Below are 142,274 nucleotides of genomic sequence, written 5' to 3'. Positions count from 1 at the left end.
CATTAAAGTGCCTCCTACTTATGGCAACCCAATTAATGAAAGGTCTTCCAAATGTCCTGTCCTCAAAAGTCCTGCTCAGCTCTGGTAAACTCCAGCCTATGACTTCCTTTATGGAAACAATCCATCTCATATCTGGTCTTCTGCTTTTCTTGCTGCCTTCAAATTTTCCTATCATTATTATTTTTTCCAGATATCTTCTTTTTGTCTTGCACCCTTGTCTGACACCTTTACCTATAGGAAAATATTCTATCTTTCCTAACAGTAGCTTCTCTTTGACAACACAAGCTATGCATCAGAACAATGAAGTGCTGAGGCACATACTTTTTTTACAGAAAAATTAATAGTTTTTTTTATAATCCACACAGTCAAAGGCTTTGCTGTAGTCTATAAAACATAGACTGATGTTCTGAAATTCTTAGATGTGCTTCAGTAGCCAGTGCCTCTTCCTTTTTGGAATCCAGCTTGAACACCAGTCATTTCTTACTCCTTAAAAGGTAAATGGCTCTCTTGCTACACCTTGAGCATCTCTTTCCTTGCATGGGAAATTAAAGCAATGGTCCTACAGTTACTGCACTCTTCGACATCTCCTCGCTTTCCTGTCTGTGGACCATTTCCCTCATATTTGTTGGCATATTCTTTTCAGAATCTTGACAGATTCAGTCTCTGTGGCTTGAAATAGTTCCCAGTCCTTTCTGAGTAGCTTTCACTTCACCTTCTAGAACCTGTCTATATGTTGGCTTGGGCATATTGTGAGAATGGCTGATGGTCAGATTCTGAAAGATCTCCTCTATGGAGAATTAATGCAAGGAAAGCGCCCCAGAGGGAGACCACAGCTGCGATACAAGGATATCTGCAAGCGTGATCTTGAGGCCTTAGGAATGGACCTCAACAGATGGGAAACCTTGACATCTGAGCATTCAGCCTGGAGGCAGGCGGTGCATCATGGCCTCTCCCAATTTGAAGAGGCACTTGTTCAGCAGGCCGAGGCAAAGAGGCAGTCCCAAAACCAGCAAAACCAGGAAGCTGGACAGGAGACAGATTGTATTTGTCTTTGGTGTGGAAGGGATTGTCACTCTCAAATTGGCCTTCTCAGCCACACTAGATGCTGTTCCAAGACCTCTATTCAGAGCACGTTACCATAGTCTTGAGACTGAAGGATATCTACCTAACCACCAACATTAAAAAGGGGACACAAGGTCCAGATGTTATCGTTCATCAATGTCTCCTCCAACATGTTACTGGAGAAAGACCACCAGCAATTGTGTGCTGCTGCCACCATGTAGCCCCCCAAGTCCTGATTGCCCATAGAACAAGGACATTTGCATATAAGCACAAATTGCAGCCAGCGTTGGGAGGAGACTGATTTGGGGACAGGTTGGCTGTCAGTGTGGGTGCAGGAGACCAGGCTGTGGGAATTTACCACAGAACAATTTGTTATAGAATGGAAGGCTACAGAAGTTGACTGCAAGTATCTGCTCATTGGAATTAGAAGCTTCTGAGAGTTTTTTTCCTGTGCTAGTTGCATTACTCCAAGCTGCTCACAGGTGAATTGTTAATCTGGTAGTTCCCAAGAGATATTGAAAAATGAATGTAGCAGAACTGATCTGAGGAACTGTATAGAAAGTAAATGTATGCAGGAATACATACAGGGACTCCACCATTACTGGCTGAGCTCATATGGCAATGTTGTTTGTTGTTCAGTCGTTTAATCATGTCCGACTGTTCGTGACCCCATGGACCAGAGTGCGCCAGGCCCTCCTGTCTTCCACTGCCTCCCGGAGTTTGATCAAATTCATGTTGGTCGCTTCCGTGACCCTGTCCAACCATCTCATATGGTAATGTAGGGACATGCAGTTCTGATCTGAGGTACTGAGAGTAGTTAGCAAGTAGTTAACATGTATATGGGAGTCTAGACAGGAAAGACAATGTGTGACTAGACCAATCAAGACTGTGCAAACTGAGCAATAATTACAAGCCTGTATTGTTGATACTTGGCAAATGTGTTTATGAAGAAGATCTTGTGAGAAGCCTTTCGTTTTCTATGTAATTGGAAATACACATGTACTGTAATGGCCACTCATGTAAAAAGTGTTTTCCCTGTTTTTGTAACTTATGTTCTGTTGAAATTGTTTTAAAACTGTTTCCTTCACACCAGTCAGGGCGCTTTTCCAGAGTACAATATTTATAGAAGGAATGTGGTTTCTGGGGATGTTTTGTGCCAACTTATCTCCTTCCCTTGCCACTTACTCTTCGACTCCTGATACTGAGCTGTTGGTGCTCATCTCACCTAAAGCCAGCAGTTTCCCTTGAGGGCGCCCAGGGTCTATCACAGCCCACCATGCAGCCCTCCTCAGAAGTGGTTTATGTCAGGATGGAGCCCAATGATGAAGAGGAGAAAGGTGGACTCACTGACCTATATCCAAAAAGCTTGTTTCCTTTTCTCTCAGTCTGTACCCATACAGTCTTTGGCCCAACACAGCAGACCTAGAGAACTGAATGTGCGTAAGTATTGTATGCCAAGTTCCTGTTGATTTAATTGGGTTTACCGTAGTTAGGGTGAACAACTAGATTTAGGGTAGTTTATTTATATACTGTACTACATTTCCTACGATTTTAGAGTGGCTCATAAAAAATATTGCAGGAGCCACAATTATAACATATTAACAAGGAAATCTTGATAACAGTTAATTTCAGAATGCTTGTGCTGTGAGAGCAGACCCCAAAGCAGTCTTCAGCTTTGGTTCCAGAAACAAACGAAATGCACACAGCAATCATGGGTGTAGGCAAAGCATCGTCTTGTGTAATGAAGCAAGATGCAACAATCATGTATCTAGTTTGTATTCTTGGGCAACTAATTTGTTTTGATCAAGTCTAGCATTCTGATTGTGCCAGTGGCCAACCAAAAGCTCTCAGTGAGCTTGAGAGTCAGGGTGGCATGAAGAGCACAACATTTCTTCTTAAACAGTCATTTTGTGAGTTGTTGTATTTCTCTTCTGGGTCATGGCGGCAGTCTTCCAAATCTTTGGATACTCAATAATCTTGTTTATTTGTGCTCATTATTATTTGATTATATTCTTCATAAGTAGCTCCAGTTGTCTGGCTTTATGAATCTATATGTCCTGTAACTGCAGTTTAGCAGATCACTTTGATTCAAGCTCTATAAGCACCACAGCAGTGCCATCAATTTCCTCCATTTAAGTCTTGGTTATTCTACCAGACAGAGGACAGGGCATTCTAGAACAGATCAGCACGTATACAAAGATTCTGCATCTTGAAAAATTATGCATTGTATATGAAAAGTGATATTTGATATCAAGTTGATTTGATAGTGAGAATTTGAGAGGGTTCCCACCTCCAAAATGTACCATTATTTATAATCATAACAAACTCTACTAGAGCCAGATATTCAGGGGTCCAGGGGATATTCAGGGGTCCAATTGGTGATATACCTCACCTTGTAGTACTGCATTATCCATGTGTTTACAAATTACTTTTAGGCACACAAATGTTACAGATCTTGTCTCATTCCCCTGCCATCTCCTTTGGTCCCCAGACTTCTTTTCAAGTTGCAAAAGAACCAGCATACAAACCCCCAAAGGGAATGGAAAATTCATATGGTTATATGCATGTTTCTGTGTCTCCTTTCCTGTTTCCTAACCGCACTCTCTCTCCTTTGTTTCTGTCTCAGATTTCCCCATGTATCACAAAAAAAGAAGTGTCCACCAGGAGGAGGAGAGAGAAGTTTGGTGGTTTTGAAAGCAGACCCAGCTCAGGGTGTGACAAGGAGCATGACATCATGGGAAAAAGGATGATGAAATGCTGGGTAGGGAAAGACAGGATTGATCCAGGGAATTGGTTTGGATGGACCTGAATGAGAAGTAGGGCTCATCTATACACCTTTTGGTGCGGGCTGGTGTTGTCTAAATAGGCTGCTTGAGGTTGGGTGGAGATGTGATATGTCATTTGGTGTGATCCTCACATCCAAATGGCATATGGATCTCAAGAAACCCTGTTTGAATGCTTCCTCTGTTCCATGGCAGAGGGGCAGAAGAAGTGAATTCCTTTCTACTCCAGACAAGCTATGTGGCTTGAATTGATGCCGTTTCAAACTGTGGTTCCATACTGTAGTCATTTTTCCTCCATTCTAATGCAGAGTGTTCTAAATCGAGTTTCCACAAACCCCTCCATTCCTCCTCCCACCCTCCCACCCCGCTCTAATAATAATAACCTTAGAACTGCAGAGCTGGAAGAGACTTTATGGATCATCAAGTCCAGCCCCTTTCAAGGTGGCACAGTGAGGAATCAAGCTCCCAACCTCTGGCTTCCCAGCCAGAGACCTAAACCACTAGGCTATCCAGCTTCTCTCTTGATAATCAGCCGGGCGATGCCTGAGCAGCTCCCCAGCTCCACTGGCTGGGCAAGCTTTTTCTTGTACTGCTTTCAGCAAGCCGAGTTTCCTCATCAGCTGTAGACCAAGACCAGGCATTGAGGAGAGCTGCCAAGATTATGGGGAAAGGAATATGAAAGGAAAGTCTTCGAAGTGCAAAACAATGCAACAAGAGAGCCATCATCACCACCCCGTGGCGAAATGGCAGAATGCATAGACTATGAAGGAAAGTGAGGGTACATAGAGGCCAGGTTTCCTTACAGTTGATGTCAGAGAATTTCCAGTTGTGCACACCCGGTAGGAACCTGGATTATTCAGAACAAAGAAATAGGCTGCAAAAAAATAACCCAGTTCACAATCGAGGGACAATAACTCTAAATAGCTCTTTAGTAGAAGGCAAGTGGGGAGAATCCATTCGAATCAATAGTAAAGCTGCCTAGATTCTAGATGCATTAACCTAATAAGAATCAATCAGCAATGGAACCACCTTTAGCAGAAGCAAACCAGACATCGGGATGAGCTCTCAGATAATAAAAGCTCCAGCAGCTGTACATGGAAGTGGGTTTGCTGGCTTACGTAAGTGTGGCTTAAGCAATACATGCAGCAGAACTGATTTCCCATTTCACTGTTTTTCTGCCCTGTACGAGTCCTAGAAGGTTATCTGAGTGGGGCTGGGGGAAGGTTTCCTCCCCACTCTTAAGTCTTTAACACTGCAGCACAAATATCCCCTTTGCTTCAAAGTGACAAATATCCCCTTTGCTTTCAGTGGAAAGCAAAGGCATCGAAGCTGTCATTAAAGTCTGTGAGTTTTGTAATGTGTACCGTAAGCAGAAGCACTCTTGAACTGTACAAAGTCTGTTGCCACGTGTAAGGAAAATGAGCACTTTTTGGGGTCTTGTTTTCACAGGCTGAATGCTGTGTTAACTGAAGGTATAGTGAGAGCTTTGTTGCCTGAAATGAGCCTCCTGTCTCCCTCAATGAAACTGGTAAGTTCAGTTGTATGTAAAAGAAACATTTTTTTGAGACAGATCAAGGTGGTACATGTGCCTTCTTAAAAAAACCAAACATCGCAATTTCTGTCTCTTGAAACTTCCAGGAGTGGAATTTCTGTTTTTTTCCTGTGATTGACAACATTATTTTGGGGAGAGTAAGGTAAAGATAAAGGTTCCCCTTGACAATTTTTGTCCATTCATGTCTGACTCTAGGGGGCGGTGCTCATCCCCGTTTCCAAGCCATAGAGCCAGCGTTTTGTCCAAAGACAATCTTACATGGTCACATGGCCAGTGCGACTTAGACACGGAACGCTGTTACCTTCCCACCGAGGTGGTCCCTATTTATCTACTTGCATTTGCATGCTTTCGAACCGCTAGGTTGGCAGGAGCTGGGACAAGCGACGGGCGCTCACTCCATCGCGTGGATGCGATCTTACGACTGCTTGGTCTTCTGACCCTGCAGCACAGGCTTCTGCGGTTTAGCCCGCAGCGCCACCATGTCCCTTTGGGGAGAGTATAGGGACACAAACACAGCAAGTGGGCTACATGGAGCTTATGGGCATCTTGTCATGGGTATCTCTGCCCCTTCAGATGTAGCTGAACTCTTCTGCCATCAGTTAAGCTGGTGGTGAGTGGTAGGAGTAATAGTTTGTCAGCATCTGAAAGGTCACATGTTTTGTAGCCTGCATGTACTAGGCATACATGGGTGATGGGCATTCAGATGATGTTGGATATGATGTGTTAACTCCTTCCTTACACTGCAATATTTAGAGAAGGAGACAACACCTCCACTTCCACTTGTGATATGACAAGGTGTGGATGGGCTTCCTGTTCATTGGCCCTCCCTGTATTCACATTTGTGGCAGGAAATGGGTGGTGCCTGCTATTCCATTTTGACCTCTGCCAAACAATTGTGCATACTGTATCCCCACAGACAAAACCCATGCCTATAACAGGATTTCATGGGCCTGCAATACCCACTCAACAACATGAAAACAAAGGCTGATAGATGGGTCACCTGAAAAAGACTGACGGATAGAGTCTATATGCCTGTCATCAGTGGGCAAAATCCTCTTCTGTAAATTAAGATACATAGGCATTAAGCTGCACAGCAATTTTTCAGAAATAAAATATTTCTGATATGCACCCCACCACCACAAAAGTCCTGATACTCCCAGGTAATCCCTTTTGTCATGTAGACCACGGATCTTTAATTTCTGACACAAGATGACTTTCCCAGCAGGGGATAGTCTTTCGAAATTAAACACTTCCTCTCCAGTCCTGCAGCTCAAAACATCTTGCCTGTGATTAAAAAGATTCCATGGGACTTTTTGGGGGGGGAGGGGATAATTTTTTTATTTCTAAAAAGTCACCATGACTATTAACGTCATAAGCCTTATGTGATGTAGCTGCACGAACAGGATTTCTGCCAGAGAATATTTTCTTGGTGTGTTTTTTCTCCTCATCCATCTCTTTGTTGTTACCAGCATACATTCTGGGCAGTCTTTGTGCCACAATTCTGGAAGGAGGCAGAACAAGTGTAAAAAGTGGTTGTAGGAAAGTACTGAACACAGTTCCTCAGTGGTGGTGGTGAGGGAGAGGTGCAGAATTCTTGACTACCGTGAATCTTGGGTTTTAGTTTTAAAATAATCCCTTTTCTTTCCAGAGGACTGTTCACTACCTATTTTGAACAGGCATGGATTAATTTATCTTTCAACATCTGAACTTCTGTATATTCTCTATCTGTAAAACCCTTGAAAGGGTCACCATAAGTCAGAATTGACTTGATGGCACATATTTATTATTAATAATACATAAATACATAATATCCAACAGCAACTGCCCATGGGACATGAAAATGGAAATCCCTGTCTTTGAGTTTGTCTGCATTATATCTACCCTGTTTCCCTGAAAATAAGACCTAACCTGAAAATAAGACCTAGTGCGATTTTTCAGGATGCTCATAATATAAGCCCTGCTCCAAAAACAAGACCCAGTGAAGTGAAACCCCGCCCTCCACCATTGTGCAGCAACCAGAAGATGACATGACTGTATAAAATAAAACATCCCCTGAAAATAAGCCCGAATGAGTTTTTTGGAGCAAGAATTAATATAAGATCCCATCTTATTTTCAGGGAAAGTTTTTCATGGTAGTTATTCATGTATTCATGTAATCACACAGCAGCTGAAATAGTCAAATGTTCATGCTGACAACAGTTCTGTTTATTTTCCTTCCTCTTCTACTTGTTTTCTTCACTGTGGAGCTATTACTCCACATCCTGTGTGCAAATCTGAACTCATGAACCGTTGCAAAGAAAGTGAATTAAAGAAAGAAGTCATTCCGATTTCACCATTCTGTGATTATTACTTGATGTACTGAAGAATGACTTATGGCTAATACAAAGCTGGAGCATTTATTCATCAAAGCCAGTAGAAATTATAATATCTTAGGCCCAGATAGAGGGAAAGGGAGTGGAAGTTTTAATTTCTTTTTCATTGGGCCCTACGGGTAAATGGCTATTCCAAGAATGAAATCACAAGAGCCATCAAACCAAGAAAACAACACCAAACTTAAGAGGAAAAACAACGACCCACAAATAAAGTATTTCTGCCATACATCAAATGGGTCACATGGGGACCACATGGGGAAACTTTTAAAAAAACACAACCTACAAACAGTATTCAGCCCCACTACAATAATACAACAAACGTTACAGTCAGCAAAGGACAAAAGGGACCACTGCAGGAGTATACCGGATACCTTGCAGTTGTGGCCAGGTATATAGTGGAACCACAAAACGCAGCATCCACACCAGAATCAAAGAACATGAGAGACACTGCAAACTGAAACAACTGGAAAAATCGGCAGTAGCTGAACATGCCCTAAAACAAGCTTGACATGAAATTCTATTTCAAAATAGTGAAATACTGGACAACACCAGCAATCATTATGTTAGACTGCACAGGGAAGCCATTGAAATCCACAAACACCAGCAGAGCTTCAACAAAAAAGAAGAAAGTCTAAAACTCAACAAAGCCAGACTTCCAGCACTGAAAAATACAGCCTGCAAAAGGTCAACAAACTCTACCCAGCCACAAGGACCAGTGATCACTGCACACAAAAGACCAGCTAACGACACCCATCAATCACAGTGACAGATAATCTCTCCCCCTTATCACAACAATACACCCACAACAGAAAAACATGCTGATTACCATAATCACCCAATCTCCAGAAAAAAACAAAAGCTGATCTCACAGGTATAAATATTCAACTATCCAACAAACTGCACCAGAGCACAGACAGAGTTCTGACTCCTGTCCTCTGAAGATACTGGCCACAGAGACTGGTGAAACATTAGGAAGAACAACCTTAAGAACATGGCCAACAGCCCGGAAAACCCACAACAACCATTCTTTTTCATTGTTGATAATGTATCAGCAGTGCTTTGAAAGGCCCTTTCAAAGCATTGCTGATGTACCGTGTAAGTTAGAAACAATTAAAAGAAAATGGAACCCTTCCTTTCCCTCCTCCTCCACAGGTGAGTGAGAGGGAAGATTTCCCTTTCTCTATATCATTAAACAACTTAAATAAGGTATGGAGGAAGAGATAGGAGGGCTTTTTGTTTGATTTTCCTTTCCCTTTGAAGGGAAAGAAGATCAGCCTAGATTGTGCTAAGCAGGTTTACTTAAAGTATGGTGTGGTTGATCTTTTCACGTGGAATTGTTGGTGGAACAGAATATGGTGTCTAAAATGTAATATATTAATTCATTGCACTTTTGTTTTGCGTTATATTACCAAATAACTTTCAACTTTTAGAAAAAGTTTGCTATATACTTTTAAGTTTAATTATTACAATGCATAATAATTGCTTATTTCCTTTTAAAACCTATTTATATGAAATAATGAGCATCAAATTTGACTGCAAGGAGAAGTACAGAGAATATATATTAAAAATAATTATAACCATGTGCAGTCAAGTCAGTTCTGACTTATGGTGACCCTTTTCAGGGTTTTCTAAGTAGAGAATACTCAGAAGTTTTCTTACCATTCCTTTCTTCTGGGGGCAGCTCTGGAACTATGCAGCCTGCCCAAGGCCACACAGGCTGGCTATTATCCATGGAGGCACAGTGGGGAATTGAACTCCCAACCTTTGGCTTCACAGTCAAATATCTAAATTACTGAGCTGTGTAGCCTGAGATAACTGGAGCTCTCACCATAGGGCCCATGTGTCTGTAAGAGAAAAATGTCATAGCTATCTTATCATTATGTGTCAAATACAAGGAAAGTGTCATGAAGTAAACATTGTTTGGCAGGAAGAAATCCTTTCTGAGGCGGATTTCACAATCTGGGGATTTCAGGTATTGCTCTGTAAGCATACCTTAGTTTTTAATAAAATAAAAGAACATAAAACTATGCCAATTCTTCTGAAAGGAGGCATTGCAAAATGAAGTATTCCATAGCTCAGTGGTTTTATCCCCCATAGCAAGGACTTTAGTTATTTCCTCATTTCCTTATTTACAGAACTATTGGGTTTCACCATCTGTGTTTACAAAAGACCCATCAGTCGTCCTTGGGAGAGACATCCTGAAGGTAGCCGAGTCCATCCTGCAAGACAACATGGTTATCAGAATTGGCTTCTGCTTGGCTCTGATATTCCTGGCCATGGAGGGAGGAAGCTTTGGAGAGGAGACTGGAGGGAGCTGCTGTGAACGTGAGTGTAAAATGGGAGTGAGAGCGATGTGTAACTGAATTTAATACAAGAAGGGACTCCTCTGCTTTTTGTGTATGAGCAAAAGGGCACCTGATACTTTTTCCAAAGCAGCTGCTACAATATCATGAAACTGTGTGCCTACCTCCTCAAAAATCAAGTGAGGGCAAAACAGGTTTTTTTAGATTGCATCTGACAGATCATGCAACACATGTATATTCAATGTGCCCCTTACGCTTGGCTATGGGATTTGTAGTTCAATAGCAGCTGGGAGATTGCATATGCCACCCCCTTGCTGCAATGCATCTGAAGGACTTACAGTTTGTCCGTGAATAAAAGGGATACAGACTGTGATATTGCCGCCTGTCCTCTACCTCCTTTCTTATAACCATGCCTAAAGAAGCAGACGTTACACCCAAATATTCTAATAAAACTGGTTTATTGTTTAACATGTCTTCAAATTTTGAGTCTTGTTTATCTTCGTCCAAATTCAACAATAAATCTTAAGTCTTAACATTATTAAAACTGGGTAACGCTCCATGATATGACAACAGGGAATAACTGGTAACATCATGGGACCACTTGGGTTTAGCACCTATCATCTCTGGCGTATCACCTGCCCACTTCAATTTTGTGGATTGAACGTTGGACCTTCTTGGTGCTCCCCCGTTGAGGTCTGAAGGGGCTGGGCCCACGAGATTTCTCCGGACTCACTATACCTCTCTGCCTTTCTCTTCCCTGTTCTTCCCTCTTTACCCACACTTTATGCTCTTTGCTTTCCCTCCTCAGTTTCCCCCCAGTAAGGTCGCTTTCTATACATCTCTTGTCTCCATTCCCTTTCAGCGTACTCACGGGGTACTTTGAATTACACCCACTCTCCTGTCCAAGGGACTTCTTGGATCAACACTACAAGCCCCTCTTTTTCCTCCTCTTTCTTTTCTCGTCCCCAACATGCTTCTTCCTCACCCCCTCCTTCTTCCATCTTTTTATCTTCCTCTTTTCCCACCTGATTAGCACCCCCTTCAATCTCTTCCTTTATTTCTAATTTCCTTAATTCCCTTTCTATAACTCCCATCTCTTGTTTGCTGTCCTTGTTTGAGAGTTGGGCAGTGCACTCTTCTGATCATGGCTGAGGTGACTCTTCACCTCACACATATGTGGGATATTTTTGAATGTAGATAGTGAAGGTGCTGGCACAGACAATTAAACTAAATTTTTTTTTTGAGAATTGGTTTAAAATCTAAAGAGAGAAATGGCTTGACAGTCCTCAGAAACAGGAGAATCTTCTTGATGGTCCAGGCTGTTCAATAGTGGATCGCCTCAATAAATGGTTGGTCCATCCTTCCCTGAAGATTTTTTGAAACAAATTGGATGGATGTCTCTTGGGGATGATTTAGCTGAGATTTTGTGCAATGGCAGGGGATCAAACTAGATGTTACCCCTTCCAGCTCTACAATTCTGTTATTCTGTAAGAAATTGTGTTCATTGAAAGGAATTACATGGTATGCAGCAGCTTTTATTATTATTGTTAATTCCTGTTATCTGGTATAGCACTATATCAGATAGCAGGAATTTTTTTAAAATGGATGGGGTGTTCACATATGCAGAATTGATGCCAATGAATCGATTCCACATCTGCCCTAAAATAAACAGACCTTTGGCAGAGGAACAGAAAAACTTGCTCCCCTGGTACAGTGCCCCATGTGTGCATGTCTTGTGTGTACATTAAAATTCAGTCTTTTTTTTAAAAAAAGGAGTATCCAATAAAACAGTGGGTTTTATTGTCAGTGAAGAAAGGTTCTGGGTACCGTATTTCAGCTTTGTGGAATGTGAGCTGCTTCAGGCTTCTTCTTCATCTGTGTGTGTTTTAAATACAGTTAGATTCATACTTGTAGTTTTAGAGAAGAGGTAGCTGTGTTAGTCTGTGCTAGCCTATCTGGGAAAAAACAAAACAGAAACAAAAAAAAACAAAGAAGAGAAAAAAACATTCTTAAAAAAGTAACTGCTGCCTTTTAATGTGAACTTTCATGGACAAGTCCATTGAATGAATTTTCATCTGCTGTCACATACATATGCTGTTTAAGGATATAGTATAGGGCTTGTTGTGGCTCCCTGTTAGAACTGGAACCAGCCATTTTCATATTGGGGCAAGCAGTGTAAAACGCACCCCCTCCCAATATATTTCACAATTTGTGATGTGAAAATAATGCAATAAGTAATTACAGCACTGAACATCTTGGCAGCATCTCCCATGCTCCACAGGAGTCAGTTAGAAAAACAAATCAAAATGCATATGCCTAGTTTAGCGAACCATTATAAGCTGATCCTCTGTATGGTCCAGCCCTCAAATGTCATTGCCAATGATGTGGTTAGACATCCAGGCTAGAGACCTGAGGTTTGAGAGGAGAGGCCTGGTCTACCCATATGATCCAAACAGTGGGCAGACCTGCCTCCACTTCCTCACTGGAGGATGGTACAGTACACCAACCACCTTTCTTCTGCTTTCCCTTGGCAGCCTTATGCACTATCCTGCCAACAATCACCGTAAGAGGCCGAGTCTCCTGCCATCTTGTCCTACGGTGGCAGACCAATCCTTCCTAGCATCTTAGGCCTAAGCCATGGCTTAGCATGGGCTCACTGACCCTTCAATAAAATTGTCTGCATTGTATGGTTTGTCATACAGTTTTTGTTTGTGCTGTTTTCTTATTTCAGAGTTGAAGGGCTTATCGCATTGTGGAGCAGATAAGGTCTTTCTCCAGGGCCAGGCAGGGATACCAGGAATGCCGGGTGTGCCAGGAACAAATGGGTTACCGGGGGCTAAGGGTGAGCCAGGCCTTCAGGGCCCCCCAGGTAAGAGAGTGTCAATCTTTCCTCTGCTGAAGACCTGGTGCCTGACAGCTCTAGAAGCTTATTTGCTTCGCTTTGTAATGATACCAGGAACCAGGACTGATACAGGATCCTTCCAGCACTGCAGTATAATTGCTTTTGAGAAGTCGCCTACAATCAGAATTGCTGTGAGGCTTCCACAGACATACACGGGGCAAGATATAACTGACCTTTTGACCCCCACTTTTTTCTCTACTACCCTTCAGAGAGGATCTGGTTTTTTATAGAAAAAGAAAAAAATAAAGTATGGTGTGATAAATCACAATTTCATTTCATTTCATTTCATTTCATTTATTTGATTTATATCCCGCCCATCTGGTATATTTATACCACTCTGAGCGGCAATAAGACAAGATGCACTAGGCCCATTGAACTGAGGGGGGGGGGGATTTAGGGAGTCACCTCTTCCAGAGGTTCCACTGATTCAAATGGGCCTACTCTAACTGTGACTTACTATGTTAAAGTAAGATTCAACTAGAGCACACCCATTGAATCAATGGGTCATACAGAGGGGTTGATGCACCAAACTGCCACTGATTCAATGGGCCTACTCTAGTGCAATTTGCTATGCTAAGCCAGTGGTTCTTAACGTGGGCGATAATGCCCCCCAGGGGGCGATTTCATTTTTCAGGGGGGCGGTAGAATGAAAAGGGGCGGCGTGGGGGTGCTAGAGCAGAAGGGGGGCGGTAGGGGGGCACTGGAGCAAGCCAAACCTGTGAAGATGGCTGCAGCCTTTTTACATGTGCATGAATATATATTTTCCTCCAATCTTAATTTAGTTTCAGAGTTTTCGTCTTGAAATTTTTAGTTCCTGCATTGCGGTTTGTTTCATGCCCTTTTTATATTTCTTTTTGCGTCTAAAAATTCACTTGCAACTAAATCATAAAATGTTACTTTTGGGGGGCATTTCATTTTCTTGCAATTGAATTTTGTTTTCAGGGGTCATTGGATTTAAGTGTCATAAATAAATAAATAAATAAATAAATAAATAAATAAATAAATAAATAAATAAATAAATAAATAAATAAATAAATAAATAAATAAGAAAGCTATCATCACTGCGGGGAGGGGGGCGATGATAACTTCCTCAATGGCTCAAGGGGGCGTTTCTTTCAAAAAGGTTAAGAACCACTGTGCTAAGCAATAGAATTTGGGCTCTTTCCTGTAAAACAGAGAACAAAGATGATATCTACTTTTTAAGGCTGCTTCTACCCTACCTTGAACTGAAATTTTCTCTCTGCTTGGGTCCAATACGAAAAGTGAGCAAGGCAGAGGGAAAAAAAATACAGTTTAAAACAGCAATTGCTTCTTGCTTTAAGGCAGGTCAGGGAGCCTTTGGGGGTGCTTCCTTGTTTCTGCTGCATTATTTTGGTTACAGAGAAACAGCAGAACAGCTCTCTGGAGCCTTGGGGTACATTAGAAAAAAAAATTATTTGACTGCTTAAAAATCTTGATTGCCAGAGCAGGAACTTTTCACCCATCCCCGAGTTTGTAAATTAGCTTATTTGATTTATGATTAGTCATTGCAGGGAGAGTACAAGCTTTGTTTGTCAGTATGACTGCTCAGACATGAACGTCTGCCCAAATCACATCTCTGGAACATCAGCACACTTAATCTTCAAATAACAGGCTATCTACAATGAATGTTTTGGCCCTTGTAAAACATGCAAGAAGGAGTATGTTGCTAGTTATGAGAAGAAGCTTGGAACTGAGTCAATTCCACTTGCCCTCCGTATCAACAATCTCTCTTATTATTTTGTTTAAATTATACATCAAGGCTAAAAGAGGGGAATTCCCCATGTTTGCCCAGAAAAACCTTCGGCCGTCACAGACCAAAGTCCTTCCACAATTTTGCTTCATCAGAATTACACTATTACCTCATAACAGCTGGATGGTGCAGGCTGCTGAGGAAGTGAAAAGCATTCTCTGCCCCCACCTCCAAATGTTTGGTAAGAGGGAATTGTTCAAAGGACACAATGTTCATTTGCCTGTGTTTCTGTTCCAGAAGATCAGAAGCTTGCTTGTTACATATTTTCTAATGAGCAACTTGTGTGTGAACAAAGTAATTAGGTGGAGCCGGCTATACCCCATTACGCTCTGGTAACATCTCCGAGAAAGGGAGAGGATATTATTCCATTACATGAGATGTTATTGCTTATGTAGGATAACCTGGGTGCCAGACAATGCTGGCAAGGGGAGGATCCATTTTATTCACTCACTTAAGTCCATGTCACATACATTGGGATATCAGGCTAATGGGCTTGAGCTGAAATGGAGTTGTGATACCAAAACTAAGCTCCCCTCCCTCAGCATTGTCTCATGCTCTGCTCTCCAGTTCTCCCTACATTTCATTAACACACTGCATGACTGCAAAAGTCTGTTTTTAGAGATGTTTTAAGTTTTCCGTGAATGATTTTTTTCTCTGTAGGTATGAAAGGTGATCCTGGGGCAGTGGGGAAGGCTGGACCCAAGGGTGATAAAGGAGACAAAGGTAATGCCATCTGTATGTCCAGTGAGGACATGGAGACATAGATGCAAGAGTGGGATCACGGGGAATCCAGGCCCTCAAAAATACCTACCTACCTACCTACCTACCTACCTACCTACCTACCTACCTACCTACCTACCTACCTACCTACCTACCTACCTACCTACCTACCTACCTACCTACCTACCTACCTACCTACCTACCGCCCCATTAGTACAACACACTATTCTGGGCAATTAACAATAAATAAAAACAAACAAACAAGCAAAGGTGAAACAGTGAAAATCACACAGATGAAATCAAATCATAAAAAAGATAAAGCCTGGATGGTGCAACATTTCATAATAAATTGGTGGGAACAGGGCAAAATTCATGTGAGGCTGTAATCGAAAGCCCGTTCAAGGAACAGCATCTTCAGCAACTTCTTAAAGGTAGGCAGGAAGGGGGCCAGGCATAGCTCAACCAGGAGTTGGTTCCAGAGAATTGGTGCTACCACCGAAAAGGCCCAACTTTAGTTGATATTTTCCTGGTCTCATTCAGCATGGTTACCTGGAGGAGCATTGCCTGGGAGGATATGGTGGTATGGGTACATGATACTGGGGAATGGCTCTCCACCAAGTAACAAGGTCCCAAACGTTGAAGAGCTTTATAGGTGAGCACCACAACCTTGAACTTGACCTGGGACCTCAAAGAATGGAGAGATGTGATAAAATTTGCTCACACCTGCCTCCATTCTGGACCTGATGTTGTGTCTGGGTCAACTTCAAGGGAAGCCCCACCTAGAGAGTATTACAATAGTCAACTCTGGAGATCACCTGCACATGGACCAGCATCCTGCGGGACCCCTGTTCTTGGTAGGGGTCCAGTTGGGCAATATTCTTCTCATGCTTTGGGCTATCTGATCTCTCTGTAAAACCAAGACCAGACGGTGAGAACCAATATCTTTTCTACCACCTTGCTATTTGCAGTGGTGGGGTGAGGGAATATACTTGTTGTTTTTTTAACTGCAATTTTGTATATGGAGCCTCTAAGACAGCTCTCATGTTTTCCATTTTGCTGGGGCACCATGTTGGTCCATCTCACCAGATGTTCATTTTTATTTCTCAACAGGAGAAGCATGTGGTGTGGAGAGTCTTGCCAGCTGTCAGACTCAAGGTATGCTTCTTCGGTTGCCTTGGTTGTTTAGTTAGGCTCACATTCCCCTGAAATCCAGTGTAAGGTAGTTGCAAATATAGATAACGGGGAAAGCCATTTACAGGGGGGAAATGACCTTCATTAAAAATGAGTATTCCGTGCTTTTGCTCCTCTTTATTTTAAATAAAAATAATTGTTCAAGGCCAGCAGCTTTTACATCTCAGCCTTTTTTTTGCCAACAAGAAATAGTAAATCGTGCTGTATATGAAAGAAACCAAAGAGTTCCTTGATGCCATTCCAGAGTCAGGCCATTCCACTGTTCAGTAATCCAGTCCACAGGTCATATATCTGTAGGCCAGTTCAGTCCAAATGCCCACACACCTTCTCTCCGGTGTACCCTTGTGCCCTCAAAGTAGGACCTGATTAACATTAATCATTATGTTTTCCCCAAAGTTAAGGGAAGGGGTCGCAGAGAAAAACATTTCGTTTCCAGAATGGAGATCGTTTTAACTAACCTATAAGTTTCTTGCTGAATATACTTTTTTTCCCCCTAGAGGCAGGAGCCAGAGACTGCAAAGAACTCCTGGAACGTGGAGAGACACTGAGCGGCTGGTACACAATCTACCCGACCACAGGCAAAACAATGGTGGTCTTCTGTGACATGGAGATCGATGGAGGGGGCTGGCTGGTGAGCCTTAGCAAAATGGTGCCAAACAGATGAAGTTTGGCAGTGCAGACAGGCCCAAAATCTGCTATAACTATGGAAGGGGAAACAAGCATATTGCTATTTCCCAAAAGTAAACTCGGTACATTGTGACTGAAATGACTCCACTGGACTGATGATTATGGGGTCTACTAGGGAGGAGATGTGCACATTTATGTTTTGCAAGCCTTTGTGTCTGAGATCATGTCCAATAAAGGAAGTCACATGTGCAGCCCCTGCAGATGATACCAGCAAGAATTTGTCTTGTTTTTCACACCTGGAGTCAATGTGACACACAGGGCAGGATTATTTCCTCCATCCTCTAATTTATCATAAAGAAGTTTGTGAGACTGGTGGATTGTCTTGGGCAGCTCATCAAATGAACTTCATGGTTCACTGGAGATCTGAACCCACATCTCTCCACAGTCTAGGCCACCACTGTTACTTTTCCTTTCTCTTTCTCTTTCTCTCATCCTTCTTCTGGTAGTGATCATGGTGCCTCTTGATATACTGTATCAAGAAACCTCTTTGGAGCCAGAGCTTGAAAAAGTTGCATTTGTAGTAGTAGTAGTAGTAGTAGTAGTAGTAGTAATAATAATAATAATAATAATAATAATAATAATAATAATAATAATAATAATAATAATAATAATAATAATAATAATAATAATAATAATAATAATAATAATAATAATAATAATAATAATAATAATAATAATATAACCATAGTACTGCAGAGCTGGAAGGGATCCTATAGATCATTGAGTCCAGACCCTGTCAACTAGGCTCAGTGTGGAACTGAACTCCCAACCTCTGGGTCTGCAGTCTGGTGTCTAAACTCTTGAGGTATCCAGCAGTTACAGCTACCAGTCCTCCGGCCAACATGGGCAAAGAAGTAGCCATTCCAAGCTTTGTTCAGAGCCCACTAAATAAGTCAGCCTGAGTGAATCTACCCAGCAATCTTCTTGATTAGGAAACTGGCTTACCTTAAACTGGCTGAAATATGGTTGATGACGCTTCTCTCTTTCTCCATCCAGGTCTTCCAGAGGCGACAAGATGGATCAGTGGATTTCTACCGTGACTGGAAGTCCTACAAAAATGGTTTTGGAAACAAGGCATCAGAATTTTGGCTGGGCAATGATAAAATCCACCTTCTCACAAACTCTGGTAATCTAGTGCTTCCTCTTCTGCCTGTTTCTGGTAGAACAGTATCATCAGGTACTGAAGAGCAAAATGGAGTTTTCTAAGCCCTCACAGAGAATGGCATGGCTTCCTGGAGTGGTTCTCAGAACCTTACCTTCACCCATAGAATTTATAGTGAAAATGACAGAATCTATGGCCAGAAACAGACATTTGAATGGCCTGCCATTGGACATGAAAGCACATGGATACTGTAGAAGAGTGACAGAGGCAGTCTTTCCTTATTTGAAAAATCACAGGCTTCAAAGAAGTCCTGTACTTAAATCCTGAAAACCAGTCACCAGATGTAAACTAATTTGCATAATTTCAGAGGTGAAATAATCCCGTGCTGTGTCACTCAGATGGCCATGTTAGTTAAGAATTTCCCTCTTCCATGTTTCTAGCTTAGCATGTACATTTTAGACCTATATTAGAAATTGGCCTATTTTAGAATAGATCAAATGTTGTTAAGATTACTGTATTGGAAAAATCAGTATTGTTTTAATATACTGTGGCAAATGAACATGTAGTCCTCCAGGTATGGTTGTCATTACTGCAACTTCCTGTGCTGACTAGAGCTGATGGGAGATGAAATCCAGCAATATCTGGAAGGCCATACATTTCCCAATCCTGTTTTAAAAGAATCCTCTTCCTCTAATATAGTCACACAATAACCTGTGAAGATAGGATTGTATTCTGCTCACAGTTGTCCATAAGACTGACCTTCTGTGAAATTAATTGTTCAGACAAGTGATTAAATTTTGAAGTGTTATTTGAGGGTCAAATTGGATATTAAATGGATTATTTACTTTCTGTAATTTTTTAATCCTCCAACAACTTAAGCAGATGTATGCTTAAGTAATAAAACATATAGATTAAGACCATGGTTACCTCCCAGTTACCAATAGCAAAATGACAAACTGTAATGCAAAGTGTAGACATGAGTGAATGCATGCACTAGGATGCACAGACATATTTCATCCCTTAAAGTGTGCCTTCTCCATACCCTTCCTCACATCTTTATGCTGAAATGGCCCATCATCCCACCACGGTCATGTAGGAGAAGAGGTTCAATCCAAGGGTTTCTCTCATCAGCAATGCCCACCCTCTGGTATCTCTCATCAGGAACACAGCAGCTGCGGATTGACGTGATGGACTTCAATGACTCAAGAACATACGCTAAATATACGAGTTTCAGAATCTCAAGCGAGAAAGAAAACTACACACTGGCAGTGGGTTCCTATGTTGATGGTGACATGGGTGAGTAAGTCAGAGAATTGCTCTTTCATTTGGGCATCTCTTTCAGGTGTCCTTTAAGAAAGCATAAAAAATCTTGCTGGATGAGATGAACTCCTGCCTAGTGCTTTTGCTGGTTTCCAAAGGCACCTGTCCTCCTGTGCCCTGAGGCAGGACAGGAAGGTCGCCGCCATTTCTTACAGTTTACTGTATCCTGAGCATTTAATTAACAGAGCTTTACAGCTTTTGACTGTGGGGAGTCCAGGCTGCATCTGAAGCATGGAAGATGTATGCAATTTTAGAGCAACTGCCTGCCATTTAACTGCCACTGAGGTATCTTCCGTACATTTGTCTAACCTTGTAGTGGGGATGGGGACTTGCTGAAGGCTGCAGGAGTCCCCAGGCTTTCCCACACCAAACTCAATTTCTAAATATATCTAAAAGTGATCTATTGTGCCATCAAAACCTTCCAGGTTTTCCAGAAATAACCTTTTCTTCCAAGCTCAGAAAGTATCTTCCAATTACTTCATAAAAGTAAGAGGAGATGCATAATCTGTCCAAGTCTGTGTGTATGTTCAGAGAGCAGCACTCAGATTCTCAACAACTGTTGAACTTAAAACAAAACCTCATGGTGTGTTACAGTTGAGAAGCTCAAGATTTTGGTCATTCACTGCCACATCAAATCTGCAGTACTGGATTTTGTAATTGTACATTGTACGCAGAAATACTTCTTCTTGGCTGCAATCCAACAGTACCTGAAAGAGCATGTGGGGTTAAAAAAAGTTTTATGAATAAATACTCCCTGTGCATAATTCTTAATGTGTTTATTTTGATAATAATTTTCTAAAGCTATATAATGCTTGTATCCCGGCCCCCAAGCTATAAAACTCCATATCTCAGCCTGGGGCGATTTATAACCTCTAAATGTTCTGGATTGCAACCTACTGCCCTAATAGACAGCATCGCTAATGCTGAGGGAGGAAGGGACTGGTAGTCCAGCAACAGCTGGAGGCCCTCTAGTTGCCAACCCCTGTTTTAGCCTGTCCATGCAGGGAAGTATGCCCAAGCTCCTGGTGATACTTCATGCTCCGTTTGAACTTTTCCCAGTCACATGATAGCTTTCTTTGAAGTGACATGACCACAACTGGTCACAGCCTTCTTTCTAAATACACTTCTACTTTAGAATTATGTACTAATAAATGGATGATGTTTCCATTATGCTACTTTAGGGGAGATTGGCTCATCTGGCTCAGTATACTCTACCCTGGGGTGGACGATACATGGTCCAAGAGCCACAAGTAGCCCCAAACAATTTCCCTACTGCTTCCCATGTGCACCTGCATCACCATAGCAACAATAAAGAAATGCCATTTACCTTCTAAGAATGTCTTCTTAACAAAGCATTCCTCTTAAAAGTAGGCAGCACTTTTTCCACAAGGAGAGGGGCTCTGGGTGGGCTTCAGGGCTGGATGTCTGGCCCCTGGATAACTTTGGAAAGGGAGACTGTGTACCACGTTAGGCCCACGCCGCCTTTCAGTGCTTCCGAAGGGTCTTTCCCAGCCCTGCCTGCGGATGCCAGAAACGGAAGCTGTTGTTTTCTGCCTGCAAAACATGCCAGATATTTAGATGCGGTCTCTTGCTTTGTACTATAGCAGTGTAATAAGGAAACCCACTGTTTCTTTGCTCTTTCTCCTTTCAGGTGATTCTTTCACAGGACACCGAGGCTTCGCATTCTCCACACGGGACAGAGACAACGATGTCTATGAACCAGGAAGTTGCTCTGTGATGTACAAGGGTGGCTGGTGGTATAGTAGCTGCCATTCTTCCAATTTGAATGGCTTGTACCTCAAAGGCGAACATACCTCATACGCTAATGGCATCAACTGGGCTGCTGGAAAAGGGCACCATTATTCGTACAAATATGCAGATATGAAAATTAGACCTCAATAAGTGAGATATCTCTCTGTTCAGACTTTTTAATAAACTTATTCCATGCATTGACTTGCAGATGAATTTCCTTCTCAGTTTAGAGCATGACACATAAAACTTTCAACATGGGCACCTGAAAATCCTAAGTCCAGGCCATTAGCAGCCCCATGAGGTGTGGATGGAGATATCTGTGTCTGTCTGAGGATGACTGCATGTATATTTCTGCTATAGCTGTAACACTATGAAATGTAGCAAATGAGAATAAGGACGTTCTATCCCTTTTAGTTAATCTCCCTCGCAAACTGATTAATTGAATTAATTGACTAATTTTAATGAATTAAAATTTGTCTGTAGCCTCAGTGGCACTTCAGATACTGTATGGCAGACCTCAGACTCCATAGGAGTCATAGGGTTCTCCCAAAGTGGGGATCTCCACAAGAAAAGGAAAGCCATATGGTATTTAGTCCAGATTGTTGCAGCTGGTTTGGATGGGGCTGTGGAGAGTTAAGGTGCAACTAAACAGTGAAGGGAATGTGAATTAACTCTCATTCTCTTGCTATGCAGTCACACGGGGGTGAGTGGGAACATTCTGTTCTCTTCACCTTAAGTGGCCACGCAGGAATAGGAGGAAGAAAGCCTTTTCATTGCAGTTGTACCCGAAGTGCCTGTAGGTGGCGCAGTTCAAAGGAAGTGCCTTAAGAGGAAACAAGTGATTGATTCCTTGCGTAAGTCTGACCAGTCTTTCCTTTCCGCATCGGTTCACATGCTTTGAGCCAAAGTGGAAGGATTTCACTTTTAAGAATTAGAAAGCTCTCTGATGGTGGTGAACTACAAACTGGGGCTGTGGGACTCTGGACCTATTTACATTTCCTACTGAATCACATGATCAACAGGAAAAAAAATGTGAATCAGACCAACCGCCCCAAACCTGCAGGATTTCCTGCATTTTTTTTTCTTTTGGGGTCAAAGTCTTAGGTGCTTAATCTTCTCTCCTAGCCTTTGTCACAGTTGAACACACACAGACACACACACAGACACACACACACATGTATGTAAAAATAAACTTAATATAGAAACGAAGAGCAACAGAGACTACAAATTGAAATTTCTGGTCCTGTGGCCTGATTTTTTTGGGGGGGGGGAGGAGAAGAAGAGGCAGAGGCTGAGTGAACAGCTGTGTGGGGTGGAAGGAATGATGAAAAAAATCAGTAATGAAGAAAAAAGTAGAGCGTGCAGATGTCATACAATGCAATTTATTTGATTTTACCTGGTGCCGTTTTATACTGTTAGCTGCCTTGGTTGGATTCCCTGGGTTTTCCCCCTTTTTAAAAAAACAGATGTATTTAAAACAGATTCTTCAAAACAGCGCATGGGAAAAAACTCAATTCATCTTAACTAGTTTTGTTTGTCACAGGAAAATCTAAAATTCAAAGTTTTAAAGCATGGGCAGGTAATCTGATTTTCAAAAGCACGGAACTCGTATCCAGGAGCAGTAGAGATACATTGACTATACATTTCCCTGACTATCAGGTGTTTGGACCACCCAGAAGACACAGATGTCATAGTTGCTGCAGTCCTGAAAACACAATATGGAATAAGGCTAGAACCTGTTGTGCTTGAAGACTGCTATTAAAAGCACTTCCAGTAACAACTCCAATAAAAGTTGTAGAAGGTCCTTGTTCAGTTTCCCAGCAAGCAACCTCAGATATAGTGGCAAAGTTACCTGCGAAGAGATTTAAAGAAAAACTACCTGCTAGTGGAGTTCAACAGATCATAAAGCATATTTCTTCGGTTTCAGCCTCCCTTTCTCAAGCCTATGGTGCTAAATTGATTGAAGGAAGTGGGTGTGCATATACATTTGATACAGACAATATTCTCAATCACATTTATAAGGAAGAGTTGTACTCAAACCTGTTTTAGCAGAAAGAGGCATTACTTAATAAGTTAGATGTATATGAATGGTAACAAATCTGAGGTAAGCAAGAAGTTCATTCGCATCAGCTGTAAGCCTCTGGAATTAACTAAGTGAGGGATGCCTGCAGGAGTCTGGTATTTGCAATCTTTGGCTGGATAACCTCAACATCTTGACAGACATTTTACTAAGCTTCAACTGAGGGGAAAGTTCCATTGGTTAGCAACAATCCATGTCCACATCACTTTGCAAGCTTTGCCATGGTGCAAGCAGAAAGTGGGTTTCCTTCATGGAGAGCACTGATTACAACATGGTGACACCTGTCTCAGCAGTTTTTCTTCAGGTAGTCAAAGGCTGTCTCAATTGCTAAATCACAACTGAATCATGGTGCTCCCTTCTAAGGTCTGAATTTCCTGAATGACACCAAATTACCATAGCCAAATAAGGGAATGCAGGAATTCAAAGGACAGACAGACAATCAAGATGGTAGGAAGAGAATCTGGACAAACCAAATAGATACAGGATAAAGAAAAACTGAAGGTAAGCTATGGGAGTAGACCTAGAGGCTGAAGATACCAGCTGATGTGTTGCTATCATGGACTGTGAAGGTCACATGCTCAAATCTTATAAGCATGGGCCTGTCAAGAAAAAAACCTTCTGCTTATGACAGATGGACGGAGGGAAAACAGTGAGTTGATAGCATACACAAGGCTGAAATGTTAGCAAAAGGCAAGTGGAGGAAGGAAGATATACTATCTTGTGACATATGCCAATGACCAGGATGCTCTTTTTAATAACTTCCTCTACCCCTTGGAAAATAGTACTTTCAAAGCTGGTAGATTTCAGGAACTTTGTACTTGCGCCCCAATTTTCTAACCGTAAGGGAAACTTTTGCAGTTTGTGTATTTGACTGCAAGAACATTTCAACAATTATGAAAATGTAATTATAACAGTGGGATAAGAATCAAAGAGTTTTCCACCTAATATGTGGTTCTTAACAGTGGCCAAACAAATGATGAGTACGACAGCAGCTCCTGCTCATGCAACCCAGAAACTGGTGCTGAGAAGAATACTGCCTCTGAGACTAAAGATCATATACAAAGCCCCAAGTCTAGTAACCGCTGGAACATTTATCCTCCATAAATTGTAAAACCATCTTGGCTGATGGTCATCACTATATCCTGGAGCAGCCACCTCAACAGTCCAACAGACATGGATTAGTGATGACACTTATTATTTAGGCTCTCCATAAAGGACTAAAGCAGTGGTTCCCAGATGTCCTGGCCAGCATAGTCTGTGGTAAAGGTTTCTGGGAGTTTGAGCCCAAGAACATCTGGGGAACCACTGGACTCAAGTAAATCCAACTTTGACAAATGCAGGGGGGAGCCAAATGCAATAGATAAACAATTCCTCACTTACATATTCTCACCAGAACTGATTTGCTTACTGTATGAGCAAACAGGATGGGACAAAACAAAATTGTACCCACAATATCACACTCCCTAATGTTTAAATGGATTTTGATTTCCTTATTCTGGGAACAAGCAGGATAGTGCAAAACAAACACATTTGTACCCACAAAGAAAAGACACACTGATATAAGAGAAACACCAACTGCAGCATTTATTTCTGTACTGTAGTATGATTTCAATCTTAAAAAGCTTAGGTTGCAGGTTTCTGAAATTATTTTTTAAAAATATCTCTATAACACCCAGTAGCTGTAGGCAATTAACAAAACCAAATTCAATTCTTTCCTCTGAAATTCAAGAGAAAAAGATGTTCAGAATACATTCAGTGAATCAATGGTTAAAGGACCTTAATAAATATATGAAGTGAAAGTGATCATTGATTAGAAATGATCAAATGTCAAAAAATAGACAAGTATTTTTGAGGTATTAATTCAGCAGTTATATTAAAACCTTGTACAAAGCGTAGATTGTTTTTACTGCACTTAGGGAACCATGATCCATAGATACACACACGTGGTGTGACTGATGGTGAGGCACACAAAAAATCCTCATTCTTGGTTTCTTTATTAGATCATACTATGATGCAATCTAAAATGACTGCAGGTAGACAATATGTGGTCAGTTTGCAGGTCAATTGAAATATCTGAATGGTCAACCCTAATGAAAATAGCTATTAACCCCAGCATTTATTGAGCAAAACAATAACTTACTGTTCATTCACAACAAAAATGCAGTTGTCTTGTGATGGCTGCCCAGTCACCGGATGTTTGCAAGTCACTTTTCGTTCATTATGACTGTAGGGAGACAAGGGGAAATACATAAGTGAAAAGTCCTTTTCTATACAAAACTGCAACATTCAGGAGGTAGGAGGCAGGCAAATTTGTCACAGTCTTAATTATCTTAATTAGCACATATACAGTATACAGCTTCTCATATACATTTCTGATACAGTTAACAGCAAATAATGGTTCTTGAGGCAGGATATTTTAAACTCAAATGATTAGCAATCCTTTATAGCTTAGGATAAAAAATTTCTATCCACATTAAGCCTGAACATATTTTAGAAGCTATGTGTGTTTTAAGGGTGCAGGTCAACATGTTTGAATATAACCATCAATGTGCACAACGGCTATCAACAAAAAAATTGATTAATTCAGTTGAGGCCCGTAGCCTTCAAGACGTTTTGAACATTAACCCAAGTTCTGGCCATAGACTAGGGATTCTGGGAGATGAAGTTCAAGGAATGTGAAAGACCAAAGAAACATTAAAACCCAATTAAAAACATGGTTGTTCATTCAGGCCTTCCCTCCAGCCAACTCTTTTTTTTTCCTTTTTCTTTCTTTTCTTTTTCTTACTTTCCTATTTTTTTATTTTATTGTAGCTGTTACTGAATCAGCATGTATTTATCTGTGTTTTATTGTCTGTTTTTGTATGGAAGCCACCTAGAGTGGACTGGTAGCCCAGATAGGCGGGGTATAAATCAAATAAATAAATAAATAAATAAAATAAGTATCTGGTGGAAGCTGAGGTATGAGGCAAAACATGCAATTGCTATTCTGTCCAATTGCTTTGCAAGAAATAAATTTGCTATAGTGTTTGAGTACTTTTTGCAAAAAGCCACAGCTGTTGTGAGTGACCACAGGTGAGAAAAGTTAGATTTCTGGACTACAGTTGCTGTTACAACCCAACTAAGCAGGGGTATTCTGGGATTTGTAGATGAAAAAATGAATTTCTGCATCTCTGTGAGTGACATTGAGAGTCGGTGTGGTGTAGCTGATAGAGCGATGGACCAGAACCCAGGAGACCTGGGTTCAAATCCATGTTTGACCATGAAAACTCCTTAGGGAGTGGCAATTTTAAGGCTACTCCTTCAGTATCTTACATTTCTTGAAAATCCATAAATTGGGTGTAACCTAAGGGCAAATAACAACAACAATAAATGTGCGACATCATATTTGTAGTCTTGAGATTTAAAAATGTAGAGTGACCCAACAGCCTTTACATAATACACCCACACCCACAGAATCTACTGCACTAATTGACTTGCTTAAATGATTTCCTATGAGGAATAACACTTTCCAGTGTTGTTTTTATATATATATATAGGAAATCACTTAGCAAGTCAATTAGTGTGGTAAACACCCACAGAAAATAAGATACATAAATCAGATTTTTTAAATTTGCCATGCTACATGACATACCTACCATGTTTCCCTGAAAATAAGACAGGGTCTTACATTAACTTTTGGTCCCAAAAATGCATAGGGCTTATTTTCAGGGGATGTTTTATTTTTTTTTCATGTACAACAATCTACATTTATTCAAACACAGTTGTGTCATCTTTTAGTTGCTGCACAATGGTGGAGGGTGGCATTTCACTTAACTGGGCCTTATTTTGGGGATAGGACTTATATTATGAGCATCCTGAAAAATCATACTAGGACTTATTTTCAGGTTAGGACTTATTTTTGGGAAAACAGGGTATTAAGGGATATAAAGGCTACACGAACCCACGTGTGTCTTAAGGGAAGCCTTTATCCTCTTCTTCAGGTGGGCAACCCCTTTGGCCTATATTAAGATGGAGGGGGGCGATTCAAGGCTGTGAGAGAGACTGGAGCAGGGATAGCTGTCTCCTTTTGGGATCACTTTGTCTTTTGTGCTGCAATCCATCCTACAGCCACTTACGTATCCCAGGGGCAGTTTTTGAGTTGACGTGTATAGGACCGAATAGTTAATGGCATCCTTTTCAAAGGTGCGAAGACTTGTGCACATGGTTAGGCTGAGAGAACTTATCCGCAAGACCATTCAGCAATGAAAGCCACTTCCTTTCTCAGAGTAACAATACGGTGGAGGAGCATTATTTGGACACTGTGAGGCTTGTTTCCTCTCATTACTAATAACAGGGGACACGGAAGGAGCCTTCCGGAAGAATGTGAGGATTGTGAACCCATTTGGGCATTCCATGGGCAATGACAACATCCTGTTGGCACGTCCTTCTCCTCTGGAATCACCACTCGATTGCTTGGGAAATAAATGAAGATTCTACAAATAATGCTGAGCATTTTAAGTAATCAAAATGTGTTTTTCTTGCAAAGAAAACACTTAGTTCAGTAGCACTACCTTGAGTCAGGTCAGCACACCTATTTTCATTTTTGCAGACTGGATGGAGGCATAAGCACAGTTTGGTAGCCATCATCCTTATACTTCACAGGCATACGGGTGTACTTTGGCCATCTCATGAGAAGGGAAGACTCCCTGGAAAAGACCCTGGTGTGGAGAAAGTGTGAGGGCAAGAGGAGAAGGGGACGACAGAGGACGAGATGGATGGACAGGGTCATGGAAGCTACCAACATGAATTTGACCCAACTCCAGGAGACAGGAGGGCCTGGCATGCTCTGGTCCATGTGGTCACAAAGAGTCGGACATGACTTAACAACTAAACAACAACATGTGCCCTGGGCGTGCTGCTAGCCTTTAGTGATTAAGACGATATTAGCAGCATATTATTTCATGTTGGAGTTCCTTAAGCGTTGCGAGATAATCTGTTTGTCTTACCGCAAACTAATTAGTAATAATTATGTGGCATAAAATCAATTCCTATGTATGAGGATCCTTTTTGAGGGTTTTATAGCTGCGAAATACTCAGCAGTGGTTTACTGTTCCCTTCTTATTGGACGCACCCTGGAACTGTGCAGCATGCCCAAGGCTACACAGGCTGGCTCTTTCGGGAGACATAGTGGAGAATCAAATTCCCAACCTATGGCTCCATAGCTAGACATCTAACTCACTGAGATAGGAGAAAATAAAAACAAACAAAGAGACAGACATTTTTATTTGATATCTGCTTGTTCAGGAATACAACTCTGTGAATCATTTTCTGCTTTTAAAGACCTGCTATCTTTTTTATTTTATTTTTACCTTTTCCAACTCTGAAATGAGGTATTGCAACTCTCTTTTTAAAATTAATATCACTTCCTGACTCTGAATATATTAGCCTAACTCTAATATTTCCACATTGATTTATATTAATCTATGAATCTACTGATCTTAATTGTTATTTTGTGAATTTTGTTGTATGTGTATATACTTACAATGACAATAAATTATTATTATTATTACTCTTAACTATATTGCATAAACAATATACAACGAGATGTAGAGAATGTAAATGTAACTTCGGACCCAGAGAAAACTGCTGCAGCGCAGGCCTGTACTAGAGCATATCCTAACAGCAAATGCTCAGGGGATTCATAAGCAGCCATGCCCACCTTTCCTTTGGAAGGAACCAATGTGAAGAAGTACCCTCTGGTGCTTGTGTATGCTTCTAGATTTAATTCGTGCAGACAGACATCATTTACAGCTTTTACAGCCCTCCTCCCTACCCTTGGTGCAAGAATGTCTTTATGTTTCATTTCTCAAGAAATCACTCCAGGGTGCCTGAGAAATAGGTTTCACTGTCATTTCTTCCTCTAGCAAGCAGAAACCTCTGTGAAGCTGGAAGATGCTGAGAGAATTCCAGGGTACAGAAAGACAAAGATGAACAAGAAAGAAAGGGGGGGGGAAGAGGGGTGAGACAGCACTGTGGAATGGTAAAGGGGCTTTTAATTCAGTCAAAGCTGGTCTAAGCTGAATGAGTGACACATTGGAGGAAGAGAAAGACCAGAGTGAATGAAAAGAATTATGAGGTGGGGGGGAAAGAACAAGAGCTGATTTGCTGGTGGAGCTAATAGGTTTCTAACTGGGGTGAAGTGGGGTGTATCTACTGGCAAAGATCTAAGGAATAAGCCCAAATATCTAATGATACAGTGGTGCCTCGCAAGACAAATGCCTCATAGGACAACAAATTCACAAGACAAATGGTTTTGGCAATGGGGTTGATGGCTCGCAAGAGCACTTAATAAACCCTTTGTAAACCAAATTTTTCGCAAGACAACATTAACCTCGGAACAAATTAAATTCATCTTGCAAGGCACCACTGTACAGTGGAAAAAGTGAAAATGCTTACGCAATGCAAAACAGCAATATTTTTCCAGGAACCACACAATCCAGGAATTTCAGGCATTGATCTGTAAGGGGACCTTATCTTTTAATAAAATATGTACTGTTATGTCAGCTTTGCCAAAACTTGTGAAAGCAGGCATTGCGAAATAATAAGCACCATTCCCCTTCGCCTGGAAACTTCAGCATTTCCTCACATCCTTATTTACAAAGCAACTTGGAATTGCCGCAAACAGAAAGTCAGATAAATATAAGAGGTCTTACAGTCCCGGCTAGGAGGGGGAGTTAAGTCTACCTTGCCAAGCAAGATGACTGCCTGCCATGGTTTTCACCTGGCTCTGACATTCCTGGTTTTCACATCTATGGAGAGAGAAAGCTTTGGAGAGGAGGCAGAAGCCGCCTGTTGTGCACGTGAGTGGAAAATGGGCGGGAAGGGCAAGTAATACCTCTTTCTGATTGGTAGCGACTAGACCGTAGGATGAGGTTCCTGTGTCTTGTGCTGTATGTAGGGAAGGAAGGAAGAAAAAATCTGACATTTCTCTCACTGTTAGAACAACAATGTACCAGTCTAAACTCACTGAAGAGTGAAGCTGGTTCGTGTTCCTTCTTCCTGTTTCAGAGCTAAAAGGCTTATCGCCCTGTGCAGCTGACAAGGTGTTTCTCCAAGGCCAGGCAGGGATACCAGGAATTCCAGGAGTGCCAGGGACCAATGGATTGCCTGGGATTAAGGGTGACCCAGGCCCTCAGGGTCCACCAGGTGAGATAGATGCTCTCTGCCTCTCCTTCCATGAAGACCTGGAGTTGCTTTGCTGTGTTTCATAATAACACTAGGATTCAGAGTCAACATCTTTCCTGAAGATAAAAGGTTTCTAGAGCAACAAAATTGTGGCTTTTCTGAAATAATATACAGTCAAGAGTGTAAAGGATTTTTCACACACAAGTGGGACCAGACATAGTTGTGTGTGCAAGCAGAGAGGGTTATCTATCTATCTATCTATCTATCTATCTATCTATCTATCTATCTATCTATCTATCTATCTATCTATCTATCTATCTATCTATCTATCTATCTATCTATCTATCTATCTATCTATCTATCTATCTATCTATCTATCTATCTATCGGTAACCACATGTGTATTTCTGCTGTAGCTATATCAGTATACTGTACATATGAGAATTGCTATGGAGAATAAGGACATGCTGAAGGCTTACACTTTCTGTTAAATCTCCGCCTCCCATCTACTCCGCCTAGAGTGGTTGGAAGACCAGATAGGCAGGATATAAATTAAATTAAATTAAATAAAATAAATAAATAAATAAATAAATAAATAAATAAATAAATAAATAAATAAATAAATAAAATACTCACATTAGAACCCTGCTGGTCAGTTACGTAGACATTAAGTGCAAGGATATATTTGCTGAAGAAGGTTGCTGCTAGTTGGATGGTTGCTGCTTGCATCCCTAATTAGGCACCAGTTCACGCGACTGGCACATGGCAAGGGAGGAGGATGAAACTGTGAAGCTATGTGAGCGATTTCAAGGAGGAAAATCAATAAAGGAAGCAATTAAGTATATGGTTAATAATGACAATTTGGAAGAAGGCAAAAGCAGACCATATAATTTGTGTGCAAGTGGCTAAGGAAGATACAGGAGGGGGAAAGAGTATATAAAAGCTCTTACCCTCCACAAAAAAGGCACCACAAAAAACAGACATCTGAAGCATGTCATTCCCCTCTCCCAGGAACAGCTGCTCCCTCTATTCCTATTTTTTCCTATCTGCCTCTTAAATGAGATTGGTCTGCGATTCTGCTGTTCCCCTTTTTTGATAGGAGATGATTAAGCAATATTTGATTATCTACTTTGGGTCCATTGATTATCCCTATAATTTGGCCTTTGGGGGAGGGCTTGTTCTATATTCTGTTTTTAATTCTGGTATACTATAAGAGTATCAGGGGAAAAAAAACAGTGATCCACTCACCACTCCAACCAAGCGATTCCTACTTCTGGATTTAAAAAGGGACTTTAGCATCTTAATAAGCTTGAGCCAAAACTGAGACTATAATCCCCAAACCAAATTTCCTTCCCTCAACATTATCTTATGCTACACTCTCCGGTTCTCTTTGCATTTTGCCAACCCACTGCATTGCTTGACAAGACTGTGTCTAGATATATTTTAAAAGTGTTTCCTACATGACTTTTATTTTCTGCAGGCGAGAGAGGTGCTGCTGGAACACTGGGAAAGGCTGGACCCAAGGGAGAGAAAGGAGACAGAGGTAATGGCATCTGTACAGCCACTGAGGGCTTGGATGCAAGAGTCGGGTCACAGGGGAAGCTTGACACTCAAAAACACCTCCAATCATGCGCTCTGTCATGATCTCTGGGTGCTGGGCAGAGAAGTCCTAATGCTAATAACGGCAATACTTTGTGCAGTTCTCTCTCTTCTTATTGGATCTTTTGTATTAATGAAAAAATGTGGTCAAAGCAGTGAGAAAACAGGTCAGGGGGCATGAGTGGGAGAAGACCATCTCTCCTTCCCCCATACCATCCATCCATGAATCAGGAATAATGGCATCATGAAAGCCTCACTGGAAAGTGTAGTCTGGGTCAACAGGCACAGTGTTCACTTTGACCTCTACCTCTCCATGTGAGAAAGGGAGGGGGGAATTCACATGTGATCGCCAGAGCTTTCAGTTAGGTACTGGTAATACAGTTGGTTATAACTACAGTAGTTGGTTTTTCAATAATTGGAAAAGTTTTTCAATAATTTCAAACAAGAAAAGTTACAAAGTCACAGTAAAAGTAACATGTAGCTATTTAATTTATTTATTTTATTTGTTTAACATATCCCCCCTCCTTGAAAAGGACTCAAGGTGGCTTAAAACAGTGAAAGGCAATACAAAGTTGAAAACAGTGAGTGAAGAGGCATCGTACATAATTAAAGGGCAATATTAAAGCTAAGAATAATAAGTATACTTTTAAAAAAATGCTTCTCTGAGAAATGGAAAACCCAAAAATGGAAAACACAAGTACAGTAGTACTTAGGCATAAGGAATAACAGTTCTTGTTAGTTTCAAAAGTTATATTTATATGGCTTTTCATTACATTTTAGAGGGATCTTGACAATATTTTTTCTGGTTTTGTACAATTGGTTAATCTTAATTAGCCAGGAAAGTATATCTTGCTTTCTCTTTTGTATTTCTGTAAATATTTGCAAGATACAGTAATAGAATTAGACACTAGAAACAATGTAAGAGTATTGCCCTGTATTTTTCTGGCCTGCTGGTAACAATACACAAGGTAAAGAATTACCTGCACAATCAAAGTAACAATAAAGAGAACCCAGTTACCAAGAAGGAATTAATAATTAACTGTTCTAGATCCTTTCAAAAAGTAACAACACAGGTTCCGATGATCTAATGTGGCTCAAAGTGTGCTTCTCTCCTCTCCAGACAGACAGCCTGTCATGTGAGCAGTTAAAAGTTACTGTCCCATTATTCCTTCCTCTTCTTAATAGCTTTTCTCACAATAAGAAAAAAGACAGAAGAAATTGGGAGTGGAAGAGTGGTTACAAGGCAAAGACATCCCCATTAAATGAGGCAGGACATCTCAGATCCTCGTCTGTAACTCCTCTCACTTTCACTGTCCTTATGGCTTGGGCAACACATTGGCTGTTTGTTCACATCACAAAATGACATTTTGCTCTTTTTACAGGAGAGGCATGCAACTTGGACAATCATCCTGAGTGTCAACAGCAAGGTATGCTAATCTTTCCCCTCTGATAAGTCAGTCTTAATGAGCTGGTATCAGCCTTGTCCATTTCCCCAGTCTCATACAAGATGGCTGCCATGCCAAAAGCCAAATCCATGGAAGATAACTTGCTTTTAAAAAGAAAAAAGGGGGGCCAGAGAGAGTGGTGTTCCAAGAATGTACTATTTTCTAGCAGTGGGTATAGATTTTCTGTCCAAAACATTTATACCTCAAGATTGAACAATTTTTTTATATTTTAGCATCACAAGGTATATTTATACCATATATTTAAAGAGTTTAAAGGCCATCGCTTGACCCCAGGTGTCCCACCACAAATCTTAATTTTCTCCCTCATTTTAGTGGCATAGCAGTGGCTAAAAGAATCCCAACCCTTTCTTTTAAAACTAGGCGCACAAGAAGAGTGGGCCTTGTTTTAAGATGCACTCTCAGAAGGCTCCTAGAACTGTAATACAGTTTTGAAACAACTCTTGTCCTCCCCATGCACCTTGCTTTAAAGAAACATTCCTTTTTGCCACTACTTCTCTGCCAAAATCAGCAGTATGTAGGGACAGAGAGCAGCCCAGGATGGGCCCCAGGAGTAGAACAATCTGTTCCCTCCATCCCTGAAATTGTTCTCCCACAGACGTGTTGCTCTAAACATTAACAATACATTTCTCAACAGAGTTTGCTTTAACTAGTCTATAAGTTTCTTCCTGAATATATTTTTTCTAGAGACCAGAGCCAGAGACTGCAAAGAACTCCTGGAACGTGGAGAGACACTGAGCGGTTGGTACACCATCTACCCGGCCACAAGCAAAACAATGACAGTCTTCTGTGACATGGAGACCGATGGAGGGGGCTGGCTGGTGAGTTTTAACAAAATGGCGCAAAACAGATGAAGTTTCGCAGTGCAGAGCTGCCATGAGAACCAAGTATGGAGAGGGAGGGAAACACCACCAATAGAAATATTCTAAACAAATCAATTTGGCACATTTTGTGCCCATAACCTTGATAGGAGCCAATGGCCGTGATGGATAATGGTGACAGGGTACTTAAATTCTGTTTTTGAATTAAGGCCATGCTTACGAGCATGAGGTCTGATCTACAACCCCTGCCGATGATCTTGGCAAGAACTGGCTTTGATTTTATTCTAGTTTTCCTTTGAGAAACTCAGTGGGGAGCACAAGAGTCTTTCCTTTCCTCCTTGAAACTAGTTAGGCTGGTAGAATGACTTACTCATGTTAACCCAACTGAAATATGAACACAGGTCTCTTCAGTCTTCATCAGTTCTCAGTTGTGTAACCATTACATCACCCTGCTTCTTCGATGTAGTGCTCATTAATTATACCTTTGCACATTGTGAGGGGTATTCAAGCCTCATTAAGCTAACTTGAAACCACCCGCCCTGCTCCCATCTAGAACAGGAAACCTGCTTGCCTTTCCAATGGAGTCTTGAGTTGCTATTTCCTTCTTCCCCATTCTCCCATCCAGGTCTTCCAAAGGCGACAGGATGGATCCGTGGATTTTTACCGTAACTGGGAGTCCTACAAAACTGGGTTTGGAAACCAAGCATCTGAATTTTGGCTGGGCAATGATAAAATTCATCTTCTTACAATCTCTGGTAATTAAATTTACATCAGTTTCTGGAGAATTCTCAAGGTGTTGAAGACCAAAATGGAGATTTCTATAGGGAATGGCATGACTTCCTCAAACAAATCTCTGAAACATTTATTTATTCATTGGATCTGTCATAAAAAGCTGCAGACTCTGTTACAGGAAGTTTTGGGTATGGGATCAAGATCTTGATTTATTGGAAATATTTTGTTGGAAAGATTAATATTGTCCCTTAATAGTTGCTATCCTTTAAATGGATCTCTAGAAGATTCCTTGCTCTTCAACACATCCACATGTTCAGCCATGAAAGAGATGCTATGTGCTCCTCACACTTCTGCATCAGACTAAGCTTGGGTTTGTTTCCACTGGGAGTAAAATGTGTACTATATTTCCCATTCAAAATCACATTTGGAAAAGCAATACAGCTGTGTGTTGGTAGCCTAGAAGTTGCCCTGACATTTATTTATTTGTTCCATTTCATTTTATTTATACCCCACCTTTCTCTCAGCAGGGGGAAACAAGGCTGCTTACAAATAATTTAAAAAGCAAGTACTAAAATTTTTTTAAAAAGCAGCAATTTAGTTATCCAAAGCCTGTCTAAAGAGAAAGGCTTCTGCCTGCCAGTAGAAGTACAGCAGGGAGGAGCCCAGCTTGGTCTCCTGTGGGAGGGAGTTTCACAGCCTAGAAGCAGCCACTGAAAAGGTCCTCTGTCCCAAATGGGATGTATTTGCACAACAGATGTGACCATCTACCCAGCAAGGTTATGTCTCCTTCCTGCTCCACCTGATATGTGCAAGTAGGCACAAGGCACATCCAAACAGGGGAATGTGGATCAGTCTGGTTCACTCTTCCAAGGTTCTTATCTTTGGTGTAAACTATTTTATCCTTTCCTTGAGAGAGCCGTTCACACTGATCAATGTTTCTTCTCCCATGAGAAGGGTCCAGATAGGTCTTTGGGTTGCTCCAATGTGTCCCCCATGCATAGCACGATACCATAGTCTCTCGAGACTGAAGGATGCCTATGATAATGATGATTGACACCCTCCTCCCCACCCCCTTTTCCACCTTTTGTTGCTTGCCAGCCTTTTTGACTTCTCTACCTTTTTAAAATTTGCCTCCCAATGAGTCAATGTTGCATCGGATGCAAATACTGAAGGGCACCTCCAAGGCATCCAGAATTGTGCTGTACTGGTTAGGGACACAGTTAAGAAAAGTTAGAGAAGATGAAAATAGCGGACTGGGTTTCGCCATCATCCCTTTTAAAGCCACAATCCACTGCATACATCACAGAGAATGCCTCCAACAGCTCTATTTGGGAGCAGATTGAGCAACTAACTGCACAGGCTAAAGAGCATAACCTGGAATGCTCTAAATAGCACCAAATAAACTGCAGCTCCCGCCCTGTGTCAGAAACTAGAAGGGCAGCTTTTGCAAGGGGCAGGATGGGTCTCTCTTATTCAAAACATGTGTGGCTGCTGTAATATGATTTGAGCCAAACTGCACCCAAAGCAAACCAAATAGTGAGTGACATGCCCATCTGAATGCCCCCACAGTTAACTGCTTCCATTCATGAAGGATCTATATGCTTTTTCAGTAGCACAAGCTGGATGCCCCCTTTATATCTCAGTTGTTGGGGTGCACGAGTGGAAAGATGCTTTTGCACTCATCCTGTATTTGAGCATCTTATGGCTGACTGGCTACAAAACAAAATGCTGGGTTTAGACACATTTTTCTCCTGATCTATTCAGTTTTTTCTTATGTTCTAAATTTGATTGGATCAGAACTTGGGAAAGGTGTCTTTTTGAAGTGCAGCTTCTGGAGTTTCCTAGCTGCATGACTGACCATACTTGCTGGGGCATGTGGCAAGTTGAAGTCCAAAAGGTTTCTGGTGTCTCGCATCAGGAACACAGCAGCTGCGGATTGACGTGATGGACTTCAATGACACAAGAACATACGCTAAATATACGAGTTTCAGAATCTCAAGCGAGAAAGAAAACTACACACTGGCAGTGGGTTCCTATGTAGATGGCAACATGGGTGAGTATGTCAGAGAATTGCTCTTTCATTTGGGCATCTCTTTTAAGTATCCTTTAAGAAAGCATAAAAATCTTGCTGGATGAGATGAAGTCCTGCCTAGTTCTTTTACCTGTTTCCAAGTTCTGAAAGGTTTCCAGGCTATGGAAGGTGACAGCCATGCTTTATAGTCTGTCCCCAGCATTTGGTAATCAAGTATTTCCTACTTTTTAACATGCACATTCTTTTGTGGAGAGAGAATTTTGATGGAAAGTGCATTAAGTCTAGTTGCACCCAATAACTGTGTCTTCCATTAAATTCTCTAATTCTTTTTAAAAAATCTCTAAGACTGTGGCTGTGCATCACCAGAATGTTTGTAGTGAAATCTCCAGTTATGTTTTGTGTGAATAAATGCTTCTTTTTGGATGCTATCATGTGGTGCCTCTTGGGGAGGACATCCCAAAGGCTATGAGAAAGAGTAGATAACCATTTCCAAGGATGGAGAGAATGACAAAATCTGAGGGTGACTGCACATGCTTGCTTTTAGCTCCTACAGAGATCTGAAATCATTACTTCTCTGACCTCAAGATGGGGAATAGATTTCAGCCTTAAAGCTGGCATAAACATTTTTGTTCCCGTTGATTCTAGCGGGAGGGGATCATTAAAAAAAAATCAACATAGGGACAGTGAAAAAAACCCTCTCTGCTCTACTACCCAGCCAGTGCGAGATCAGCAGGGTGTTAAATAAGAAAGCTCCTTCACCTGAGCTGTCCGCAAATCAGCTTCTTTGAACAACTCTGTAGTTATTTTGTTATGAGATAATGCTTATATGGTCATCCCTGTTGTTTCCGCTGTTACAGAAACCAGGTGGAAAATATGGGGTGTAAGCAGTTTGATAAATCAATATTTTCTATCTGTAATTAATAATGCGTATCATTTTCTAATGTTGGTATCATCCTAAATAATTTTTCCAGTTAACATAGTTTGAAACATTTAGCTCAGGAATAGGTGACGGATGGCCATTCAAATATTGTTGAGTTGCAGCTCTCACCGGATCTACTGAGGAGATGGGGCTTCCAACTGAGGAACAATCAAATAGCCCCAAATTACCAAGTAGTACTTTAACTTTTCTTGATAGGGAAGGTATGCCAAGTTCTTGGAGATACTTGGTGAAAAAGACATCAACAGAACTGTTCACATTGTTCTAAATGTGCTTGTCCATTTAAAATAATTATGTGCCAGCAAGTTTATTCCAAGATATGGCAACCCTTTCCAGGGTTTTCTAATTACAGAGTACTCAGAATCAAGTTTACCATTCCACCCGTCTGGGGGCACTCTTGCCCAAAACCACATAGGGTAGCTCTGCTCCCACAAAGGATAGTGGGGAATTGAACTGTCAGAGCAGGTGTTCTGTTTCACTGAACTGTCTGGCCAGCACTTGCTTGTGAAAGTTGTATAATAGTATGATGATGTTTATGTTGCATTTTTAGCAAAAATAACTATTTTTCCCCCAGTAATATTTGGTTTTAAATTATGATTTTGATTTGTTGTTCTTGCTCAAAAGGGGTTGGATTTTAATAAAAAGAGAAGGGTTCGGAGGTGTGACTTTCCCCCCCAGAAATCAGGAGTGGGTCATGAGCCCAATCAGTTGTGATAATTGCTGATCTACACTGATTAGAACTGACCATCTATGCAGCGTACCAAATGGGATCTTTTTCAGACTGAATACCAAGGCTGAAGCTACTACAAGCTGAATCTCTTACCTTCTATATGCAAATCATATCCTCTGCCATTTATTTTTGGTCCCTTCCTTAACTACCCCATGGCAAGAATTTGTATCCCCACCCCATCGGCTGCAATCTCTTGAACTAGTGGTATCACCATAAAAAAGGTAAAATCGTTGTTTGCCCTTCTTTCAGGTAATTCCTTCTCAGGACACCGAGGCTTCGCATTCTCCACGCGAGACAAAGACAACGATATCCATGAAACAGCAAGTTGCGCTGTAATGTTCAAGGGTGGCTGGTGGTATAGCAACTGCCATTCTTCCAACCTGAATGGCTTGTACCTCAAAGGCGAACATACCTCATACGCTAATGGCATCAACTGGGCTGCTGGAAAAGGGCACCATTATTCTTACAAATATGCAGATATGAAAATTAGACCTCAGTAGTGCTGACACTTTTTTATAGACTTGTCCCATGGATTCACTGGCAGATGAACTTTCTTTTCATGTCTGTGTCTAACACAGCTAACATTCAATGTGGAGTACTTTAAATACTGGTGCAAGAGTGCCAGTTTATATTTATGTGGTAATCTCATATACAGTTCTCTCCTTTGAACTTGCATACAGAGGCGGCAGACTTTAGTAAGAAAGCCCTGTTATTATTGTTGGTCACGGTAAAGATTATGGTGGTGATGATGGTGAATGTGGCCCTAACAATGAGGGCTCCGTTGCTTCTTGAATAGGGAATTCCTTTCAAATGCCACCCAGTTTTGTCTAACAAAGGGCTAGTTCAAATGAATGGTGGCTAGCCACTTTGACTTCCCCAATAGGCATTTTACTTCTGTAGAGTGTAGTGAAATATCCAAAAGATATTACAAATTTGGTATAATCGCTGTTTTCTAGAAATAATAAAGAGACGTGGTGGCGCTGCAGGTTAAACTGCAGAAGCTTCTGTGCTGCAAGGTCAGAAGACCTACAGTCGTAATATCAAATCCACGTGACGGAGTGAGCTTCCGTCGCTTGTCCCAGCTCCTGCCAACCTAGCAGTTCGAAAGCATGTAAAAATGCGATTAGATAAATAGGTACCCCCTTGGTGGGAAGGTAACGGAGTTCCGTGTCTAGTTGCGCTGGCCACATGAACATAGAAACTGTCTTTGGACAAACGCTGGCTCTATGGCTTGGAAACAGGGATGAGCACCGCGCCCTAGAGTCGGACACGATTGGACTAAATGTCAAGGGGAACCTTTACCTATATGTAGAAATAGTATACTGTCACCATCCCTTTCCTAAAATAGTCTCATTCTTGAGATTCTGGCATGGTGAGAAAGCCTACGTCTGTACAAAACAAGAAGACATGTACCTACAAATGTTCACCTTATATGTACCTTACTCAGATGCTCTTGCCACAATATGCTGACAAAGAATAAGCACAGCTACCAAATCTGAGGAAGGATGAAGAGCAAGCAAAATCACAGCCTGAGAAAAACACTCTGCAGCCATCTGCCAGGGCAGAAAAGGGTGTTTGTGTTTTTATGCAAGCAGATCTGATGCATACTGTATTCAATACAGTTGTGATTTTTCATGCCCATGGTTTTGCTCTGAGGAAGCCTTTCCACATGGAACAAATACAGTGTATCCACATCATCCTGATATGAATATGGATTCTAGACTTTAGCCATTGGTCAACACAGCTGCCTCTGTATTTAGCATTGTTTGAAGGGCAGCAAATCTAACTAACCAGCAATGAAGACTATGGGCTATTAGAAGCTGAGACTTAATAGTTAGGTAACACCACCCAATTTGATCTACTGACTTTTTTCTACCTAGTTCAACATTCTAACCTAGTGGTAACCCAGATGTTCTTGGACTGGCTTCACCACCAGCTGTGCTGATCAGGGTTTCTGGGAGTTGCAGTCGAAGAACACTTGGGCTACCAAGGTTGAGAAGCGCTGTTCTAAACTAGCTTCTGACAGGTTAATACTGTATAAGCGAATACCTCTCTCCACTTACCAGGGAGCTATGAGCTTGAGACAGGACGGAGACAGGCCAAAATTTACAAATGGACATCATTTTCAGAACATAAAGGAATTTAAATTCCTCTCAGTTCTTTGTTCTCAGCCACAGTAATAGCTGCTTCCTATTGCAGGTCAACACTAAGGTAGGTCACCTGAGAAAGCTACGTTTCAATATTTGTACTGTATTTCTCCCTTTTCCCTCAGAACTGTGATAGGATGAGGGCACAAAGTCTGTAAGATCTGGTCTGGATTTGTGCTTTTGCTCCCATTTCCATTCTCCATCCTCTCTGCTTTTTGTAACATGACACCTGAGGAAGAATTGACCCCCAGCACCACCACCATTGGCCTAATAAAAGTATCCCTCTGCTACTAAGTTTGGATCTTGGACTTTGTTTGCCAGTTAACACGGCTATCTTTGAGTTCCTCATTCCAAACATATGCACACATTGCAAAAGGATTATCTTTAATGCATAGAAAATATCCTCTGTAAATCCTCTTCAAGTCCCCTTTTAAAATACTGAGGGCTAAATCTGGTAGACTCACCAACTTAGTCCTATACAGATGTCTTTCAAGTACATTGTGCAGTGCTTCTGGGTTGAAATTTATACACTAGTACGTAATTTCAGAATACTTCATTCACTGAAGAATGCTGGAGATCCAGATGATGTTACTTTTCTGTAGCCTTCCTTCATTTCTGCAATTCCCCCCACCCCAACATCTGAAAAGACTTATCAGACCAAATGGTAGGAAGAATGCATGGAGAAGACACACCACTATTTAATGATCAGTACAGGTCTAGGAGCACCCTGAATTTTAGGCATATTTTATTCTATATAATGGCCCCACTACATTCAATCTACAGGCTAATGGATTTTTATTTTTTATTTTTTTGGTGATCAGAACCAGGAAAGGGTGATTCTCCCACTCCCAGTTTCCTTTGCACCCTCAAGAGCTGCTCAGGAGAGCTGGAAACCATTCTGGAGCAGATTCTTGGATAGCATGGAAGACTGGATGTGAAGGTGTTCCCAGATGTCCACTTGCATTACATGGGATTTTTGTCTATAATACATACAAGTACTGCATAAATATAGGGCATTTGTAGGAATACATCTACAGTATTCCTTGGTATTGGGTAGCAAATGGAAAGAGGTGGAAATGCAATGTAGGGCCAGTGTTCTGTATTTATGATCTCCAGCCAGCCTGGGACTTCCAGCATTGCACATGTTCTTTCCTTTTGCTTGTATAGCCCTTTTGTCATGCTGATTCAGTGTACCTACACACAGAGCAACACTGGTGAAGCTCAAGAAAAAAAGCAGTAAACAGTTGTAAAAGAAGCCAGAGCAAATTTCTTTGCTGCTTGTGAATGAAGCAATGTTAGTAAGGGGAGAAGTCACGGCATACATCTTTCCCACAAGGGTCTAGATTTCTAACATTACCAGAAAAGGGGTGCGTGGGAGGAAAGCAGAGAGGAAGAGGAGGAGGAGGATCAGTACCACCACCACAGCATAAATTACTGTTTGGGATTATTTTCTAGCAATCATTATTTGCTATTGCAGAATGAGAGACCCAGCCCTTTGAGTTTCCATCTAGATCATGTGTTTATTTTAGAACAAATAAAGAGAGGAAGGGTAGGCTGCATTTTCAAATAACAGGCTGGCTGTAAGGCCAGCCTTCTCCATCTCATTTTTTTAATGCAATGTGGAAAGTTATAGGAGCTCATCCACAGTGAAACTAAAGCAGAAAGAATCTTCCATGAACATGGTCACAAGAAAGAGACCACCACAAAAACAAAACAAAACCAAGAAACACAATATTCCCAAGTCATGGAAAGCTGCCCCTGGATGCTGCTGAATTGTTTTCAAAAATGACAGCATCTTAAATAGTTTCCGTCAAGAAACAATGTGTACTACTGATGGCAAAAATAGATCTTCTATTTTTTGATAGCCCCACTACCTGATTCCAGTCATACACGAGTAGAGGCATACAGAAGAGGCACCACTGGTTTCCCTTGTGCAATTTTTAATAATCTTCCAAATGCTAGAACTAGTCGCTACAGAGAAGGCACAGCTGTGAAACCCAAAAACCATATGACCCACCTTGTCCTTCCTCCCAGTGGCAACAGAGTAATATCAAATGAGGAAACTGATGTAGTTACACTAAGTTTCCTCACCTCTAGAACTGCTAAGTACTATAATGGCTTAGAACAGGAAGAGGTGGGACACATTTCTTTTTATACCAGAAGTTTGTTGATGGGGAAGGCAATATACAGGGATGTTTTTGACAGTATCTATGCTCATCAACATCTCCATGGAAACCTACGCAGACTAGGAACTATGAAAATGATTTGTACCAGAACTGCAAAACCGAGACTGAGGAGCAGGCAAGTATGGATTGTAGGGGCACATGAAGCAAAGAAGCATTTAGCACAAGCATCATGTTGCTGTTTTTAAAATTTGCTAAGGAAACCACCTTCGCTGGAATATTTGGAACATTATCGTTTTCCCTAATCCCCACCCCGGAGGTTTCACACATGAAGGGCAGAGTAAACATGTTTTAAATAGACAAGTCAGTCCGTTTTTTAATTAGCTCCACTTTGACATGTGAAAGAGGCTGTAAATCAGAGCTGGATATATTCTGTGTTGAGAGATAATGTCCATCTCAAAGAAGGCAGGAAAAGCAGGTTGAGCTGAGGTCTAGTGGCTAAGAGATTGAATGGCAAGTCAGGCAGGTTGTAAGAATTCATTAGGTCGTCTTAATCACTCACTTTCTACTCCGTAAGCTACATGACGTATCAGAATACTGTTTATCTTATGCTTTTGTTATCTTAAGCACTGATAAACTTGCCTCGAGGCAAGATTTTGAAAAGCCTGTAGTATCTATGCACTGTGTAAGTTCAATATACACCTTGCCAAACACACTTGGCATGTATTTTGGATCTCTGGCTAGGATAAAAATAAATGGAACCTGCACTCATAATCTTATTAATAATCACTGGTGCATAACAATTTTATTTATGCTTCACTTTATTTACGTGAGAGGAAGATCTAGGGAGCTTGATTGGACATTTTTTTTAAAAAAATGACTGAAAATAAGCAGTCCATTTTAGGCAGATCAACTTGATCTAAGACATCCTCTTGTTTGGGAGACTTGCCAATTTCTAACACTGCAGCCTTTCATGTTAATTCAGTAGCACGAGTAAAGCAGCTTGCAGCTGTTGAGAGCATTACTATATTATTACTCCATATCTAACAGAGCTCTGATACAAAGCAAGTCCAATTTTATTTGTCCTCTCCCAGGATGTTTAGAAAAATGAAAATCCAGAAAAGCAGCAGAAAAGCCCCCCAATAGTTCAATTGGCAGTCTCCTCCATGTGGCAGTCCGTTCTAATTCATTCAGTGTCCCAGAATGTGTTTCCTAACACAATATGCCCATAGGGAAATTTTTAAACTCTAGCCGCCTAGAGTGGTCCTGACACGACCAGATAGGCAGGATATTAAATAAATAAATAAATAAATAAATAAATAAATAAATAAAGAAATAAATAAATAAATAAATAAATAAAGTGATACTTAAGGCAGTAAAAAGTAAGAAACTCGAGCTGAAAACTCACAAAGAAAAGTAAGCCTCTAGTGTGGCTGCACCACTTGAGAATTCAGGTGGGGACTCTCGTACAGCATGCTAGAAAGATGGTTAAGCTGGTCATTCTGTGACATAGCCTTTTGACTCTTTCTATGCACTGTTCTGTTACATTCGGCATAACATCAATACTGTGATGCTCCTTGTAAAGACAGTCTTGTACATACAGGAGGCAGCCAAACAACAGTTTTCAGAGCTGATTCTCAACCTGTCCTGTGACTTGTGATTCCACAATCTCTCCCCTCTTACCAAATTGCAGAGACAAAAGTGTGCTGCTGCTTATATACTGCTCCATAGCACTTAAAGCACTCTCTGGGTGGCTTACAAGTTAATTATGCAGGCCACACATTGCCCCCTCCCAGTGAGCTCAGTACTCATTTTACCCACCCGGGAAGGATAGAAGGCTGAGTCAACCTTGAGATGGATACCTGGGATTGAACCCCAGGTCATGAACACAGTTTTGGCTGCAGTACAACAATTTAACCACTGTGCCACAAAGTGCAATGGTTATACAAAGAGCGGGTATAAATAGCACGGTAGGTGGGAAGGGCACCAATTAAATACCAGTTCTGAGATGCTCTAATGTCCAACAGGAGTGAGGCCCCAATCATGGATGAAAGCTAAAGAAGGTGGCATGTAGTGTCACAATAAAACCTTATCCAACATACCCAAAAGTTCTAGATACCCATTTCATCTTTTAAAATGCATATGAAACACTTTGTAAAATAAAACTCTAAGGTGTAGAAGTTGCAGTTTTAAATTGATGCACTTGAAAATTGCAGGACAGAATCCTTTTTCCTTCATCACGTCCAGAATTGTCCATTACAGTGGGGTCTCGACTTACGAACTTAATCCGTATTGGAAGGCAGGTCTCAGGTCGAAAAGTTCTTAAGTCGAATCTGCATTTCCCATAGGAATGCATTGAAAACCATTTAATCTGTATCTGCTTTTTTCGTCCATAGAAACTAATGGGAAGCTGCTATTCTGCCTTCTGCCACTAGAGGGGGATATTTTTTTATTTTTTTTCTTTAACCTAAGATGACTTAGCTTTAAAAAAAAGGAAAAAAAGAGTTCGTAACTCGAATCTAAGTTCGTAAGTCGAGTCCATATATTCCTATGAGAACGGTTCGTAAGTCGAAACGTTCGTATGTCGAGACCCCACTGTACTACTTAAAAAGATTAACAGCAGACCTCACTTTTTTAAAACTAGATGACTCTCAAGTGACCTCCACCCCTGCATTTCTATGACTCCAATTCCAAAATTTATTCATCTTTAAAGAAGCCAAAGACTACATTAACCCTTCCTTCTGGACACCAACAGAACTGCACAAGAGGGAAGGCAGAGAAGTTTATTCCAGCAGTATTTTACTGCAGCACACTTCTGGACAAAAATTCGCAAAAGACAAGAGCAAACCAAAGAGAATATATATAAAAAAAATTCCACTAAATTTTATGACTTTATTCTTGGAAAACTCATTGATGGGATTGAGCAGCTTCTTCTTCTGCAAGATGTGGGATGGGGGCTAGGAGAAAGAGGCGAGTGTTTTCACTTATGTTGCCCTTGGGCTGGTTGAGAGAAGTTCATGCTCTCCCCCCCCCCCCATGTCCACCAGGAATGCCTGACAATGGCAGAAATTGCCCCTTCCTTCCTGCACACAAAGTACAAGATGGAAGTTTTGCTGCCACCCCGTCGGTCTAGTGACCTCCTCCACAGTATTAGTGCATAGCCCCCTAGTATTTGCTGCACAACAGTGTCACACCAAGACAGATTAGTCCATCATTAAATTCCTTCACTCCCCCCTTCGGTGGCAGCAGGGTGGGAGCTTCCTGGGGAGAGTGTTAATCAAACGCTAGCGCATAGGAGGGAATTCCCGACTCCAAGCACCAAAGGGTTACACAGCAAAGGCCACTTAGTCCTCTGTACAAGCATCAGAAAAAGCAGTTCTTCCCCTCCTCCCCTAGCCCCCCTTTTAATAGAATTCAGTACAGAGTCAGTGGTCAGGGCACCGCCAGTTTCAGCAACAGTACAAGATACTCGCACAGCCAGTGCAAGGTCCTCTATGTCAGGATGTCATGGGCTTGGTGTTCTACCAACATTTCCATGCTCTTCACATCTGTGCACCAGAACTCCAGGCGGTCTTTCATGCCTTTTATCTAGAAAACAAATCCACAAGCACTCTTGTAATTGAAGCACAGCAGAATAAAAACTCAGCTAGGATAACCAGCAACCAATTCTTTTTCAAACAGTGTCCTGCATCAGCCAACATTTAATCAGCAATGCTAACTGCTCTTCCACCTTGCAACAGGGGTGGTGACCTTCCACTTCCCTCTTCCACAGGAGAAAAGATCTATGACTCTAGAAGCCCATGTATAGACTTTACCTGGCACAAAGGAACTGCCAGCACTTTTTCCCCCCTCAATGGCTGGCATTATGGCCAAACAGAGCGTGGCAGGGGCAGAGTGAGTTGGGTGGGGGAGGATCTGTATTCCAAACTCCGCCATCAATTAAGAGGCCCATGAATGGACCCCTCACCAACGTATGTTATAAGAAATTTCCTTCTCAGTGAAATCAATAGGAGACAATATTTTTACAAAGACTTTTACTCCCTTAGCTTTTCATTCACTGGCTGGCATAAGCTCTATTTAAATACTAAAATATAACACATAAAAATAAGGTAATGATTAGCCTTATCAACGCCTTTACATACAGTCCCTCCTGTTTTTGCAAAGTAACCTCCCTTTTTCAAGATTGCAAGTCATCCAAGGGGTATTTTACCTGTTGTAAATCCAACACCCGTGGTTGGACCCAAGTCATGTGAACCTTTTTATCCACTTCATCAATACTGCCCTTTACCAAACCCACAGAAAGGGCTTTCATCACTAGCAGTTCCACCTGTAGAAGACAAAAGAAGTCTCTATTGACTTCAGAAGAAACCAGATTGATCCCAGACAAGGTGAACAGTCTGAACATTTGTTACAATTCAGAAAGTATGCAGCTAATAAATAGATAATGGCAAAAGATCAAGGTAATAGCCTCTGTAAATATCTGTCTGGAAACATAACTGAGCCAAATATACCATATTTTTTGCTCCATAAGACGCACACACACCCCAAAAAATGTGGAGGGGAAGTCTGTGCATCTTATGGAGCGAAGGCGGCAATTATGGAGCAAAGGCGGTGATTTCGCCCCCGCTGGCCCCGTGGGGGGGGGAAGCATCGCAAGGGTGAGTGAGCCTTCCAGGACCCTTGCGCTGCTCCCCCCACCCCACACGGGGCCAGCGCGGGCGAAATTGCCAGCTTCCAGGTGGGGGGAGCATCGCAAGGGTCCTGGAAGGCTCAGTCGGACACTTGCGACGCTCCCTCCACCCCCCCCCACGGAGCCAGCGCGGGCGAAATCGCCAGCTTCCATGGTGATTTCGCCTCCGCTGGCCCTGTGGGGGGGGGGAGCGGCGCAAGCGTCCGAGTGAGCCTTCCAGGACCCTTGTGCCGCTCCTCCCACCCCCCACGGGGCCAGCGCGGGCGAAATCGCCAGCTTCCAGGTGGGAGGAGCGGCGCAAGGGTCCTGGAAGGCTCACTTGAACACAGCCTAGGACCCTTTAAAGACTCACCCTGCCCCCCGGGGGTCAGAGGGGCTGAAATCGCCACCTTCTGGGACTCTTCTGAAGCTTCCCAAGCCTCGAAAGAGTCTCAGGTGGCGGTTTCGCCCCCTCTGACCCCTGGGGGGGCAGAGTGAGTCTCTAAAGGGTCCTGGAACACACCCTAGGACCCTTTAGAGACTCACCCTGCCCCCCCGGGGGTCAGAGGGGGTGAAATCACCACCTTCTGAGACTCTTTTGAGGCTTGGGAAGCTTCAGAAGAGTCCCAGAAGGTGGCAATTTCACCCCCTATGACCCCCGGGGGGCAGGGTGAGTCTCTAAAGGGTCCTGGAACATACCCTAGGACCCATTAGAGACTCACCCTGCCCCCCCGGGGGTCAGAGGGGGTGAAATCGCCACCTTCTGGGACTCTTTTGAGGCTTGGGAAGCTTCAGAAGTGTCCCAGAAGGTGGCGATTTCGCCCCCTCTGGCCTCTGGGGGGGAGGCTGGGTGAGCCTCCAAAGGGTCCTAGGGTGTGTTCCATAAGACGGATCTCTCCATAATGCTCACCAATTTTTAGGGGAAGAAAACAGATTAATTTTTTTCCTGTTTTATTCTCCTAAAATTTTGGTGCGTCTTATGGAGAGGTGCGTCTTATGGAGCGAAAAATACGGTAATACAATTATCTAAAATGAAAACTTTTGGGTAAAATGGAAGACAGCACACAACAAGAACAATGAACTAATATACTCAATGCCTTCCAAACACTCGGTTCCTTTATACAGTCACCCCAAATGCAACTTGCCTCATTTACAGTGACTTTGGCACTTTTAGCAATCTCCTCAAAAGTGAGTTGCCTGTGATTAGCTGGCCGGGTGAAAGTCATCTGCAATGAAGAAAAAAGGGTGTTAAAAGTAACTTGGACTGAAAAAGGAAAGGACATTTTGCAAAAAAGCCATCAGAATCATTTCCCCTTTCTTACTAGTCTCTATGCAAGAGCTTATCTACAAAACTAGAAGTTTACAAAACGATAGCACATACTTGTTGTCAGAGATACTGTAAAAGACACTGCGAAAGAATACCTAGAAGTAACAATCATTTCCAAATTTATGTAATTAATAGATGTCTATCTAAAGAAAGAAAAATGTCCAAGGTACTTCATCCTAAAAAACTAAAGGTAAAGGTTCCCTTGACATGGTTGTTGTGGGTTTTTCAGGCTCTTTGGCTGTGTTCTGAAGGTTGTTCTTCCTAACGTTTCGCCAGTCTCTCTGCTATCCTCTGAAGATGCCGGCCACAGAGACTGGCGAAACGTTAGGACGAACAACCTTCAGAACACGGCCAAAGAGCCCGAAAACCCCACAACAACCATTAGATCCCGGCCGTGAAAGCCTTCGTGAATACGTTCCCCTTGACAAATTGTCCAGTCATGTCTGATTTTAGGGGGTGGTGCTCATCCCCATTTCCAAGCCATAACAGCCAGTGTTTGTCTGTAGACAGTTTCCATAGTCATGCGGCCAGCGCGACTAGACACAGAATGCTGCTACCTTCCCACCATGATGGTACTTATTTATCTACTTGCATTTTACATGCTTTCAAACTGCTAGGTTGGCAGGAGCTGGGACAAGCAACGGCAGCTCACTCCATCATGTGGATTCGAACTGCTGATCTTTCAACCTTACAGCCCAGAGGCTTTGCAGTTTAACCCGCAGCGCCACCTAGTCTACTTCAGACAGACTTTAAACAGCAAATGTCTTAAGGTCTGAGAAGTTAGGCTTTGCTGTAAGGAAACTAACAAAACAAAATGTGCCATTTACAGTATATGCCAAGATAACAGAAACCTCATAGGTTATTTGAATACTAAGTGGTGGCTTTCATGCATTTGTAAACTCCTGCATGTAAACTACACCTTTCATTGTTTCTACAATGGACAGAGGGATAATTTTTGTTGCTTTGTAACATAAAACAGTTATCTGCTTCTTCACAAAAGTAAGAGACAAATGTTTCAGTTACCCAATAGGACCATCTATTCTTAGATCTTTGTCACTACATTTTATGTTGTAAGCCGCCCCGAGTAGACATGGTCTAGAGGGGCGGGGTATAAATTTAATAAATAAATAAATAAATACTGCCTAGAGTTAATGACACAGAAGGTCACATGGTGCCATATGGAGCTGCCAAATTCTTATGAGAAATTACCTACTAAAAGCCTGAGTGAGGAGTCATGATGAAAGTTTACCATTCACACAAACACTCTGGGTCACAAGAGCTCTACATTAAATGGGTGGGGACCAGTGGAGCATTTTTGCTACTCACCTCCATGAGGCAGAGCAGCTGGATCTTCTGCAGGAGAAGAGCTTCATTTGCAGCTAGGTCTGGCTGTAAAATATGACAGTTTGGAACTTTAGCTACTGCAAAAGCTGCATTTAATCTAGTAAGATGCAAACACCAGGTAAAGTGTGCAAAAAGCACTTAATTTCAGTTTTCTTGCTTTTGTGTCATCAAGACCGTAGCTGTAACCCTGCACAAAACCTATAAACCATTTAACACTTCTAAATGCAGCCAATGAAACTAATTAACCAGTCACCACCTTTGGGAAGGAATGTTTAAGACTAAACTTTTAAAGAACTTCAGAAACTTGGAAGGTCACAAAAGGAAATAATAATTACCAATTAGCAACTATTTACATAATGCCCGCCACAACCAGAAAGCACAAATGGAAGTTAGTACAGCACTAGGGCCTATTAGAGGTACACAACCTAATTTTATAGTTCCAGGAGCGCATCAATAACAAGACACTTAAGCCTTTGGAGGACACTGTCAAAAGATGGGAAGATGTGAGTTTGCATAACACACAAGTGCTTACAGACTTCACTTACACTTCTGTTACAAGAAGCCTGGAAATCTTTTTCAAATTTTAATCCTTCCAGTGTATAGATGAAAAATGTATTTGCAAAGTATATGCAAGTCAATAGTCATCTAAAGTCATCACATCAACCACCCACCTGCTGACCCCATGCTGACTTCAAAGCCTGGAATTTTTCCACATTCCCACTGTTGAAGGCATAAAGTGTGTCAATCAGCCATTGTCTGTCTGTGTCTCTCAAAGACTCCAGCACTGGATGCATAAGCTGAGGACAAAAATGAGGCAGCACATTGAGATACAGCTGTTGAATCTTTAAGCACAGTAATTTAACCAATACATTTCTACTTACCAATTCGCCAAAATTATAGACTCCTTCACCAAGGAGTCCTGCCAACCCCAAAGTAAAGGCTCTTTCCTGTTGGTCTGCCACTGAAAAAGAAAATTGTCTTAATCAAGAGACAGTTCTGCCATTTACCCCACATTTCACTACACAGGTATCATTTTGAGTGAGACCTCAAAATGATACCTGTGTACTGAAATGTATTAAGAGTATTTCCAGCTTACTACACATGTGCATGTATACGTCTGTATGTTTATAAAGAAACAAAATTAGCTGCGAACATTTCAGACAGAAAAATGTCAAATTCCTCAACCCACTTTAAAAAAAGAATGTAATGTATTTTACAGACTTGCTTCAGTGTAAAGAGGCACATTCAATTGATTTGGAATACTTTCTCAAGCAACAGGATAGAACAAGAAGGATGAGCACTGGACTGCTAACTGGGTGAGAGATGAGAATATTTTAAGTATGTAGAGCAAAAAGAGGTGTAAGGTAATGTGACATAACATCCCACAAAGTCCCAAACAGTTATTCAGTTCAGCTCTAACTTTGGGGGTTTCAGGCACAGACCTCAATTTACTAAGTTTTGCTGCATACTGAAATTTCTAAGCCTTACAGCTATGCCTCCAAAACTGGAAACAACCTCTGATTGTCATACAAATTCTTCTTTACTAGGCCTGCTCTTCTGAGAATTAAGAATTCTAACAATAGGGTTGACAGAAGTCTACCTCCACATGGCATGTAACTCTATAAATCTAGCAGACAAAATAAGCGCAACATAGAAATAAAAACAGGAACTACCTGGCAGATCTTTGACATCTATACAGCCCAGGAACCTTAATGCATCCTTATAATAAGAGGCATGATTCCCAATTGTCTGATAATATTTGCTGGAGAGATCATAAAAGCGGCTGTGAACAGATGTCACACCAGGAAGATTATTTAGCATCTCCTCAACCTCCTCAATGGTTTCCTAAAGAAAACAGAGAGAATACCAATTTTTAATTTTTAGAAGTATTTTATCTGCATCTACGTATCACCATGCTTGACGCCCTTTCTCTTGAAGCATAACCATGTTACAGAATCTTGTGATGTGACTGACAGTCTAATAGTTTGTCCCATCCTCTGTCACAAAATCAGGAATATTTAATTTCTGGAATAAATAATAGTTAACTCCTAAATGCTATTATTACAGTCCCTATAATGCCCAAAACTGAACACTATGCATTAGGAAACATTTATGTTAATAGCTAAGAGTAGCATAAGAATTGCAAAAACCATTTGATACTCCACAGTCACATAAAGTTTCATCAATATTAATGCACAAATATAAATATTTTCTCACCTTTGTGACTTGTAGGTCACCAATGTTTAATTTCAGGGCCCCGATGGCTGTTTTACATAGAATCACGGCTTCATCACTGCTTTTCACCTGCAGCAACAATGCAAATTCCATATTACAAAACAGCTACTACAGGCAACTAGTGCCTGGTTGATGCAGCACAGCAGTGTCAGCAACACTTGGCAAAGGGTGTACCTTCATTTCTGTCCTTGATCATTTACTTACAGAGAATGAAGTAACATTTGTTGACCAATTTAAATGTATTGAGAACCATTCTATCTCAGTTGATCATATATTAATTACAGAACTATCACACATACTTGCCTTTTCTCGGGTTTTTTCCAGAAAAGTAAGCGCCACGTTAGGATCTAAAGAGGTACAAGCAAAATCACAATGAGGTTCATATAATCTCTGGCCGGATTCTTTCACAAAAGACTTAGAATTAAGAGCCTGCTTGCATGCTATTTTTCACCTGAGAATAAAACAAGAGCAGGAGAACTCAAGCATGTTCCCTCCTTCTACTCCCAGAAACAATGAATGATGAGATGCTTCCTCAGGCCTCTGATCTCAAAGACTTTATGGTCTAATGTTCAAAGGCAGAGGAAATCTCACGTTCACATTAACGTACAATCTCTTATTTAATTATTCCATTTGTCTCTACAGTACAGTGAGGAAAGTGAAATGTCAAAATAGACGTATCTGTAGAATTCCTAGGGTCAGACATTTTGCATTTACATTAATGCTATGTGATAGAAGTATGCATATTTAGATAAGTTCAAGACTATCAATATCCAGAAAGCTAAAAATGTAATTTCCTCTTTCTCAAGTCTGAAAAGGTCAATTGCTTTAAGAACTTATGAAGACCCCCATTGCTAGATTCCATTTTGAACCACTCTGTTCTGGAAACGATAGCAGAAAAAAGAAAAAAAGAAAGAAATCATACTTTACCTGTCATCTGCCGCACTACATGAAGAATTATTTCTACAAGGGACAAAGGATTCACCCTAGAATAAAGGAAGTTATATGAACAAATGGAATTATAAGGCATTTAATATTATATGTATTTATTTTTAGTTTTTAGGCACTCGATTTTTTTACCTGTGTTCAAATTCACTGATAAAGTTCTCATATAACTGAAAATCAAAGAAAAAGAAAAACTTTAGCAAAGCTTGTGATTACTCAGTCTCAGTCATACTAACATCAGGAAGCCATCATGCAACTGAAGTTTGTTTGTTTTTTTGCTAGCACTAGACCAGTGTAAAACACACAATGAAAGCAATAATTGAGGAAGAACAGCATAAAACAAAAATCTGAGAAAACAATCTATGTTCTTATAGGAAAATGCCATCTAATGCAATGGACAAATATAAGCCCATACTCATTTTTCAAAGGAATTCCAGAAAGCTGAATGTGCTTGTGTGTGTCATGTGGCATCAAGTCAATTATGACTTTTAGTGAACCTAATAGCGCTTGAAAGGTAAATGAGATATTTAAGGAGTGCCTTCAACAGTGGCATGCCCAGTGAGTTTCCATGGCTAAGCAAGGATTTGAGTGCAGATCTCTTGAGCCCTAGTCTGACACTTTATAAATTATACCACATTGGCTCTCATAGTATTTAAGTACTCAAATCTAGCACAGTTTAAACTGTAGTATTCTTCACAAACTGAATTATGATGGAACACACTGTCTTAATAGCATTGTAACCTGATACATTTACACACACATTATCACAGAACCATTGGGCTGATTTCAAACATCATCTTCCATGAATTGAACTGTTCTTTTCACTGGTATAAGGAACTGAGATCCAGCAGTTTTTCCACCTAGGAAGGGACTGGATACTTTCTATAGATTATTCTTCTGCAGCCCCAGAGGCAACTTACATGGTGTTCTGAAGGGTTGTCCAATCAAGTAAGAGCAGACTTTCAGGGGTGTGTGGGGGGGGCTGAAGAGAAGGAATTTGTAGAATCACACAGTATATGAAATTCTATTCTGCACAAGTATGGATGTAGCCCACTGGGTTATAACCAAATGCCTCCATGGGTAAAAGGTTCATTGATCTGGCAAAGGTTTTTATGAGTGTAGAGTGTCTGCTACAATCTGCACCTCAGAAAACCTAGTCCAAAGCACTGATGATGTCTTTGGAACAGTGTGTAACACAAGGGAGAGGAATGGAGAAATGCAGAAAAATTTGTGCGGAGGAAATCAGCTCCCCTCTTTTTGCTCTGTACTAAATCAAAAACCTTCCATCAGTAGAGGGATCACAACTATATGTGGTGCACAAGGTCACGGAAGCATTTGTAAAGCATCTGGTTCAATCTCTACTGGATGCAGCAAATCCAGGCTGAAGCATCATCACCAAGAAGCCTCTAACTGTTCACACTGATATAATGCCATTACATTTCATTTTATATCAACATATGTACTGACATTACACTTAGATTAAAAATAGCACTGTGATCTTTGTGAGCTCACATTACAACAGTGAAGAGCTGCACCTGATGAAGTGGGTTGCAGTGTATGAAAACAGGTACAATAAAACTAGTTTATCTTTAAGGGGCCACAAGGTTCTTTGGTTTTGTTGCAGCAGACTAATATGGCGATCCCCTGGAAATTTTAGAAACAATTAGAACTTACTTAATATTAGGATACCAGCAATATTAGTACAGTAAACTCCTGTATCCACAGTTTTACTTATCTGCAGTTTGCCCCCTGCCCTTCTATGCAGAATATATGGGTTCCCTCATGTCCATGAGTTTCAGGCATCCACAGTAGATTGTGGAACCAATCCCCTGCAGATAAAGGCCCTACCGTGTTAATAAATGACTAGGAAGGTGTGTTTATTCCATCTTCTCCAACACTTAAGAAGCTGACTGCTTTCCTACATTACTGAAGAATGCTTTTTACTGTGACAATACCGAGACATCTGGCAAATAGGAATAATCCAAATGCAACCCACTACCATTATAACAGTTTTGACAACACTAATGAGAATACCTTGATGAGTCCATCTCCTTGGGCAAAACAGGGATCCTGTACAAAGTCCAGGACCTGTAGAGTCAGCTGGTGCCACAATCTGTAAGTCAGAAACAGATACACTAGTGAAAATGGAAAACAGAAGTACTGACAAATATGCAAATCAGAAAAAGCTAGAAGAGGTCTGCCATTCTTCTGGACTCCCAAGTCCCAGAATTCTCCAAAAAGGAAGCTGCCACACTACATGAAGAACTATTTCTACAAGAGACAAAAGATCCACCTCAGAAGAAAGGGAGTAATATCAACAAATGGAATTATAAAACAAGTATACTCTACCAGCAGAACGGGCCAGTTAAAACAGGAAACTGACAAAATTAGTTTATCTAGAAACGTTAATCACTTAAAGTGGGTAGGCTAAGAAAGATCTTTATTTGAATGGATGATGTTTCTGTCAGTTACAGTAGATAGGCCAATGGTTTGATTCATTATACAGCAGGTTTATATATTTACTAATACAGTACATCTCTGAGCACTGCACAATATTTTAACATCAATCCTTAAGGTCATAAAGCATTCTCTCATTTTTCACTGTGGCAGGAAACACACCCTCATGGCCAAAAATAGGAATTATTTTTAAAGCAACACTATTAGTAAACTATCATTTGGAACTATGCCAAAAAGGATGGCTTTTTGTTATTGCTATGGAAAAAATATGGACATATCTCTTTTACAGCAATGAGGGATGCATTCTAAAGTTAACACTACACCAGAATTACACCAACATTGGGACGAGTATTTCAGTAATCTATTTGCAGAGCTGAAATGTTGCCAATGTAAAAAGTTGGAAAAATCTCCTACACTTGTTACTCTGCAAAGAGCAAGAGAGGTGCTCTGTAGCCAAAAGGTCACAACAAATACTTAACTGTATGCATCTACACAAAATAAAATGTTTATTTTTTAAAAAAGAAACCTTTGCATGACGCCAACTAGGTTTGGGCAGTTATGTCAGCACCAAATTTCAACTGAAACTGTTTGATACTTCAAAAGCCTACATTTACCCCAGCTTGAATCAGGGCACCTAAGATCTGAATTTAGAAAGAAAGTAGAAAAGTCCAAAAAAGAAAAGTCTTCCAGAGTGAGATGCACTGCGTTAGTTTAAAATTAGAAACTGTATCCCTCTAAGGGCCAAAGCAGACATTACATGAGGCCTGTGAGTTGAAGAGACATCTTCTTAACCCTAGAAAGCATCTGGCTGCACAGCAGCTTTTCTCAGCACGAGTCATTTAGTGCACTTTGCTTTGTGACTGGTTTTCAGGACTTAAGCACAGGGTTCCTTCTTTAGTCCGACTTCTAACGTAAGAAAGTCTGCCTGAACGGCTGCTCTCCAACGCAACCAACGCTTCCGGGGCTGAGGAAAACTTAACAGGGGAGCAGGACCTGACAGAGCAATATTCTTTCGGCTAAAAGGGGGGAGAGAAAGAGCAGCAGCAACCAAAGCCCAAATCAAACGTGTGCCTGGACCGGATTGGGGGAGGGAGGGAGGACAGACTCAAGCAGCGGCAGCTCCTCCAGCCGCCCCCTCCTCCGCTTGCTTCCCCAATACACGGGGGGGGGGGGCACCGACGCGTCCGGAGGAAAGACAAAAGCGGAGTCCAGCCGCCCTCAAGCCCGCCCGTCCGCCACGCGCGACCATCCATTCCCTCCCTCCCTCCCTCCCCTCTCTCCCTCCCCTCTCTGCGGCCGCGGCTCCCGGCCAGCCCTCCCCGCCGGCTCACTTTTTGTTGTAGAGCTCCTCCAGGCGGTGCCACACGGCGGCCTGGCCGGGCCCCGAGCTTTGGCTCTGCTGTAGGTAACCCGGTACGTCCTTCATGGCCGGGCCGGGTGAGGGGAGGGTGTCAGCGGGAAAGACCGCGCGGTGACTCTGAAGCGCAACAGAAACAGTGAGGCCGGGCCGCCGGAAATGCACAGTCACTTCCGGCACCTTCGGCGTGAAGCATGCCGGGTACCGTATCGCCTTGCATAGCGTAGCATCACTTCTCGATTCCGCCCTGTGGGAATGGGGGGGCGGCGGTTAAGGACATACGACGTACATTGCTGGTCGCCATGGCAACAGCGACCTACACGGGTCTCGAACGCCTCCACTTTGCACTCGGGCTGGGCGAACCTTCAAAATTCTTCCTACTGTACCTCCTTCGGGCGCCCCCTGCCGTGTATGGACGCATCGGACCATAGACATTGCCACAGCATTGTAGGCCCCGCAATAGCGGCCATTCGTCCCGCAGGAGGGTGGCTCAAATACGGAGACCGACTGGGGTCACGTCGCAAGGACTGCAGACCTTTATTTAATAAAAAGTTTTAGCACATGATTAATAATTATCACTGCCCTGTAATGGTATGCTCGACGTTGTTCGTATTTAGTCGTTTCCCCATGGACCAGAGCACACCAGGCCCTCCTATCCTCCACCGCCTCCCGGAGTTGTGTCAAACTCATGTTGGTAGCTTCAGTGACATTGTCCAGCCATCTCGTCCTCTGTCGTCCCCTTCTTCTCTTGCCTTTATAGTTTCCCAACATCAGGGTCTTTTCCATGGAGTCTTCTCTTCTCATGAGATGGCCAAAGTACTGGAGCCTCAGCTTCAGGATCTGTCCCTCCAGCGAGCACTCAGGGTTGATTTCCTTTAGATTTGATAGGTTTGATTCCCTTGCAGTCCAGGGGACTCTCAAGAGCCTCCTCCAGCACCACAATTCAAAAGCATCCATTCTTTGGAAGTCGGCCTTCTTTATGGTCCAGCTCTCACTCCCATTTACATCGTTACTGGAAAAACCATAGCTTTGACTATGTGGACCTTTGTCGGCAAGGTGATGTCTCTGCTTTTTAAGAGGCTGTCTAGGTTTGTCATCGCTTTCCTCCCAAGAAGCAGGAGTCTTAATTTCATGGCAGCTCCACGTCTTGTTTTTGCTGACTGTATAGAACTTCTCCATCTTTGGCTGCAGAGAATATAATCAATTTGATTTTGGTATTGCCCTTCCAGTGATGTGCATGTGTAGAGTCGCCTCTTGTGTTGTTGGAAAGGAGTGTTTGTGATGACCAGCTTGTTCTATTGACAAAACTCTATTAGCCTTTGCCCTGCTTCGTTTTGAACTCCAAGGCCAAACCTACCTGTTGTTCCTTTTATCTCTTGTCTCCCTACTTTAGCATTCCAATCACCTATAATGAGAAGAAGAACATCTTTCTTTGGTGTCAGTTCTAGAAGGTGTTGTAAGTCTTTATAGAATTGGTCAATTTCAGCCTCTTCAGCATTGGTGGTTGTTGCGTAAACCAGGATTACTGTGATGTTGAAAGGTCTGCCTTGGATTCGTATTGAAATCATTCTATCATTTTTGAGATTGTATTCCAGAACAGCTTTTCCCATTCTTTTGTTGACTATGAGGGCTACTCCATTTCTTCTATGGGATTCTTGCCCACAATAGTAGATACGATAATCATCTGAATTGAATTCACCCCTTCCTGTCCATTTTAGTTCACTGACGCCCAGGATGTCAATGTTTATTCTTGCCATCTCCTGTTTGACCACATCCAGCTTCCCAAGGTTCATAGATCTTACATTCCAGGTTCCTATGCAGTATTTTTCTTTGCAGCATCAGACTTTCCTTTCACTTCCAGGCACACCTGCAGCTGAGCATCCTTTCAGCTTTGGCCCAACCACTTCATTAGCTCTGGAGCTACATACTTGTAGTTGTCCTTGTCCTCCGCTCTTCCTCAGTAACATGTTGGACGCCTTCCAACCTGAGGGGCTCATCTTCCAACGTCATATCTTTTAGCCTTTTTGTTTCTGACCATGGAGTTTTCTTGGCAAAGATACTGGAGTGGTTTACCAGTTCCTGCTCCAGGTGGATCGTGTTTAGTCAGAACTCTCCACTATGACCTGTCCATCTTGGGTGTCCTTCACGGCCTAACCCATAGCTTCTCTGAATTACTCGAGCCCCTTTGCCACGACAAGGCAGCAATCCATGAAGGGACTTGTTGTATTAGTGGTATCTTCCAGCACAGAACATAGAATTTGTGTTAATACTCTGTGTAGGAAATAGAAGGGCCTTGCAAATAAAAGTACAGTAGTAGAAAATAATAAATTAACCTATTGAGATAACAGTAACCATTGTTCTTTTTAAAGTAGTTCATCAGCTCTATAGGTGTGACATTTTCTGTATTCTGTTGTTTGCTGTATGTTTGTGCATGCATCTAAACTTTTCAGTAAACCAAAGAAAATATTGCACCTTATGTTGTGAATGGGAATGGGATCTGAGAATTTGTCAAATCTTTTGATTTTTCCCCAGTGTTCATTTAACATCTGAACACCTATTTAGAATGCTTTATTTCTACAAGCATGTATCTGGCATGGTTGACCATTTATTTCTAAGTTACTGCATTTATCTGTTTTTCTTTTTACTGCATTACTTAAATTTTAGTATTTCTTTTGTACTTTCATTTTGATGTGAACCATTCTGGGCATGGAAAATACAATACCTCTTGAATTTTTCATTTTTAATAGTCTGCTTCTCTTGTGAATGTTGTCAAAGTACAGTTTTTGGAGAGGGGGTAAAGTATCTCTCCCTTTGGCTTTGTGCATTTTTCAATAGAGAGGTAAGAATCCATGCTAGATAATCAGACCAAAGAAAGGGGCAAAGTCTATCCAGGTAAGTGTTCTGTTCACACATTTGACATGCAGCTTCTATAGGGTAGTCCCAACCAGAAAATGAGTCCAAGAGCATGTGCCTGCCCAAATTTCCCACAGATGATATTGAGAAGTGTGTGATATTTGATACTGGAGAAAGCCACTGACAGCCCTATATTTTATACATTTGTTTAATCCCCTTCTAAAGTCATCCAGGTTGGGAGCTATCATTACATCTTGCAGTACTGGAAGAAGCACTTTACGAAAAAGCAGTTCGGAGATGAATTTCAAACTGCTGCCTAGGGAGGAGTTTGAAACCTCCCCCCAAACCATCTGCAGACTCCCTCTGGACTCACCCTAAGAAACAACACATGACACGAATAATGTCCATATAACTTTGGGGCTCTAATATATTCCTCTCTGAACAACCCAGAAGATTTTGGTGCAAAGCTTGATGAAGATGAATTATCATCAAAAGCTAGCTGCTAGGTATTTTTAGTGCTCCAATAAAGGTATCACCTGTTTTTGCATTTGAACAATATTTATGTGTTTCTAGTTGATAATCTAGAGGGCAAACCTTAAGTTTGTTTCTGGAATAGGGCTACAAATTAAATAAATAATTTGTGGTTTGAAGTGTGGAGGATTAAAAATATATATATACTACACACTTTTCTGCTATGTAGAGGTTGATGGGTAACATGGCTGTGAGGACTGAACTAGATGGTTTTCTGTCCCTCTTCATTTCTGTTTCTATGATTTCCAAAATCTGAACAGCAAATCTCAATCTCTAGACCCTGACAAAAGTCTTTTCCCCTCCTTTTATTTCTTTGTTGAATTTGGTGCCATGATGCTGCATTTTAATGACAGTAAAATCAAGTGTACCAGTTTTAATTCAGTATGTCAGAGAACAGTCTTCCACAGTCAATCAAATTTCAAATTTATAGTGTGGTTGATGAAGATGTAGAAGAGATCTTGATGCCTCTAGAAAAATGGCAACTGAAGTGATAGCAACAGGCTTTGTGAGCACAGACTTTTTCAAAGTGGCTTTTGAATGAAATACAATGCTTTGCTTCTTGGGCAGTCTCAGCATTGAAAGACCAAATGATACCTGATATAAAGCCATTGTGAATTCCCACTATCACAGAGCATATATTCAGTGGGTCCTGTGTTTTCTTTGCAGTACAGAGGAAGAAATTATACTCGGTTTGGAATTCTGTTGCATAAAAAGGTGTTTCATAGTAGCGTCTTTCATTTCCATCATCATTTTTCATCAGCTAAGCTATTACAAAGGGTAAACAATAACAACAGCAACAACAATATTGATTTTTTAAAAAGTATTAGCTAGTCACAGGTTCCTCTATTAGGAACATTACGGTAAAGAGTTTTTCAGCTGTTCATATTAACTCAAGATCACTGGAAGCAAACAGTGCCTTGCCCTATGCTTGAGCCTTCAGATCGCTAGCATAACAAACCAAAGGGGAAAGGACAGCCCTCTCCTCACCCGTGCTGGTGGAATCATTTATTTCTCACAGGGAAGCAGGCTGAGAAACGTTCTCCTGATTCTCTGTTTTTTTTTATATAGGACGAAGCAGTGACAGCAAAGAGGAATGAACTGCAAGTTACACTTCAGGATCTCGGCAGGAAGGCATGTACTTCGTGCCACAAGTTTTGATGGGTTAATGAGTAAGTGGCAGTATAATCTGAGAAAGAATGATTGATCTGAAAAGGCCACAAATTTTTTGGGGAAGTGTAAAGCATAGCATGGAGGAGTGTGAACTGGAATGTAAGATGTGACAAGTATTTGAAGAAAGTGATGTGTGTTTTGCATAATTATATAGGGCAGATAACAAAATCTACAAAGCAGCTTTGGTCAAATTAGTAATGGCTATTATTACTTTCTGTAGTTCATCAAAATCCTGGTGTTGGCCAGAGGTCTCTCTTGACCCCACTGACTGAGATTTTTGTGGCAGAAATTGAACCTAGTGTGTTCTGCATGTATAACCTACGCACCAAGTCATGCTTTCTCCCTTGTTAGCTATTTTAGACTTTGTATTGTTTTACATGAATGCCTATTCATATATTGTTGCTATGTGCCATCAAGTCAGAACTGATTTCTACCAACCTAATAGGGCTTTCAAGATCAAGGCGATATTTAAGGAGTAGTTTTACAGTTGCCACCCCCCAGTGAGTTTCCATGGCAAAGGAGAGATTGAAACTCAGTTCTCCTGAGTCCTAGTCCATCACTACATTCACTACACCACTCTAGGTACTTTTAGTATACCAAACCCAAAATTAATTGACAGAATGTAAACTCACGCTTTTGCCATATACTTCCCTTTCTGTTCCTGCATATTGTATAGATTGTGAATCTGTCTTTGAAGAGAGAGAAAAGTCTTTTCCTTGCCTAATATAGGTTGTGCACTTTATAATCATTTACATTCTGCCGGAAGTGCCAAGCTTATAAAACTTAAATTAACTATGAATGGTATTCCATTTCACTTGTTGCAAGCATCTCCATTTGAAAGTGATTGTTGTGCATTCTTTTAGGTTGGCGGCATGTCTCAATATGGGCCCGACAACATTGTTACAAGAGCTGTTCTGGTTCCATGCTATGCAGAAATCTGCTCCCAGTTTCATTAAGACCCATCTTGTGCCCTTCAAATGGAAACCTCTTGCTGCAAGGGATCCCAGAGAATGGCATGAAAAATGTGGCAAGCTTACTAAGTGTGAGGTATGACTTGATTTCCCCCCCGCCATATGTGTACATTTTTGTCTTAATTTAACAAATGTGGGCTTTTGTTTTATGCATGTAGTCCACTCATATGTATATATCTTCTCCCTCCTGATGGAAGGGCCATGCATATGGCCTTGAACTATCTGGAGAAGAGATTGGGCATCAGTGTAACAATGTGAATGTAAGAACTGTTTCATTGAATCAGATACTGTAGTCCTGGCCCGTGTTTTCTTTCCAGTGGCGGCTAACCATGTGCCACTGCAAACAAGGATTGCCTTTTGCTCTGCTAAGACATTACATGCCTCTTCAATTACTGTATTTCTCTCACCTACATTTGGAACTCCCTCCTATAGAAGGCCAGGCTGGCCCCATCTCTTCTGTCTTTCCACAAGCAGGTGAAGACCTTTCTCTTTAGGAAAGCTTTCCCTTAATGACTAACTGCCTGACTGTTTTTTTTTTTAAAATGAATTTTTGTACTTTATGGGTTTGAATGTCTTTTGGTATTTCTTTTGTTTATGGTTTTTTTTACTGTAGCATTTGTTTGATCCTTTAATACTGTGTACTCACTGCTGTTAGCTTTACATACTATCTTTTAATGATGTAAGCCACTTTAGGTCCTTATTTAAGGAGAAAGGCAGGGAAGCCAGCAAGCCAGATGCCACACCTCTTGCCTTTGCCTTAGATTGTACTGCCTGTTGTCATGCCAGAGAGAATGTTGAGAGCCACGAAATGGAACGATAACTTGATAAACTCTGTTATAGAAGAGGTTGTCATGTTAATCAGTGCGAGCATATCAGGCAAAAACATAAGAAAAATTAAAATTAAAATAAGACAAAAATGTGGCATCTTAAAGACTAACTGCTATAAAATATTAGCAGTTAGTCTTTAAGGTGCCACAACATGTTTGTCTTCTTATTTTTTTATTTTTCTTTTGTTTTTGCCTGACTTGATAGACTTAGTAGTTGCAGTGAATGTAAGAACTGTTTCATTGAATTGATTTCAGAGTCCCAGAACTTGGCCATCATGTACAAGTGTCAAAATCTAACTGGGTATTTAAACATGCTTAACAGGAATCATGGAAGTTGCTGCTGTTAATTGTGGCAGTTTAAAAAGGTGCCAAGTGCATGCTCAGGCAAGTGATTGATGTGTGACTGACATTTTGTCAATTGGCCTGAAATTTGTCTTGAGTGTCTGTAAATTATCCAATAGCATTTTGGGCATTTAGAAGCTCCCTCGTTTCATTTCCAAATGAAGTTTCCCCTCCCACTCACTGTACCCAAAATGGTTTGTTGTACAGGCTCTGTTATGAAACAAGAGTATATACAATTTGCCAACAACTCTTGCAGGACTTAGCTGTTGATGTGGAATTGTTTGAGCCTTTAAAAGAATGATAGCACAACTCTGTGGTTAGAAGTGTCACCCACCAATTTCTGTAAATCACAGGGCGAAGCTGTTTTGTAATGCTGATTTGTGTGTTCACCTGTTCTTGTTTTAATCATTCTGGAGAACAAGGATCAAATAGGGATATAGCAATACTAAAATAATGTGGGTGAGAAGGCTCCTGAGCCGAATAATCACCATCCACAAAAAAATCCATGGATGGATATTCTCATGCATAAATCATCTGTTTGGAATTCCTAGTATTCCCAATATGAATTGAGAAAAAATTCTCTTGGCTTCAACAATTCATTCTAGCAACTGACATTGTGTTAGGATGTCTGTGTTATCAATAAATGTTTTGTGTGTGGCCGTATTAATGAGATAGTTTTCACTGTTATTTTTAGATTTTTTTTTCTAACTTTATTGTCAGCAATCCCCTCCCCCAGTTGTAATGTATTTATATACAAACCTCTGAATACCTTTAGGCGTCTGATGAGGTGAGCTGTAACAAATTTGTGAGACCTAACTCCAGTTGTTAGTCCCAACTAGAGTTGCTAATTCAATAGGATTTATGTAATTGTTGATTTATCATTGAGCAGTTGATTCAGTGGGTCTGCTCTGGTTCAGCTGAACACCTGGATTTAGGCCTCAGTTCTTATAAGGACTTTTTTTTTGCTGCTTCCTGTGTTGAACTTCATAGCCCATTTAAATATGCCTCTTTGTGCCTATTGTGTGTTTATTGCATTTCCAGAAGGTTTCAGTGGGCAAAGACTTTTTCCCTATCCACTTCTTCAATGGAGTTCCTTGGCAGCAGGGGAAATAGTGGTGGAAAGGAAAAGCTCACCCTGAAGGATGTGATGGAATTAATTCAGAAGAAAGAATGCCAGCGAGTAGTGGTGATGGTTGGAGCAGGGCTCAGCACGCCCAGTGGAATCCCAGATTTCAGGTAATGCCTAGAGCTGCTATCAAAGTTCCTATCCTCTTGACTGTAGAAACCATACCACCCATCCCCTAGAGAAGTCTTCATCTGTAGAAGGTTCTTTTCACCAGCCATCACAATGCTTTCTTCACATGAGAAGCAGAGCAGAGGCAATTAATGCACAGCAGTTTTTAGAACTGCAGGGAGAGAGTATTACAGTACTCTCAGTTGTACATGTCCTGTTCCAACATGGCACCAGGCTAGGCTCTGTTCTCATATCCTTAAAGTTAAAATCAGATCCCTTGCTACGTCATAAAGGTCAATGTATTTTAAGAAATAACCACAGAAATTAAAAGTAGTTTTGGGCTACGTGACTGGTTTCCACAATATGTGCTACTATTGTTAAATTCTTAGAGAGTTGCCACCATCCAGATGACATAAACCTCAAAGCTGTACCAACACGATGAAGAATGAAAAAAAGGCTTTTTTTAAAAGGAAAAAAATCTCCAGAAGTTTGTTTTGCTTAATTCACAGGGCAAAGTTCAAATGGAGAAGTTTATTGATTAGGAAGCTATCAGTGTGTTAGGACTCATCCATAAACAAACACTCCTCCCCAATCCAGGACAAAAAATACTTTTAAAAAGAGTTTCGAGAAGTGCATCAGTGTTTTCCAGTGAGCTGGTATGAAAGACAGCCGATATCCAAAGGAGATTAGGAATGGATTGAAGCACAGATGAGAAGATTCCACATCTACCACACCTGCCTCAGGTGTGCTAAACTGGTTTCTATGCTTAAATGTATCTGTTACCTGCCCTGGACTTATGGGTGACTTTTAATAGTTACCAGTTAGATCCTTGTCCTCCCCAAGAATTGTCAGTGGCTCTTAATTTAATTAATTTAATTAATTTAATTAATTTAATTAATCTGATTGATCATCAACACAGTGGACCCGAAGCATTATAATTTCATTCCATCTTTTATCATTCTCCCCATTATATAAAGGTCTGTCTGCTGAGGTTACGTTCCATGCAGCTAAAGAAGGTGGCTACAATCCATAAAAACATATAATATACCAAATGAATCCTCGAAGGCTTTCACGGCCAGGATCTGATGGTTTTTGTGGGGTTTTTGGGCTCTTTGGCCGTGTTCTGAAGGTTGTTCTTGTCAGCTTCTTGCTGTTTAATGTGCAGAGTTCTCTGATTGAAGAAAAACACACACACTCTTCTTCTACAAAAAGACATGTGTACAAATATACAAAGCAGCGGACCTTTGGCGTGGCAGCAAAAATAGAGGCAAAGTACATAGAGGATAGTAGCATAGAGGAAAGCAGGAGATACATTCATGTTCACAATGTTCCCTTGTATACAGTTGAACTGATGCGTCTGTCCAATCACTTCAAGGGTTGCATCATCTTCCTTTACATGGGTGTTGCATCATGCCCAGATGTTGCATCATCTTCTTCTTAGTCACTGTGACTCAGCACTTACACAGGTGATCATCATGGCAGTTCATCAATACTACAGTCTGGACCTGTTCAGGCCTATAAAATTTACAATACTCTGACAGTTCTTCCTAATGTTTCACCAGTCTTTGTGGCCAGCATCTTCAGAGGACAGGAGTCAGAACTCTGCCTGTGCTCTGGTGGAGTTTGTTTGGATAGTTGAGTATTTATAGCTGTGGGATCAGCTTTTGTCCATCTCAGGAGATGGGTGATTATGGTGATCAGTGGTTTTTTGTTGTGGGTGTATTGTTGTTATAAAGGGAGAGAGATTATCTGTCACTTGGATTGATGGGTGTCATTAGTTGGTCTTTTGCGCAGTGATCCCTGGTCCTTGTGGCTGAGTAGAGTTTGTTGACCTTTTGCAGGCTGTATTTTTCAGTGTTGGGAGCCAGGCTTTGTTGAGTTTTAAACTTTTTTTTGAAGCTCTCCTGGGGTTTATGGATGACGCTAACAACACCCATCAATCACAGTGACAGATAATCCCTCTCCACCTTATCACAGCAATGCACCCACAACAACAACAACAAAAATGTTGATCACCATAATCACCCATCTGAAAAGGACAAAAGCTGATCTCACAGCTATAAATACTCAATTATCCAAACAAACTGCACCAAAGCACAGACAGAGTTCTGACTCCTGTCCTCTGAAGATGCTGGCCACAGAGACTGGCAAAATGTTAGGAAGAACAACCTTCAGAACGCGGCCAAAGAGCCTGAAAAACCCACAACAATCATACCAAATGGAGCTTGTATATCACAGGACCTGTGTTTTTGAATGGTTTCTTCAAGTGTTTTGAAATATTTTTGAATAATTCTTTTAAAAACTTCTTATTTCTTTTAAAGGGGAAGAAAAGTGGGGTTTTAGAATGACTGTTGACAAAAGCCCCAGTAAGACCCATGTTCATTTGATGTCAAGCAACACCAACTGTTACAGAGGATGAGGAAGAAATGCTCCATGTGGCTGAACCTTGTTTCTTAGTTGACTTAGCATAGTTGACCAAGTATAATTTACCTGCTCCCCATGTTTAATCGATCGCATTTTGCCTAGACACAAGCACTTTAACAACTAATCAGAATTCACTTGTGTTGTGTGAATTCATCTCCCTAGACTGTCTGATCAGCTACCATCTCGCCAATCTTTGATGGCAGCAGCACAGTTCTGCCTTCCCTTTCTATCATCCCTCAAAGCAGGAGTGCTTATTCCAGCTGGAGAGCTGAACTGGCTCCATGAATGTTCCTCAGGCCCACAACATGGCAGTGGGCAAGGCCACCTGCACTGTGGGTACGTGACCCTGGAGAGGCATGTCTAGACTCTGTTCACGCTCTTCTTATCGATTCCATTCCCACATATACACAGAGCAGGTACCTTGCGATTGCTTGGTTTACAATCTTACTCTGCTCCCCATTTTCCTTCCTCTCTTTTCTTTCCAGGACACCTGGGAGTGGTCTCTACAGTAACCTCCAGCAGTATAATATTCCATACCCAGAAGCCATCTTTGACATAAACTACTTCTTCCACAATCCTAAACCTTTCTTCATGTTAGCTAAGGAGCTGTACCCTGGCAATTACAGGCCCAACTATGCTCACTACTTCCTCCGCCTTCTGCTAGACAAAGGGCTCCTCCTGCGTTTGTATACACAGAACATTGATGGGCTGGAGAGAGGTAAGGTAGTACACTGCCCAGGAGAGTATTATCCACTGTGCTAACACTGGCTTCTGGGAAGAGTTTGGCCGAACTGAACCTGTTCTGTTTTTTTGCCTTCCAGTTGCTGGGATCCCTCCAGATAAACTAGTGGAGGCTCACGGCACATTCGCCACAGCGACATGTACGGTCTGTCGAAGGTCCTATCCTGGGGAGGACTTCAGGGTGAGTGACAACCTGAAGATACTTCAGAAATATCAGAAGCCTATTCCAAGAGGATATTAGGTTGTGCCTAGATCAAGATTCTACGTAGTTTAGTTGCACTGCAGCTTTGTATATACAGTCAATAGTATTTAAGGAATGCCAGGATGACTATGTGTCACCTCTAGTATTAGAGGCAGTATTTTCATTCATTCATTCATTCATTCATTCATTCATTCATTCATTCATTCATTCATTCATTCATTCATTCATTCATGCATTCATGCATTTATTTATTTATTTATTCCAGTATGTTTTTCTGTGTCAGTTGCCAGGGAACTGAAGACAGTGGGTATGTTGCTCCCATGTCCTGTTCTAGAGCTCCTCATAGGCAAGTGATTGGCCATTGTGTTAACAGAATGTTGGACCAGAAAGGCCTTCAATCTGACCCCGTGTAGTTCTTCTTATGTAAAGTGTCCCTTGTCATTTCAGGTAATATGTCAGATTGTGGCTAATATTGCATGGCATGGGCTGACCTTCTATTACTATGTGTGATTTTAATTTAGGGGGATGTGCTGGCTGACAAGATCCCCAAATGCCCCGTATGCACTGGAATCATCAAGCCGGACATTGTGTTCTTTGGGGAAGAACTCCCTCATCGCTTCTTCTTGCATGTGACAGATTTTCCCATGGCGGACCTGCTCTTCATCATCGGCACCTCCCTTGAGGTCTGGGCCATCACGAACACGGGAAGAGAAGGAGAGCGGGGTTTTTATGACAAAGAGGTTCAGGAACTCGAAAAAGAATAGAGTAAGCAGTGAGGTTCTAAAGGGAAAGAGAGGGTGGCGATTCAGAGATAAATGAGATGCAGCTTAGGACATGCATCAGGCGGCTTTATAAATAGCTTGAGGAACACAGATTGCTAAATCAGAACAGGCTTCTTAGTGTTTAGGACATTAAATGTAAGCAGCATCTGTAATGGTTGTTCTGGGTTTTTCGGGCTCTTTGGCTGTGTTCTGAAGGTTGTTCTTCCTGACGTTTCGCCAGTCTCTGTGGCCGGCATCTTCAGAGGACAGCAACCTGTACTCTGGACATCTGTAATATTTTGACAGAGAGGGAAAAGATGAATCTTTCAGTCACTTGGTGACAGGATAGAAATAAAGATGACAGATGACAGAGGGTCCAGCTAAGTACTGTGCACAGAACCAAGAATCTTGGCAATGCAAGCAGTATAAAGCCCAGGGTGCAGTGAGCTCTGGCTCCATCAACAACTGTGTCAGCTGAAGCCACCTGCATGTAGGTGAGATAGAAGTGGTGAATCAGCACATCTGACTCCCTAAATAAAAACTGCACAGCTCTCCTTGATTACTGCTGGAATTAGTTAAATGAGATGTGTAGCTGGCATAATGTGCATTTAAGAGCATGAGGTATGGGACAGAAAAGCCTGGATACAAATATTAGCTCAGCCATAATTCACTGGATGGCCTTTAAGCAAATCATTTTTCTCACCACCTCAGCTGCTACCCTATATTGCCTAGGGTTAAAACTGGGTGCTTGCCTTCCTGGCTTGATGGAAGGATGGCTGGAAATAATGTTATGCATGATATATTTTGAGCACTTAGACAGGAGTGGGCAACCTGTACTGCTCTGATGTTGACAGACTGCAGCTCCCATCAGACCTTGGAAACATTCGCAGTCAGGGAGGATGGAGGTTGCAGTTGAACACTAGCTTGATAGCTGCCCATTGCCTACAACCATCCTAAGTGTACACCTTCCTTTCTGTTGGCAGGCTGATTTGCAATACCCTATAACCCTCTTATTTTAAAAGTATTTGAATGGGCAATAAGGAGAAGTCTGAGGTAGGCCTCCGGTTTTAGTTAAGAATTTGAGGCCTTAGGATTGGTTTCTTGTCGAGAATGCTCAGTGTTTTGAGTGCCTTTGCGCCATGATGATTTTTATTTGGGGACAGACACAGCCTTTTTCTCTTGGTGTTTGGATTTCCAGGTGGAGCCCTTTGCCAGTCTTGCAGGCGCAGTCCGTTCCTCTATTCCACGTGTACTGATCAATCGGGATTTGGTGGGGCCATTTGCACATCAGCCAAAATACAATGATGTGGCTGAACTTGGAGATGTCATCGGTGGAGTGAAAAAAATGGTGGAACTGTTAGGCTGGGAGGCAGAATTGAAGGAGCTAATCAAGAAGGAAAAAGAAAAGGTAGCAAAGTGTGATTGGAAAACTTCCTCTCTTCACTTCTCTTGTAAAATCTCTAATAGGTATATAAGTACAAAAAAACAAAACTTTAGACCAAAACTTATATAAGAGAATGGGTGGCAAAATGTCAAATACATTTCAATATAAGAAAATGTAAAGTAATGAACACTGGGGCTAAAAAGCAAAACTTTATTTATCAGCAGATGGGTTCTGCGCTGTTCATGACAGATCAGGAAAGAGATCTTGGTGTGCTGGTGGACAGCTTGATGAAAGTATCAACCCAGTGTGTGGCGGCAGTGAAGAAGGCCAATTCCATGATAGATATCATTAAAAAGGGGGTTGAAAATAAAACAGGCAACATTATAATGCCATTGTACAAATGCTGGTAAGGCCGCACCTGGAGTATTGTGTACAGTTCTGGTTGCCGCACCTCAAAAAAGGCATAGTAAAACTGGAAAAGGTGCAGAAGAGAGTGACTGAAATGATGACTGGGCTGGGGCACCTCCCTGATGAGGAAAGGCTACAGCGTTTGGAGCTCTTTAGTCTAGAGAAAAGGTGGCTGAGGGGGGACATAACTGAGACATATAAAATTATGCAGGGAATGGATAAAGTGGATAGAGGGAACCTCTTACGCAATACCAGACCAGGGGACATCCATTCCAATTGAGTGTTGGGAGGGTGAGAACAAACAAAAGAAAACATTTCTTTACCCAGTAGGTTGTTAGTCTGTGGAACTCCTTGCCACATGATGGCATCTGGCCAAGATGCCTTTCAAAGTGAATTGGACAGATTCCCAGAGGAAAAATCCATTGCAGGTTACAAGCCATGATGGGAATGTATAATCTCCAGGTTTAAAAGGAATGTACCTCCGCATGCCAGATGCACGGGAGGGGTATCAGGAGACAGGCATCTAGTTGTCTTGTGTGCTCCCAGAGGCATCTGGTGGGGCCACAGTGAGATACAGGAAGCTGGACTAGATGGGCCCTTGGCCTGATCCAGCTTATGTTCTTATATAATTCATTAATCTGTAAACACTTTGATCTTAGACATTTCCAATTGTGCACTTTCTCTCCTAGATAAATCCATGAACAGGACTTTGGAATTCACCTATTGATGTGATTGTTTCCTAGTTGGATGTTCCCATGTGTCACTTTATTTTGATAGAACAATAGCTCAGATTATGTTAGGGCTGTGAATCCAGTAATGCACCGATAGCTGCAAATTACTATGATGCTTCATTTGAAAAATCCTATGCTCCATTTTTAGATCCAGAAATACTACAGTAGATTATTTTGTTTAAAATATTAAGTAATTTAAAATTAAAAGTGAAAAGGGTACAATGAGGCATTATGCTTACATCCAGTTATTAGTCTCAAGAAAGGTAAATCCAATGGCTGAAATCCTGTTCATAGCTTAAGTGATATCGTAACTTTCCATTCATTCCTCCCCATTAAATGAAGTGACCCTCCTATGATTCCTGGCAGCATGCACTCACACTAGTTTGGTACATGTGCACTCCAAGAATCACACCGGGACACTTTGTTTACCAGGGTGAATGGAGAGTAAGTTATGATTTAGCTTACGTTATGAACAGGATTTCAACCGGTGATTCAGTGTGCAAAAGTGGTAAGTTCACACTTGTGTAAGTTTATTGATTTGGTGGATCTGTGCCAGTTGGATCTATCAATTGGACTTTGATTCAATGCTAAAATACTTCATCTGCATGGACAGCGATCTCTCCTATAAAAAGACATATGGGCTTCCTCCCCCACCCCAAATAAATGGAAGTAATATGGGGACACACAGGAACAAGGTAGGCCAGATACAATACAGAAGGTTGTATTTAACAAATGAGCAGGTAAGTTCCCCATAATTGCCTTATTTATTCAGCAGTTTTCCTTGGAGAAATACTTGTGTTGAAAAGCCAAAGGACATTATAATGTAGACAGTGGTAGCACCAAAGTTTTTCAATAGATGAGCATCACTTATGGAAATCATTAACAGCATTTGAGAAACTGAGGGAGAGATTGCACCAAGAAATGTTCAGGCAGTTACATTCTCTCTGCTTCCTTCTCTTTTTGGCCACCATGATGTGTGGCAAGGGTGAGTAAGGAAGAAAGATATCATGTGGGCTACTGGATAGCGTAATGGGCTAGGATTCAAGAGGCATGGGTTCAAGTCCACACTTAGTCATGGAAACCCATTGGGGTGTTGAACCAGTAAAACCACTCTTTAAACATCGCACTTACCTTGGAAGCCCTGTTAGGATTGCTATACTGTAATCTGTTCTTACTTGACTGCACATTACAGGGATGAGTGAACCATTTTTACTAATTTCATTTAGCAATCAGTCTAAATTATGCTAGAATCTGTGTTTGTATGCTGTCAATTCAACAGTGACACATTGTGATTGAAGTTTAAATGCTACATCATCTTTATGTTGTTGCTTTGCTTTTTGGCCTATGCCATTTCAGCAGTTGAACTGTTAAGACTTTGAAACAAGCTTCATAAATAAGCAGGGTTTTTCTTTTCTTTTCTAGTTTGACAGAAAAGACAAATAGGAAATCTGGCCTCTGTCTGCTGAATTCAATGTTTAAATCATGGAGAAATAGGTTTCATCCTAGCCAAAGGTGACAGCAATAAGACCTGACATTTGTAAGAAATGATGCTCCCCACTTTGATAGAACTTAATACATCAGAAGAATTCCTTGAAGAGCCATCTGAGTTACATTTGATCATCCAAATATCCAAGAAGGACTTGTACTAAAAATGTATGGTGATCAAATGTTAGGTTGTGAAGTGGTTTAAAAAATATTATGGATCCTGGATGCGAAGAGGATGTTAAACATACATGTTATCTCCTGCTATAGGTTGCTTGGTAGGTTTTTTATCTCCCATTTCTATTTTCAATTTGAATTCCTTGGGTGCTTTATAAAGCATCACAGATATTTCATCAGAGATACTGATTTCCCAATATACTGTCCATCAGTAAAAGGATGTGAATGAGATGAAATGGCAATTATCATTTGCCTCAAAATGATGGAAACCTAGCTGTTCAGTCCGATCTAGCTGTTGTGAAGATCAATCTGCAAGCAAGATTCTCAGAGGAATATGGCATATGTTAATTTGCAGCATATTGTTTATGTAACATGGGATGACAAGGTGTACATCAGCATTTCTAATAAGAAACTACTACACAACATATGTTGTTTTAGCTGCTATTTGAATTTGAAAGAACATTCATCCTGCAACAATAGCTATTAATCAAAATAAAATCACTTTGACAATGTTTTCAGTTCCTCTTATTTACAAAATATTCCAATATTTAAAGTGTAAACTTACATTTTTACCTTTGTTGCACTATATATAATCCCACAAATAATACTCCCATGTAATACGGTAATATCTGTGAAGTTTTGGTGGACACTCTGAACACTAAGCCACCTTGAGTACTGCCACCTGGGAGGAATGTGGCATACAACAAATAAATAAAACATTAGCGAATGACAGCCTTTTATCTGCTCACTATTCCTTTAGCAGACATTCTACTTACATTTCAGAACATCTTTCCATACATAGCTTTACATTGGGACATAGAAGGGAGCTTCTGTGTTGTTAGAAGGGGGTAATTTGTAAAGAAGTACCCTATTTTGGAAACTGAAACCTGCTAAGCTGTTATTGCTACATTATAAATATTAAACCATTGCTATATCATATTGTGGTGATCACCCTGCTTTGGCTCATGTAGGAGGATATTTGCATGCACCAACAGGAGTTGTTGGGAGGCGGAGCCAGAGAAACTAGAAGGGAGGGGTGAAGCAGAGAAGAAGAATCAGTTTGAGTCAGAGATGCGAGTCTGAAGTCAAAAAGTTAGTCTGTGGGAGTTAGAGAGTGTGGTATAGTGAAGAGTTAAGGGAGGAAGTTAAGAGAGTTAAGAGTGAAACAAGTTATTACTAAATTACTGAATACTTTAAAGTCTGTGAAGAACCTGTTTAAGTAAACTGTAACCAATAAACCTATTTTGTTCAACTTTACACTCAGCATGGACCTCAATCTTTCTAATTGAATATTGTTGACAGAGGTCAACTGGTGGCAGCGTAAAGAAGGGAATATATACTGGGCCTCAAGCTAGTGAAATAATCTGGGAACACGCCACACGTATTAATTACTGTGATTCTTATACAAAGCATCATTGACAGATACAATGTAAGAAACACTGAGACACCATTGATACTTACCCTTATGCAGCACTAGTGTGATGTATTCCAGTCAGTTATATCCTAAATAGCACTGGTTACCTCTTTAGAGGAGAGACTGCAGAATAGACTGACTCTAGCCTCCTGTTCTCTTTCCTAAATAATATCTAGAATTTCTGCATGCAAGTGTCACGGCATGAAAGAAACAATTTTGAAGTAATAAACTGATTTCAGAGATATGAAACTTCCATGCTAATTAATCTCATCCCCTTGCACATGTCAGATTAAATTGCTACATGACAGAAATCTTGTTGCTTAGTGTAGTAAGTAACAGCTAGAGTAGACCAATTCAATCAGTGGGGATTTGGTAAGTCAACTGCTCCATAATTTCCAGATTCAATTGGCACATTTGCTGCAACTTACTAAACCAAGCAAAACACTTTCACAAATGTTAATGTTGGTCACTGCGGAAAAAAGGCATGCACATTTGGCATTAGCTGATCTTTCTGCACTTAGAAATTCTGGAAATTTTTGCCCAGTTGAAGCCCTGCTGATCAATCTCCCAACTACCACCAAACCTCTGTGGTTGGTTTTAAAAGCTATATTTATAACAAATACATTTTTGCCCATTCAAATTAAAAGATTTGGTTGAATGTGTGAATCAAATATTAGACTGGAAAAGTGAGCTTAGGGTAAGCCATTCAAATAAGATATTTGAATCACCAACTCTACAAATGTTTACTGCAGAGAACTGGCTAATTCGTAAGTCAAGAATATGCTTCTGAGAACAGTTCCTAATGCCTTGTTACTTTTAAACCTTATTTCATCTTGGGCAAAAAAAGTGTTCTTTTATTAGAGAGATTTGTGGAATCCTTTGAGCTTCTTCAATTTTAAAATGAAAAACAGTGTAAAGAACTATCCAATATTCTTCTGCCAGTCCCATTTGGGTTAGAAAAATGCCAGCATACAATCTGCTCATTTCATAGAAATACCTCCATCCACCGCCTTTCTGGTTTCAAAAAAGATGGCAAATGGGGGTGGGGGGGAAGTATAATCAATGATGTTAGTCATGGAAGCAGTAGAACTACCAGGTTCTGACCATGTGCCTCTGCATACCAATTCACAGAGGACTGGGAAGTAATGGTAGAGGTGGCCCTGGGTGGTGGCTTCCTAGAAACACCTGCTTGATCACTGCAGGAAACAGAAATGCTGAACGAAATGCTCCTTTAAGTTGATCAAGCAGGACTTCTTTGATATCCAAGCTAGTTGCAAAGTTTTGAAATGCATATGAACAATGGTTTTCAGCATTTTACTGGCATTAGTCTCCTATTACATAGAGGAAACAGGATATATAGCAGGATCAGCCATAATTATACTCAAAATTAAGGCAGTCTGTGAACAGCCCAGTGCTTCCACAGAATCACAGAAGTGGGTGATTAACCTCCAGTGGCATACTCTAATCAAGATTTCTTTGCACACACAATAACTACAGATTGACCTATATAAAATTCATTGAGGTTCAACTTGTTGTGTGTCTAGTAAGTTTCACACTTAGCTTGTCTGCTTTGCTCTATGTTTCAATATAATGTTACTTCAACAGCAGCCATCCCAAAGTGTCTACACCTAGAGACATTCATCTGTTTCTAAATGCTCAGATATACAATATCCCAAAGAATCACACAGGCACATGCATTATCATCAGAAGGTTTTCTTTATTCTACTGAAAATCTTTCATTTACATTGGTGCTAAGTTCAGAAATTGTTGATAGTGGAAACAAGCTAAGATATGAGCTGCTTTGTTGAGCAGAAAAATCTAAAATTAAGGTAAAAGACAAAGATGCTTAAGAGCAAACTTTGAATGCCAAATGCTATGGAAGAATGGGAATAGAAGCAGATACTTTAGAATGCGAGTAAGCAACTGCCCACTGCCTTTTGTTCTGAAAGCACAAAAAGCAATGATATAAGACTAAACATGAAAGAGAAGACACCATACAGTGTCAGACTATATAGGAATCAGCGTCCTTCCAGCTCCAGATAATCAAATATCAACATGTATGTCAGTGTGACGAGAGAAAGATCCAGAGATTTTCACATATCTCTACTGTTAAGATAAACAGATTCCTGTTATCTACCTTATGTATATGTACAGATGTGTTTGTACACACACACACAAATTCAACCATATGCACATTTTTTTACCCGCATGTTTCCATCTGTAATGTGTCTTAAGGGGAACTGCTTAAAATAAATTTGTTCACCACAGACTTTCCAAATAAATGCATTCAGTGGTACAGTTTCACACATCACATGTGGAAAAAATGCAAGCTTCTCTTTCTTTGCACATTCCTATAATATGTTCCAATCATATCCTCTGCAAGTATACATTCACAGTTCTCCAGAATATTCATGTGTTCTGAAATGTCACCACACAGCCTGGTTGCTACATTATGTGCTTGGCACAAGTATCCATTCACACACCCCACTGCAAGCATGCATAGATGCATGTATACCACACTTTCTTTCCATGCAGGTAGCTTGCACACATGCACTCCCAATGCTCCATATGCTGCTGATGTCCTTTTGATACATACAGAGACTGTCTTCCCTTCTCCCTCCTTCCCAGTCTACATCAAATACACTGGGAAGACCTTGGAAAGATTCCAAGCATGAAGCGCTCAGGGATACTGAGGGATAAAGAGAGCAGGAGAGAGCCAAGTTGTCCAAAGCTCTCAAGGGTAAGAGTGTCATAGTGCTAGTGAAGAATCAGGTATTATACCTGTCTGGGTGTGGGAATCTAGTCCATATAGAGTCCTTTCTGGGACTGATCTTCCGACACAGCACCTGTTATGGAGGGAGAATAGAGGGCCCACAGGTTTCAGAGGAACAAGACAGGCTCTGTTAGTCTAATTCCAAGTCAGAATCAGATGATAACCTCTCTTCAGCCATCTGATGAACAGCTTCATCCATAGATGTTAACGTGCCATCTGGACCCATTCCCATAGGCTGGATGACCTGCTGTCTGAAATAGAAAGAGGGAAAATAGCAGCATTGTCACGAACAACAGAATCCCAAAAGGAAAATTTTAAAGCAGGGTGTGAATAAGAAACATTTCTATGGCCCCTGGAGCTCCTAAGTCTCTGCCCCCCCTTTGCCAAAAATGTCTCTTAAAATGTGAGAATCATGCCTCCAGAAGGGGGTGTGATTGTCCTCTGGAACAATCAGTGCCCCTACCGCTCTGTTTTAGCAAAACAAAGACTCTTTTTGAAAGGCCAGAAGTGACCTTCTGCTCACTTTCCCCAGAAGTCCTGTGGTGGATCAAGAGATGGATGGAACGTTTCCTCCTATAACCTCCAGTGTTCTCTACCCCTGACACAGAGAAAAAGTACCACCAAAGGTAGCCACATGTCAAGGCTAGAGACATGTCCACTTTGGGAATATACAATCCATCCATTATCTTCTATTGCAGCTATTTTTCCAAAGAGAGAGCCATGGTCTCTCTCTCTCTGTACCAGTAAGATACCAGGAAGTAGTCTTGTGGCACCTCTAGCTATGCACCTCTCATTGTAGCATTTGTAACAGATTTATTTTAACATGAGCTTTCAACAATTGCTGTTCACTTCCTTCAGATGCACAGAGTATCAGATCAGGGCTATATATACACATTGTAGAGGATAGGAGCAGGACAAATTTGGATGCAGAAAATAACCATGACAACAGACAATTAGCATTAACATCCTAAGAATAAACAAGAGAGTTAATTGATGTTTCTCAGGTGTTACCCAATATAAATCTACCTGGCAGTTTGTTCCTTCTGAAAACAATAAAGGCGAAGAAAGTGTGAGTGGGTTTGCAGTTACTCACTTTAGTCTGTTTCAGTTTGTTCAGATAGCAAAAATAGAAACAAAGAGTTGCAGCACTTTAGAGATGAACTTATTTATTTCAGTGTGAGCTGCCACAAACCACAATCCATTTCCTCAAACCCAGGTGCCTGGGCTGAACCCAGGTTTCCTGTTGCTACTGTCAAATGAGCATCTTGCAAATGGCTGGGCATTTGGCCATACACAAAACTGTGAAAGCTATTTCACACACACATTATGCTAAGAAAACATTACACAAATGATGTGCTCTTTTTTTCCTTCTTGGTATCACTCCTTTAGAATTTTACCCTCTGACTTCAAGTTTAAACATTCACTGATGCCCTGAAACTTGTGATTATATCCCAGTTCAGCCACCTCCTGTTCTTGTCTCCCCTTGAAATTCCTTTGTATTAAAACAGCCTTTTCCGTATCAGTGAACGGAAGTGGACTGGAATCCAGTATTTCTGAAAGAGGATTTGAAGCTTTACTGTCTGGAACCAGCCCCAGAAAGCAGAAATGGTTGGTACTTCTGCTTCTACTTTTCTAACATCCTTTTCTTGTTGTCAAAAACAAGGCAGCCGGTTGTGTACACCTTATTTCAGAGAACTATACTTCCTGGAAGTTTCCAGAAGCACAACTATCCCCTTTTTTAAAAAAATCCACCATGGAGAGAAGATTCTGAGGGTTCAGTTGACTAGAAAACTGGGCAGGAGGGCAGCATCTAGCTCACTCTTGTGGCTTTAAGCTCTACACATTCACACTGACACCGAATTAACTACAGTGGTGCCTCGCATAACGAGCGCACCGTTTAATGACGAATTCGCATAGCGATCCGTTTTTTGGGATCGCTAATGTGATCACATACCGATGCTTTCTATGGCTGAAAATCGCTTTGCAACGATCGGTAAGCGTTTCGCTTACCGATTTTCGCATAGCGATTTTTTAAAAACAGCTGATTGGCGGTTCCAAAATGATTTTTGCGCCCTGCCCTCGCTTACCGAGGGCACGAAAATGGCGGCCGGATGGGGAAACATCGCAGAACGGTGAGTTTTGGGCCCCATTGGAACGCATTAAACGAAGTTTAATGCGTTCCAATGGGTTTTTCCGTTCCGTATAGCGATGTTTCCCCATAGCGACGGTTAATTCGGAACGGATTAACCTCGCTGTGCGGGGCACCACTGTACTGGATTTTCTGTAGTCAACCCTCGACTTACGAACGGCCCTAGTTATGAACATTTTGACTTACAAACCGTTCTGATAGGAAAATATGGACTCGACTTGCAAACTTGGATTCGAGTTACGAATCGAAAAAAAGTACAGGGAAGGCAGGGAAAGCGGGAAATTTGAACTTTCAGTTAGCGAAGAGGCTGCTTGTCTGCTTCCTCGCTTGTCCAAGCAGTTAGACAGTGGGAAGAGAGACCTGGGACTGCCTGGTATTGTCATTTTTAAATGTAAAATTTAGTTTAAAAGGTGCTTTGTTTGGGTCAAACGGTGCTTGGGTAAAAGGGGGCTCAATTTGAGTTAAAACCTGCTCGGGTAAAAATGTGCTTGGTTGTTTTAAAAGTTGCTTGTTTTGATTTAAAAGGTGCTTGGTTGAAAAAGTGCCTGTTTTGGTGTAAAAGGTGCTTGATTTAAAAAGTGTTCTTTTTAAACAGCGTTCGTTCGTTCCCTCTGTGGTTTCCTGCCCTTTTTTAAAACCTATGCCATCTTAGGTTTAAAAAAAAGAAAGAAAAAAATTCTGCCCCTAGTGGTAGGAACGGATTAACTGGCTTTGCATTAATTCAGATGGGAACTAATGCTTCGACTTACAAACCGCCCCTTGACCTAAGAACCAAAAACAGCCGGAACGGATTAATTGGTTTTCAATGCATTCCTAAGTTACGAACTTTTCAACTTACAAACTTCATTCCGGAATGGATTACGTTCGTAAATCAAGGGTTGACTGTAACACATTGCTAGCTTATTGCAGTTTCCAGCAGATGCCTTTTCAAGCCAAATATTTAAACATTCTTTCACTGAAAAAGAAAGGTTACTTACCTGTAACCATGGTTCTTCGAGTGGACCTCTGTGAATTCACACATATGGGTTTAGTCTGCGCCTGCGCTGACATTCTCGGAGCATTCTAGAGCTAAAAGTAACAATTTTATGGTGTGATCCCCCATGAGGCACAAGCTCCTCCCACCCAAGATTCCCCTCAGTTCCTGCAATTTGTCCGCCGGGCATGAGAGTTATACAACAATAAGATACTCGTGACGGACAGAGGGGAGGATGGGCGGGTAGTGTGAATTCACAGAGGTCCACTCGAAGAACCATGGTTACAGGTAAGTAACCTTTCTTTCTTCTTCGTGGCCTCTGTGAATACACACATATGGGTGACTGGCAAGCTTACTTATTGGCAGGTGGGACATCACGGTAGGAAGGATGACAACACATTTCTGCCAAATCCAGCGTTATTGCGTTTACCTACGTGTAGCCAGTAGTGCTCCGCAAAGGTAGATGGCATGGATCATATTGGTGCACGGTAGATGTTGAGAGTCTCGATTCTACTCTGGATGCAGCCGAGGTAGACACCACTCCGTGGAATGAGCCTAAAGCTGATTAGACGGTGACTCGTCTGACCGCTGGCAAGCCATAGATACAGTCTGGACCATCGATCTAGAGATGGATAGGAAGAAACTGGACTTTTGAAATGAAAAGAATGAAAGCATCAAAAGAGCCTGTCATCTGTTCAGAAGTTCTGGTACTGTCCAGAGAAAATGCTGGTGAGCGCCTTACATAAATATTGTGGAGCATGTGCTCTAAAGGAGATGATGGTGATCTGAGGAATGATGGTAAGATGAAGCATAGATAAACATGAAAATTAATCGAATACGTCAGAATGAGACATTAAAGTAGGAAGTCACTTTATCAGGAAAATTGAATAACAGGTGGATCAAATCACAATCCAGCTATTTCGCGTGTTCCCTTGGCAGATATGACAGCCACTAGGAAGGCTGTTCAAAGTCAGTAATTTCGCATTTGAAGAGAAAATGGGCTCGAATGGCAGGCACATGAGTGAATTTAGAAAGATCTATAGACCATTGAGGAACAATGCGTTTACATGGAGGACGGGTGGTACTAAGTCCTGTGAAAAGATGTTTGACCCTAGAGTGAGACAAAAGTCCTACATACCAGAATAATCTGGTTAATGGGCAACAATAGCAGATGTATAACATTTTAAAGCATAAACAGAAAGCCAAGTAGGCAACAGTTTCAAAGAAAGTTGGTAAGGTAGTTCTTTGTTTCAGTATATTTAATAAAGATTTCATTTATTTACACATCAACATCAAGTTGATGGTTTTCGAGCTCGATCGAGCACTGATGCCAAAGTGGGAGTATTTCCCAGGTTGCCAAGTTCATGAACGATAGACCTATATGGTAGACCATCCTTCCCTCCAAAGTTAGGAGGTGAGGAACCAGAGGGAACTGACATGTGTCTGTCTATATCGATCTGAGACAGGCAAACTAGGACTACCTTGGTCATCAAGGAGGTATTTGGATCGCGTTTGATTAGGAATGATGGTGATGGAAGATTGTCCGTAGGGGGGAAAATGTATCGGAGGGAAGAGTTATGGCAAATTCCCTGTCCACTGCCATGTCCCCGACAGTGTTTCTGTCCGCACCTGCACAGGAGCAATAAAACCTGTCATCGGTGTACGGACCCCAGTGAATACATTGAAGGTTGATACTTTCCAATGGTGATAGAACTGAACTTGCAGTTACTTGGATTAGGGATCCTCTAGTTGGTCAAAAAGAAAAGATACCACTATTGGAGTGGTTCAAGGCTGAGTCTGGATTGCTTTAGCACTGAAGTCGTGGAGGTCATGAATATGTAGAACTTTACAGCACGGCAGAAAAAAGGAACTGAGGGGAATCTTGGGTGGGAGGAGCTTGTGCTTCATGGGGGATCATCCCATAAAATTGTTATTTTAGCTCTGGAGTGCTCCGAGAATGTCAGCGCAGGCGCAGACTAAACCATATGTGTGAATTCACAGAGACCACGAAGAAGAATGAAACATTTGGGATATAGGATGAATTTACATACAATTCATGTGTCTCCTCTCTGAGCTAAGGCGCTCTCCTCAATGTTTACCTGAATGGGTGTATCCATAGCCTTCCCATCTCCTCGCTCCCTAGGAGTCTAAACAAAGTCTGAACACCAAACATGTGTGAAGGCTTCCTAGCTAATAGGAAAGCAAAACCTTTGGATGCAGGATTGGTTTATTAACAATTTCATTTCAAAACTTCTCAACACATTTCAGATTTAATCTTCAGGGAGAACAGCCAAACAACATGAGCTTTCTTAACATCCTCTAGCTTATCCAAAGTCAATGGAAGATTGGTCTGCCCTTAAGTGGAAAGTTTATAGTTCCCATGTTGGGGCAGAGAGCAGATGTTGACATTCAGTCACCTCAGCTAAAACAAAGTGACTGTATTCTGATTCTGTTCAATTTATATAGCAAACTATATCCCCTAAACGTAGAGACAGGGAGAGGAAACAGTGGAAAAAGTGCAAACCAGCTTGTTATAAAACCTATGCTGCAGTCACTGAATCTGCTTTCTCTTCACTCTGCAATGTGGTGCAATCCTGCTTCTCACGGCAACACTTGTTTAAAGGAGCACCTTTGCTATGTATCATAAACTAACTGTTATTGTTAATATTAAGTTCATATTCTTAAGAATATTAAGTTCATATTCTTAAGAATATTAAGTTCATATTCTTAAGAATATTAAGTTCATATTCTTAAGAATATTAAGTTCATATTCTTATTCTCTCACAAGAGGAGGCTGACAGTTAGTGTTGTTGGACTGCAACTCCCTTCATCTCTTACTCTTGGCTCTTCCGGCTAGCCCTACTTGGAGCTGCATTACAACCAAATCTGGAAGGCTGCACATATCCTGTTTTTGACCTAATCTGAAGAAATTCCAGAAGCATTTGTCAACAGGCTTGATGGGGAAAGATTTTTGAATAAGCAACTCTTGAGTGTCCAGCGCTAATTCTAGTATTGCCAAGAGTGAGAGATGAAGGGAGTTGCAGTCCAACAACATGCAGAGAGTTGTACGTTATCAACCTCTCTACTTACAGGCAAGACCAATGGCAAGAGAAAGCAATGTTCCAACAGAAGCACTGTTAACACAGTACTCAAACTAGCATTTCTACCCATCTCATATATACTGGAAACCTAGGGTATCAGCATCAAAAATGCCGTCTGCTGCCCTTTTTGCTGCCAACCAATATCTCTTTTGAACTCTTTAGGTAGTCCCTGGACTCCTGCCTGCATTGCCCCTAAATGATGCACGAGGAACTACTGTAAAGTGCATGCCTGCTGGGAAGAAATGTTGGAGGCATTAGCTGCCATCTGTCTCTGCCAATAGTACTCCCAAGTAGCAGCCATTCAGAGAGATCCCTCTGGAGCCTGCAGAAGGAGCATGGTGGTAGTGACATAATTCAAAAGCATATTGTGGACAAGCAGGGTATGAACCTGGGCTGGCAACTTCGAGAGATCCAGAAGGCCCACACATGCCCACCAGTGGGCCACAGAAGGCCACACCAACCCCCATATCCACTTCCCTCCAGATGTTTTTCCTAAACAATATCATACTTTACAGGGGGAATAAAACGTTCTCATGCCCTCTGGTCACCACAAAGAACATGTTGTTTTTGGCTGCTACCTATGTGCCATCTGTTGTTGTTGTTGTTGTTGTTGTTGTTGTTGTTGTTAGTAGTAGTAGTAGTAGTAGCAGCAGCAGCAGCAGCAACAAGTCCTCCTCCTCCTCCTCCAAATCCCAGAATCCTCTACGAATACCCCAGGCAGAGTTCTGGGAGTTTCCGTCCAGAAAAACACAACTTGCGAAGATCTTCATTTCAGTTACATGGACAAGGCTGAGGCTTCTTTCAAGGCCTCATTCTAAGCTTCCATTTCCTGTTGCAATGCTTCCAGAGAGGAAGTTGTCGCAGTGCTTCCTGGGGGTGGTAGTCTTATTGTTCTTGATGTTCTACAGACCGTATGTCCAGAAGGACCATCGCCCCCAGGAATACTGCAGCATGAAACGAAGGCTACAAAGAAGGCATGAGGGAGCTTTTGTGCATTTAAAAAAATGTTGAGGGTGAGGAGGCTGTACTTTGGGACCCGGGGAGTCACATGTAGTTACTGGCATGACAGCTGAAGCCATGACAGCTGGACAATCCCTCCTTCCTTCTGCAATCTAGTTTCATTACATTTCTACTTAGTGGCTGCAGAAATAAAAGTTCATTGGGAAAAAAGCAGTTAATTACATGGTCTATCCTACTGTATTCCAGGAACTCAAGACAGTTTTTTTGCTGTGCCAATTTTCCTATCCCATAACTGCTCATAATCTAAGGCAACCCAATGACTTGGGAGACAAAACAGGATATGTGGAATTAAATAATTTAGAAACTGTGTGTTGGATTTGCATTTGGAGTTACAGATTCCTTCAACCCTTGACGTTCTTTTTCTTTTATCATGATGTTATATCCTTTTTGAAAAATCTAATCATACACTGCCTGGAGAACTGTAGTTACAAAGTACGCTATAAATGCTAAAAATAATTAATTGATGAACCAAAATCTTTCAGATTACTTTTCAGACAAACAAGCCATTCACGGATTATATATATATATTTGGTACCTGGAGAGTTTGTCAAACATGTTCACCAATTTCATTGCTTCAAACTCTTTCTGCTCATCTGTCATCCCCTCCATTGGGTTGGGAAGTTTCTCTTCTACACGTCCAGTTATAGGATTAATACTATACAGAGAAGCCACGATGACAATAAAACACAGAGAAAGAAAACAGAAGTATATGTTAATTAACAAGCAGGGGGACATATTAAGCTCAAGTACACTGAATCAATAGACTTTTCTCCTGGCTTCAACATTCTGCTATTTGCATGATTCCTGAGAACCACCTAGTCCCAATGATAAATGAAAAAGGTCACCAAGGACTTGACAAGGCAAATGGTGGCCCTCCTAGTAATACAAGCGTATCATATTTATTTTTATGTGGAGTGGCTTGCTTGAATACAGAGAGAAAGTTAGTAGCCCAGAAATCTAATGCTATAATTAGCCTTTAATGCTCCAGATGTTTTAGACTTCAATTCCTACAATTACTTGCTATGCTGTCTGCAGTTTCTGGGAGCTGCAGTCTAAAACATCAAAGGTTGAGAACCACTGCTTCAGACTCTGGTTCATAGTTTTCTTTCAAAGTGTGTTCATAAAAGTATTTTTATCATGTCTTGGTTCAGTTCATTCTTGTCCCTTGCTGTCCAGGTACAGTTCTTCTTCTTCTTACAGTTGTGTAAGTTATTAAGCAAACAGTTATACTATATATGTACAGTGGTGCCTCGCATAATGAGCGCACCGTTTAACGATGAATCCGCATAGCGATGTGGATTTTGCGATCACTAATATGATCGCATACCGATGTTTCAAATGGCCAAAAATCGCATAGCGATTTTTAAAAAACAGCTGATCGGCGGTTCCAAAATGGCCACTGGGTAAAGAAAATGGCTCCGTTTTCGCGTCCTGCCCTCGCTTACCGAGGGCGCGAAAATGGCGGCCGCATGAGGGATCTTCGCATAACGGTGAGTTTACCCCCCATAAGAATGCACTAAACGTGTTTTAATGTGTTCTTATAGGGTTTTCTGCCCCGCATAGCGACGAATCCACATAGCGACGTTTTTCCTGGAACAGATTAACGTTGCTATGCGGGGCACCACTGTAGTTGTACCTACATACATTATGGTAAATTTGAAATTCACAGAAAAAATGGTGAAAGTTAGTAAATGGAGAAAGTGAGAAGCAAACCCTGAAATGCTGATGTGAAGTGGCTGTTGATAAAAAGAATAACTGCAGGATGTCCATACAAAGAAATCTATGGGGAACTCATACGAAGAGACTTACAAAGACTTTATACATATTGAGGTTGGGAGGGTAGAATCTTCTAATAATGAACAGAACAGAAGCCAAGAATTAAGAAAAAACTGGCTAGATCATCTGTGGCAACATACAATCTTTTACATCAAGCAACTCTGTCAACGTCAAAGAGTGGAACCTGGTGGTATATCTTTGTGTGATTCTCTGCTGGAAAAACTGCTGGCCTAAACAAATGCTAAGTTCTCATTTGCAACTGCAAGTGCAGTCTCACAAGCAATGATTAATGATTAATGTATACATGTAAGGAAAGAAAGAAGGAGGTAGTCCAAGTATTAAAGACACAGAAATAAAGACTGCACCAAGAAGAAACAGAGGAGAAAAAGAGTAATAGTATGAGTAAGAAATGATTTACATATGGTGTAAGAAGGAAGTTGTATGTATGAAAAGAAGCAAAGGAGAAAACCTAAGGGAAGTGATGGTTAGAAATGGGGCCATACTTGGGTTTTGCTTCCTTATACTCCTCTGTATCAGTGTCTTCATCTTCAGAGTATTCTCCTTCTGTCCGACCTCCAGCCATGAGACCTCGTGCTGCCAGGAGCCCAGCAGCATTACCATATCCTGTGTACTTCACAAACCGGGACACTGTTGAAAGAAAGGAAGACAAAAGGGGTCACTTTCTCCTGCAAACTCAATAGATGAAGACAATTTTTTTAAAATGCAAGGCTGTTTCTTGTTTCCCGGTAGCATCCCTGTCAGGATTTCAACAAATGGACAAAGGGAGGAAGAGGGGACAAGTTTTTTATGTTGCCCATGTACCTTGGACCTCTGTGATCAGCAGGGCTTCTTGCATCTGACTGAAGGTCTCGAAAGAAAGTTCAGATCCATCTTTTAAAATGAGCAACTGAATTTAACTCAGAGATGACAGCACTGCACATTAGGATACCACCTTTAGAATCTTCTAACTTTCAAAAATCTTTTTGATCTGGGGTTACAGAGTACTGAGTTTTAAACTTCATGATCTCTTTTTGTGTCCAGCAATGGAGGAACTTACAGGAAAAAGCATCTGTCATCCTGCCAACTTTAATTCTCTGTCTCTAGAGGCCTTTTCTTGTACGAGTACCAAGTATGTGAGATTCACATGGGAAACGTTGTACCATTCTCTGCAGAATAATATGTGTGTTAGAGAATGGCATTTATACCACTTTGGGAAGAAGAAACATGAAAACCACTTTCATTTTCCAAACCATCAGGAAAAGAAATGGTAATACTGCTGTGAAGAGAGGTCCCTTGATGGAAGCGAGCAGAGAATGCAAGCTTGGTTGTGACTATCCGTGCCTCCATTGTATTTCCCTCCTTTATTAATGCAATTTTTTCTTTCTTCTAAGAGTATCACAAGTAAATATCGAAGGTGCCTTATTTGCATCTGTCCTGCTACTCAAGGATTGTACCCTTTGGCTTATAACTCCTGTGTGCTTGATTTGCCTCGGTTCTTAATAATCAAACAACCACCACCAAAGCACGCTTGCTTTGCCCAGGCTCTGGTCCACTAAGAATCCTATAGAAGTTACACGATTGTCACAGCAGCCTGTTCACCACTCCCTTGGTCAGAGAGCCAACACATAATGTAACCAGTGCAAAACGAACAAAACAAAATTAACAGCCACTAACCACTCTCCTTGCAGAGAACAAAGAGGAACTCAGCAGCACAGTGCTTCACGTCCGTGTCAATGTGAGTCATGAGGCGCACAAGTTTATTCCTCAGCAAATTCCCCACCTCTGGTCTATTTTTCACATCTCGCAGTGGAGGGAGGACCTGTGGACCCATGCAAAGGGAAGAGTTACATTAAAAAGCCATTCTAGTAAGCTGGCTCTCACGGGGTCTTGAAAATACTGCGCCAAAAGTGCCTCAAGGAAGTTAACCAGCCCAGAGGGTCATTAATGTAACTGCCAATTTTAAAATAGGCACCCACACTGGAATAATATAAGAGGGATTGTAAAATAATAAAATGAGTTCTCAAACCAAGCGGGCATTGGGAGAAGGTCTGGTTGCTAATCACGAATCATGTCGTCAAAGACAAGCGAAAGAAAGCTGTAGCACTCCCGCAAACCCTATCCCATGGAGCACTCACAAACACAATCAAATGTGTACCTCAACTAATAAAGAAAAGACACTTCCCTTGTCATTTTGAACTCTGAGCATTAATAAAATGTCATGCCTTCATTTTGAGAAACCCACTGTTGAGGAAAACTGGGCAGCAAATGAGTCATAAATGCACATCGGCCCTTCGGTTAGTGCAACAGGTAATAATGTGATTGTTTCCATCTATCACAATTGCATGAATGAAGGATACATCTGTTGTACTACAGCCAACTGACAAAACACGTGGAGCAGTACAGAGCAGCTGTTGTGGTACCCAGGGCATGTAGCAGAACAATTAGATGACTGCATCAAAATACATTTTGCTCTGCACAGGACTGTAAAACTACATTCTATCCATGGTGGCATGGACCAGCTCTCTCTTGATATCCCCTTGTCTCTGCAACAGGTTCTTTGAGAGCAACAGTGATGAATAAAAGGCATTTAAGGGGAAAAAAGCCACAAAGAAAACTGGAGATGTTGAATCTCATAGTAATTTGTTGTTTTTTAGTCATTTAGTCATGTCTGACTCTTCGTGACCTCATGGACCAGAGCACGCCAGGCCCTCCTGTCTTCTACTGCCTCCCGGAGCTGGGTCAAATTCATGTTGGTCGCTTCGATGACACTGTCCAACCATCTCATCATATGTCGTCCCCTTCTCCTCTTGCCGTCACACTTTCCTAACATCAGGGTCTTTTCCAGGGAGTCTTCTCTTCTTGTGAGATGGCCAAAGTATTGGAGCCTCAGTTTCAGGATCTGTTCTTCCAGTGAACACTCAGGGTTGATTTCCTTCAAGATGGATAGGTTTGTTCTCCTTGCAGTCCAGGGGACTCTCAAGAGCCTCCTCCAGCACCACACTTCAAAAGCATCAATTCTTCGGCGGTCAGCTTTCTTTGTGGTCCAGCTCTCACTTCCGTACATCACTACAGGAAAAACCATAGCTTTGACTATGCGGACTTTTGTTGGCAAGGTGATGTCTCTGCTTTTTAAGATGCTGTCGAGGTTTGTCATCGCTTTCCTCCCAAGAAGAAGGCGTCTTTTAATTTCCTGACTGCTGTCACCATCTGCAGTTATCATGGAGCCCAAAAAAGTAAAATCTGTCACTACCTCCATATCTTCCCCTTCTATTTGCCAGGAGGTGATGGGACCAGTGGCCATGATCTTAGTAATGGAAGTACTGTAAATAGTGATGCCCAATTGTTCTTCTGTGTCCATGGGCACAGGACTTAAGACCCAGTAACTTTTAGGACAGGGAAGAGAAAGAGTTTTACAAAGGTTAAATAAAGCCACTGTTTCTCTAATCTCTTCTGTCAGTTCCCATCTAGTTTAGATTAATTTCCATTAAATCAAATCAAATAAATTTATTGTCATTGTAAGCCTATACATAGTATATAGTATAGTATATAGAACCAATTTGCTACACTATAACCACCATCATCAGCAGCTTGGAGCTGCAAAGCTTGAACAGACCCTATGTCAAGGAAGCACAGTGGGAATCAAACTCCACCTCTGGCTCCACAGAGATACCTAAACCATAGACCTATCCAACAGTCCTTAAAGGCAAAGTATCAGACTGTCACAGTAGTGAAGCAGGCAGCATCGAAGCTGCATACTCAGTAAAACCAAAGCAAGATTTCCTTCTCTGGCTGCTTAGTATGCCCTTTGAGAGTTCCACTCTCCCAATCCCGTACTAGATGGCCACAACATGCATGTTTGGGGCTTTGAAAGGAATTGCTCCTTTAGGATAGAAAAAGCAGTGACATATGTCACAAGGCACCTTCCCACAGTGTCATGACAGAGCTGAAATATTTTATATCTTATGGTTATGCAATGTTTGGGCAACAATCAACATCTCAGAAAGTCTATGAGCTCATTTCACACCGTCTTGAAAATGTGTTCCCAAACTGAGGACACTCGTAGGGGGTCACCTTATATTCTTCTGTGCTCAATAGGAGTATTTATTTTATAGATCTTACCTGATTGAAAAAACAGTACCTTAGCTTTAAGGAACTTCCTCGTCTGACGATGGACACGGGCACTCTCAGTCAGTAAACTCAGCACAGGGGTCAGACTCTCCTTAAGTTTGTGACCCTATGGAAGACCCCACAATAAAAAGGAGGTCATCAACACACCTATGTTGTATTTTTGATGCATTTAAAGACTCCCATAAGAGCACAGACTCTTACAGAAAAGAAACAAAGAGGTGGTTCAGTTCTCTGAAATGCAACTCAGGCATAGGCTGGGGACGTATCCAGACAAAACATTTGTTCCCCTGTATGTTCACTGCTGGTGATGACATCTCTCTCACTGGCAAGATGACACAAGGCTTAGGCACCCGAAGTGATAAACAGCAAGAAAACCCCTAGCTTCCAGGATTTTTTTAAAAAGAAAACCACTTTGGCATTCTGGATCTTTAAAAATCATCCTCAGTAGCTGTTTTGTTTTGTTTTTGCTTGTTTCACTTTGCACCAGGGTGAAATTCAGGCAGCAAGAACTTCCCGGGTCACACTTTTTCAATGATCGTGATATTCCACTTATACATACACAACACAAAAGATAATTCTTTATTTATTTATTTCTTTATTTATTTATTGGACTTATATACCGCCCCATAGCGCTACAAGCACTCTCCGGGCGGTTTACAATTTTAATTATACAGGCTACACATTGCCCCCCCCAGCAAGCTGGGTACTCATTTAAAGGGTTTCTTCACTGCTTTAGAATGAGTTCTTGTGAAAAATGTATGATCTCATGAATTAGATCAGCAGTGAAGGTGAATCGCCACCGACAAGGGCTCAGACTGGAGACTTTCAATAATATTGTAGCACCAACCTACTTAAAACAAAAGCAAAACAAAAACCTGGCACAGAATATCTCTTTAAAAAAACATCTCTTCCAGTCTGAAATATTTTTGAACTCCCTTTTTAGAAAGATACTGATTTCTTAAACAGAAGAGGAAGACAGCTTTAGGAATAAGATCAAAATTCATTCAGCACAACGTAATCACTCAGAGGACCAAATACACTCTCCCTCTCTCAGTCTAGACCAGTGGTTCTTAACCTTTGTTACTCGGATGTTTTTGAACTGCAACTCCCAGAAACCCCAGCCAGCACAGTTGGTGGTGAAGGCTTCTGGGAGTTGCAGTCCAAAACTCCTGAGTAACCCAAGGTTAAGAACCAGTGGTCTAGACGAGCCTACAGTATACTGACCTGCAGTAAATCCCCATATCTCATCCTATTCTCGAACACTGGTTCTTAACCTTTGTTACTCAGATGTTTTTGGACTGCAACTCCCAGAGGCCTTCACCATCAGCTCTGCTGGCTGGGGTTTCTGGGAGTTGCAGTTCAAAAACACCTGAGTAACAAAGGTTAAGAACCAGTGTTCGAGAATAGGATGAGATATGGGGATTTACTGCAGGTCAGTATACTATAGGCTCGTCTAGACCACTGGTTCTTAACCTTGGGTTACTCAGGAGTTTTGGACTGCAACTCCCAGAAGCCTTCACCACCAACTGTGCTGGCTGGGAGTTGTAGTCCAAGAACATCTGGAGGCCCAAGGTTGGGGACCACTGCTCTAGAACATTATGTTTTAAGAAACAAAACAGTTACTGAGGATGATTCTCTAGGAGAATATTATGTTTTAAGAACTCACGTTTGCCAATAAAATGGTATTCCTGTGTAAAGTTCACCACTCCCTCTGTTACAAGTACTACAACCTATTTAATGTCATGCCATCATTGTTCTGGCATTAACTGACACCTGTTTCACATCACTGGCTGTGACTGGCAGGAGCAAGGAAAGACAACAATGTCAGACACCAAGTAAGTGCTACATGTTATGAGGGAGATGTAAGAACCCAACACAAGGGCCTGTTTGTAGCAGCAGTCCTATATTTGTTATAATCAATATTTTAAAAGCTTCAACCTTAAAGCCATGTTCTTTCCACTTAATATCACTCGGTTGTGGCTAATAATTGTTTCAACCATTATGGAAAAGCAGCCGCATGAAGGTTTTATGTTTCTGCTGCAGCAATAATGACTAATGAGGGGCACATGCTTCTTGACCGTGCATGATGTGTAAAACCCTGGGGTCATGTGAACTGAGATGCACAAGTCCCCATTTTTCTGTTAAATTAGCTATAAGAGATCTGTGCCTAGTGCCTGTCTAACTGTAGTCTGTGAGATGTTCCTCCAGTCATTTTATAGATTCCTCTGCTAAATCCTACTTCACATTTCAAGAGGGAAGTGAAAAACTGGGAATGTATTTAGACTTGGAGAAGAGAAAATAATGTGGCTATGATGAAATCCTGGAAGCCTCACGGTTATGGAGCAACATGAAGTAAAAGACCAAACTAATTAATACTAATCTTTGTCATTCTACCAGCTATATTCTCACCTCAAAAAACTCCAAACATTAAAGATTTCATTTAGCAATGTAGTCAGATCCAAGCCACAACATGCATCATTCAAACCACCAACGAAAACAGTCCATCTGACTATGGAAAGTTCCCCATATAATTCATCTGATCATGGAAAGTCCCCCATTTTAACCGATAATTCATCCTTTTCACACTTCATATACCACCTTTTTAGAACACACACTGTTGTTGCATTTTTGTTACCATGCTGGTTTGTTATTACAGTGGCTTCCTAACAGAATTACAAGCCATTGAGACTTCTGTGCTACAAGCCAAACATCCAAGGCACAAGATGGACACTCAAACCTATCTTAATTTGAGCATGTAAAGTATGCGAAGTCAAAACAGTTGTGGAGCAATGATAAATTGGGAAAACAATCCGTTTCACCCACCCTATCAAGACGTCGGTCAAGGAAATCCAGAAGAACATTGACAGCATCCATGTTAACTCCCATATATTCCAGTGACCCTGGATGCACCTTGGGGGCCAGCAAGACATCCAGACATTTGAGAGGCAGATTGCCTAGGAGGTTGACTGTGTGGCTGAACACACAACATAAGGTGAAACAGAGAAGAGTTAGTAGGCTATGTTTGTTTTGCTTAAACCTATGAAACACTATGATTGAAATCGCATTGCATAGCATAGTATGTTGCAACCAGAGTAGCTCCACTGAATCATTGGACATTTGGTGAGTCAACTTCTCTGTAGGCTCTACTGATTCAATGGATCTACGTATGTCGCTACTTAGTACACTAAGCAACAGAATTTCAACCAACATGAGAACAAGATCCTAACCTGCCCTTTCCAGGCACTGGAAAAAGGCAGCTTAAACACTACTCAGAATATCTAATAGTAGTGTATTCTTCTCTTTGTATCCATCTTCCTTTACTTCTTCTATTGTTTTCATCAGTCCTTCAGATTATTTATTCATTTACTGTATTGGATTTCTATCCCGCCCATCTAGACCAAAGGTCTACTCTGGGTGGTTATAAGCTCGTTTGCTGTCAAACCTATTCTTTCTAAAGTTCCATGTAAACTGCTGTTGGTGTATGCCATTAAGTCACTTCCGTATGAAGGCATCCCTAGGAATTAACCCCTAGGAATAAATGACTTCCAAAAGGTCCTTTCAGTTTTCAATTCAGACTCAATAAAGGAAGTCACAGCTTTGAGTGTGCAATAGCTGAGCATGGTGGTTAACAAAAGGACCTTCTGGAGGTTACTAATTTATAAGGTTGCCAGTCAGATGTAACCTGATAGCATGTAATAACAACAAAAGGTCCAATCAGCTTATTTAGGATTCTAAGTCAATCCCTCTCCTATTACTTCTGCCTCTTCTTCTACTGTCGCCAACTTTTCAAAGTATTATTGCCTTTTCTAGGGAGTCTTGTCTTCCAATGATACATCCAAAGTAAGATAATCTCAATTTAATCATTTTAGGTTCTAATGATAACACAGGCTTGTTTTTATCCATGCATATGGATACACAGTGGTGTCCCGCTAGACCCTTACCCCGCTGAACAACGAAATCGCTTGACGATGACTTTTTTGTGATCACAATTGCAATCGCAAAATGATGTTCCCTATGGGGGATTTTTGCTTCACGTTGATTAGGTCCTTGCTTCACGAACCGTTTGTTCGCAAAACGATGATTTTTCCGGCTCCGCAAAATGGCTTTCCTTTGCAAAATGGCTGGCTTCCCTTCGCAAAATGGCTGTTTTCCAGACAGAAACTTCGCAAAACAGCAATTTTAAACAGCTGATCAGTTCTCTATGGGCGATCTTCACTGGACGATGAGGTATTTCCCCATTGGAATGCATTAACCTATTTTTAATGCATTTCAATTGGGTCTTTTTTCGCATGACAACGATTTCGCTGTACAGAGATTTTAACGGAACGGATTATCGTCGTGATGCGGGGTGCCACTGTAATTATTATCCAAATTACTTATAAACTAAATAATACACACCTGGTGTAACTGAACCCTGATTTTTGGACACTTTATACAAGCCACACAGCTTTTTAACAATTGTTTTCTGGTGTTAAGCCCATGTTAGTAGTAGCATTTTCTCCTCCATCCAGAAACTATCCTGGGATCAAGGCCTTTTACAGGATAATCACCTATGAAATTCTTCTGTCCGATCCTCACCATCTGCTGAAATCATCAGGCAGTGACGGAGGAGAGCACCGAGGCGTCGGTATAGAGCAGCATCTTCCTGGCCCCAAAACATAAGGAAAAGCCTGATTACAAAAGGAAAACACACGCCTCTTTTGCACAGCCTTTTGCTCGCAACAGACCATGTTTTCTGAACAAACCCAGAACAGAATGTGCTTTGGGACATCTGGATCCAAAACAAAACTGCTTACAAGGAATCTCAGATATCTATGTAGCAAATTATTATGCTCAGAGCACAGCCCCTGCATAAAAATTAGAGCTGCTTGTTAGCATCTGGGAGATGTGTGAGCACAGCAACAGAAGGAGAACTGAATGAGGCAGTGTGAAACTGTTCAATCTTGTTTCAGCTCCTTGCCTTATCCTTCTATCCCTGTGTCTCTCTTACAACAGTATTCTGTAGGCTTCAGCTTCCCTCTCTTTTCTTTCAAATATTAAATTCTGCAGAACTATAAAACTAGGCAGCAGAATTATAGGTTTAGAATCAAATTAATCCATGCATAAGTAAGGCAAACTTCCAAAACAGAATGTAGCCAGGTTTGAGTTTAAAAACTGAAATAAGATGCAAATCATAGCAATATTTAACTCTCGTGTCACCCTATGCAACACTTTCCACTTCCTCCAGCTATTCCACATCCTTCGATGGGTCTTCCTGACCCTTCCATCAAATATATTTCTTGTCCAGAAAGTGAAAGAGATCAGCTTCCTAGGGCGTAAGCCACTCAATTCACCATTAACATCTCCATCAAGTTAGGGTATCCTCCAGATGTTTTTGGGCTACTACCAGCTCCAGCTCAAAACATCAGACTTTTGAGCTGTGTCTTAGAGAAATACAAGCAAGTGTGACATCACATTCTAGAAATGAACAATCATACTCGCACCATGACCAACCATTATCTACTGTGGTTGCTGTAAATGGATTTGTGCATTTAGCACATGCAACTAATAACACAGGCACGTTTATTAGCAGGGCGGAGCGGGCGCAGAGGAACAGAGAGTTGGTGAATACTTAAAACTTTCCCACAGTCTCAAACACAAGGGAATTCAAGCTACAGGAAGCATGGATGAAAAGAAGTAAATAAAAACAGATTCAGAAAAATTGAAAACCATATGCCACATCTGGGTGCCTTACCTCATCCACTTCTCTCTTGTTGGTATCAAAAGTGATGTTGAACAGGATTTTCAGGATCTCCATGGCACGCTCTGCCTCCTGACGAGGTAAAGGCAGGGATGGGTCCTCTGCAGCAACAACCTCATGGGGGTCTATCCACTTCACTCCCAGTGTAAGTTCCAGAGTATCTGTCATCAGGCCAATACCCCGCAGTTCCTGTGCCAGCTGCTGCCGGATGTCCAGCCGGAGTGCCGTCAGCAAGAAAAGGAGACGCAAATCAAAGAATTTTATGTCGTGAGGGAGGTTCCTCTCATTGTAAAGTTTGATGCGATCCGTGAGGCCCACCACGAGCCGGGCTTTAGAGGTCAGCTCCTGAGCTTGAGGGCTGCTGAAAACAATGTTACACAAGCACTTCAGTGCCTCCAGGATCACATCCAGGTCTGGGATCTCTCGAATGGGATCTTCCGTGTAGTCAATCCCAGCGTGCCTGGCTAGTGTCTTCAGGCCCTCCATAGTTGAGAAAGGGCCAAGGCAGTTTTTGTCCCGGGATAAGATTCGGATGCTTTCCAAACATGTGACCTGGCAGGATGGTTGGAGCTCCCTCTCCAAGAACTTGATCAAAAGTGTGGCCAGTTTCTACAGCATTAGGGAGGGGAAAGGAGAACCATAACAAACCAAATAGCAAAAACAATACGTTTCTATACAGGTAAGCAGCTTTAGTCCATGTCTGGATTTGCAAACTGCAGAAGTTCAGTAAAATTTGTTATACCTCAAACTTGCACAGTCCTCTCAGTGCCTCAACTCTATGTCCATCTGCACTGCAAGCGGTATTAATACAGTGTCCATCTGTTAGTAGCACTACTAAAGACCAGGAATAGCAGACTCTGGTAGATGCATACTTTCTTCTACTGCTATTTTTCAGCTCTTGCCTTTAGGCAGCCACAATAGCACCCTCCAGCATCAAGAGGCTTGGATAAAGTTTGCAGATGTACAAGAACCCAAACAAGAACCATCTACCCCCCCCAGAGTGAGTACAAGAAAGACACATGCAGAAGCACCACCTGACAGCAATAGCTATGGCCACAACTACATGGTCAAATACCTCTCTCTCTCTCTCTCTCTCTCTGTTTGTGTGCGTGTGTGTGTGCGCGCGTGTGTGCATGCATGTTATAAAATGGGTGAATTTGAACGAGTTTTTACCGATCTCATGATGCAAAGGCTGACTTGAATTGGTCCACCCCTTTTTGCTGTCAAAGTAGTTTTTTCTCTGCTGCGGGGGGGGGGGGGGGGGCTTCTACTTTTTCAAGCTAGAATGATTTGAATGTTTTTCCTCCTGTGTGGTTATGATATGTTCCAGTAAAGGAGGGACATGTCTGTAGGTGGTGTTTCAGTGATGTACGCGACTGGGATGCTGATGTTCAGAACCAGGGGAACACATCCCTTTTCTCTCTCCTGAACGTCTTACAATTCTTCAATTTAAAAAAAAGAATCTTACGTTTATATTAGTGCTATACCACCTTAACACTGGGTTCTTGTTATTACTATTTCCCATATTTATGCCTCATAAAAGGATTGGCAGAGGCAGGACCAGAGGAAGAAAGGAAAAAAGGGGTGTGGGCTGGAATGTGAATCCCATTGCATCCAGTATGAACAGTGAAATCCTGAGTTAATCCACAGCCCCTATGTGATTTCAAACATACGGTATTACAAGCTGTGAATCAAAGATGCATCACTCCAATATGGCTTTTCATTGAGGTCATATCCTTAATTCAGGCCTTTCTGGATAATCATAAGGGATGGGAAGGACATCTTTGCACTCTGGCATAAGCATGCAACCTTGAGAACGTCTTCTTGAACAAATATGGAACTTTACTGATTTCTCTGCTTATGAAGCATGTGTCTGCCTATCTATATGTTTGAGGGAGGGTACATATGGCACTTCAGGCACAGGCGGACTGCAACTCCCACTATCTCTCACCACTAGTTCTGTTAGCCAGGGCTGATGGGACATGCAGTCCAACAACATCTGGAGGCCCATGCCTCCCCTTTGTGAAGCTGTAATCTAGCCTACTTTTCAACTCAGTGGCATTTGGGACAGGAGACAAACTTAAAAAATGAAACAATACTGTAATATAAATATATATAAAATGATTTCAATAATACTGCTTGTTGAACATGAAAGTATTGATTTAAAATAGTTAAATATCCATTTAGTAACTAATTATTTGTATTAATTATATTATCATATATATTAATACTAATAATAACAAAATAATGGAATATATTATTTAGAATAGATTGGTGGCCACTGGGATATACATGCCTTTCAAAAGGCACATTTTAATGTACATGTAGTTATAAAAGGCTTGTGAACACCTCTGACTTGAGTGTATTTGCTCATCTAATTGCCTTAGTACTAACGTGTCATGAGGGAGTTCAACTCTTAATAGTTACTGTTTCTCTGAAGGAAACATTTTATCTCAATACAGTACCTTGTTAGGCAAGTAAATTATTTCCAGCTAATAAAAAGGTGAATTTCTTGTATTTTAAAAACTTCTTGTATGACACACAAACAAATGCATTCTTGGGAGTTACAGCTGGATGTTAAGGTATGTAATGTGAACATACCAAAACATTTATACTAGCTTCAGTCATGGGAAGTTCACACATAATCAAGGAACAGGTAGGATGCGTATGGTCAGTACCAGAAATCTGGATAAAGTCAATTGGATCAGGATCATAGAACAATAAACATCTGCAGAATAAGGGCAGTCTGTGCATGAGTATGACTGAGCCCTGATCTCATAGACACAACTCCACTCAGGGAAGCTAATTAATTAATCTTAGAACTGAAGAGCTGGAAGGTACTCTATGGGTCATTGAGTCCTGTCCTTGTCGAGGAGGTATAGCAGGGAATTAAACTCCTAAGCAAGGACTCCACAGTCAGATACCTAAACCACTGAACTATTCAGTAGTTCTAATCAAGGACTTCCTTTGATTAAACTACTAGGAAATGGATCAGGCAGAGCTTATCTGGCAAGGCTAAGCTTCATTTTCTGTACAGCCTTCTTATTCCTCAAGAAGTTCAGAGGCGTTGGGAGGGAGGCTGTTATTTTTTGCCTTATCAAAGACAGCAGCCCCAGCAGCTTCCGTCTCCTGCCTTTTAAGAGAGAGCTCCAAGTGCATGAATCACCAATTCTCTTCAATGCATCTTCCAAGCCTGAGGTGACTCTAGCCTCCCCTCTTTTACTTAACACTCCAGAATTCGTTTATCTCCAGTCATTCCTCTCTGTTTAGTGGTCCTGATGGACTGTTCTCCATTCCTCTCTTGCCCCACTGTTATCCACCCTTCTTCCACTTTCTGTTTGGATTTGATATGCCACCTCTCTCACTTGAGTTAGCTACCCCTGTAGTGTTGCCTCATTCCAAGGCAACCAATCATGTCCATTGTATCTGATGATGGTGAATGTGGAGTCAGGAATCCTGCTGAGGTTCCAGTAATGCAGTGCATCTTGTTTGTTTGTTTGTTTGTTTGTTTGTTTGTTTATTCCCCGCCTATCTAGTAATTTCGACCACTCTAGGCGGCTTGCCACTTGCTGACAGAGCTCCTGAATGATGAGGTGTTTTTAGCCCATAGAGCAAATTCTGTGACTTCCAAAATTTAAAGGAGAGCCCTGTGCTCTGCAACAGAGCATATTCTATCCATGGAGAAGGGCACAGGTTGCATCCTGGCATTTACAGATCGCAAGACTGTTGCCAAAGATCTGGACCTGAGACACTGACAGCCACTGCTGTCCACTGTTGGTTCCTCTTGTCCACTGTTGTCTGTCACTGCTGCTATCTGTGACAGACAACAGTGGACAAGAGGAACCAACTGTCTAACTCAGCACAACCAGATTTATTATGTCTGCATGCAGTAGATCCATGGTGCCTGGGCACCAAAGCATTCCCAACCCCATACACATAACACATGATATTTTTTCTTTTAAAATTCAATTTAAATTTGTTTTTAATTTCATAAAGAAATACTCATTCAGCAAAAATTAATTCTGTTGTTTTCTGATGGGTAACAGCCCCCCACGTTTAAAATTCATACATAACAAAAGGTTTAATTCTCTACAATAAATAATCAAAGTTTAAGATAGCAATACAGTGGTGCCTCGCTTAACGAGCACACCGTTTAATGACGAATCCGCATAGCAACGCGTTTTTTGCAATCGCTAATGCAATCGCATTGCGATGTTTCAATAGGGAAAATATCGCATTGCGATGATCGGTAAGCGTTTTGCTTACCGATTATCGCATTGCGATGTTTTTTAAACAGCTGATCGTCGGTTTCAAAATGGCCGCCACATCCACAAAATGGCTGCCCGCAGCGTTTTCGTGCCCTGCCCTCGCTTACCGGGCAGCGAAAATGGCGGCCGGATGGAGGATTCCCCGCATAGCGGTGAGTTTTTCCCCAATAGGAACGCATTAAACCCATTTTAATGCGTTCCTATGGGGTTTCCCCCCCCGCATAGCGACGAATCCGGATAGCGACATTAATCCTTGAACAGATTAATGTCGCTATGCGGGGCACCACTATTAGGGAAACACATGGGAAGATGGTACTAATTTAAGATCCCTGTCTTAAACCAACAATACCTTGAAGTTTCAGAAGGCTGATGCTGAATTTTTGTGACATCATAACTTTTTTAAAAATGTATTTTTTTCCAGAGAACAAGAGATTTTAGGAGAAAGCAATAAAGATGGTTGTTGTAAGTTTTCTGGACTGTCTGGCTGTATTCTTGAGGTTTTTCTTCCTAACGTTTCGCCAGTCTCTGTGGTCAGCATCTTCAGAGGACAGGTGTCAGAACTGTGTCTGTGCTCTGGTACAGTTTGTGGGATAGTTGAGTATTTATAGCTGTGAGATCAGCTTTTTGTCCTTTTCAGGAGACTGGGTGATTATGGTGATCAGCACGTTTTTTGTTGTGGGTGTATTGTTGTGATAAGGGAGGAGAGGTAATCTGTCACTGTGATTTGCCAGCCACAGAGACTGGCAAAACGACAGGAAGAAAAACCTCAAGAACACAGCCAGACAGCCTGGAAAACCTACAACAACCATTGGATCCCGACCATGAAAGCCCTCGAGAATACAAAGCAATGAAGAGTTTAGGGGGCATACGCCCTCCTCTGTTTCACATTTAGGATCTTAGTTTGAGTAGGCTATGGACTCCTGTTGTAAGTTTATACATAAATTTAAACGTTTTAAAATTTCTTAACTTGTATATGTTCAAACTGTTTTGAAGTGTGACATTGTTTTTAAATTTATTCTCAACTGTTTCAGGTTGGTTTTTGTTCTATGTTCCTGTGTTATGACATGATATAGGGCCTGATCTTAATATTTTTAATAGACACTCTTTAATCAGCACCTTTCCCTAGAAGTAGATTTAATTCCAGTGAGGTTTACTCCAGCTGCTGTTAGTGTGACTTCATAAATCCTGATGGTCAAACAGCATATTATGTAAAGCAGATCTCAAAACATCAGTGTTGAAGCTAGCCACTTTTGTTTTGAATAAAAAGCCGACACAGGAGAGGATAGGCGGATTTTAGCCCCCCACCTTTCATTATTTGGGAGAAGTCCCAGTCTCTCAGCTCTCTGTTTCTGCTGAAATAAACACAACAAAACAAGGATGTACCTTCCTTTCTTCCTGTTCCTCATCTTCAAATGTAAAACATTGCGATTTCTGGGAATGTAAAGGAGAAAACAAGAATGAACTGAGGAAATGAACTGATTCTGATTCTGAATACACAATGAAAAAAACATTTAATACATGTCAATCAATCAGTTTCTTTAAAGAAAGCCAACGAGTGAACAACAAAAGGAAAAAGATAATGCTTAAAATTTATCAATTTATACAGAGATGCTTTCAGTTTAAGGAAACCTGGGGCCTTTATCTCAAGTTCCTTATAATCCTATGTTGAAGACAAGAGGCAGTGCTGAAAGATTCTTGGGACAAAATTTAAAGTAGCTCATGACAGAAGATATACCACAAAGCAAACATGGGATGTAGTTCTTAAGTCTACATGTGTCTGAAAAGCCTTTTTGAAGCCAACGGAGATCCAATGCATTCTTATGTCTGCAGCTAGAACACTAGGCCTACACAGAAAAGGTTCCCCATGCCCAGAACTTGCAAGAAAAACAAGAAACTATCTATCCTGTAATATGCTGCTGTAAAGCTACCTAATTGCACAGAATTCCTAAAAGAAAAAAGTAGTTTCACTGGAAAAGTGAATGAGTGTCCAAAACTTAGCCTCTAACTGACACCAGGTATGATTTTCAGTAGAAAATGCCATGGGGTGAGTATTAAATTCTATCCCTCACAACACAGTCACAATGTAAAGTATGTCTGTCCCCCATGTTTTTTCCCCAAAAAGAGACATCCAGAGTTCCACAGAACATTCACCTCTTAGTCTGTCTCATAAAACTGGTTTCATATTTATGATTCTGCACTTCACAAGCATGGATGACTGCCCCCCCCCCAAAAAAAAGTCCAGATGGAAACCACTGCAAATAATATTTAAGGTTTGATAAAATTTTATTTGAGCATAGCATTTTCAATTGTTCAAAGTACTCTATGTGTGTAATCCATAACACAACCCATCAATTCAGTTGTCATTGTCCTGCACACTACAGGATTGTGGTACGGCAAGAGGATGAAAGAAAATAGCTCAGACAAGACCGCCAGCAAGTTCATGGCAAGAGCAAATGTTACATTTGTCACCTAACTATGCATACCACTTCTGGTCATATTTTAGGATGAATATTCCAGTGGCCTGCTAGGCCTCTCACCAATTGAAAATGTAGTTTAAATATATCTCACATTGCCTTTTAACTGCAGATTATAATGGAAGATCATAATGGGCAGACCATTTTCTAGACAAATGTGTCTATCATTACTGATCTTCTCATGGAAAGCTCTGTTCTCCATCCCTCCTTGTTTCCTATTTTCCCTTATAGGTGAATTATATTTGTTACATTAGTCAAAAGTAGGATACAAACCAAATAACGATGCAATATGTAATCCCTTTCATAAACTTCCAAGAACCACAGGATCCTACACAACACTGTTTGGGAAAACTCTGCCTAATCAAACACATCCCTGGAGTCCAAATATTAGGTCTTTTGTGATTGTTAGAGGGCCTCCTCATACAACCGAAGTGTAACATGGCAGGTTAGAAAAGGAAAAAAAAAAACATGAGCAAGATCTGTCAGTCATTGCTTGAGACAGGAATCTGCATTTCTCTCCCCACTCAAGGATTGTTTTAATTTAGGTCTGCTAACAGATGAACACAGACTAACTAAAAGTACTGTACAAGTTGTTTCCACTTATTGCTCTGATTAAGCACTGCTTTAATCATGCATTGTAAGAGTTCCGTTTATGAGACATAAGAAAATTCTGACTTCATCTATAACTAAGACAAAACTAGATACTCATACCACCATGTTTAAAAAAATCATGTTTGCTATGGGAGGCAAATAACTGGAACAGATTACAAACCATCTAATTTACTGAGAAAGGAGTGAGGGGAAAACAGAAAACTTGGCTTATTTTTCCTCAAGTAGCCATACTGTTTAGTGCAGTGCTTTTCAAACGTTCTGCCTTGCTGGAAATGTTTCTGTAACTATCTGTTTACTGAAGAACTAGTGACTGAAATCCTGGCCCTTAGCATAGTAAGTCACAAGCAGAGTCAGCCTATCAAATCAGTGGAGATTTGGTGAATCAACTCCTCTGTAAATTCCACTGATTCAATGTCCCTATTCTAGTTGTGACTTACTATGCTAAACACAAGGATTCTAACCACTTTATAATGTAGACGTTTCTGAGATATGTTCTAAGTTAGACAGTCAGTCAGTGCAACACCTGGACAGACTTAATGGTCCTAAGGAATTGAATACACGGTGAAACTGACCAACATTCTCTCATAGCTGCACACTGCAGAGGAAGATGGTTAGTGATAGGAAGACCCCCCCCCCCCGGAAAGTTCACCCACCAATACTGACCTACTAATTGAGAAACTCATAATAAAGATTCAGAGGACCTGCAGCATCTCCCAGTGCTCAGGGTGAAAAGCCAGGACGTTTTTGTTTCCCATTTTCCCAAGTGTGTTAGCAAAGAGTAGTTCTTCTCAATTTCAAACCAAGATCTCTCAATTTGTGAACAAGAGATTAGGTTTTATAACTGCTTTACTTGTTTATAAATGTTATTGATACAAAGTATTCTTTCCTTTATGAAGTTTGCTAATCGTGCTTGACTTGGTGGTGTTTACCAAGGCTAGAGGTTTCATATATAGCATCTGAAAATACCGTCCATCTAACGGGATTGTAAAGATCTCTAATATTCCTATCACCTGAAACAAGAGTCACCACTTATAACAATTACAGAACATTTGCCTACCATTAAATGTTTTATCTAAGAACCCTTCAAAAATACTACAGTCCAAAAGCACTGCTATTCTTTTCAGTTTCTTTTTGCAGAAAAAAATGTCAGCAAGAACTACAAGGACTAACAAGTTTTACCTGGCATAAACTTTCAAGCACTGTAATCCACTTCCTCAGATGCATACAGTATAGCCAGATGAACTGAGCTACAGCCTTGAAAGCTTATGCTATGTGAATCTTTTTAATCTTTAAGTGCCACTATACTCCTTGTTTTTTTGCTGCAAGAGGCTAAAGTGGCTCTCTCAAAAGATAAAAACAAAAACCCGAGCTTTCTATGATCTTAAAAGTGCAACTGTATGAAGAAGTTGCTACAGCCCAACTGGGCAGATGTAGCATCGAAGCATTCACTCTGCACAAGCACGCCCCTCCTCTCTGCTGCTTTCTCAGTCGCTAATTAATGGTGAAAGCAAAGAGGTGGAGCATGGGCCACATTTGTTATTTCTAAGGTGATATCAAGACTTTGGAGACAAATGACATTCACTGATAATATCTTTGTGATAACCATGAACTTTACTGGGCCTCACTTTTTAAGAAAGTATTTGCCATGAGTTCTTAAAATGTTCCAGCATTAATCCCTAACTGTACAGGACAGGAAAAGAATTATAATCATTCTAAGAATACCATCATTACATCAAGCACTGGTGAAGAAACAACATATGACAGTTTGTGTGATTAAAAAGCTCTTTTAATTGTTCCACAACCTCCTAGGCTAGGTGGCAGCCCTCTGCTCATATTGATTTCCTCTACCTGTTTTAAGTGCTATTCTTTGAGAGAGAAGACAGGGGGCTAAATCCCAATTAAATCAAAGATGAGGAAAATCAATAGAATTTATATAAACATTGACTTATCATTCAGCAGCTGATTCAACAGACATATATACTCTAGTTGAGACAAACAATTGGATTTAGCCCAAACTATATATTTTAAGAAGTAAACAAAGAGTGACAATGATCTACAAAGAGGTAATGGAATTTTAGGGATTTTAGGAATTTTAGGGAAAAGTTTAGGGATTTATGATATTTCATCCACAAACATTTTTTTCCATTTATTCCCTTGGAATCCCTGTGCTCCAAGGCTCAGTATCCAGCATCTCACTTTAAAGGGATCTCAGGTTAAGACTCAGAATGGCCTGTGCTTGAGGCCTACAGTGCTGTTGATTATTGGAGGAAACAGTACAAGGACCAACAAGTGGAATTTTCACGGTATATGTCAGCTTCTTGTGAAAATATGCATGCAACCCACCAAGTCACATTTTTTCCCAAAGAAAATGCCATTTTGTTCTACACTTAGCATCAACAGCTCTGCTTATTTCAAAGCCTAAAACATAATCAATGCAACTGGCTAGAAATTAACACAAGGAGAAGCACACATTCACTGAAGCCGGATTTCAGATTCTTAGATATGCTCATCATGAAAGGATCAGGGCTTCTGTGCAATATTTTTGAGAAAAAACAAGTGGTCAGTTCTTTATCCAGTGTATTATTAAAACATCCATTTATTTATTTGTCTCCCTCATCACTGTTCAAATGCCATTATCTTGGTTAAAAGTCTTTTAAATTATCTTACGCTGCATGTCACACATAAGCTCTTCACGTGCAGCACCTCACGGAGATGTGTTTGCTAATACTACACACACTTAATGGTCAGATAGAATTGCTCCATTCCCTTCTGCTGTCAGAAATCTGTCCCTCATTGCTAGTATTTCTTTCTCTGGCATGTGCTACTTTGCGCTGTTTGGTCCAGTCTCCCCACTGCATCTAATTTTTCCAACAGAAAATAAAAAGACAGATGGCAATCACAAGCAATCCATACTCCAGAAGGTTTAATATCTCTGCAAGCCAAACAGATGTTTGCTCACAGCAGTTAATAACATTTGATCAAAGGAAAGCACAGACCTATGAAACTGGAGACATCACATCAAGAATGGCACCAGAAAGCCTAACATGGATGCTTCATCACAGTGGCATCAGGCAAGCAGCTCCCAATGAACACTCACCTCCTTGTTATAGATCTGCAGCACCTTGAGGACCGTGTCTTGTTCCCCACTTTCTACGGTCTCTAGCAAAGTCCGGAGCTCCATCTCTCCACTGAGTGGAGACAGCGTGGAATGCTATAAATGTGGGGCAGGAGGTTTTGCTGTTCAGCTGGATAATTGCAGATGTGCAGAGGGCTTGTGGTCAGGCAGCTGAGGGGAGAGGGAGGAAAACCAGTGAGACTACCCACTCAAAGCACGGAGCAGATGGATGATCCAAGTAAAACTAGCCAGTTGCTCTCTTGCACACTAATCCTCTTCCACGCTGAGCTTTTTAGCGTTTATTAAATGTCCTCTCAGCACAGCACCTAGCTAGCCTCCCCTCCCCGTCAGAGGATTACCTCTGACTATATAACTGTGCACTGCTGCTCAGTCACATAGGGCCCCCCCTCCACTTGCTGTCCTGATTTTGATTTCTACACAGAAAAAACCGAGGGCTGTTCAGTAATATGAAGATGATGCATGCACAATACGGACAAACACACACATAGAGATCCTGACCAGATGGTGGTGAAAGCATTTTCAGAGTGCTGGGTGGTTAAAGAACCCAATAAACTTGTCTGCACATCCCAGTATCTTTTGAATGGACCCATATCTCAAGATTCAAAAATCTGAACTTGTTTACAAAACAGAGGGATTTAGGGAAAGACAGCACTGGCTGGCTATCTCAGGTCCTGAACTCTATGATCACTTTTTAAATTTTTTTTTTTTACATTAATATCTTTGTTCAAAATAGTCACTGCAAAGATGGCAGATGTTTAGAAATATTTGTTCCTCTCTAGTATTTGTTCTAAACCAGTTCCATTTCATAGTACATGACAAAAGCAACAGTGACACAGCAAGCGGGACCAATAGACTATGAGCACACAATCCTCCTTAACCCACTCCACATCCAGAGAGCTCAGACTTATAATTTAAACCATTCCATATATTGAATCTGTATCGGCCTTTGTAACTGGAAAAAAGGCTGGACTAAAGCAGCAAGCTATGTGCAAGACAGAATATAAATATCTGATAACACTTTCAGAATGCTTTTCCTAGGGGCACTTCTCACTTTACGATCCTTGTCCTCCAGATTTTATAAGCATGTTGAGGAAAACATCTGTAAAACACATACAGCCTGGCTACTATATGCCATACAGAGCAGCTCAAAGATGGTAATTTGATGCATATTTATACTGCTTGGCATTAAGTCTTACAAAATACCAAACACTAGAACACAAGCAATATGAAAATAAAGACAAAAATAGTTCACTAGATGCCAAAATATGTACTTGATTAGTACATAGGAGTGTCAGTTTTTGCAAAATATCAATAGTAGATCCATTTGGTGAATGTTAAATTCCTTGTTTTATTAGAATTCAGTTATCAAATTGTAGAGAAAGATATGCAAAGAGGAGAGGAGTTTGAAAGCATAACCAATTCTGAAAATAAATCATATGATAATAAACAGTACCTATGCACATAGCTAGATAACTGGCTGGATAGCTCAGTGGTCTAGGTGAAGAGCCAGAGGTTGGGAGTTTGATTCCCCGCCATGCTTCCTAGGTGAACAGCCAGCCTGTGTGGTCTTGGGCTAGCTGCACAATCTCAGAGCTGCCCCCAGAAGAAGGGGGCCTCTGAGTACTCTCTACCTAGAAAACCCTGCAAAGGGTTGCCATAAGTCAGAATTGACTTTAAAATTAGATCCTTGAAAACCTGTGGGGTTGTAAGAATTAACACAGCATCTAACCAACTCCTGTTTATTATTCTTCAGACCACAACTTTAGAGCACAGAGATACCCTACCACTTTTTCTAGTGTTTGGTTTTATTCCATAATTTTTTTAAAATTATCTTATTTTCCACTATTGTCTCTGGACATTAACATCTACCAAGAGCAGAACATGCTAATGTTTCATTTTTTTTTCTGTCATTCTGCCATCCTGATCGGTCTTAAGCAATTTCTGATCTATTCGGAGGCAGCCTCACATACATTGATTTATCCCACAGTATTAGCAGGATAGGAACATAGGCTCTAATTCCAGATCCATTCAAATCCTACTTCAGATGTAAACTTACTTCAGCTATTTTGAATGGATCTGCCAGAGTCTCTGCTGCATTAGTATCATGGCCAACAAGGTTAATCCGAGGCGCGATTAACCTGTAAACTGCTCAGAGTAGTGCTTGCTTTGTATTTAAATCAAATAAGGCTGGCTGGATAGCTCAGTGGTTTAGCTATCTGGCTGCAGAGGCAAGGTTTGGGACTTCCATTCCCCACTCTGATTCCTTTGAGTAGAGCCAGCCTGTGGCCTTGGGCAAGTTTCACAGTCCCAGAAGTGCCCTGGGGAAGAAGGAAACAGTAAACTACTGTACTTCCGAGAATACTCTACCTGGAAAAGCCTGAAAAACGTTGCCATGCATCAGAATTGACTTGATGGCACATGATGATGATTATATATCATATGAAACCATAAAAAATATGCAAATGCATTGCTCATGCCAGAGGCAGTTTAAGTATTAAGCTTTGGAAACAGCACAAAGTCTTGCACAAAGTGCTGTCTTGTATTCAGTGTTGACTGGGAACGATGGGCCCACACAATTTTTACACTGTCTCTTTTTAATATGGCAGAAATTAGGTTTTGTTGTATTTATTTAATGTAACAACTGCTCATTCCCACTATGAATCTCTGAATGTTTCTCCAGTTTTCACCATACAAATTGGCCAATGGGTATTCATCAGGACTACAGTACTTCTCTAATAAACAGGATTTGGCACATTATTTATCAACCCACCATTTGCCGTGGAATAGTAAAGTTTCTTTTATGTTCACAACAGATGATTCAGACAATCCATTTACTACTGAATGGGAAAATCAAGTAAACAAGTATTGTAATGACCAACTCTTAATAGCAAAATCCAGCTCTCAACATCTACCTTCTTTCCTCATACAATATATAATTACACACTGGGATAAGAATTGAACTGGAAAAGATCCCACAGGTCATTTAAACGCAAGTAAATTACACCAGAAATCTTTTGGGGTGCGTGTGTGTGTGAAGCCTGATATATAAAGAAAATAATGTGTTTCTGAATTGACATAATGTAGGGCCCTTGAACCTGCCAATGTCTTTTTTATACTCTTCTATGCATATCTTATGGCTTGGCACATGAATACACCAGTGCTTTGAAGGCTTGTTTTTGGTACAGGAACTTTCATCTATGGAAGCAAGCATTATCAACAAGTTACAGTTCTTTGAAGAATTATCTATCTCAACCTATGGGCTTCTAATACTGTAGATTATGAAACAAGGTCTTCTATGCTTTCTGAAGTTGCAACAGTTCGAAGTAAGTAAAAACATTTAAAATTAAGGCACACTCCTTGAAACAAGAAACATTTTTCAATAGCAGTCTGTGCTGGCAATTACCACCCCTGGTTTCAGCTTTCACAGCAAATTAACATTAACACATGTTTGTACTTAGGGATTACCTGATTTACTATGTTTTTTCATCACAGGGCCTGACACACATAACAAAAAACATACACAAACACACAAAATTCAAAAGTCTTCATATGCAAGCATGAACCTGCTACCAACAAATATGTAGGGCAGGAATCAGACCATTTTCTGCTCATCAAAGCCATATCCTCCCAAGCTTTCAAAATCCGTTAGAGCTTACCGTCATCTAGAATCCTTTTGAAAAACAACCACAGCGTTTTTAACTGTTCAACCTGTCTTGCCTCCTCTATACCGCTATTGTTCGTACCACATTCGTCTTTTTGAAAACAACATCACGTTTCCACTACAAATCCTATCCCAACAACTCCGGCTATTCTTAATTCATTGCGAAATTTTCAATCGCCAAACCGGTGAGTAGGAGAGAGGAATCGTTTCCTCCTTTTCAACTCAGCCGCCTTCCTGGGGATGCAATTTTCGATCAGGCTTCTCGGTTCATTTCCTGCATGCAGCCACTCTGCCCTCCTCCCTCAGCCCTTCCCAACGCCCGCCGTTTACCGGCCGCAGCGAGCTTGGCTTTGTTGTTGTCGTCCTTACCTACCGGGAAAGCTTGCAAGCACAAAAAACAATAGGACGCCACCGAGGAAACCCAACCGCTGGAGTGCCGCCGATGCGGAGAGATCGTAGCAACGAGAAAAAAAGCCCCGATCCCTCGGGGAGGTCCGCCCCCTCTCCCCAAGAGATCTAGCCGAGGATGATGGGAAAACACGGAGGCAAATCGACGCGGAAGCAGGAAATCATGGCACCGGCTGTGTGTGTGCGTGTGCGGGGGGGGGGGGGTCCTCGATCACTGCTTTCCAGCTGTGGGCCGGCCTTGCACGGCAACACGGGGGAGGGTAGGTGGGTTGCACAAAACCCAGTCTGGAAGCGTAGAAAGGTCGGCGTTTTGTTTGGGTCCTGGAAGTAATCGGCTTCCTGAAATCCTCCTCGCGGAAAGCAAGGATATCACTTCAAGGTCTCGTTTTATCCCTCAGTGTCAAAATAGCCTTGTTGGAATTCCGTTCTGCAAAAGCAGTTACACACTCAGATCCTTTTCGTTTCAGATTAACTAATTGGGAATAAACTACACGTCATGGTTTTTGGTTCTTAATCCAGAAGCACTGCAAAACTGGCTTGATTTTTTTCCCCGCCATTCTAAATTATTTATTCATAATATTTATATGGCGCCTTTCCCCTGACCTAATGGATCCAAGGTGGGTTACAATATTTTTAAAAAATAAATCAAGAGTTAAAACGTAAATAATAAATTAGTCAATATTAAAGGAGAAAAAATTAAACTGATATATTAAAAACTCACAAGTACAAGCAATATTAAAAATGCAAGTAAAAAAAACAGAATAAAACAATGCCTTTAAAAATCCACTTGTCAACCAGTAAAGGAAAGCCTGCCGGAAGATAAATGCCTTCATCTGCAAGCCTGGTCTCCTATGGGAGAAAGTTCCAGAGTCTAGGAAGAGCAACAGAAAAGACCCTCTCCTGTGTCCCCAACAAATGTGCCTGTAAGGGTGGTGGGAGCAAGAGAAAAGCCTCTCCTGATGATTTGAATAGTACCTGGGTAGGCTCGTACAGAGATATATGATTTTTTACCTCTATGTTATCTACAAATGCAGCTCAACGTTCACCACTCCGTAGCTGTATCAGATGGCAACTTGTTTCTATGAATGAGCCATCACAGGAGAAACACCACAGATAAAATTTTCTTCCACGTTGTAACACATCGTAGCTATAAAGAGAAAATACAAAGTACAGAGAAAGTCAGTTATTTACAGTGATGTGTGAGTTTTAAGAATAACAGAACCCACATGTAATTCTGCATGATATCAGGCTGTAAACATCCTGTGGGCCTCAGGCCTTCTTACTTGGCAGGATGAAAAACATCCTTGCTCCAACCACATTGTCGAAGTGTTTGCTATGTGGTAAATGTACTTGAGATTATAGCCTAAATCCTACAACCTTTGAAAGGATATAGCATACAGTATTTGCATGCAAGACTGCTGCCTTTGATACCTGTCTTTTTCTTTGTAGTACAGACCTGTTGCTGGCAATGCCAACAAAATGTGCTATACCTAAAGCAAGAAAATTACTGTTCAATTTATTTGGCTGGAAAAGTGTGAAGAAATGAGATGCACTAGGGGTACATAAAATGTATTAAAAGCATACTTGAGATAAAATGTCAATGTCTGCAAACTGGGAGGGTATAATTATACCAGGTCCTCACATTATGGCAGCAGCTTAATCATTTAGCTTATCATACACTCTATGATGGGACATGGTGGCGCTGCGGGCTAAACCGCAGAAGCCTGTGCTGCAGGGTTAGAAGACCAGCAGTCATAAGATCGAACCCACTCGACAGAGTGAGTGCTCGTTGCTTGTCCCAGCTCCTGCCAACCTAGCGGTTCGAAAGCATGCAAATGCAGGTAGATCAATAGGGACCACCTCGGTGGGAAGGTAACAGCGTTCCGTGTCTAAGTCGCACTGGCCATGTGACCACGGAAGATTGTCTTCGGACAAAACGCTGGCTCTACGGCTTGGAAACGAGGATGAGCACCGCCCCCTAGAGTCGAACACGACTGGACAAAAAATTGTCAAGGGGAACCTTTACCTTTTACACTCTATGGCAACTGTTCACCTTGCACTCATTTATTTTATTTATATCCTGCCTTTCTCCATTACAGGATCCAAGGCAGTTGACAAATACATTTAAAAACAAGTGCAACTGAATGTGGCGGAATGCCCCACATCACACCTGTCCATCATGGGCAGCTCAAGGGTAGGAGCCTATGATAAGAGAGGAGAGGTGGAACCAATAGAACAGTTAGACAGTTGGTTAGACAGTTAGAGAGAGTTGGAGAAAAGAGGTGGGAGACAGGGAATTGAGAGAGCATTAGGAGATTGAACTGAGAAAGTTAAGACAAAGATTGAAAAATTGGAATGCTAGAGAGAATAGGAGTTAAAAAGTATAGTGAATAAATAAATAGTTAAAGAATATTGTTAAAGTGAGTAAAACACATACAACCCAACGTGAAATCAAATGTTATTTAATAAATGATCCCAAACATCTGTGGCTTACATCTGATTTGCATAACAACTATAATACTGTATCAATAAATCTGTTGCATTGGCAGCATGTATCGAAGATGTATCTGTTTAGTGTTGAGTGAATAATACTTGGTGGCAGCGTGAAGTGAGGAAACGCATCCAGAGGGTGGACTTGTATTTAGGGAAAATAAACAAAGGACACTGAGTGGACGCGACACTGAAAGACTTGATAAATTACAGCATTAAAGTAGTACTGAAGTATCAAGATTAAAGCCAATACATAAATAAATGATAAATGGTAAGTATTTTTGTTTTCATCCATCTAACAGTGGAAGATATGTGATGGCTATGTAATATGCACAAGCATGGACACCGATTACATTCTATGGGTCTGTGTTGTTCAAGGAAGAGCAGGAGTGCTCCTTTATTCTTTAATAATGGTGTGGCCCATTTTTCAACCACCAAATACGGTTTTCTCCCAATATGGAAATACAGTGATGGAGATGCTGCAACTGTCATATTCTGAAGTATTAATGGCAGAAGAAACGTTGATATTGAGAAAAGGTCAGGTGGCGAAAGAGATCCATTTTCTCTCTCTTCATCCTGATCAGTATACAAATCTCAGAGACACGGTGGCCAGAATCACCACAAACTACAATAAATTCTGACAGCACATAAAGTGTTGCCCGTTTTCCTGAAAACTGCTGTTACAACCTTTCTCTTGAGAGGGCCACTTGAAAAAGAGAACAGAACTTCCACACCTTTAATACATAGATCAACAGAAAAAGAAATTCCGGTAGGTGTCAGCTTGTCCTGCAAGCTACACCTGCTGAACTACCACCCAACTATTGCAGGTACAGGAGCTCCATCTTCCTCTCATAGGATCGCCCTATTGTAAACAGTGATCTGCTGCAATTAATTTGATGACGTTTAGCTGAATAGCATCAAAATAATAGAAAGCCACAATTCTTACTCATTCTTGTGATAAAGGCATCCCAGTGCTTTTCTTGGTTTTTAAAGAATATAGGGAACTAGAGAGCACCAAGGCACATAAGCCTTCTTAACAAGTGACGAGCAACAAATAAGGATGGCCCAGCACATTTTGATGCCCGCCTCGGACAAACGAGAACATGCCACTTGCGCACCGGAGTGAACGCGGGAGGCCCCGTACTCGGCCGGCCTCCCTGGGGTCAGCACTGCCCTATAGCTTCTCTGCCGCCCCCAAGGCACCACAACCCGTCTGCCTGAAGTGTTTGCTTCACGCCCGGCCACCCGCCTAACCAAAGAGGCTCCTTTGTCCCGAAAAGGCCGCCTTCTCACGCAGGCGCCTCGGGGGTTAAAAAACGCCGGCAGAAGCGGCCGGCCTTCTGGGGCACCGCCTCTCCCGCTTCCCCTCAGCCGGGCGGAGAGCCCGCCTTCCCGCTCTCGTCAGCCACAGCGTCTCCTCCTCCTCCCGATGGGCGGAGAGGGCCACGGAGGCAGGAAGCAACCATGGCGGAATGGGGCCGAGGTGAGGAAATCCCGCAGGGACCGCTGGAGAGGCGGGTTGGCCTAACGGGGTCGGTGGGAGGGGGAGACCCTTCCTCAGGAGTCGGGGAGGGCGCCGCCGCCGCCGCCGTTGTTTCCTTGGTTTTACTGTCTCGCTAAGGTTCGCTTCTTCCTGGCCGTGGGAAAAGGAGCACAGAGGGGGAGAAAGGGTCGTTTTCGACCTTTTATCGGTATAACATTGCTCGCTTTTTCTCTTTGTCGGGGGCTCTTGCCCAATCTGTATCATCCTGGCGGTCAAAACACTGAAATAAAACGAAGTGACAGGGTTTCCCCCTCAGATGGGTCATTTTGTGGGTCTGGAGAGGGGTGAAATTCCTGCCTGTCAGATGGTTACGAGAGGTACCCCAGCCGGAGGCAGAAGGGATGGGGACGCCAGGTCTCCCATTTCCCTCACCCTCCTCTTCCAGGACCTGACTTAGGAGTGCTGTGTTACCTCAGAGAACATGAGATGGTGATGGAGTTCACTGTTTATGAAGCGGAGTAGTATGTTCTCACAGCATGGTGAGTGGGGACCTCCTCTTTTCCCCAGGGCACTGGATGGGATCCCACTCTGGTATGACACCACCATGCCCCTCGGCAGTTGCAGGAGATGGCTGGTACCTTGTGGCTGTGGAAAATGTCTGGGAACAAGATTAAGGATGTTCTTCAGAGTAACCCATAAATGTATTTGTCTTCACAGGTAAATACCATTCGAGCTGCTCTTATAACTAGTGAGGCTTTTTGATCTTTGTTTCAGGTCAGAGTGCCAATGCTGTGGATGATATGTTAGATTCAGAAAACAACCGCATGGCAGAAAACCTAGCGACCAAAGTCACTCGGCTAAAATCGGTCTGTATATTGCTTAGACTTGTTGTTTATTCATCACTATATTATTGTGCGGTTGAGTCTTGTGCTATAAGAAGATGCTATGGGAGACTTTTATTGTACATTTCCTGATATTAGAGAAGCAGGAAGAAAATAATGATCCTTCTGTTTGCAGTTTATTTTACTAGTCCTTCTCTTTTGAACAGCTTGCACTGGATATTGACAAAGATGCTGAGGATCAAAATCACTATCTGGATGGCATGGTAAGCAACAATTGGTATTCCATACAGAATTGCAGATGAAGCCTAGTTATTTTATAAGTTGCAGAAGACTTTGTGCATTAATAGTGAGGAGTGTATACAGAATTTTGTGCAGTAAAATTTTATGTGGGATTAGATACCTAGTTCCTAATGTTATTTATTCTTCATTCATAAGTTGCCATGTCATGTATACTTGTGTTCCTTGCTTTGTATGCAGCATATGGAATGATGATTGAGAAATGTTTATTTGTTTTGCTCTTCTGTGTATGCACATTCTAGGAATCTGGGAATTATGGCTTCCCAGCTGGGAATTATGGCTTCCCAGTCAAGTAGCAAAATGCATGCATGTACTATTGCTGTATGTGATGAGAGAATTATATTCCATTCTCTATGTCCATAGTGCTTTGTTGTAAAATCTAGATCCAAACTTCTGTTTAACCATAGAACTTACCAGTGAAATTAAATCAAGTTATTTTTTCCTCACTGCATTACAGTGGTGCCCCGCATAGCGACGATAATCCGTGCAGCAAAAATCGTCGCTATACGGATTCGTCGCTATGCGAAAAAAAGCCCATAGGAATGCATTAAAACCCGTTTCATGCGTTCCTATGGGCAAAAAACTCACCTTAAAGTGAAAATCCTCTATACGGCGGCCATTTTCGCGGTAAGCGAGGAATGGGCACGAAAGCACAGCGGGTGGCCATTTTTTTTACCCGGTGGCCATTTTGGAACCACTGATCAGCTGTTCTAAAAACATCGCCATGTGAAAATCGGTAAGCGAAACAGCTTACCGATCATCGCAAAGCAATTTTTTACCATTTAAAACATCGTTATGTGTTCGCAAAAACGATAGCAAAAAAATCATCGCTATGCAGATTCGTTGTTAAACGAAGCACTCGTTAAGCGGGGCACCACTGTAGTTTGAAGATAAATAAGATTAGAATGTGGATAATAAAAATTGCTATATTGTTGTTAATATAAAATTCTGAATTTTGCACCTGTATATATTCTGGAATTCATGTGCATGTTCATGTTTTTGATAGGATTTACCCTTCAGATATTTAATAGCATTAATTAGAATGTGGGCTGATTGATTTTATTTTTATTTTTGGTATCAGAAACAGTTAGGTTTCTCTAACATGGAATATTTTAGAGATAATTTATAATTTTCTTTGATTTCTGAGCATGTTTCAACTAGCAGTGGCCCAAATCCTATTACTTAATGTACGCTGGCATAAGTGAAATGGTACAGCAGTGAATTACTGTTATTTAGGAAGTCGCATGACTTTGTGCACAATGAAGAATACAAGTGTTGGCTTCTTAACTACAGTGGTGCCTCGCATTACGATGTTAATTCGTTCCAGTGAAATCACTGTAGAACGAAAACATCATAAAGCGAAATTAAAAAGCCCATGGAAACGCATTAAAACCCGATTAATGCATTCCTATGGGCTTGAAACTCACCGTCCAGCGCGGCCATTTTCGCTGCCTGTGTAGCGAGGAATCCGTCCCAGAAAAGAGCAGGGAGCCTTTTTTTTATCCGGCGGCCATTTTGAAACCGCTGATCAGCTGGCCGAAAATCGTCGTTTTGCGAGAATCGGTTCCCGAAGCAAGGAACAGATCATCGCAAAGCGAAATTCCCCCATAGGAAACATCGTTTTGCGATCACAAAAACTTTGTCGTAATGCGATTTCGTTTTTAAACGGGGTGCTCGTCTTGCGGGGCACCACTGTAGATGCAATTTGCTACTGCTAGCTATGCTGTTTGCCTTATGTTTTTATATGGTATGTAAGTAATAGGATTCTGGCCAAAGTCTTTTACATAACTTTTTTTTTATTTGCCTTAGGATTCTGATTTCATGAGTGTAACTGGCCTTCTGACAGGGAGTGTCAAGCGTTTCTCCACTATGACCCGTTCAGGAAGGGACAATCGCAGGCTTCTTTGTTATGTCTCTGCTGGACTGGTGGCTGTCTTCTTCATCCTCTATTACTTGGTGACAAGATCACGGACCTGAGAGGCATTGCCAACATTTGTGCTGATTGCCTGTTGAAGGAAAATAACCTGATAATAGAGGAAAAGGCCTCCGGAAGACTTCCAGCTGTGTATCCTCTGAAGGATTTTTCAAATTACAGGATGATCCAGAGGCTCCTCTATATACTCCAGTGTTCTCTCTACGTTATTTCCTTACATTAAAAAGGATGTTGTTCTTTCTGTCATTCTCCCTCCAAAAGCATAAATACAGCACAATTCATTTCCTTGTTGAAATAAAGCCTTTGTAAATTACATTATTCTCTGCTGTGCAGGATGAGAAGCGGGCTAGTGATACCACATTCTGAAGTTTTATGGTTAAACGAGATCCTGACACCTGTATCATAGGAGAGATGTTCCAGTGTACAAGTAAAAGGAAGAAAATGTTGCTTGCCGGAATATATTAGCAGAATGCATGCATCTCCTGAGAGCTAGTCTATTACATGGACATTTTTTTCCAAGCAAAATTGCTAATTTAATTTCTACTTTGGAAACACCAGCAGCTCAATAATAAACTAACATTCCTTTCTGCTTGTTACTCTCAAGGACTTGATAAATGGAACAGCAGTGTGCTCAGAATACTCTGAATGGAAGAAAGAATGAGAATGTGCACAGATGACATGATCTCTTATGCATTTTCCTTCCTAATCTAGTCAGCCTATGGCTTTGATTTGTGTTTGTCTCTGTTTATAACAATGCTTGTAAGATGTTAAAAGTGTCTTCACATTTAAAATTGTGTGCAAAACAATCTTTTTTCTAAGTGTATTTCATAGACCATTGAATCAAGCTTAAAACTGCTATCTTATACTGTACACCCTTTCCTAAGAATAGGTTCCATTGGAACAAATGAAACATGTCTGAGTAGGCATGCATATTGTACTATAACTCTTCTGCAATTGGCTGCTTATATTAACCTTCCCCTGGGATATGAGATTTTTTTTTAAAACTTCAGTTGTGATGCCTGAATTGCCAACGAAGCATTAAAAGCATGGAGCTGACATGTATACTTAACAGTGGCATTGTATGTCTGTCTAGTCAGAAGTAAGTCCAGTTGAGTTCAGTTGTACTTCTGGGCAATTGTCTACTTCAGTTTGTCATCAGCTGGTCCACTGTGAAAAGTTAAATGTAAGGAAGAAAGCATTGGTCCATTCTAACTGTTGGTCCAATGATGATTTTTACATTTAGTAACCTAACTAGGGCAATGATGAATGTCCTGCCTTGAGTGACTCTCTCCTTTTCTTTTTCAATTACTCCTTTACACCTTACCACAGCAATAGTATCTTCATCTTGTTTAATTTAAAAAGGATATTTAAAAAGGTTTTTAAGTTTTTACTCTAGGTCCAAAGGACACATTTTGCAATAAAGTAGAATAGATAGCTTCTAAAGCCTTTTTTAGTTGTTTGGAGACTGTTGTCTTAAAAAGCAAGTATTTGCTTGGATGAGTACAAGCGGATTAAATAAAATAATGGAAACCGCTTATATAGCAGCTATTTACAGTGTGAGAAATGGGGTTCTCCCTACTAGATAAATTTTTGACCTTTCTCTAGAATAAATCAGGTTACAAAACAGGCAATTCATATTATTATTTAAATAATAATAATAATCTTTGTGTGCCATCAAGTCAATTCTGACTTGCGGCGACTCTTTTCAGGGTTTTCTGGGTAGACAATACACAGAAGTGGTTTGCCATTCCCTTCTTCTGGGGGCCGCTCTGGTACTGTGCAGTTTGTCCATGGCTCCACAGGTTGGCTCTACTTGCAAATGGCACAATGGGGAACTGAAATGCCAATCTCTGGCTTCCTAAACCACTGAGCTATCCAGCCAGTTTATTATTTTTTTACATTCATTTTTATAGCAATCCTTATGAAGACTTCTGCACAACTTCAGAACTAGGGACTTGAGTACAGATGGAAGATTTCTTACCATGTGTATATTTAAGAAAGATGTGCCACACTTGCAAAAGGAACCTGCAGTTATGGATATGTCTATATTATATATTTGCTTGCAAATGTAAATTGGTCTTCTTTGCAGCGTGTCCTTAAGTATGCACCTGATAATAGTGTAGAAATGGTTCTGAGAATGCTAGGAAGCTATGCAAATTTTAGTGCAGGTAAATTATTAAAAGATGGACAACATTTTAACATTTTGGTGACAAAGTATTCTTCAGCTGGCTCCAGAACCATATAAACTTTATGGAATGGGAAGTGTAGTTATTCGAAGCTAGGCATGTAACAACCAAAGAGAAGGCATTTTCTGCAGTAAGTCCCTGATTGTGGAAGGACCTTTCTAAACAGGTGCACTTAGCCTCTTATATAACAGTTTTCTGCATTTGGTTAAGGCATTTCTATTTCTCAAACATTTTAATAAGCAAAATTGTACTGCTCGGTGCCATTTTATTGTTAATATTACATTTGTCTATATTTTGGAGTTTTTGATGCATTTTCTGTTCTCTGCAGTCTATTGGATGAAGGGCAGTGATAGAAATGCATTCACTTAATACAGTATTCTTCTATCACACTTATATGCATTATATTTTGCCTGTGCTTGATCATACAGTGGTTACGAACACAAAATACGATAGTTGTAAACTAAAAATATGAATATCCTTAAAATTAGGGTATTTAAAGTACAGTCAAATTAAGGTATTTAAAGTACAGTCAAACAGCAGTTTTGAAATTGAGTTTACACCAGACACTCATTAGGGTTCAAAAGAGTGAAGAAATAAAAATACCTTCAGCCTTTGCACAACTGAACTACAGGGCAGACCTAATGCCAGTGATACTGTATTAGGTCAAGTAAAAAAATAGATCAGTGTAGCAAAACTAGGAGAATGGATTTTTCATGGTTTTGTTCTCTGTATACTTAGAATCTCTCCCAAAACTGTTCATCTGCCTGGAAAGAAAAATATACCTCTGTCACTTTCCTTTAGTAGGGCTAACATCTTAAATGCTGATGGAGTGGGTTAAACTCCTTTTCCTGCAGCTGTCCCTGTGCAAGTTGCAGGTTCTGTTGCTGTTTTTAAGTTTGTAAAATCATATTGCAAGGCTTGTTCAGAGATACCTTGCACTGCAGAGATTGTGTGTTTGTGTGTGTGTGTGACTACAGTGCTTTAGATGTACTCTGTAGTTTATGTCTGTAAAACATCTCAAGTGATATATCCTTAGTCCAAGATGATAAAGTGTTCTTGGGAAAACCTGACTGTGTCCATCTGAAGGGAATGCAGACGCTGGTGCAGCCTTTTAAAGGGGATTGTAGGACCTCTGGAACAGGTTGTTTAGATGTATAGAAATCTAAGTGAAAATTCTGTTTGCACAACTTGGAATAAAACCACTCCAGAAGAGTGGAGGACAGACAGAAGGATCAAAATCTGGGGAATTTATACTTAAGCTCCACATCTATGATGGGCTCACTTTATGGCCTTGAGAAAAATAACGTTGATTTCAGACATCTGTCTTCTTTATGAAGGTGAATGTGATACAGTGGGGTCTTGACTTAAGAACGGCTTGAGTTAAGAACATTTTGACTTAAGAACCACTCTCATAGGAAAATATTGACTTGACTTAGATTTGAGTTAAGAACTGAAAAAAAAACACGTGGGAGGCAGGGAAAGTGCAAAATTTGAACTTTCAGTTAACTGTTGGCCAGTGAAAAGGGTGCCTGTCTGCTTCCTCACTCCTCCCAGCATTTAGAGAGTGGATTGGGAGACAGTCTTCAGACTGCCTGGTACTGTACTGCCTGGACTGTATTTTCCCTGCCTTCCCTGAACCTTTCTTGACCTAAGAAAAAAAGAAACAAAATATCCCCCTCTAGTGGTCGAAGGCGGAATAGCAGCTTCCCATTAGTTTCTATGGACGGAAAAGAGCAGATACGGATCAAATGGTTTTCAATGCATTCCTATGGGAAATGCAGATTTGACCTGAGAACTTTTTGACTTGAGAACCGCCTTCCAATACGGATTAAGTTCTCAAGTCAAGACCCCACTGTATTATTGTTGCACAAGAGAGTAGCAAGAGATTGTGCAATAGCAAATCAGGATTCCATAAGGCATTTTTTTTTACTTTTAATCTTTATTACATTTTAAAAAAATACATAAAATAAGTAAATAATTATCACAATATTAGCACATAACCAAAATAACTTATCTCTTTCGCAAAACAGTAACATTTTTACTTCCTTATTTTCCACTGGACGTATATTTTCTTCGCAATCTTAATAAGGCCTTTCTTAATTCTTATGTCCATATTAATCTGCTTTACTTTGTTTTTACTTCTGCCAATGATGAGAGCAATTCTGCGTATAATTTAAGCCTAAATCACATGATATAGGTTTGGAATCTTTCTTCCATTTCTCTCTAAGATAACTCTTTACTTTCCCCCCATTGAGATTCATGCTCCATTCTACTCTTTCCTTTCAATGAGTCTATTAGTTTGTCCATTACTTTTAATTCCTGTGATTTTATTAAACAATCCTCCACCAAAGGTTCCTTCCTTGTCTTTCCATTGTTTTGCCACTTGAATTATGGCTGCGCCTAATATGTATAAACAAATTTTTATCTCTTGTCTCAAGTTTAACTTTACCATATTGAACATATTTTTAAATCTATGGTGATTATTTTTTCTATATCTTTCCAAAATTTCCTAATAAATTTTCATCTACGCCACATATGATATAGTGTTCCTTTTATTGTTTTACACCACCAACATTTATCTTTCTCATAGCATTCCATAAGGCAATTCTAAAAACGTGGGCACCCCAAACAAATTATAATTTTGAAAGTGGATCATGGATCAGCATCATATTTTGCACAGCGGTAGCAGACTGCATGCTCTTGTTCTGTGACAAATCTGAAGATGCTTGGGCAAACAGCTTTTGAACTATGATTTTTTTAAAAGTAAAACTGTGAGGGGCCCCCCATACAGATACTGGTAACCTTTTTTTTTTGTCTGCAGATTTAAAGCACATCAAATACATTGAAAAGGCCAAACTTACCTTGAAAGAGAATGGTTTCTCACAGCTGCTTTTTTTTTAATTTGGAAGGAATCTAAGCTTCCAGCAAGAGGTTAAACTGAATCTGAGAAAAGTGGTTCACATTTGCTGAAAAACAGCACTGACAATTGCTTTGTGTGAGAAGTGGTTAACTGATAAAAAAGGAGTCAGCTTCTGGGATTTCCCCTTGTGTAGTGTCACTTTATGAAGGGTGATTTTACAAAGAGTGAGCGCAAGAGGATATCTTGTAGACCATCTTGACTGCTACTGTTGGTGCTGTTAACATTCAAGCTATGCTTTGTTATGTAAAGTTTGGTATCCTTTTTCCTGCTGGCAACACAGGCATAATATTGTGCAACAATACTGGGCCATTTCCCGGCTTTTTGAATCATTGAATCAGGGGTACAGAAGCTCAATACCTCACATTCATAAACCAGAGGATTTTTAAAGAATAACACTTAGAGGATGACAAGCAAAAGAACTGAGGAGATCCTGGGCTAATTGCAGACATTAATCTCCCTTAGAGTAGACTTTTGAATAAATGGGGCTTGTTAAAGCAACATTCTTATTGGCTCAAGGGTCTTCTCCATGAAGACTTAAAACTGAAGTTAACTTTTGTTTCAATGTCAGTGGTGGCTGTTGCTACTGTGACGATTCAGCTATACTAATAGGAAGGTGGTGCCTTACTCAGCTGCAATATATAGTTTTATCATATTGCTATTTCTGTGAAAATATGTCTATTTTTTATTTTGGATCTATTTATTACAATTTGTATAGTGTTTTTTCTAAGTTTTATTAGAAACTTACCACATCAAATAAATATTTATTTCCTGATTTATTTCTCTCAAAGCACATTACATATATGAAAACAACAAAAGGAATATACAAAATAGATACATGCAAGAAAACAACGTATCAAATCCCAACTTCTGAATAACAAAACTATTGTCTGTACACTAGTGTCAGAATTTAAATAGGCATCCAATAGGCACTCCAGGCAAGTGTGCAGTGAATCCTCATCACATGAGGGGACTGGCACATTCCTTCATCAGAGATTAGAACATCTGTCTTGAATAATAACCTGCTTCCAAATACTTGAAATGGTCTGTTGGTGCCCACATTTATGGGCCACTTAAAAATATGGAGAAACATGATAGTTAAAAAGTGGTAGAATAATCAGTTTGATTTCTGTGCAGGGACTTCAGTAGGCATCCACAATCACAGGTGTTGTATAATCAGAGTGTCTGATTCCAAAACTTACAACTGGAGCGCAAGATTTGATCAGTGATACCTAGAAATAGGAAGGGAAATGCATAAGGTGAAATAGCACTCTTCTATTAACTTACTAATACTTCTGTTTTAATTTTTATTTATTTGTTGTTTATTAGCATATGTTTTATTTTGTTGTAAATTGCCCAGGATAGTGTATTGCTCTAATTGTTCAGTAAGTAAGTAAATAAGTAAATAAATAAATAAAATCCACTAATGCTACTCCCTCCTTATTCTTTTTACTGTATTACAAATTTAAATAGAATTAAATGTAGATTGTTTACAGCTGCAGAACTCAGCTGAGGTAATTCTCCTGAGAAATAACATTGGGATGAATAGATAAGAGGAATGTGAATCCTAATGGTAAAAATCTCTCTTTACAGGAAAATGTGAACTTAGGTTTTTTTTTCCTCCAGGAAAACAATTTGGTTTAGCAAGCAGGAAAAAAAGTGGATTGAGCAGAAGGAGGTTTGGCCTCCACCAGCCAACAGCCTACAGTATATAATTCTTCCCAACATTCTTGCCACTGATGCAAAGGCATTCCAAAATGCTACTGATGAAAGCACATTCCAAAACAGTCTGTTTATAAATAAATGTCCCCCTGTGTAGTGACAAGTGATTAGACTGCATTTTGGAGGGCCTACATGGATGTTACTAATTTGCTCTAGGATTCAAAGCTTCCTGAAGGCTAGGAAATCAGCGATGAGTTAATTTCAGAACTTTGCAGAAACGAAGGAATGTAGATTCTGAAACTGAAATTTGTGAAAGTAACTCTGCAGTTGATCCTGGTTTGCAAGGAGTCTCCAGATTTGAGTAAGGTCGGACATCATAGCAAACCCCTAAGTCAACAAAACAGGTACTGTATTCTTTGGGGGTACAGGACAAGAGGAGGGACCCTTCATGCTCATCCCTTTTTCCCAGTGCAATGAACCATGGCTTTTTCTCTCTTTTTTGGACTAATATGAGCCTTGGGAATCAGGCCTACGTTTCTGAGGATTATCTGCATGGGCAACAAGAAGCATGTTCCTAAATACTTGATACTGGATTCGTTAAAAAGAAGGACATTATTGCTAATCTATATTTTATCTGCTTCTCACTTTTCTTCCAGGAGGAGAAATATAATATTCCTCTCACATCACCTCTTCTTTATCTCCTGGCAAACTACAGAAGCAATTGCCAGGACATTAATGTGTGTCGATAAATAATATAGAAAACAATGGAAAATTGAAGGAACTGGTTCTCACCTTTCCTACTATATAGTCTGCGGGCCCAGGTCTTTTTTCTTTTTGTAGAGCCTTACTTTGGGTGCCCATGGAATACTTGGGTGCCCTCTTCTTATAAACCTCTGTAGGTGGCTTCTGATATGCTGCAGGACCTGGTGTCTGTAAGAGAGAGAATCAAGAGAATAGCATGGAATAAGCAATGCATAGGCTGCATCTCAAAATTCCCAGGAAAGTTGACCATTTTATTCTGTTGCACTGAACTGTGTCACATACAGTTTTGTTTACTAGTAACACCTTCTTTATCCTCATTCTGTTCAACTGGGCTATTTTCAAACCTTTTCAGATTTCTTGTTAATTCCAAATTACTTCCTGAAAAATGGAAACTGATGCATGTCTAATCACAAAGTCACCAGTAAATCCGTGAAGGTGTTGCATTGTTAGAGTAGAATCATATATCTCAGATGGATAATGCCAGGATACTCTAGACCAGTGTTCCCCAACCTTGGGCCTCCAGATGTTCTTGGACTTCAACTCCCAGAAACCTTCACCACCACCTCTGCCAGGATTTCTGGGAGTTGTAGTTCAAGAACATCTGGAGGCCCAAGGTTGGGGACCACTGCTCTAGACCCTTAAATTCTGGTAATGCATGCCATTTCTCTCCTCCAACTGGAGACTGCCCTACATTCCACTTTTACTGTCTACACCAGTGGTTCCCAACCCTACATAACCCGTGTTCTTGGCTGCAATTCCCGGAAGCCTTCATGACCAGCTGTGCTGACTGGGGTTTCTAGGAGTTGCAGTCCAAGAACATCTGGGTTATCCAAGGTTGGGGACCATTGCTCTACACCAATGACAACTGGCGACTTCAATTTCAAAGCTTCAGTGAATCCTTTTTGGAGTTTTAGTCTGTTCTTGGCAGAATTTAAACTACGTATTTTGAAGATAAGAATCAGCACCTTGGATAGCTCCTGGAAGTGCAGACAATTAATCAGAGTGGATTCACAGTAGCCCTAAAAATTAGAATCTGTCAGGGTTTGTTCCTTTAAGTGAACAAGGGGTTACATTTAATATTGTAGTAGAGAATGCAAAGTCATTCCTGTAACGTCAAGCCAATGGATGACTGATAGCATACAGATGGAACAAGCTTAGGTAATGCTTGTTAAACATGTTCAGCTGCCACGTGTGCAGTGACAGGCTGCTCATAGTATAAAAACAAGTGTATGAGAGCACCATTTTGCCACTCAGTTGTGAGTCTGGTGGTCATTTGCTTTACTTTAATGTGAATATAGTGTTGCTCTGAGAAGTCTATGCCAGTGTATATGTTGCCATGTATTTATGTCTAACCAAGCCTAATATGATATAAGTTGTATCAGAACTCTCTCCATGCATTTTCTTCTGCAGTGTCTTTACTCTGCTAATGAAGGGGAGGATTTGAAGGAGCTAGATAAGAGGCTCTGTGTAACTTGTTGTCTTTAGCTCCAAGGTTTGTTTTTCCCAAACAGAGTGCTCTTACAAGCTTCATATCCAATCTGACTCCAAGCTTTTGGAGAGGCAATAGCCATATAAAGCCTCTGGAGTTGGCCCCACACGAACAGAATCACCATCCACCACAGCTCCACAGAATGTTCACTGATGTTTCTAAGAAGAATGAACTAATTCTAGAATAGCGTTGAGTGACTTATGGTCCTTCAGATGTTGCTGAGCTGCAACTTCCAGTCCTTATCATAAGTTATGCTGGGCATGGCTAATGAGAGACTAACAGCCTCAGGAGGAATGGACACTGCCTACCTCTGTTCCAGATATTTTTCTTGTCAGATTCTATCCAGTTGTCCACATTATGATGGATAATAATGCCAGAAAATATCCAATAGGATATTCTTTCACTCCAAACAAAGTTTTGTTGGAGTTTATGATGCCTCAGATGTCAAGTTTAACTTTAACATGTTTTTTTTCATTAGTGCTGTTTGATTCCCAGGATATTCTGCCATTCTGTGTAGTCATCTGAACAGCTCATGCTACTGCATATACCTACTCAGGCTTGAGTTACATATATTGGGCCTTATTTGTTGGTAAGTGGTGAAGGGTGAAAGCCTAAAAGTCATAACATGTGATTCTGAACAATGAAGCCCACATACTGTGAATATGGTATGTTGTAGAGATTCATGCTGTGGGAATGAATTCAGATTACACACCACTGTCCAACTTCACTCTCCCTCCGAAAAAAGTCCTTGCAGATCCTCACAAATTGCTTTTCTCAGTTTTGTTGGGCCTAGAAACCTTGTTCCAGGAGACCTATGTTTTCTTCTCTCTTTTGTCTGTCCAAAAAACTGCAAGGGTACTGCATTGTATGACTGCGCCTTCTTAGGAATGTGAACGTTTCTTGATGTTGTTGCACTTCTTCCAATATTACTGGCTCTCCTCATTTTGTACAGTATTCCAAAGCTGTTTTTCACATAGAAAATGGTATGCATTTTGATATACATATTTCCTAATGTATACATTTGTCTTTTGCAGTTTGTACACATTTCCCCCATTAACTGAATTGTCCTTGTGTATACATCTTTCAAACATATAGCCCGTATGTTCTGCACATTAATTTTTTGTGTTATTTGAAAAGAAAAATGGTGTGGTTTCTTTCCAATGACAGGAAACTGAAGGATATATACAAAGTCTCATTAATGGTTTCATACACCGTAAACTGGACTATTGTATTAATAAAAATGTCTTCTCAATGCCTTCACTTTCCTACTTTTTGTGTTTTGTGCCACAAATATCTGTTTGCGAGGAGCTTAAAGGGATTCAACCCAACTCCTGCTGGACTTCAGACAATTGGGTCGGCCTTGCTCTGCCAGCAACTTAGTGGGGGTACTGTTGTATTTTATGTGCACTGGGCCAATGTTTCTATAATTATGATTTCATGAACTCCCTCTGTTTGGACAGCATGTGGACACTACTGCCAGCACAGTCCTCAGTTATAGTGGGTACTGATTAGCACTTTTAGAGACACTGTGGGCAGCCTGCTATTTTTATGTTATGCTTGTACTTTCCATGAGGTTGTTTGTCTATTCCTGTCTCAGGCTGTGCAAATACTGAGTACAGAAGATGTTCCCCTGGCTTACTTAGTTGCATATCTCTGGACCAGCTGCTGTAATGCAAGTGCTCCTTCAGTACTTCTTATTTTCCTTCCTCCTTCCCATACGTGTCATGTTACCTTTATCAGAACAGGCCTTTTTTAACCACTGATCACCAACAGAGCAGTACGACATGAGACGAGTCAACACTCAGCCTACCTTATGAAGATCTTCATGAAAACATCCAAGTTTACTCTTCCTTGCCATGGAGTATGAAGGGCTGGCAGTGGTGGCCACTGTGTGTGGTCCAAGCACCTCAGGGATCATGTAAGTGTTAGGCCCTAAGAGAAGGAAGCATAGAAACTGTGAAGCCCAGCAGAGGCTTTCAACATGGCCAGTGAAGGAGCCACATATTATCTGGAGTCCAAAATGCTGCTTTGGGTGGTATCGGAACACCACAGGCAAAATTTGAGTATTTCCTTGCCACCATTTCAGCTCAGAATTCAGCAGTGTTAATTCTGTAATGTAAGCAGGTGATCCCTTCCACCGAAAGCAAAGCAATAAGACAAATCCTAGAGCTTGGAAGTAATTACAGTAGGATCATGGTATCCACAGTGGATCAGTTCCACCCGCTGCCCTCCCCTCTAAGGTGCTGAAAAACACAGAAGTACCTGACACTATACATTGCACGGTCTCTGTCCCTCTAGTGGCCAGTTCTGGTAAATGCAACCTGGAAATATATATACTGTACCGTAAATACATATTTCTGGGGTTTTTCATTTAGTATTTTCAGGCAGTGGATAAGTGAATCAGTGGATACTGATCCCACAGATACTGATCCTGTGGTCCTACTGTAGTTATAAATAAATAGGCTATATTAGGCTGTTTTCTCAATAATGAAGGCAATGTATTCGCGAAGGCTTTCACGGCCGGGATCTAATGGTTGTTGTGGGTTTTTCGGGCTCTTTGGCCATGTTCTGAAGGTTGTTCTTCCTAACGTTTCACCAGTCTCTGTTCCAGCATCTTCAGAGGACAGCACTGTGTGCTCATTCCATCCAGTTAGGAAGAACAACCTTCAGAACACGGCCAAAGAACCCGAAAAACCCACATCAACCAATGAAGGCAATGTTTGGTTTTATAAGGATTGTAATTTGGGAAGGGATATTGTCACTCTGTTTGCAGTGCTAAGTGTAACTCTTTGATTAAACTTGATAGTTACAGGAATATAATGTAACTAAAAGATGGAAAAGAAAGATATGCTTCACATGCTGATTTGTATTGTGTCTCATTCATCTATACACTCTGTTGCTGGAGCTGAGGCAACAGCAGCGAGGAGAAAGAAGGGTTTATTTTGTTTCACTGTTTCTTTTGTTAAAAGGAACTAGAAGTAACTATTTTAATCCCTTTGAGAAGCAGAAAAGTAAAGAGTTATATTTAAAATGTGTGATTATAGCAATAATGAGACTTGTGTAACCACAGAACTTAAACCGTGATTATTTATCTACAGTATTTATTAATTTATCTGGAAAAAAACTTTCCAAGATCCAGAAAAAAAAACCTAAAGAAGAAGTCTTACCTGGTGTGTTATCTACTTTGGCGCCATGAGTCCTGAATGCCATGGAATGCACAGGTGCAGATTTATAAATAATTTTTCGAGATTTCTCTGGAGAGTAGGAGGCTAGGGAAAAGAGAAAGCAGCCGTCACAGTCAGATTACAGAAACAATTGCATTCAATTTAAACTGCAAGACCCTGAAGCCATGGCATTTCATTATAGAGACATCCTTTCTCTCCTGTTCCCTGCTTTACATTGCCCAGCCAGAGTAAGGACTTGGAAAAGTAGCCTGTTTTTAAGATGTTAAACAGTCAAATAAAGATATTACTCACTCTTATTTTTTGGTTTTATACACACAGCTCTTTACTTTCTCGTGCCAAATTATATTAAAGGCCATCTATCATTCTGCCAGCCAACTTGTATTCCCTAAAATCTTTCAAGACTGGGAAAATTCTGTATTTCAGAAAGTTCAGGTTGTATAAATGGAAAATAAACCCTCCCAAAACCCTGATGAAGGTCTATAAATTAGGTTATGGGATAAATGTACATTTTATATAGTTTATGCTAACAATAAACAGGAGTGGGATTGCAAGAATATGTAGAAATGTAGTGCAGAGGGAAAAGCATAGAGAAGTAGGAAAGGGGAGGAAAGTGACGGGGAGGGAGAGAAGGAGGCAGATGGAGAGGGGGATTAGAGGGGAAAAAAGGACCAAGGTACATGTGATCTGGCAGGGAATGGTGTGGGAGTCCATGGAGGTGTAAGCAAGTGGCAGATGTAGTCCTGAACCTTAAATGTATTTATTATTTTAATGCAAGGCTGTGTGTGGTTCTCCCAATTTGATCTGTAGGTCCGTTGGGTCCAAATGAACTGTATCTCAATTCAGTGTGAAGTAATTTGGGACCCATTCAGTTTGGGTTGTGCCTTGCATCCAGTCTATAAACTCATAAAAGCAATGCACTGGAAAACCAAAACAGCCCTAACTTTTCCTTCAAATTCAGGGACATGATAAGCCCTAAAAAGGGGAATAAACCTACCTAATTTTAGGGAGCTGCATACTACATACTTTTACTCCATCTCATCTGATTTCTGCCCTGGACACAAATTAACTGGTAAATCCAGATTGCTTCATTGGCGAACAAAATCTGGCTACTCTGCTTTGCTTTGGACCTCATACAAAGTGTTCCAAGTCAGCTGAGATTTGGAATTTCTGATTTGTCCAACTCCATTGGGCTGCAGTACACAGATGGAAGAACTGTGTTGTAGTGATGAACAATATGTGCAGAAATTATGGTAATATTGTCGGAGTTTTTGCAACCTCTCATGCTTCCTTTAGTCATTTTGGCTGGAAGGGACCTTTCTGGGCTGGGGTGACAGTCAATCTATCCAGCACTAACCAACCGTTCCTTCCTGGCCTCTGAATCCCGCCTCTCTGCTCTGTTTCCCTTTTCCTCTCTTTTGTTTGTTGGAGTCAGTCAGCTTGTTGGAAGCAGTGTGTCTGTTGAGGCCTTTGCTGAAAGTCAGCCAGTTATGTTGGTCAGTTTGCTGTTTCATCTGCTCTCTTGTAACTAATGGGACTTTGTCTTCTTTCTCCTACCAATGTCTCAGAGCGAATCTCTTGCACTTCTGCCACACAGCTAGAGGAGCTTAATCAGAAATTGAAAACCCTGAAACACATGTATCACTATGTAGTTTCTGGTACCTTCTTCCTGGAAAAATACCCTATGCCCACTCTTGCAAGCATGGAAGTTCTCCTCCAGAAAGATAAAAACGTTGTCCTTTGGTTTGTTTGCTTTAGTGCATTTTTCTGCATTTAAATAAAACTAAATATGCCAAAGTATGCCCAAGGAGGCAGGGCATGATTCCTAGTCACATTCTTGTTGGCGAGAATCAATTTTGCAAGATAGAACAGAAGACAGAATTTAGTTGCTAAGCAACTTGTGTGAGTTCCTTAAATTTAATGAAACAGACCCACTGGGACTCATTCACAATTCTGCATCTGAACTGTCCTAGGAGGAAATCTATGTGGCTTGCATCTTGAGGAAAGAAGACTACTCACCGGGACCTGGAGTGATCTCCACTCTCACTCTGGGTCGACTGGCCATTGTATAAGCTGGAGCAGATTTCCTTCCTCGATTGGTCATAGAGCTCTGTACAGGGTAAGGACCTGGAGAGCACTCTTTGCTGAGTGGAGGTCTTGAGCCATGCATACTGTAGGCAGGGGCTTTTCTTTTCGTCGGGATGTGTGAAACATAACCTGGGGGGGGGGAGGAAATGGACGCATTCCATGCAAATGACATTAGCCTAAGGAACTGTCATCTGAGCCATATCACAAATCAGCACTCAGCATCTTCTCATCTGACCCATGTCCATCTACGAGATCCCAGACAGAAAGCTTATTCTCAGACTGGTTATGTGAAATCTTTTACCTGAAGAAGTAGGGATTAGCTGTGGAATCATCAATACTGAAAACATTTTGGTCTCTAGGGAGAAAGGTTGAGATGCCCCCCCCATCCCATGTACAAAAGGGATGAGAGGAGGCATGTATAAAAAGATCTCTGAAGGCAAGAGTTGATTTATCCATTTTGTAGATTTGAAGCACAAAATTAAGTGAACCCCACCCATTACAAAGGTTCAAGATCCCATTTTTCATATTTTGCTTAAAGCAAGAATAAGGATCCTTTGGCCTTTCGAGTACGTTGGCCTACAGGTTCCATATTATTGTATGGCCAGTCACATGGGTTTGTGGCCATTTCATAGTCCAAATATCAGGAGAGCTAACCATTACTCTTCCCTAGGTTAAAACTTGCTATATACTTTACTGGGTGCAGCAAAATCGTGAGCTTTAATCTAAGAAAGGGTAATATTGAATTTGTAGGCTAGCCTATCAGGAGGGCCAAAGGATCCTTAGTCCTGCTTTCAAGTACTGTACATGTTGACTAGCTCTGCTTTTCCAAACCAGAATATGGCCCTGGGAAAACAAAAGAATCACTTTTAGCAAGGGCTGGTTTCTAGTTCTATCATGCATATGACCCTCTCTATTTCTCGCCTGCAGTTCCCAATATTGTCAACCAGAATCTACATTTGGAAAATAAAAAGGCAAACTCAGATCTCTCAAATCACTTACAACTGTATCCTGAAAGTCTCAGGATATTATATTCTGCACCAAACACCAGTTTTATGCTTCCATATTTATCTGACAAACTGGGATCCAGTTCTTTAAAAAGTACCCCATAACATATTTTTTAAGCTCTTGATTGCTTGGGGTTCTTTATTGTGCCTTCTGGTTAGTGTAAACCCCATATAGCTTTGATTGTAACCTGTATGATCTGTTATGTCATGTCCTGAATTAATGCTCTGACGAGATGATTTTTAGGAAACCTTTGATCTTTTAAATTTTATTTATTTATTAGTTAAAGGTATACATTAACTTTTTACTAAAATTAGTGCTTAGGTAATGCTAAAAATTAAAATAGTGAACAATAAAACACGAGGGAAATAAAACAAAGTTTCTTAAAGTATTAAAACTTGGTTAAAGCAATTCAGTTCAAACAAAGGAAATAAAATAGGATTGTAAGTCTAAAAATAAGAGATAAATGAAAAGTACATCAAGCAGAAAGAAAAAATTAAAACCAAAATTTAAAAAGTTTATGGTCAGATTATACATAAAAGAAAATGTTTTATTTCCTCCTCTTACTATGTTATCCCCCTCAGAATGCAAATATTTTAGTATAGTGTTTGAGACAGCAGACATATAAACAAAACTGTACTGTCTCCCATCTGACCAGTTACAAAACAATAGCAAACTAATTTGGCAAATAGAGATTGAGGAAAGCTCATGTTGGAATAAAAGCATATTTCCTTCTTACAGGCACACTGTTTCTATGGAGGGAATTAGCACAAGTTGAAATCCTGTTGTGCAGCTACAATCATGGCCAAAAATATTGGCACCCTTGCAATTCCTTTTTTAATTTTTTTTATTAAACAAACATCCAACCTAAACAACATAAACCTAACCACAATAAAATACAATTACGTAATACACCAGTGCCACCTTCACCCTCAGGGCTAGCATTAATAATATTTTTAAAATTCATTCAGTCCATTTTCTCTCCAAAACTTAATTGTTTCTTCCCTCGGCATATACCCCTTCCCTCTCTGAAATACATATTCCAAGAATACACTCCATATTTTCTTAAAATCATTGTTTTTTTGATAGGCCTCTTCTTATTTTCATATCACATGTCAACTTATCATTAATTGCCATATCCCATAATTCTCTACACCATTCCTATAAATTGAGTTGATTATCATTTTTCCAGTGTCTTGCAAAAATTAACCTTGCTGCCGTAACCATTATTACAATTAAATCCTTATTTTCTTTCAAAAATTGAACTTTCTTAACCATGTTCAATAATGCCATTGACGGGGACATTTGAATATTTAAGCCAGTTATTTCCCTTATTTCTTTAAAAATTTGCTTTCCATTCTTGCTTTCTTATTTCACATAACCATTACATCTATAAATACATCCCCTTCTCTTTTTTACACCTCCAACATAGTGATGATACATTTTTATTTATTATATTCAGTTTTACTGGCATTAAATACCACCTCCATATTGCCTTGTAACAATTTCCCTTTATCCTTACAGACATAGTCCTCATAATTCTTTGATCCCACATTTTATCCCATTCTTCTCCTAATACTTCTTTATCCAAATCATGTTGCCACTGTGCTTTTAATTCTTGTGTATCCTGTTTATTGTGTATTTTAATTCTTGTGTATCCTGTTTATATATTTAACTTACAATTCTCTTTCTTTCTCTCTTTTCCTCTAATTTCAGTCTTTTTTCATTAATCTCTTCAAATTTTGTCATTTTTCTACATTTCCCTTCCTTACTTTTCCATTCCCTTGTCCATCTTTCTATTTGAATCATATTAAACGAAAAAATTCCCTCTCCTCCCCAAAATCTCTTTTATATTTCCTTTATCTTCTCCATCCAGTCTTTTATCCTACTTATCCCTTTGTCTTTTAATATATTCTTAAAAGGTTTTTAAATATTTTCTGGAGAATTATTTAAATCCACCACCTGGGATAAAGGAGGGACCGGTGGACTCAATATGCCTCTAAACTTTTTCCAATTTTCTAACATATTTTTAAGGAAAGAGTTAGTAAGCCTTTCTGTTGTTTCTATTGGATTTTTTATTATTAATAAGGTGTCATCAGCAAACAAGTTTATCTTACCATTTTCTTTATATTCTCTCCCTACAATCTTTTTATCATCTCTAATTATCTGTGCCAATAATTCTAATCAATGTAAATAGTACTGGAGATAAGGCGTAACCTTGTCTTGTACCTCGGTCTAGGTCAGAGGTTAGGGAACTTTTTTACCTTTTAAACCCCCTCCCCCAAATTTTTTATATGCCGACATTAACCCCTTGATTCGAAAGGAAGGAAATCATACATTATTTGAATTAAAAATATTATTGAATCTACACAGGCTGTGTACCAAACTAGCAGGGTGCACCAAATTTGATAAAAATGTGCACTATTTTTGCTGGAACATATTGCACTCCAGCCATGGTGTGGTATAGGGAGTAGTAAGATGTCGAACATGCCTGGCAAGTTGCATTAAATTTTTGCTAGCTCGCAGAGGATTTAATCATCAGTGGCTACCAGAGTGGTGCTAGCAATGACATGCTTGCTAGAGACAGCCAATGCAGAATTGGGGAGGGGGCTTTCCCTACCACTTTAATCATTCTATGTGTAGTGTGCAAAAAGGAACAAACAAGGCTAAAGGCCATGTCACCCACCCTGGTGCCATAGCCCAAAATCAAAGGACCATTGAGCTATTTATCATCATCATGGGGAAATTCAGCAGTGGCCAGAGGATTGGAAAAGATCAGTCTACATCCCAATCCCAAAGAAGGGCAGTGCCAAAGAATGCTCCAACTACTGTACAATTGCACTCATTTCCCACTCTAGCAAGGTTATGCTCAAAATCTTCTAAGGTAGGCTTCAGCAGTATTTTGACCAAGAACTCCCAGAAGTACAAGCTGGATTCTGAAGGGGCAGAGGAACTAGAAACCAAATTGCTAACATGTGCTGGATTATGGAGAAACCCAGAGAGTTCCATAAAAACATCTACTTCTGCTTCATTGACTGAAAGTGAGGAGGAATTAAAGAATGAGAGTGAAAGAGGAGAGTGCAAAAAACAGTCTGAAGCTCAACATTAAAAAAAACTAAGATCATGGGCACTGGCCCCATCACCTCATGGCAAATAGAAGGGGCAGATATGGAGAAAGTGACATATTTTACTTTCTTGGGCTCCATGATCACTGCAGAGGGTGACAGCAGCCACGAAATTCAAAGATGCCTGCTTCTTGGAAGGAAAGCAATGATAAACCTAGACAGCACCTTAAAAAGCCTCCTCCCTCCCGCCTTAATTCAAGGTTTCTCTTTTTCTTGCCTGTTCTTTTTCATAGTTTTGAGTCAGTCTCTCTCTCTCTCTCACTCTCTCTCTCTCTCTCTCTCTCTCTCTCACACACACACACACACACACACATCCACCCACCCTCCCTCCATTTCCTCCCTCCCTCCATTTTTCCCTCCATTTTCTACATACATTTAAATAAGCTTGTTGAAGTCCTCGGTCTCTCGCACCTTTCTTCCCTCCTTCCCTTGCTTGCTCCTTGCTCCTTTCCCTCCTGCTGCTGCTTTGCAGTCATTTCCGGAGGAAGCAGTCATTCAGAAGCCCCGGATTGATTGATTGATTGCCTGGGGCTAATCCACAGCTGCAACCAATCAAGGAGCTTATCTCCGATCTCTAAACCAGCGGAGGATTTACAAGTGCCTGCTGCAACCAGGAAGTAACAGGGAGAGGTGGCTTACAATTTGAGATTTGGCTGCAGAGGGTGGGGGAGGGAGTGGGGGAGGGAGGGGTGTAGCACTCTGCTCATTACCCCCAGGATTTTCACTTTTACCCCATTTGGGGTAATTTACGATGGCCTAGGTTATTCCATCATTAACTATTACTCTAGCTGTATTCTGTGAATATAGTTGGTGAATTATCTGCCTAAAATTAGGTCCAAACCCTAAATATTTAATTAATAGCTTTAACATATCCCATTCCACTGAATCAAATGCTTTAAATATATCTAACGATAATACTCCAGCTTTAGAATTAGTTCCTTTTGCTAAATGCATTAAATTAAGTACCCTTCTCTTTAAATCTGACATTTGCAATTCTGTCAGAAAATGCAACCCCTGTCTCAGAAAATTGTTGCAGTTGCAAATGTTTTGGTACTCACATGTTCATTTCTTTGGTTTGTGTTGGAACGACACACACACAAAAAAAAACAGAGAAGAAAAGTCAAATCTGATACAATCCCACACAGCAATGAAAAAATGCAATGGCCAAAATTATTAGCACCCTGTCTAAATTGTAAGAAGTACTTGCTTTTCAAGCATGTGATGCTCCTTTAATTTGTATTTAGGCACACCTGTTGCAAGGAAGAGGTGTGGGCAATATAGTAATCACACTTGCAACCAGTTAAGATGGAGAAAAGATGACTCAGCTTTTGTGTTGTGTGTGACACTGAGCATGGAGAAAAGAATGAAGTGTAAAGAGTTGTCTGTGGATTTGAGAGAAAAAATTGTGGAGAAACATCGACAATCTCAAGGCTACAAGTCCATCTCCAGAGATCTTAATGTTCCTGTGCCCACTGTGTGCAGCATCATCAAGAGGTTTACAGACCATGGCACTGTAGCTAACCTCCCTGGACGTGGATGGAAGAGCAAAATTACTGAAAAATTACAATGATTTCTAAAACCTTAAATCATCCAGTAAGAAACCTGTCTGAAAATCCAAGCAGGGGCTTGTTAATTGAAAATAAGAAGCTGCTGTGAGTTACACTGTTTGCCTTCTGCAGACACAACTAGCATAGAGGAGTTTGGCCAATAAATCATATTAATGCATCCGGGACATTTGGCAGGAAATGTTTCTGAACAAATCTCATCTAAATGAAAGAGCTGCAAAAGAAATGTTACATTCATTTTGAAAGAGATCTTGCAGAAGGTTTTCTTTTTGTTTCCAAAACTGAGGCGTTTCACCTGAATTAGAGGGCTGACATCAAACACATTGGATTAAACCCTGCATATATTAACATCATGGTTGATTCTACTTAAAAAACAAACACCCCCCCCCATAATATATGGTTCTTTCTACTTATTTACCTGTTGCTCCTTGTAAGTAGTACTTTGGTCCTGGACTCGTATATTGGGCCAGGATGGGGCCCCTTGGACGATGAGGCCTCCACGTTCCCACCCATCTTCCATTACTCATGATGGATGCCTATCCCAATGCCTAAGAAATGGAGAATACAGAAGATGAAGCGGGAAAACCTGGATTTTGGCTTATTGCTATGGCATCTGACATGGGCTGCCAGAGTCTGTGTCTCACTCTTAATATAAATGTGAGCAGGTGTCAAGATTGAAAATTATGCATAGGCCATAGTACTGAAGCTGTATAATAATACCTAACTTATATTGTTTAGAATGTTGTTATATATCTACATGATCAGCAGGTGGCATTTACTGATGTGGCAAATTACCAGATCAATAATAATGTATTTCTTCACAAACTTATGGAGACTGCGGTCTCACTCACTTTGTAGATACAAAGCCAAATTTACCAAAACAAAGCTGGCTATCTGCCATAGTAGCTATTTGCTCACCTCACAGTTTACAAGGGTTTTGCTGGGGTAGGTTTGCCCCTTGAAAAAGCTCATTTAAAGTTTAGACTGAAAACTGGAACAGATTGTCAGAGTTATGGTGATAGGAAATGTGTTAAAAATGAAAGAATTATATCTTCATCCTCCTCCTGTTCCTTGTATCATTTCATCTGGACGCACAGATATCATGGGTGCAAAAGATGAAAAATAGGTAAAAACTGTGCCATCATGAAACAGAGGGGAGATGAGGATAGATTTAAATGAACAACAGTAAACAATTTTTAATTCACGAGGAAGCATGACACAGTTTCCTATGAAATATCTGAGAAGACTTTCAACCTGTGTATGCCAATACAGGTTGGCAGGCTACATTAGGACTTTTAATAGAGCAATCTCAGATACAGATGGCCTCTAACTTCCATCACACTTCACAGCTGGGCATGGTGACAGGTATAGAGGGAATCTCAAAATCCAGCAAGCTCTGGAGAACCACATATCCATTAACCTTGTTATAAATGCCTATGAAGTGGTAAGTAAAATTGAATTGACCCTTATGCCCAAGAAAGTCAGCAGAGCAACCTATATTGTACCATTTCTACAGTAAGGCAAGCAATCTCATGAGAGTTTCCCCAGTGAATGCACTTCAAGAAGGAAAAGGAACCAGAAGCATTTCCTATATATCTTTTACTAGAATTGAGAAACAGAGCAAAAACAGGCCGGATGACAGCTGAGCATTCCTATAAAGAGAAGTGCTAGCATTCAGAACTGCTTAGGAGTAAAGACATGTACAGAGGGAAGGCTTTGCACATATTTAGAGGCATTTCTTATGACACACAGTAGAGGACTGAGCTCTGGTATCAAAGCCATCATTACCGGTTGCTGTTGTATTTTCTTTCTGTGTTTGAAGGAGGGTAATTCCTCAGAGAGACTGTGCACTGTAGATGCTAAGAAAAGCGTGGGAAAAAAAGCACTAGGCTGTAGCTCACAAAATGTTCAGTGTGATCCAAGAGACACGCAGTGCCTTGGCCTCCTGTATACAACTGCAGGGGAGACGTCCTGGCTGAGAATGGTCTTTCCTCTAGCTGTATGAGTTTGCTTTCTCCCACTAACCCTATTGGCAGAATTCTGTTGCTGTGTTCCGCTCTATGACATCCAACCTCTGTGCTATCACTAGGCACTATGAATCCTCATAGACGATCCGCTTGTCAACATAAACAGTTCAATGACAAAAAATGTAAAACCTCATTGTTTTACACTTGTACAAGGTGTATCCAAAAAACACAACAGTGAAGGGGATGGGTGAAAGGATTTGGCCAAGGTCAGCCCATCTGTTGCATGCTGGGGAACAAGGTATTCCCCAGAAGGTCATAAGGACTGAGCAACCTCAGGAATCCTGTATGACGGCATTCAGTGTTATCTCTAAATGGCAGGCCTCACTTCTTTTGCTAAATTTTAAATGGGAACATCCATCATTCAAACTGGTGCATCCTTGAATTTCAGATTCCAGGTGCTATTTCATTCTAAGGACCCAGAAATGCTAACTATGCCATTATGAAACAGAAGGGAGATGGGGGGGGGAGATAAGTCTTTTTTAACAAATTACAAAAAATTAGTTCACTTTTTTTGGTCTTTGTGTATTTAATTTATGTAGACAAACCTTGTTATCCATGTGAAGCCTTCTTCACTTTCTTTCATTGCTGGTTTGAGAAGAAGATGGAACTCTGTTTGGAAGGATTTAGCTTGCCCTCCACGTGACCTTGAGAAAAAACCTTCATGAAACTGTCACAGAAACATTTGCCTTTCATATTCTACTTGGTGTACTGGAATATAAGGTATGGCTGGGAAGCCTGGCCTCTGTAATGAATTAGGCTGTGAGAATTCATGGCTGTGAGAGGTCATGATCTTGGCTGCAAACATGGATGGCTTTAAAAAGGAGTGTGATAAATTCTTGACATTTGGAGCCATCCACGCTATACACCAACAAGTACTGGAGCAAATATGCCTCAGTACGTCACATCAAAAATTAACTTTATAGGAAGCCCCTGATTGGAAGAATAAAATCCTCAAAAGCTGGTTGTCTTTAAATGTCAGAGGAAGCGCATCTCTCACCTCTCCAGTATGCAATGAAGTCTGCTTTGTCTTGTGGCTGGCCATTGGGAGTTCATCACACAATGCCTTCTTAGTCCACTTCTTCAAACACTAAAGACTATTTCAGTCATCTCTGTGAAGGATGCCGGGGCACCACGGAGGGGATCCATTGACCACTTGGCCACACTACCCTTGCTTAACCTGGTGTGGGTGCTTGCCATGTGGGTTCAGCATGCTAGGGACTGGGGAAGCCTCCTGTTCTCTCAACATTGTTTAATCACTTGCTCTTTTGATACTCAAGGAAGAACAAAACTTTCAGGTTGTTGCTTCTGACTGTAAGTCAACCTTGTAAGGTAGAAAACCCAAAAAAAGTACTCAAAAAGACTTCTAAGTGCAAGGCAGTATTATTTAGTACCACCAGCCCCTTAGGCTGTCTAAGTCAAATCACAGCTACAAAACTTTATTATGTATTTTAATTTTTAAACAATTCAAAAGAATATGCAGATTTAAAAATAATTCTTCCCACTAGCTGAAGTAGGTTCACTAATTGGAAGATGCCTTCTTTTCTCTTATCCAACTCAGTATCTTTGCAAACTCAAGGGAATGATTAACCCTTGCATCTTCACAATCTCCAACACTAATATTTTTGTGGCCTATCTATAATGTCTGCCCTGCCCTCTGTTGCTGTGAATGGTTAACAAA

At 40.9% G+C, this 142,274-nt stretch overlaps 8 protein-coding genes and 1 long non-coding RNA gene across 18 annotated transcripts in view; 4 read left to right on the top strand and 5 right to left on the bottom strand.

Moving 5' to 3' along the window:
* PGGHG (protein-glucosylgalactosylhydroxylysine glucosidase) overlaps positions 1–9,955 on the bottom strand; it is a 36,405-nt gene extending 26,450 nt beyond the window's left edge. Inside the window, exon 1 of the mRNA XM_072985555.2 lies at positions 9,429–9,955. The gene's annotated coding sequence lies outside the window, so the exon portion shown is untranslated. The remainder of the gene's footprint in view (positions 1–9,428) is intronic.
* Positions 5,300–21,718, top strand: LOC110086200 (veficolin-1). The gene is made up of 9 exons (XM_072985557.2): positions 5,300–5,373; positions 9,905–10,094; positions 12,804–12,941; positions 15,406–15,468; positions 16,576–16,620; positions 17,154–17,287; positions 18,340–18,469; positions 19,607–19,741; positions 21,417–21,718. The coding sequence occupies exons 1-9, from the start codon at positions 5,344–5,346 to the stop codon at positions 21,665–21,667; spliced, it is 1,116 nt and encodes a 371-aa protein (XP_072841658.2). The 5' UTR covers positions 5,300–5,343; the 3' UTR covers positions 21,668–21,718.
* LOC144586031 (uncharacterized) lies at positions 21,416–26,834 on the bottom strand. Its single transcript, XR_013540715.1, has 2 exons — positions 23,254–26,834; positions 21,416–22,967 (listed from the first exon to the last, which is right to left on the bottom strand). It is a non-coding gene; the product is annotated as an uncharacterized LOC144586031 (long non-coding RNA).
* A 2,960-nt stretch (positions 26,835–29,794) lies between these two features.
* LOC110086201 (veficolin-1-like) lies at positions 29,795–41,515 on the top strand. Of its 2 annotated transcripts, XM_020806995.3 has the most exons (8): positions 29,795–30,436; positions 30,645–30,782; positions 32,241–32,303; positions 33,742–33,786; positions 34,510–34,643; positions 35,269–35,398; positions 37,294–37,428; positions 39,324–41,515. In XM_020806995.3, the coding sequence occupies exons 1-8, from the start codon at positions 30,334–30,336 to the stop codon at positions 39,572–39,574; spliced, it is 999 nt and encodes a 332-aa protein (XP_020662654.3). In that variant the 5' UTR covers positions 29,795–30,333; the 3' UTR covers positions 39,575–41,515. The 2 variants fall into 2 exon arrangements, with proteins under 2 accessions (XP_020662654.3, XP_072841659.2); XM_072985558.2 differs by lacking the exon at positions 30,645–30,782.
* Positions 41,516–46,113: 4,598 nt separating this feature from the next.
* PSMD13 (proteasome 26S subunit, non-ATPase 13) lies at positions 46,114–57,862 on the bottom strand. Its single transcript, XM_020806980.3, has 13 exons — positions 57,650–57,862; positions 55,896–55,974; positions 53,997–54,031; positions 53,847–53,902; positions 53,223–53,266; positions 52,902–52,988; positions 52,358–52,529; positions 51,566–51,645; positions 51,356–51,481; positions 50,667–50,729; positions 49,159–49,239; positions 47,555–47,671; positions 46,114–46,932 (listed from the first exon to the last, which is right to left on the bottom strand). Exons 1-13 carry the CDS (start codon positions 57,742–57,744, stop codon positions 46,837–46,839), a joined length of 1,131 nt encoding a protein of 376 aa, XP_020662639.1. The 5' UTR covers positions 57,745–57,862; the 3' UTR covers positions 46,114–46,836.
* A 3,422-nt stretch (positions 57,863–61,284) lies between these two features.
* On the top strand, positions 61,285–75,170 carry SIRT3 (sirtuin 3). Of its 3 annotated transcripts, none has more exons than XM_020806989.3 (8): positions 61,285–62,228; positions 63,093–63,276; positions 65,414–65,605; positions 68,513–68,745; positions 68,849–68,949; positions 69,492–69,653; positions 70,930–71,139; positions 73,677–75,170. In XM_020806989.3, the coding sequence occupies exons 1-8, from the start codon at positions 62,153–62,155 to the stop codon at positions 73,695–73,697; spliced, it is 1,179 nt and encodes a 392-aa protein (XP_020662648.3). In that variant the 5' UTR covers positions 61,285–62,152; the 3' UTR covers positions 73,698–75,170. The 3 variants fall into 3 exon arrangements, with proteins under 3 accessions (XP_020662648.3, XP_020662646.3, XP_020662649.3); XM_020806987.3 differs by having other exon boundaries at positions 65,411–65,605; XM_020806990.3 differs by lacking the exon at positions 73,677–75,170 and having other exon boundaries at positions 65,411–65,605; positions 69,492–69,735; positions 70,930–71,138.
* A 1,854-nt stretch (positions 75,171–77,024) lies between these two features.
* On the bottom strand, positions 77,025–112,308 carry RIC8A (RIC8 guanine nucleotide exchange factor A). 6 transcript variants are annotated; one of them, XM_020806949.3, is made up of 11 exons: positions 111,508–112,308; positions 107,439–107,627; positions 102,639–102,686; positions 96,982–97,596; positions 95,798–95,892; positions 94,071–94,221; positions 91,258–91,353; positions 88,794–88,938; positions 87,623–87,767; positions 85,879–85,998; positions 77,025–78,351 (listed from the first exon to the last, which is right to left on the bottom strand). In XM_020806949.3, exons 2-11 carry the CDS (start codon positions 107,520–107,522, stop codon positions 78,231–78,233), a joined length of 1,620 nt encoding a protein of 539 aa, XP_020662608.1. In that variant the 5' UTR covers positions 107,523–107,627; positions 111,508–112,308; the 3' UTR covers positions 77,025–78,230. The 6 variants fall into 6 exon arrangements, with proteins under 6 accessions (XP_020662608.1, XP_020662607.1, XP_072841653.1 ...); XM_020806948.3 differs by having other exon boundaries at positions 111,512–112,308; XM_072985552.2 differs by lacking the exon at positions 111,508–112,308 and adding an exon at positions 111,322–111,446.
* Positions 112,309–115,197: 2,889 nt separating this feature from the next.
* Positions 115,198–119,397, top strand: BET1L (Bet1 golgi vesicular membrane trafficking protein like). Of its 2 annotated transcripts, none has more exons than XM_020806955.3 (4): positions 115,198–115,519; positions 116,294–116,385; positions 116,568–116,624; positions 118,468–119,397. In XM_020806955.3, the coding sequence occupies exons 1-4, from the start codon at positions 115,501–115,503 to the stop codon at positions 118,633–118,635; spliced, it is 336 nt and encodes a 111-aa protein (XP_020662614.3). In that variant the 5' UTR covers positions 115,198–115,500; the 3' UTR covers positions 118,636–119,397. The 2 variants fall into 2 exon arrangements, with proteins under 2 accessions (XP_020662614.3, XP_020662613.3); XM_020806954.3 differs by lacking the exon at positions 115,198–115,519 and adding an exon at positions 115,582–116,058.
* A 4,978-nt stretch (positions 119,398–124,375) lies between these two features.
* On the bottom strand, positions 124,376–141,422 carry CIMAP1A (ciliary microtubule associated protein 1A). Its single transcript, XM_072985550.2, has 7 exons — positions 141,142–141,422; positions 138,988–139,117; positions 132,809–133,006; positions 130,775–130,876; positions 129,418–129,539; positions 126,149–126,286; positions 124,376–124,926 (listed from the first exon to the last, which is right to left on the bottom strand). The coding sequence occupies exons 2-7, from the start codon at positions 139,094–139,096 to the stop codon at positions 124,837–124,839; spliced, it is 759 nt and encodes a 252-aa protein (XP_072841651.2). The 5' UTR covers positions 139,097–139,117; positions 141,142–141,422; the 3' UTR covers positions 124,376–124,836.
* Positions 141,423–142,274: the final 852 nt, after the last annotated feature.

The sequence above is a fragment of the Pogona vitticeps genome, chromosome 1 (assembly GCF_051106095.1).
Source record: "Pogona vitticeps strain Pit_001003342236 chromosome 1, PviZW2.1, whole genome shotgun sequence".
In the NCBI taxonomy this organism is placed as follows: domain Eukaryota; kingdom Metazoa; phylum Chordata; class Lepidosauria; order Squamata; family Agamidae; genus Pogona; species Pogona vitticeps.
The sequence above is the reverse complement of the archived record's forward strand: the minus strand, read 5'-3'. Positions and strand labels throughout refer to the sequence as shown.

What these genes read in the sequence shown, in the direction of transcription:
- BET1L (XM_020806954.3), top strand. Translation starts at nt 116,028, where the DNA reads ATGAAGCGGAGTAGTATGTTCTCACAGCATG. An exon ending in AAGTCACTCGGCTAAAATCG is followed by an intron (nt 116,386 to 116,567) that starts GTCTGTATATTG and finishes TCTTTTGAACAG; the next exon opens with CTTGCACTGGATATTGACAA. An exon ending in ATCACTATCTGGATGGCATG is followed by an intron (nt 116,625 to 118,467) that starts GTAAGCAACAAT and finishes TATTTGCCTTAG; the next exon opens with GATTCTGATTTCATGAGTGT.
- SIRT3 (XM_020806987.3), top strand. Translation starts at nt 62,153, where the DNA reads ATGAACTGCAAGTTACACTTCAGGATCTCGGCAGGAAGGCATGTACTT. An exon ending in CATTGATGGGCTGGAGAGAG is followed by an intron (nt 68,746 to 68,848) that starts GTAAGGTAGTAC and finishes TTTGCCTTCCAG; the next exon opens with TTGCTGGGATCCCTCCAGAT. An exon ending in TCAAGAAGGAAAAAGAAAAG is followed by an intron (nt 71,140 to 73,676) that starts GTAGCAAAGTGT and finishes TTTCTTTTCTAG; the next exon opens with TTTGACAGAAAAGACAAATA.
- RIC8A (XM_020806949.3), bottom strand. Translation starts at nt 107,522, where the DNA reads ATGGAGCTCCGGACTTTGCTAGAGACCGTAGAAAGTGGGGAACAAGAC. An exon ending in CGGACAGAAGAATTTCATAG is followed by an intron (nt 94,222 to 95,797) that starts GTGATTATCCTG and finishes TTGTGTGTTCAG; the next exon opens with CCACACAGTCAACCTCCTAG. An exon ending in GGAAGTTCCTTAAAGCTAAG is followed by an intron (nt 88,939 to 91,257) that starts GTACTGTTTTTT and finishes ATGGGTCCACAG; the next exon opens with GTCCTCCCTCCACTGCGAGA.
- LOC110086200 (XM_072985557.2), top strand. Translation starts at nt 5,344, where the DNA reads ATGAGCCTCCTGTCTCCCTCAATGAAACTG. An exon ending in TGCCAGCTGTCAGACTCAAG is followed by an intron (nt 16,621 to 17,153) that starts GTATGCTTCTTC and finishes TTTTCCCCCTAG; the next exon opens with AGGCAGGAGCCAGAGACTGC. An exon ending in CCACCTTCTCACAAACTCTG is followed by an intron (nt 18,470 to 19,606) that starts GTAATCTAGTGC and finishes ATCTCTCATCAG; the next exon opens with GAACACAGCAGCTGCGGATT.
- CIMAP1A (XM_072985550.2), bottom strand. Translation starts at nt 139,096, where the DNA reads ATGAGTAATGGAAGATGGGTGGGAACGTGGAGGCCTCATCGTCCAAGG. An exon ending in CTACTTACAAGGAGCAACAG is followed by an intron (nt 133,007 to 138,987) that starts GTAAATAAGTAG and finishes CCCCCCCCCCAG; the next exon opens with GTTATGTTTCACACATCCCG. An exon ending in CAAAGTAGATAACACACCAG is followed by an intron (nt 129,540 to 130,774) that starts GTAAGACTTCTT and finishes TCCTTCTCTTAG; the next exon opens with GGCCTAACACTTACATGATC.
- LOC110086201 (XM_020806995.3), top strand. Translation starts at nt 30,334, where the DNA reads ATGACTGCCTGCCATGGTTTTCACCTGGCTCTGACATTCCTGGTTTTC. An exon ending in AGAAGCCGCCTGTTGTGCAC is followed by an intron (nt 30,437 to 30,644) that starts GTGAGTGGAAAA and finishes TTCCTGTTTCAG; the next exon opens with AGCTAAAAGGCTTATCGCCC. An exon ending in GGGAGAGAAAGGAGACAGAG is followed by an intron (nt 32,304 to 33,741) that starts GTAATGGCATCT and finishes CTCTTTTTACAG; the next exon opens with GAGAGGCATGCAACTTGGAC.
- PSMD13 (XM_020806980.3), bottom strand. Translation starts at nt 57,744, where the DNA reads ATGAAGGACGTACCGGGTTACCTACAGCAGAGCCAAAGCTCGGGGCCC. An exon ending in AGATGTCAAAGATCTGCCAG is followed by an intron (nt 51,646 to 52,357) that starts GTAGTTCCTGTT and finishes TTTCTTTTTCAG; the next exon opens with TGGCAGACCAACAGGAAAGA. An exon ending in AGTCAGCATGGGGTCAGCAG is followed by an intron (nt 50,730 to 51,355) that starts GTGGGTGGTTGA and finishes CATATTTTACAG; the next exon opens with CCAGACCTAGCTGCAAATGA.